The sequence below is a fragment of the Bos grunniens genome, chromosome 8 (genome assembly GCF_055505025.1).
Source record: "Bos grunniens cultivar Pamir isolate PY7600 chromosome 8, Bosgru_T2T1.0, whole genome shotgun sequence".
Lineage (NCBI taxonomy): Eukaryota > Metazoa > Chordata > Mammalia > Artiodactyla > Bovidae > Bos > Bos grunniens.
In genome coordinates, this window is record NC_141172.1 from 71,299,776 (window position 1) to 71,443,954 (window position 144,179).

The 144,179-nt window shown below is 38.5% G+C and overlaps 1 protein-coding gene across 1 annotated transcript; it reads left to right on the plus strand.

Moving 5' to 3' along the window:
- The first annotated feature begins 9,129 nt into the window (after positions 1–9,129).
- Positions 9,130–89,578, plus strand: ADAM7 (ADAM metallopeptidase domain 7). Its single transcript, XM_086414120.1, has 24 exons — positions 9,130–9,315; positions 10,763–10,866; positions 14,430–14,506; positions 17,921–17,999; positions 19,533–19,609; positions 23,046–23,238; positions 24,811–24,864; positions 26,042–26,113; positions 29,241–29,410; positions 33,638–33,722; positions 35,350–35,480; positions 37,025–37,199; positions 38,670–38,759; positions 39,836–40,031; positions 40,705–40,807; positions 45,431–45,617; positions 50,053–50,133; positions 51,476–51,554; positions 52,472–52,577; positions 52,956–53,055; positions 57,490–57,555; positions 88,145–88,267; positions 89,147–89,213; positions 89,451–89,578. The coding sequence occupies exons 1-24, from the start codon at positions 9,234–9,236 to the stop codon at positions 89,576–89,578; spliced, it is 2,625 nt and encodes an 874-aa protein (XP_086270246.1). The 5' UTR covers positions 9,130–9,233.
- The last annotated feature ends 54,601 nt before the right edge of the window (positions 89,579–144,179 follow it).

Here is a 144,179-nt window from a genome sequence, read left to right on the forward strand (position 1 = left end):
GCGGCATAAGTTACCGAGGTCCCGTAGAGTATTATAATCGAGAGCTCCGTTTTCTGGCCACTGGGACCTGTTATCAAGTCTATATTGCGGCCAGAGTGTGTTAGAACAGTAAATAAGTCTTTTTGGTTTTATCTCTCCTTGAAAAACCAAGGTTTCGGAGAAGGCATCCTAGAGGAGTAGATTTTGAGGGCTGGGATTGAGAATTTCCCATTGCAGCTGAATAGGGAGGTTAGACAAGGGTGAGAGAAAGCGAGGAGAAAGGTCTGAGAGAAAAGGTGTCCCTGTTCTCAGGACTTTCTCAGATAATAATAATAGTCTGCTTTGAAATGGGAGTCCCCTACTTCAAAGTCAGATGGAGGCACAAGGCCAAGGGCCCAGGGACCTTGGGGATCCTCCTGCCTATGGCTAGGACTTGGAAATGAGGCAAGAGAGAGAGAGAGAGGATCCAAGAGAATGGGATTTCACTTACCCTTCTAACGGATGGATGAAATGTGGGCCAGTGTGTGGATGTCAGTCCAGCAAGGCAAGTGGAGAGTCTTGTCCCGGAGCACAACTCAGTTTCTCCGCAAGGTCCAAGGGAGGGACCACCGGAGATGGGCTCGTGAGAGGAACCCACCCAGTTGCAGTGCTCTTCCTTCCGAGGTTTCGGCACCAGAATGTAAGCCGAGTGCAGAGAAAAAGAGAGCAAGCCCGACAGTCAGGCAAGAAAAGGGAAATTTATTAAAGGGAAAAGAGAGAGTGACTGGCTCTTAAGAAGAACCAGCGCCCTCCCTTTCTGTTGGGGTCTTTCTTATACCCCACCAATGAAAAATTCTCTGAAGGTATGGTCACGTAGCCAGAAGTCTGGAATCTGGTGGTCTCACAGCTTTGAGAAGATAGGCACCAGTGAGAAAACATCATGCCATTTGGGCAATTTGGTCAGTCTCACAGATCACTGTGAGTTTATTCTTTGTTTGTGAGGTCGACCTAATGAGCCATCTTATCAATGAGACCCCATATGGGCCCTATCAGCATGGTAATGTTCAAAATTCCCCAAGCTAGGCTTCAAAAGTACATGAATCAAGAACTTCCAGATGTTCAAGCTGAATTTAGAAAAGGCAGAGAAACCAGAGATAAAATTGCCAACATCCATTGGATCATAGGAAAAAACAAAAGAATTCCAGAAAAAACATCTACTTCTTCTTCACTATGCTAAAGCCTTTGACTGTGTAGATCACAACAAACTGTGGAAAATTCTTAAAGAAATGGGAATACCAGACCACCTTATCTGCCTTCTGAGAAACCTGTATGCAGGTCAAGAAGCAACAGTTAGAACTGGACATAGAACAACAGACTGGTTCCAAATTGGGAAAGGAGTACGTCAAGGCTGTATATTGTCACCCTGCTTATTTAACTTATATGGAGAGTACATCATGTGAAACCGGGCTGGGTGAAGCACAAGCTGGAATCAAGATTGCCAGGAGAAATATCAATAACTTCAGATATGCAGATGACACCACCCTTATGGCAGAAAGTGAAGAAGAACTAAAGAGCCTCTTGATGAAAGTGAAAGAGAAGAGTGAAAAAGTTGGCTTAAAGCGACTGAGGTGACTTAGCAGCACACATTAATTTTGAGTGCTTCCCTGGTGGCTCAGCAGTGAAGTACTTGCTTGCTAATGTAGGAGAGCTGGGTTTGACCCTGGGTTGGCAAGATCTCCTGGAGAAGGAAAATGACAACCCACTCCAGTATTCTTGTCTGGGAAATCCCATAGATGGAAGAGCCTGGAGGGTTACAGTCTGTTGGGTTGTTAAGAGTCAAACACGGCTTAGCAACTAAACCACTACACATTGCCTTAAGGACTTGGGTGTACACAAAGCTCCACCACTTGCTGACCACCCTCAAATGGATGAATTTCTTTCTTGAGACTCAGTTTTTTCATTTGTCAAATGGCTGAGTTATTATTTCATTTAACTGCCACATATGATTAACACTGAACAAGCAAATGCCTCACAGAGTGAGTGCTCAAGGTGTAAGTTTTATATCATTACAAAGTAGTGGGGTTAATTTCAAGGATGAATCAAGACTGTACAGTCTGAGTTAAGAGATATCCAGGTGCCAACATCCCCTCCCTCCTTTAATGTTCCCTCTGTGAGAAGACGACGTTGGCCCTGTGGGGGAGTTTATGGCACAGGCTTGAGGGCCATTCCCAGCCTCTGCCCCACGATTAATGAAGTGCTACTGGTACAGGCACACCGAGATCAAGTTGTGCTGGAAGGTATCCTTGTGGGTGAAAGTAAACTGCAGAATTTGAATGGGCAGACTCTAGAGATGGTATCACATCCTTTCCTGGTTTCAGAAGAAAGGCACAATGCATATCCAAGCTATTTGAAATATTAATATGACCCTGGCTCCTAGTACTTGATGGTCCATGAATAGCTCCTAGTCCGAGGTGACTCTGGGGCTTCTAAGCCTTGGGTTAGCTATAACAAAGGTCCAAAGAAGCTCAAAGATTCAGGAAAACAGGAATTTAAGTAGAATATTTGTTCAGTTCTGGTAAACTCATATTTATCAACTGTAAATTGAGTGTAGCAATAATGTCATGATAAATTACAATCAACTTCTTAAGTTGCTATTTATTGAGTACTAACAACAGGAAAGCTCTGGTACTCTTAGACTCCACAGGGGACATGTGAATATTCGCCATGGTCTCTGTTTTCAAAGGGCTTGCACATACTTCAGGAGATAAAGTGAAAATTATACTAGTGATCTCTATCATTGCAGATATTTGAGAGCAGTGATAGGCACAGGATAACTCAGACATTGTTGTTGTTCAGTTGCTAAGTCATGTCTGACTCTTTTCCACCCCATGGACTGCAACACACCAGGCTTCCCTGTCCCCATCTCTCAGAGTTTGCTCACACTCAAGTCCATTGAGTCAGTGATGCTATCTAACCATCTCATCCTCTGCCACCTTCTTCTCCTTTTGTCTTCAATCTTTCCAGCATCAGGATCTTTTCCAATGAGTCAGCTCTTCACATCAGATGGCCAAAGTATTGGAGCTTCAGCATCAGTCCTTCCAATGAATATTCAGGGTTGATTTCCTTTAGGACTGATAGGTTTGGTCTCCTCACAGTCCGAAGGACTCTCAAGAGTCTTCTCCAGCACCACAGTTCCAAAGCATCAATTCTTCAACACTCAGTTTTGTTTTTTTTTATGGTCCAACTCTCATTTTACTTTATTAAGATATAAACAAGAAAGCTCACTCAATACTGCAGGCTCCATTATATCAAGTCTATTATAAAAAGCAGAGAAGAAAGATTCACTCAAAGATGCTTACATACCAATATGCCAACTGTACACCAGAGCTAGGCATGGTTTTAGGAATCACGGGAAGGAAGGACCAGTGTGTGCTATGGTGGCTAACAGAAATATCATGGAAAATGTGTTCCTAGATGTGTTGGGTTTGGGGAAGGTGAGCAGCATGGCCCCTCACTGAGAGAGTAATTTATTATATTTGTCAAACTGGAGGCAAAGAATAGCATGAAATGAAGAATACGATGAAACCACAAAAGACTGACAAGTATACTCTGAGTTCTATTTAACCAACCTTGAAAAAGATGTTTCTGTAGGCAGATGAAAGGGTGGCACTGTACAGGAGAACTCACACGGGCGTACTGATGAAAGGAGCAGGGGCACCAAGAACTGAACAGGCCAACCAACCGAACAATCACTCAAAGTAAAGTTCCACCACTCTTTTAGTTGATGATCTTAAAATACTGTGCAGACGGTGGGTAGCTAGAATAACATATGTCTCCTTACATTTGACCATTCATGCTACTAAGAAGGGCTTCCCAGGTAGCACTAGTGGTAAAGTAACTCACTGTCAATCCAGGAGACATAAGAGAGTGACTTAAAGAGAGAATGAAGAACTAAGAACAGGAATTATTGAAAACTCCTTGAGAGGATTTTGTTATAAAAGGATCATAAAAATATCAAGGTTGCTGGAAGGGCATGAGTGATCAAGAAAGTTACTATAATTTTTTAAAATATGAATATTACAGTTTGTTGAGAAGTGAGGTGAATGTGTGACATAGTTCTGTAGGAACTGGACTTATGGATAGGATCATGAATGTTGCCACTTATTCAACTGGAGAAAACTTAATTACATTTCATTTCATACCTTGTCACCCATTGACTTTAAGTCTATGTTGTTTAAACATTTTGACCTCACTGAAGTTAATGTATTTCCTAAAGCTGTTATGAAGTAGAGTTAAATTGAAGGTGAGGAATAACGTCAACCCTTCAACAAGATTAAGAGTAGTGTGCTATGTATTAGTACTTGTCGTTAATGATCTTACTTAATCTACACAGTGATCTGGTGTAGGAAGCACTATTATCTTTAATTTGCCATAAAGAAACCAAAATTCTAGGAATATTAAGTAATTTGTTCAATGTCATTAGCTAAGTAATTTGATTATCAGAATTAAAGGGTGAAATGCCTATGCACTCTTTTTACTCAGAATCTGCTACTCCCCACAAATAACTTTTTTCTGCATAGCAAAGTAAGTCAATTTTTTTATTGCTCTTGTGGCATCTATATCATGACATTTACTGTGTATATCAATTTATAGACAGTAGGATTCACTAGAAAATACCCTGATCCTGAGAAAGAGGAGAAGGGGGTGACATAGGATGAGATGGTTGGATGGCATAGCTGACTCAGTGGACATGAGTTTGAGCAAACTCTGGGAGATGAAGAACAGGGAAGCCCGGCATGCTGCAGTTCATGGAGTCGCAGAGATATGACTTGGCGACTGAACAACAACAAAAAAGGATAGTGAGAAAAAAAAATCCAAACTTGTCGTTATTCTAACAAGTCAAAATTTCTGTTTACAATGAAGAGGTCTTAGAAAAGGATATTCAGTAAAAGCATGGAAACATAGCACTCTGATGTTTAAAAAAAAAAAAGATCTTAGAGATCAAACAATCTAATATCCGTAACTTATACATGAAGCACTGGGGCCAAGAAAATAAATGATTTGCCAAAGAAAGAATAATTACTCACAGGTGAACATAGAGTTCCTTATTTTGAATCTAGTGTTCTTTTCAATGCACTGAAAACACAATTAATGGGCTGAAATTAGCTTCTACAAAAAGAATTGCAAGTTCCCTTTAATGAATGTGACTTTGGAGTACTTTATAATGATATTTCTTTTAAAGTCAGATAGAAAATGCTAATCTTTCATCCAGTATTTCTGTGTTTAGTTTTTGCCATTTCTATTGTAATTTGGATAAGATTTTCTTTATTCACTTAATTTTTTGCCCCTTTTCCCATGTTTCTCTTTGCAAAGGACAGAAGAGAATAAGCTGTTTGAGTCTGCATAGTGGACCGCCTCTTGTTTCTGACTTGGAGTGTATTCTTTATCATCTGTCACACTTCCTGGGCCTCCACGATTGTGAATTCACTCTAAGTCTTTAAGAAGGGTTGAGGACTTGCTCTCTAAGTTCCTAGCTCAGAGAGAGGGAGCAGGACTGAGGAAAAGAAAGGGAGAAGGAATCTCAAGAGGAAACCTGAAGGGGTACGTGGATTGTGAGGGAGGTCAAAGGGAGAAAGCAGACATGCTCTTATCAAAGCTAGGAGGCCCCTGAGACACATACGCCTGCCTGACTTAAAGGGTTGATCCTAGCAACCATAAGGATTGGACATAAGAATCTAAAATCTCAGGATTTCCCTGGTGGTCCAGTGGTTAAGACTCCATGCTTCCAAGCAGGGGACATGGGTTCAATCCCTCATCAGGGAACTAAGATTCCACAAGCCATGTGATACAGCCAAAAAACTAAATAAAAATCATTGAAATATTAAAAAAAAAAAAGAATTTACAACCTCCAAATCCCTCACTGAAACCAAGATAGGAGTAGATTTGAAAACCTCCTATGAGAGGTTGCTCCACAAATTTGCAGCAGAGAAATAAGGAGGAAACAGAATATTCTCATATTTGTTTAATCCTTAAAATCTGCTTTTGTATGATAATTGGACTTCCCAGAGCCACTTTCACTGAAATCTGCTTCAGGGTTAATTGTTTGTTTGTTTTTAAAACTTTATATACTTTAGTGATGCTGTTATTTTGAAAACAGAAAGCTGTGACTTGAGAGTGAAAAAAATATATAAACTAGCTATAATATTTCACTGTGCTACTCTAGTCATTTGGTAGGGTTCAGAATTGAAGTATAATATTCTCCAGGTTTGAATGCTTGATTATAGAGTGATTATGGGAAAATAAAGCTTGTCTCTATGTCCAAAAAAACCACTAACATATAAAAAGAACATGGGGTCAGGCAGAAATTTTAATGCCTGCTTTCCCCTTATTGATTATGGGGCCTGATTAAGTTACAAAAATTTTTCTTCGTTGAAAGTTCTAGGTTGTTTCACCTGGATTAACTGTGGATAATGCCGTATCTCTAATATTTTAGACATGCTGGAAAGTTAGTTTAGCCATAGCTAAAGGCATTAGACAAATGCCTTTAAGCCTTATCATTTAACATGACACCATAAATAATTAGGATTCTACAACTGGTATTTAATTTTTTTTTCTATTTTTACTGTAATAAAGGCAACTTCAATATGATTCCTACCTATTATCCAATTTAAAATGCTGTCTGTAACCATCACTGTGAATGAAGCTGGTAAGTTCCATCTGATATGTGGATGAATATTTGTTTGATAACAGGTTGGATATATTAAGTATGCCCTTTGGTCTTCAACTATCTCTTGCATTGACCTGAAAGAAACTCTGCTGGTAGAAGTGATCACTTAAAGTTATTCCAATTACGTTCAAAATTTTGAGAAACACATGAAGATGGAAGCAGATCCTACTCATATTGCAAATTAGTTTTATTGCATTGAACAAATTTATATTGAATACACTGTCTATATGCAAGACACTTCTACATATATGGTTCCAGACTAAGAAAAAGCAAGCAGAGTTTGCTTTCTGGAAGTTATGTTTTGTTTCAGGAAACAGATAAAAGCAATTGGATGAATCAGTTTGTTATAAACTAACAACTTTTCAGAAAAGAAAAAGGTATCTTGTTTCAACAAGAAGCTTGTTCCAGACCCTGAAGTAAGAGAAGTCTTTCTTGAGAGAGTGACCCTTGAACTAAGAATTGAAGCATGATGAATTAATCTGGCCACAGAGAAGCAGAGAAACAAGTGTATCCAGAGGTTCTTGGATAAGAGAAAACGCATGTTGGGGTAAAGAAAGGAAGCCAGAGCTCCTGAGTCTCAGGGAAGGAGAGGAAGATGAGAAGTGGATAAAATCGGTACAGAAAAAATAATAAAAGCAAAATTCAACATTTATATAGTTCTTTAAAAAATCATCACTTATCTAGCCTTTAATATGTAGCAGATACCGCTTTTAAGTGATTCAGTTAAATTAACCCCATTTAATCCTAGTTATTAACTCTACCCTCCTCTAGGGGATCTTCCCAACACAGGGATTGACTCCCGCATTACAGGCAGACTCTTTACCATTTGAACCAGCAGAGAACCCCCAAGATACTGTTGTTATACTTATTTTGGGAGAAAAGAAAACTGAGGTATGGAGAGGTCAGACCTTGTCCAAGGTTTGTAGGTAGGAAAAACAAGTGCTGAGAACAGAACCCAGGTGGTTTGGATCTAAATGTCCACTTTTATTTACTGCATTATAAAACCTCCTCCTAGTTAAGTTAAATAATTATAGTCTACTTTTATTGGGTGCTTACTATTACCGAGTATTTTTCCAAACTCTTCAATATGTTAATATGTGTGCTCAGTTGCTCAGTCATGTCTCTTTTGCAACCCCAGGAATGTAGCCTCCTCTGTCCATGGGATTCTCCAGGCAAGAATACTGGAGTGGGTAAACATTCCCTTCTCCAGGGGATCTTCCTGACCCAGGGATTGAACCTGGGTCTCCTGCATTGCAGGCATTTTCTTTACCATCTGAACCACCAGGGAAGTCTGTTAATTGGCTATACCCCAATACAAAATAAAGAGTTAAAGAAAACTTCCAATTATGGTAGACTGGTTCCATTTATGGGAATATTATGGGGATAATCAATAATGGAGATAGTGGAGGGATAGAATCCCAAGCAGATATGGGGTTATATTGCAAAGGTATATCTCTTCTAATATAAGGAGAGAACACCTGCATATAGAAGGATTTGTACAGGTCCTTTGCACATTTGCCCATTAATGTTTTCTTTTTGTATTGATTTGAAAGAGTTCTATATTATCAGGATCTATGCCCTCACATTTTATTATATATGTTGTATGTATTTTTGGAGTTTTTATTTGCCTTTTTTTTGAAATTAATTTGTGATTTATAGCATAAATAAGCTTTCATAAATAAGTTTAGATGAAAGTGATCTATCCTAGCTATCAGACCAATAAGTACTAGGGATGTAATGTACAACATGATGACTGTAGTGAACAGGGTTAGGTGGTATATTTAAAGTTGTTAAGACAATAGATCTGTAGAGTTCTCATCAAAAAGAGAAAAAAAAGGTGGGGTGGTGGTTGGTGTCTATATGACATGAACCATTTCATAATATATACTGTCAAATCTGTATGACATATACCTTAATCTGTTGTCAATTATATCTTAATAAAACCAGGGAGAAAGGGAAAGTTATTTCCCTTCATCTCTCCCTCTTACCCTAGTGACTCTCTGGATTCTTTTATCAGGGTGGGGATAAAATATGGATTCATATCTTGTGTTTCATTTAGTACCATAATATCATTATCCTCATGTCCTACATGGTCCCGGCCTTTATTTGGCTAAGAAGAAAAGTTCTCAATATTTCTATCTACTTTATTTTATCAAATTTTCCTTGACAGTTCTTACATGTGGCTTTCAGCGTAGATGACTTTCTTCCACCACAGTTTATATGAACATGCTTCAGTAATTTTTTCCAAGACAAATGTGATGTTTTCATTTTAAAAATAATTTAGTACATCTGGAGTCATATTTGTAACAGGTATAATATAGGGATCTCTGTCCAGCCCACTTCCTCCACCACCACCATCTCAGTGGTTGCCTTTAATTAGTACATGACGTCCACCCTCCAGGTTTTAGCCTAAAGCACCTCACAAATTGTGTAACACGATAAGGAACACTTCCTTGTGCTGGATCGAAACTGCCTGTCTGTCTGCTAGGGTCTTCGTCCTCTCTGTGGCAGCAAGGACTAAGAACTGTGCGCGTCTTTTCTCAAACACATGTGCCCCAGTTTGCCAGAATCATTCAGAATGTTTCCCGGGAGTTTATGTTTCATGATTTTACTCATTTTTCAGATTAAAGGTATGTGTTAATCTTTTTATGATAGTTTTCTTAGTATGCTATGAGGCAACATCTCTTTCGTCACCAAGTTTAAATTGTAAATGATAAAATATTAATATTCACTGATTTTGCTGAAAACATAGCATAGAATTTGGACTAGATTATGTTTAATCTTGAGATTCAATAGTTCTATAAAACATTGTATTAATCTTAAGTACTCTGATAGATGGTGAGAAGGATTTTACTGAATATCTGCAAGGCAGCAGACACCATGTTTGAGCAAGCTCCGGAACTTGGTGACGGCAGGGAAGCCTGGCATGCTGCAGCCCATGGAGTCACAAAGAATCGGACAGGACTGAATGACTGAACTGGAACTGAGACAACATGTTAGCCATTAGCCACTTTGTGTATTAGCATGCTTAAAATTCTATATTATCTCCATTTAGCGGTAAGAAAATTGAGATTAATATCTGTGGATCAGAGAGATTAGATGTATTACTCATTGTCATGTATGTGTGTTCAGTTGCTCAGTCACGTCCAACTCTTTGCAACCCCATGGACTGTAGTCCACCAGGCTCCTCTGTCCATGGAATTTCCCAGGCAAGAAAAATGGAGTGGGTTTCCATTTCCTCCTCTAGGACATTTTCCTAATGCAGAGATCAAACCTACATCTCTTGTGTTTCCTGCATTGGTAGGCAGATTCTTTACCACTGCACCACTTGGGAAACCCCACTCATAGTCATACTGCTAATAAACCAGTAAAACTCTGGTTCCAATAAGAACAGATTCTAAAAGCCTATGCTCTTTCCTTTACATCACTCTGTAGTGGGGTTGGCAGGGCTCACCTGACAGATGATTACCAATCTGATAGGTAATATAGAGATTATTTTAGCACTGATTCAAAATGTCTAAAATCCCTTTCACATGGGAAAGTCTTACATTTAGCTATGAGAGTTGTCTTCCAATACAAATGCCCCATAGAGATAAAATCAGTAATTTACATTGAAACAAACTATTGCAGTGACTGGCTTCAACAGGAGGCAGGATCCAGAGACAGGCAGGAGAAGACAAAGGTCACACCTGCAGAATAAAGTGAAAAGATGTAAGAAACTGAAGGACCCCAATCTGTTTGCCTACTTTCCAATGGAATTCTCCAGGCAAGAATACTGGAGTGGGTAGCCATTCCCTTCTCCAGGGAGTCTTCTCAACCCAAGGATCGAACCTGGGTCTCTCACATTGCAAGCAGATTCTTTAGTGTCTGAGCCACCAGGGAAGTCCATATTTTCCTAACTTAGATATATCAGTCTCAATTTCCATACTTGTAAAGTGGGGATGCTCTTCTACCTGGCTGCTAATTGGGAACAAATGAACTCCATGAGAATAATTCTGTTATCCAATTACCATGGATCAATGTTAATGTCAAATATATCTCCTCCACCCCTGGCCCCCCGCTTGTATTCCCTTTTAGAAAAGGTCATCCTTGGAGTAGAGGGTCAAGAACTGGTTCATCCTAAAAGGCTTCCTCTGATTCAGAAGCGAGATGTTTGGCACATCCATGAGGATGACATACAGGTATGGGCTTTGATTTAATAAATGAAACGCATTGTTTCGCAGGTATGCAGAGAGCAAACAAGTGCCATATCGTGTCTTTTCTGAGGATTCTTACTCCTCTTAACACATATGCTTGGGTGGAGAATGGTGTGGGGCGGGGAGACCAATCCCTTAATGGATTAGAAAACAAACAAACAAAAAAAGTTCAGGTTTGTTGGTGGGTGGATCCTCCAGTTTACGTGAAGAGTTCCACTAACAGTTTTCCAGGCTGATCCAAGACAGCCTCATTTGTTCTGAGCTGATGGCCGTGGAGTGTCCCTCTTGAGCATTTTGCTCTCCCAGTGATCTGATCTGCAGGTTTATTGACCTCACAGATTCTACAGCATGGCTGAACAACTTTCACAGGAATACAAAGGCCTGCTGCTGAGAAGAGTGTTTAATTCAAGTGTTAAAATTTAAAAACATTTAAAATGTTAATCCCCAAAATAATAAATATTTATGTAGAAAATGCACAATACTCCTAATGGGGAGGAAGCTTCAAAATTAGGTTCTTTGTAATGCCCACTATTGTCAAAGAGGACTTCTCTGGTGGCTCAGACTATAAAGAAGGCTGAGTGCCAAAGAACTGATGCTTTCAAACTGTGGTGCTGGAGAAGACTCGTGAGAGTCCCTTGGACAGCAAGGACATCAAACCAGTCAATCTTAAAGGAAATCATCCCTGAATATTCAGTGGAAGGACTGATGCTGAAGTTGAAGCCCCAATACTTTTGCCTGATGTGAAGAGCTGACTCCTTGGAAAAGAAACTGATGCTGGGAAAGATTGAGAGGCAGGAGGAGAAGGGGGTGACAGAGGATGAGATGGTTGGATGTCATCACTGACTCAATGGACATGAGTTTGAGCAAACTCTGAGATGGTGAGAGACAGGGAAGCCTGGCTTGCTGCAGTGCATGAGGTTGTAAAGAGCTGGAGATACTTAGCAAACTGAGCAACACTGCATTGTCAAAGACATACAATGATTGTTTTTATTTTTATTTTTAAATTACTTTGTTTAGTTTTTAAAAATTTTTTATTTTGTATTAGGGTATAGCTGATTAACAAACAATGTTGTGATAATTTCAGGTGAACTGCAAAGTGACTCAGCCATACATATACATGTCAATGACTGTTTTTAGATACTTATTATCAGGCATTTCCATTTTGAGACAGGTTTTTCATTTGACCCATGGAGCATCCTGACTGTCACTTTGCCTCTGCACTTCTTGAGAAAGCCGGCCTTTCAAATGCAATGACTTGTTCTCCCTCCACCATAACAGGAGCTCACTTTTTAGGTTTCTCGGTCACAAGTAAGACACAGTTCAACTTTCCAAATGGTCCCATAAGTCCTCTTTCCCATGGCTTGAGATGATTAAAAAAGTAACTCTCCATCTACTGCCATAAAGTCTATTTTTTTTTTTATAATCTCCTTGCAAATAGTTTTTCTCTTGATCTTCAGTTCTTTCCTCATCTTCCCAGACCTTTTAATGGTTGGACATTGGTGCTCAGCCAAGAGGTCAAAACCTGCTTTCTACTATCCATTGTGCAAAAGCCGGTGGGCTCTTTTGGTATCTATTGTCTGAAGACTTAATCCAGACTAAGATGAAAAGTTCCAGGATGAACCTACAAAATAAGCCTGGACAGGGCAGGAAATATGAGTTTGGAGCATCTTGCAGCTATAGAAAGTAAGGAAGTTCTCAAACAAACCCAAGCTCACATTTATGGGAATGTGTCAAGAAAACAGAGGGATCAACAGAAGGATCTCCTAGTTTCCAAAAGAAAAATTTGAGCAACAAAGTCAATAATGTGGTTTTAGACCATAATGCAAAGTATCAGTCAATATCCATGAGCCCATATTTGCATAAAAAGTGATTGAACAAGGAAATTAATGAGGGAGAATAGACAAATCTCTCTTAAAGAAGAATCAGAAACTTGATGCAGAAATTCACCCCCCTCCCCAGGAGGTGGAGCATAGCACCCCACCTTTGAGCATGGGCTGTACTTCATGACTTCCTTCCCAAGAGTAGATAGAATAATATGGAAGAAAGAAAAAAGTATAACTTACAGTGAAGAAGGCTGAAAAATGTTGCCTCAGTGAGATGGTCCAGGTTAACATCAGTAATAAGTCATATTGACAGTATGTTCTTCTGATATGATGCTATGAAAAATGACATTTGATTTTGTTGTTTTCTATCAATTCTCCATAACTCCAGTCTAAACATGAGAAAAACATCAGATAAACCTAAACTGAGAGACATCCCACAAAAAACCTGACCAGTATCTTTGACCAGTACTGTTCAAAACCATCAAGGTCATTAGAAATAAGGGAAGTCTGAAAAATTAACACGATTTAGAGGAGCCTCAGAAGAAATGACAATCCCATGGACAGAGGAGCCTGACAGACTATATAGTCCATGGGGTCACAAAGAGTCAGACACAACTTAGTGACTGAAAAACAACAACAACAAAAGGATATAAATTGAAAAGTCATATACAAATAAAAGGAAAATATCATTTTCAAAAGTAATCAAAAAGAACAATTTATCATAATGTTATCATGTCATTATTCAAAAGACTTTTATTAGCAACAATATCTAAGGCAAGGAAACAAGAATGACTATAAATTTCTGTTGAAATTCTAATTTTGAACTTCCTTTATTCAAAGCTATCTGGTAATATTTACCAAAAGCTTTACATTCCTCCCCCCCCCCCCCACATTGTTAATAGTGAAATTCTAACTGCAGTGAATATCCCAAGTGAAATTTCTAATATAGATGTAGATTAAATAAGTTCATTTTGTGTCTTCAAGTAAAAAAAATACGCATACTGTAAAAGAAGATATATTAGAACAGGAAATGCTCATGGTCATGATTTATTTTTATGTGAAGATGTAGAGTATAGGATAGTGTATACCAACTGTTAAGAATACATAAACAGAAGATCCAGGGGAGTAAAACTATAAGGATATATAGTAACTTGTATACCTCTGAATAAGGGGAAAGTATGCATTTTTTTTCATTTAATTTCATTTTATAACTGGAGAAAAAGTCCACCAAAATTAAAAAAAAATAACTTGACAATTATCCTGCAATTAAAATAAATAAAATTTAAAAACTGTACTCCAATATAAAATAAAAATTTTAAAAATAACTTGGGGGGACTTCCCTGGCAGTCCAGCGGTTAAGACTTCACTTTCTGATGTGGGGAGGCTGGTTGGATCCCTGGTTGGTGATCCAAGCTCCCACAGGCTGAGATCTTTGGATCTTGGCCAAAAAAGTAAAATACAAAGCAGAAGCAATATTGTAATAAATTCAATAAAGATTTTTAAAATGGTCTATGTAAAAAAAAACTTAAAAAAATAACTTGAAAACAAAATTTTTCATAGAAATTCAGCTTTATCAGTATTTATTATTTTGCCTGAAAGGACTTTTGGGTTCCTGGGTAGAATGTGAAAGATCTGTAATTTTCCCCTCTACCTACCCCTCTACCCACCACCAACACAGACTCAATGGGCACACATTTAAGTCACATGATGGATACTGTTTTTCAGGAAGCTTATGAAGAAGAATTGTTGTATCAACTAAACCTAAATAGAAAAATCTTAATAATTCACCTTCTAAAATCAAGGTAAGTTCTATGATAATTCAATACCTTATAGACATATTAGTCTATAGTATCCTAGTTTTCATAAAAAACTTCTGGTAAAGTGAATTCCTTAAGCCCTTCTTATGTATATGTAATCTGAATTCTTACTCTTCTAAAATAAGCTTGTATCATTTCAACAATTTAATAACATTTAACAACAATTATAGACACTGCTCTCCTGTTCCTAAATTACTTCCTATCTGGGGCACCTGGAGTATGCTCATTTTAAGGGTTCATACATGAATGCTTTGGAAATCAGTGGGACAAAATAAACTTGAAAACTAAATTTTTTTTAAGTGACTTCTAAATTATTGAAAATAGACATCAAATAGAGTTCTGCTGGAGAGGACTCTAAGGGATGGGAAGAATTTAGTTTATCAAGTTATTTTGTGTACCTTAAATAATTCTAATGCATTAAACTTTCTTCAATAGCTCTCTTCACAACTGTTGCTGCTGTTTTTGTTGAATTTCCACTTCTTTCTTTTCTGTTGGTCCTACACACAATAGCTCTTCCTCCCAGCCTCAAACATTGAAATCATGAAGAATTGTCAAATGAGTAAAATATAAGGATAACTCATGAAGAATTGTCAAATGAGTAAAATATAAGGATAACTCCACTGAAGAATTGAGACTCTGGCCTATTAGCTAAAAAAATAAAGTAAATAAATAAACAACAACAAAATCTCCTTCCCCTTTGAGTCTCCCACTGGACAAATGTACAGAAATATGAACCTAATAACATACTTATATTGATAATTTGTTCAAATCTGCATATTCTAACATCCTCAGGATGGAAGGAAGCTAATATTTATTGAGAAATTTCTATGTGCCTTTCCTCAAAGTTCTGTTTTAGTCCCCAAAAGTTCTGAAAGTGTTAACCTCTGCATCCATTGAAATGTCCACATGGTAGTTTACACTGATTGATATTTGAATGTTAAACCACACTTGAATCCTTGTGATAAAACCCTCTTTGCTGTATTCAGTTCACTTAGATTTTGTGAAAGGTTTTTGAAACCATGTTAATGATGAATATTATTAAGCATTTCTACCTTTTTGTGATGTTTGTCACATTTTTATATTAACATTATGTTGGCCTCAAAAATGAGTTAGGAAGTATTCTCTCTTCCTATATGTTCCAAAAGATGTCAGTTTTAGAATGCTTGATGGAATTCATGAATGAAACTACCTGTGCCTTGAGGATTTGTGTGTGTGTGTGTGTGAGTGGTTTTATTATTACAAATTCAATTTTATTCAGAGAGGGTTATTCAAATTTTTTACTTCACTTTGTATCAGTTTTAAATTATAATTCACAAGGAAAATGTACATTCATGTAAGATGTCAAATTTTTGGTATAAAGTGTTTTTTATAATATTCTCTTAATATTCTTTTAATGTCTATAGTATCTGATAAAACTTTTATAATTTCTAATGCTAGTAATCTGAGTTCTCCATCCTTTTCCCTTGACAAATCTGAAGAGGTTTATCAATTAGTTCATCTTTTCAAATAGCCAAAATTTGGATTTGCTCATTATTGCTCTAATCTATTTATTTCACAGAATCCATCTATTATCTTTATTATTTAACTTTTCTACTTATCTAGGGTTTACTTTTCTCTTTTTATAGAAACATTTCATCTTTTCTGTCATAAGTATTTAAACTATTTAAAACCATAATATTTCCTTCAAGTATTAATTTAAATGCATCTAAAAAACCTTGACATGTTTTATTTTTATTATCATTCCTTTCAAAATATTTTGTAATTTCTTTTGAGACTTCTTCTTTGACTCATGGATTACTTAAGAGTGTGTTATTTATTTGATACCAATATCTGATAGTTTATGGTATAACCTTTGTCAAGATTTGTATGATATCATTTTTTTAATAAAAATTTATTGTAATTTGTTTTATAGCCAAACCTATGTTCTAACTTGTTAAACATATCATATGCCCTTGGGAAAGAAAATATTTTTCAGTTATTGGATGAAGAGTTCTAGGTTGATAGAATTATTTAGATCTTTTATTTTTACTTACATTACTCTTTTATTTGTTCTGTCAATTGCCAAGGGATGAGTATCAAAACATCCAATTATGAATTGGAATTTTTATCCTTTGAATTTTTAAAACAATTGCTTCATGTATTCTGAAGCTTAGCAGTTAGACTCATACATATTTATCGTTTTTTCTTTATGGTGTACTGACTCTTTTCTCATTATGTCATTATAAAATGTCACTTTTGCTGGGAAGTGTATTTTACCTGATATTAGTACAGTTTAGCTCTGTCTTCACATGTTTACTGTTTCCATAATGTACAGTTTTTCATCCATTTTCTTCAACCTACCTGTGCTTTAACATTTAAAATGTGTCTCCTGTAAGATGGCAAGTGGTTGGTCACTGCCTTTTAGTGACTTCTGACACTATTTCTAACTGGAAAGTCTGATTTCTAATTGGCAAGGTTAAGCTATTAATATTTAATGTAATGAATGATACATTATAATGTTATGAAAGAATGATATGGTTGTATTTAATTTCTGTTTGTCTCTATTTTTGTTTCTCTGGCCTTCTTTTCCTACTCTTCTTTGGATCTTTGAATTATTTGACTTCTTTTTTACTTTATCTACTGGCTTTTTGTTTATCTATTGTCTTTTTAGCAATATCTCTCTGCTTTAATTTAAAGTTTTTGTTTTGGAGATTAAAATATATATTTACAGTTAATATTGTATGAAAGTGAAATGAAAGTCTCTCAGTTGTGTCTGACTCTTTGCAACCCCATGGACTGTAGTACATGGAATTCTCCAGGCCAAAATACTGGAGCGGGTAGCCTTTCCCTTCTCCAGGGGATCTTCCTAACCCTGGGATCGAACCCACATTGCAGGCTGATTCTTTAACTTCTTTACCAGCTGAGCCACAAGGGAATATTGTATAATTTTTTATAAAATGTAAAACCTGCAATCATTTTAAGTCCATGTGTCATGTGTACATGATACATATATCTTAATGCACATTAACCCAACAGATATATATTTTGATAAAATATATACTATATATATATATCATATATACATATATGATATATAATATCACAAATATTTTGCATTAATTTTGGCACTTAAGGCAAGAGATTTTTCCTTAGATAATATTTTTCCTAGGTTCTTCTCAAAATGATGCAGTTTTAGAACTGCCAGGATCTTTTTCTGTTTATTTTGTTGCCTGTACCACACCCTGAAATCTAGATAGAGAGTCTTCTCATGTGACCGGGATTGATTTTGCTTATCTTTAGCATAAGAGGATCTTGCTGAGAATTGAAAGCAGCCTAGAGGCATCTCTCTAACATAATAAGCTTTATCTGTTCACTTATTAGAATAAATGAATCTCACCATCTCCCTGTCCTCTTTTCCAGGGAGCTTTTAGCCTTAAATTACAGTGAGACGTACTACTCCACAAAAGGAGAGGAAATCACCAAACATCCTCAGATCACGGTATCTTACAGGACCTTCCACTGTCTCTTCTTTGAAAATATTTATTTCCTTGCATAATTTTGAAACCATTCTAGCTTTTGAAACCATTCTAGTAGTTGCAGAAAGCGTTACATCAGAATCAGAAAGTTGCGGGAAGTGTTAGTTAAAAAATAATAATCATAAATAATCTAAAAAAATTTTAAAAACTGAAGAGTTAACTTGGTTCTAACAACTCATGAGAGCTTCTAAGCACTACTGTCCACTTGCTCCTCCCACTAACACTGGTCAAAGAGAGTGGAAAATACATAGAGTAAGTATAAAATTTAAAAAAAAAGAAATTAATCTTGCATTGACTACCATCACTGAATGATCCTAGAATAGAAGCTATGATCCTCTGAATGCTAAAGGAGGCTGATCACTGCCTAACAAGCAAATCAATGACTGCTAATGTATCTTATTGATTTCTTTGTACCCCAAATGGTGTTAAGTCTGGAGGAAGGGTAAAACAGGACTCCAAAGAAGTATGAGGTACCTGATGGAGTACTAGTTAAGCTAAAGGACAAAACTTAAAGATATGGAACAATTTTAAAACCTCCATCTATTTGACTCTTATGTGAATAAAATCCCCTTGCCCAGTCCTTCTGATGCACCAACACTGAGTCCTCTCTTTCATTCTCCAAATGAGTTTTGGTTCATTTACTATAGTATTATTTCAGTGGATACATGTTCTGTTTTTATATTTATTTTCCATTCCAGAAGATGCCCACTGAAGCCTTCTAGCCAAGGATGACTTTATTCTCTTCTACCAAATGTATACTTTTTAAACCATATCACCTCTATTTAAGGCAGTTATCAGCTATGAAATTTAAGTCATCATGCACTCTTTGTAAAATAGAACAGTAAGAAAGCTGGATTACATTCTTCTACAAAGGGAGTGGATATTAGTCTGTGAGGGCCTGAGGTTTAGGGCCATAGAAATTGTCACACATAGACAGGAACTGAACAGAAGGAATTGATGGAAAGAGAAATTATTGGTGGAATCACCATGAATGGAGCACCAAGGAGGAAGTAATAAAGATATCAACTGATTGAAGCAGAGAGGCAGGGAAGTCATGAAGGAACCTGGTTAAAGAGTGAGACCTGATTTTTGCGATCATCAAAAACTGATTTGATTTCATATGCAACAGGGGGAAATGTATAATGATAGCACAGGGAGGGTAATTTGATAGAGATATTAAGATGGATTAAGGAATAATATTTCTAAGTAAAAGGGTCACACTTCTAAGGTTAGCATCAACTCATAGACTGTTAAAATTGTGAGGGAAGAATTTATATACTGTTTTAAACAAAATAAGCAATTAAAATAAAAGAATTCTAAAGTAGCTTTAAAATCTTCCAACACAAGAATGCAGTGAATGAATGCATTAATGAATATAAGTGTAATTTGTGAAAATAAAATAATTATTATTATTATGAATATAAAATGTATATATATTAATATTTATATAATACCAAAACATGTACTTTTGTCAATAGCCTCTTCATCTCTTTTAGGATCACTGTTTTTACCAAGGATCTATCTTACATGAGTTTGATTCTGCTGTCAGCATCAGCACTTGTCATGGTCTGAGGTATGCACTGTATCTTTCTACTTAAATGAGTTATTCTATGAATTTTCAAAGACATTCTCTTTTATTTTTTAATTTTTTAAATTTTTTTATGTTTTTTTTTTTGCTTCATTCATCTGTTGAGTTTATTTTAAATTTTTTATCTTATTTTTTAACTTTACAATATTGTATTGGTTTTGCCATATAACAAAATGAATCCGCCACAGGTATACATGTGCTCCCCATCCTGAACCCTTCTCCCTCCTCCCTCCCCATATTATCCCTCTGGGTTGTCCCAGTGCACCAGCCCCAAGCATCTAGTATTGTGCATCGAACCTGGAACGGCAACTCGTTTCATATATGATATTATACATGTTTCAATGCCATTCTCCAAAATCATCCCCCCCTCTCCCTCTCCCACAGAGTCCAAAAGACTGTTTTATACATCAGTGTCTCTTTTGCTGTCTCATATACAGGGTTATTGTTACCATCTTTCTAAATTCCATATATATGCATTAGTATACTGTATTGGTGTTTTTCTTTCTGGCTTACTTCACTCTATAATAGGCTCCAGTTTCACCCACCTCATTAGAACTGATTCAAATGCATGGATTGGAAGAATCAATATAGTGAAAATGAGTATACTACCCAAAGCAATTTATAGATTCAATGCAATCTCTATCAAGCTACCAATGGTATTCTTCACAGAGCTAGAACAAATAATTTCACAATTTGTATGGAAGTACAAAAAACCTCGAATAGCCAAAGCAATCTTGAGAAAGAAAAATGGAACTGGAGGAATCAATCTGCCTGACTTCAGGCTCTACTACAAAGCCACAGTCATCAAGACAGTATGGTACTGGCACAAAGATGGAAATATAGATCAATGGAACAAAATAGAAAGCCCAGAGATAAATCCATGCACATATGGACACCTTATCTTTGACAAAGGAGGCAAGAATATACGATGGATTAAAGACAATCTCTTTAACAAGTGGTGCTGGGAAAACTGGTCAACCACTTGTAAAAGAATGAAACTAGAACACTTTCTAACACCATACACAAAAATAAACTCAAAATGGATTAAAGATCTCAATGTAAGACCAGAAACTATAAAACTCCTAGAGGAGAACATAGGCAAAACACTCTCCGATATACATCACAGCAGGATCCTCTATGACCCACCTCCCAGTATATTGGAAATAAAAGCAAAAATAAACAAATGGGACCTAATTAAACTTAAAAGCTTCTGCACAACAAAGGAAACTATAAGCAAGGTGAAAAGACAGCCTTCAAAATGGGAGAAAATAATAGCAAATGAAGCAACTGACACACAACTAATCTCAAAAATATACAAGCAACTCCTACAGCTCAATTCCAGAAAAATAAACAACCCAATCAAAAAATGGGCCAAAGAACTAAATAGACATTTCTCCAAAGAAGACATACAGATGGCTAACAAACACATGAAAAGATGCTCAACATCACTCATTATCTTTTATTTTTTTAAAGACACTTCATACAGAAAAATTAATGGCAAAAAACATACTGTATATTTTTGGCATGAATATCCAGCCTAGCCCATTTTTAATGTTCATTTTAGACAAAAAGGTACAACATGCTCTAAGCAAGATTGATTTTTCAATATATGATCAAGGGATTCAGAATTGGAAGATAACTGAGATTTATCCAGCTTGGCCTCTCATGTTATCAGTCAGGATACTGACATCAGAGATTTGTTCCTAAACATTAATTTTGCTGGTGGTTGAACTCTGTCCAAAAACAGGCCTTCTACTTCCTAATCCTATACATTCCTACCACATCACAGCACAATGCTTCACAGCTTTTTACTAAATTAGGCAGTGTTTCCAGTCTCTGGAAAGTAAAAAATCAGAAGTAAAGCCTATATAAGATGTCTCTAGCTCTTGGGCTCAAGGACAAAGGAAGAAGATGTTGGGAGGCAAAGTAGAAAAACAAGAAACTTGTATCTTCATTTATGAGGATTTTACGTGTTCAGTTTTCAGTATTTGCAAGAATAAAAAACCCTTTAACAACACAATTACCACATAGCAGTGTCTGTACCTTCATATATTTACTCTTTAATTAATACATACAAATTCACAAAATTTTTGCATGAACTCAGACTTTCCAGGGGTCCTCCCCATGAGCGGGAATTGCTACTCTACTCATGCTTCAGAGGAAAGATGGAGCTGTCAAACTTCTGAAATCCAGATGAGTTGTCTCTTAGCAAAGAGTCACATGCCATATCACCTCTCGTCGTTGTTGTTCAGTCTCTAAGTCACGTCTGACTCTTTGTGATCCCATGGACTACAGCATACCAGGCTTTCCTGTCCTTCACTATCCTCAAGGCTTTGCTCAAACTCATGTCCATTGAGTCAATGATGCCATCCAATCATCTCATCAGTATATCACCTCTTATTCACTCAGAATACCTGGCTACCTGCCGACATGAGGCCTTGACTCCACTTTCTTATTTTTTAAAATTTATTTATTTTAATTGGAGGATAATTGCTTTATAATATGTTTCCCTTTCTTAAAAAGGCAAACTCCATAAAGTGAAACAGAGAAATACTGTACTAGAAATATCAATAACCTCAGATATGCAGATGATACCACCCTTATGGCATAAAGTGAAGAGGAACTAAAAAGCCTCTTGATGAAAGTGAAAGAGGAGAGTGAAAAAGTTGGCTTAAAGCTCAACATTCAGAAAACTAAGATCATGGCATCCGGAACCATCTCTTCATGGCAAATAGATGGGAAAACAGTGGAAACAGTGTCAGACTTTATTTTTTTGGGCTTCAAAACCACTGCAGATGGTGATTGCAGCCATGAAATTAAAAGACGCTTACTCCTTGGAAGGAAAGTTATGACCAACCTAGATAGCATATTAAAGAGCAGAGACATTACTTTGCCAATATAGGTCCATCTAGTCAAGGCTATGGTTTTTCCAGTGGTCATGTATGGATGTGAGAGTTGGACTGTGAAGACAGCTGAGTACCAAAGAATTGATGCTTTTGAACTGTGGTGTTGGAGAAGACTCTTGAGAGTCCCTTGGACTACAAGGAGATCCGGCCAGTCCATTCTAAAGGAGATCAGTCCTGTGTGTTCATTGGAAGGAATGATGCTAAAGCTGAAACTCCAGTACTTGGCCACCTCATGAGAAGAGTTGACTCATTGGAAAAGACTCTGATGCTGGGAGGGATTGGGGGCAGGAGGAGGAGGGGACGACAGAGGATGAGATGGCTGGATGGCATCACCGACTTGATGGACGTGAGTTTGGGTAAACTCCAGGAGTTGATGATGGACAGGGAGGCCTGGCATGCTGCGATTCATGGGGTCGCAGAGTCGGACACAACTGAGTGACTGAACTGAACTGAACTGAATGTAGCAGTAAAATGAGAGAGATTTTAAATAGACATTGTATTCCCAATTTCCACAGGGGGTTCTTCAGGGTGAGAGATCAAAGATACCTTATTGAACCAGTGAAATATTCAGATGAGGGAGAACATTTGGTGTTCAAATATGACCCCCTGATGCAGCAGCCTGCCAATTATTCTTGTACAGAGCTCAACTTTACCAGGACAACTATTCCAAAGGGTAATACTAAATCCCTGGAAGATTCCAAAATGGAAGTGAGTGCTTTATTTTTAAATCATTTTTATCCCATGTCAAATGCCTCTTATTTTTCTTCTCATCTCAAGACAGAGATTATAAGCCCAATGAAAGCAGTGTATATGCTACCTGAATCTGACTCTTCACTGTTTGAAATCTGAAATGTCAATTTTTTGTTGTTCTTATCTTTATAGGAAGTGTGCATTTCCTATAGCAAATCTCAGTTTGTCTCACCAAGTTCAAAGAAGGTGGCTATCTACAACCCTAAATATATAGATTTATAGTATTAGAGCTAAATATGGTTGGAAGGAATGAAATTTACATCTTGAAATCTCTCCTAAATATTGTCTTTTCTTTCCTTGTCTTTCTTGCCACATTTTTTTGGGGAGGAGTTGCTGGTGATAAACCAGATTATCTCCCTCACATCAAGCCAAATAGTCTAATTGTTAAGGTGGAATTTCTAGTGGAATGACACTACAGTGATAGTCTTCTGTGTTTTAGGCTTTTCTATACTAGCTCATTGGAGAAGGCAATGGTACCCCACTCCAGTACTCTTGCCTGGAATATCCCATGGACGGAGAGGCTTGGTAGGCTGCAGTCCATGGGGTCGCAAAGAGTCAGACACGACTGAGCGACTTCACATTCACTTTTCACTTTCATGCATTGGAGAAGGAAATGGCAACCCACTCCAGTGTTCTTGCCTGGAGAATCCCAGGGACAGGGGAGCCTGGTGGCTGCCGTCTATGGGGTCGCTCAGAGTCAGACACAACTGAAGCGACTTAGCAGCAGCAGCAGCATGCTAGCTCATATCATCTTAAATCCCCACAAGGCGTTAGCCTTAAGATCTGTGAGTGTTTGTCTTCTTCACATATCCATGGTTTAGACTGTGTCTGAAACTTTCTAGATGCCTAAGAGGAGTTTTCTGATTAAATCAATCAATTAATAAATGATTAGTTAGCTCAGAAAAGAATAACTTAGCCAAATAGTTGAACGATATGCCTCTGGTTTATACTCAAGAGAATATGCATGTACCTAGCACCTGATACTGAAGGCTGAAAACTTAGAATTTCCTGAAACTGTGTTTTATAAAATAAAGACCTATAATTAGCAATGTTTTACAAGTTTCCTTGGAATTGAATTTCAACAAAGGGAGATTGGGAGACAGAAGAGTAGAAGGAATACGGTCAGTCCTATTGACTGATTTTATGTCCTACTCTCAACTATAGATGGCCTTTTTTTATATGAACTTACTTAGTAAGTGTTTACTTTATAAAAGAAAAAAAAAACTAAATGTTAAAAACTGTATTCATGATTCCTTACTTATAATAACTCTTATTTTACCTGAAAGACTAAACAAAGAAATGAAGGAATATAAAATATGGAATGTTGCTTCAGTTTCACTAAAACCTGATGAATAGAGCCACATGTTTTAATAACATAATGGGTTTTATTTACCTAAATTTCTAGAATTATTAGATATATTCTTGGACCTCACCTTACATACCAACATTTTTCACCTTGAAAATTTTAACTTAAAATGTTAAGATAAGAAATATTAACCATACTTCATTTAATTTTCCATACATTTCCAGAGCAAGGAAAAAGAAAAGCATATTGAACTATTCATTGTTGCTGATGATAACGTGGTAAGTTTTCACTTAAACATTTGCTGTCTATTGTAGTTGTGATCTTTTAGCAAAGAGAAAGTAGTATTTTCATCAGAATTTCATTCCAGGTTCAAAGTTCTGTTTTTAGCTTCCCCGGACATATGTAAGAGACTATAAGGTCCTTTGGGTATACAGCAGACTAAGCCAAAATAGAACCCTCTCTCTCCATTATGAACATATGGAAATGATAACAACTTACAAAAAAATTGAAAATGTGTTTACAGTCTATATGTGGGTTTGTGCTCAATTGCTCAGTCACGTTTGACTCTTTGCCACCCCACGGACTGTAGCCTGCCAGGCTCCTCTGTCTTTCCCAAGTAAGAATGTTGGAATGCACTGCCATTTTCTTCTCCAGGGAATCTTCTTGACCCAGAGTTGAAACCTGTATGTCCTGCATTACTGGCAGTCTCCTGCATCACAAGCAGATTCTTACTGCTAAGCCACCAGGGAAGCCCAAGTGGAGAGAAGTGGGGTGGACCACAGTTTCTTGTCCTTCTCCATCATATCTCTGGCTCCAGGATGATCCTTGATTATATGCTCCTGAGCCTGTGGCCACCATGGATACAGGAGGGCTGATGAAGTTGTTGTTTTTTGCAATATAGTGGTTGCTATGCAGCTTTAATAAGTTTTGTTATAAATATGGACTCTAAAGCAGCAGTCCCCAACCCATTTTGGCACCAGGAATTGGTATCTTGGAAGACAATTTTTCCATGGACCAGGAAGCAGGGAGATGGTTTCAGGATGATTCAAGTGCATTACACTTATTGGGCACTTTATTTCTATTATTATTACTTCAGCTCCACCTCAGATCATCAGGCATTTGATCTCAGGGGTTGGGGACCCCTGCTTTAAAGAACTGTTATCAGTTGGCTTAATAAATAGGTATAATGCTATATAATGTAATGTGAGGAGGGAACAGAGTTATAAAGAAACACCTTTAAATAGTGCCAAGTTAAAGCTGCCTTTAGAAACTGCTATATCTGGTTATTTTATATTAAAAGTATATTTCTGCATAAGTTGTCTAGATTTTTCAGCTCACTGGAAGGAAAGCCAATGAATTTTTTTCTTTGAAATATACCATGATGGAAATAATTTTGTTGAAATTGCATTCAGTTTCTATGATTAATGAATGTTAATTGAATGTCTATTTTTCCAGTATCGCAGAAATAGTCAACCTCATAGTAGACTGAGGAACCGAGTTTGGGGAATGGTCAATTTTGTCAACATGGTAAGATTTGACACAGTTTGAATCAAGCCAAAAATACAAATGAAAGAAACTTTTAGGCTAGATCTCTGCTGGATTTTTGTAGTAATCCTGATACTGATACAGCCCAAAATACAATTCACCAAGGCGGCTAATTAACAAAATTCCATTGGGGGGAAAAAAAAAAATCAAAGCAACAAATGAATCACAACTGTAAGTTTTAAGTTTTCTAAGTAAATGACATTTAATATTTACATAAGTTTTAAACATTCGTTACTAAGCACAAAATTTACAAGGCAGTGTACAAAGACTTGACTACCCACCATGAATAATTAAACCCATTCTTTGAAATTACTGTTCCATGACCTTGCATTGTATAGCAGAAAAGCTATCAAGCACTAATATATAATCCGTCTTCAGACAGAGAGATCAGGGGAAATATTTCTATGAAAAGCAGCAAAATGATTACTTTGTCTAATTTAGAATGAACTAGAACCCTTTTAAATAAATAATACTGTGAATTTTACACATCTTTTAAAAACTGACTCCTTCTGAGTTAGCCAGCTCCTTTACTAGGATAAAGAGGGCCCCCCAAAAAGACACTGTAGAAATCACCCCTTTAGGTCAGTGATTTTTTTCATTCACCAGCTGATCTGTTTCTAGTTTTTCACTAGAATCTTTGGGGACCTGAACCAGCCCTGACTGTGCACTGAATTCCCAGGTTAAGTAAGGCCACCAGTTTTGCTCTGCACATAGGGGAAGTCATGAGCTGACCTCTATTCAAATTCTACTGGGCCTAGGGCTGTTGAATAGGCTATGAAGATTCCATGGTGAGGGTCCCTGGTCAGACAGATTGAAGTCTATATTTAGCAATGAACAGGGCTGCAAATCAGATTCCCTGCTTGGGAACAGCAGGAGAAGCAGCTCTGAAACTGGTAAAGCTCTGTTAGCTGTCTTAAGTCAAGTTGACCCCCTTTCCTAGCTGAACAGGAACACTGACTTTGCTTGAAGACTATTAGCTCTGTCTGCCCATCTCTTAGGCCCATCTTTTAGGGGTTTTCACCAGTCCAGAAGCGGGTTTGCTCTGGGGGAATCTCAAGGGCTGCTTCTCCTGTTTCTTGCAGTTATCTTTATTACTCCCCTAATATGGATCCAAATATAACACAGATCTATCTCTCTCCTTGAGTTCCCATCCACAAACTGTTGCACATTGCTGAATTAGTACTAAATATTTTCAGTTCAGTTCAGTGATATTTTCTCACTAGAAGAGAATATATCCAGAGAATGGCAAATATCATTTCCAGTTGCACTTGATTACAATTTTATGAACCTGAAGTCCACCCAAGAAGGTAGAGAGTCCAAAGAACCCAAGTTAAGAAAAAATCTTACTGGACCTAACTCATCAAAAAAGACAAAGGAGTGGACATCTAGTTAGGTTTGAGACCATGGTTTAGCTAAAGATCTAACTTTATAAGAGTTTATGAAAACCATAGTTCTTCATGGTTATGAAATGACCGTGAGTCATGATTATTGTGTCGATACATGAAATTCTATATAGTCATATTAAAAAAGTGAAAAATTAGTACATGATTATTGTTATAGCAATGATGTGAATATTAAACTTCTTAATAATAAGTTACATCTTCTATGAATATTATCAAGTTGACCTCTCTATTTCAGTTCTTAACTCAGTGTTTATAGTTTATCATCCACTCCTCCTTTCAACTGACTTGTACTGGCTATTTTGAGATATAAAATTGACTTAACACATAGTTCTTTGTCTCAAAATCTTCATAATATTTGCTTAAATTCTTTTTGTCCTGGCATCAAAGTATCTACCAACTATGTGTTTACAAAAGCAGATGGGAATAAGGGTGACAAGGCTTGAGCTACAACTATTTTTGTCTGCTTTGAGGCTTTGAGCAATTTCCAATAAGTTTTCTTACACAACAAAGTAATTCCAAAAATCAAACATGGAGCACAAGCATGACACCTAGGTTACTGTTTTTTGTTTTTCTTTTTTAATGTCTACAACTTTTTATTCATAGAAAATTTTAATCACATACAAAGTAAGCAGAACAGTATAATGAACCTCTGTATTTTCATCATCCAATTTCAACAGTTATCATCATTCTACTCTTTATCAATTTCACTAGCCAATGCCCACCACTTGCATTATTATTATTGTATTTTTACAAGTTTGGGGAGGTAAATTCAATGCTTTGAAATACACAACTATGCATTCTTCTTCTTATTATTATTTTACAGGTTTGAGAGTGGTAAGTTCAATAGTTTGAAATGCACACATCTTAGCTATAAAAATTTGAATAATGAACCCATCTATGTGAGCCACACTCCTATGACCATAATAGAATCCATTTCCCACAAAATTCCTGTATCCCTAGGAGTAATCTGCTGGCTCTCCACTTTTCTGAAAAATTTCTCTGTAGATTAGTTCTACTCTAAGAGTTTCACGCAAATGGAATTACGCCATGTGTCCTCGTCTGTGTCTGACTTCTCTTGCTTAGCACAATGCCTGAGACGCATTCATGTTGCTGTGTGTATATTGGTGGTTTGTTCTGACATTTCTAGGTAGTTTTCTAGGGTATGGAAATCACAATTTGTTCACGCATTCTCCCATTGATATTCATTTGAGTAGTTTCCAATCTGGGCTACTGTGAATGAAGCTGTTATGAACATTTTTGCACAAATCCCTTTGCAGACAATGCAATATCAATGTTCTAGTCTACTACCAAACCAACTCATGACCTCAGTAGAGAGACAGATAAGGAATATTCATTCCATTGTGTGCCAGTGTTCATAAATTCATGTTTTCAGGCCAGGTATTATCTCGGAGCTTTACTTATGTATTTGTTTTAGACATATCCTGACCCCAGTGTCCATCAGAATTATAATTCTAAGAGAATCAGATGTTTTTAGTCAAGTTTCTTGGTTGGCCACGGTGGTTCACCCAATATTGATGATTCAACCTCACATTCTGTTTCAATACAACTATTTATAAAATGAGGCCTGAACTTTTGACTATGTACTACACACATCAAAATTACTTTTTTAATATAAAGAAATATAGTCACAATAAAGGATCCTTCTGCAATTTGACATTGTGAAAAATTGTTTCTCCTTTGAACAGATTTATAAAACCTTGAACATTCATGTGACATTAGTTGGCCTTGAAATATGGACAAATGGAGACAAAATAGAAGTAGATTCAAACATAGAAACTACCTTATTGCGTTTTTCAGCTTGGCAAGAAATAATCCTTAAAAAAAGGAAAAATTTTGATCACAGTATGTTACTCAGGTATGTAACTGCTCTATTTTTCTGCATATTAGATGGATTATTTTTAAAAAGAAAATAATACAAATAAACTAAAATATTTTTAAAGCAGTTGACTTTTGGATAAAAGTCACAGGAATAAAACATTATGTGTGGTTATATAGAATATTTCCAAGTGACCTTGTAAATGATCTTTTTCCTAAAAATGGTCTTTCAGCATCTCTTTTGATGTCCTTAAAGCTACTATATAAGGGTGATACCAGCTTTACCTATTTAGTCTATCTATAATCCCAGTATTTCTCCTAAGGCCTACAAAATAGCCCACCAATACACTTTCTAGAGATTTCTTCAAGAAAATTGGAAATATCAAGGGAACATTTCGTGAAAGGATAAGTATGATAAAGGACAGAAAACAATAAGAACCTAACAGAAGCAGCAGAGATTAAGAAGAGGTGGCAAGAATACACAGAAGAACTATGCAAAAAAAGGTCTTCATGACCCAGATAACCATGATGGTGTGATCACTCAACTAGAGTCAGGCATCCTGGAGTGTGACGTCAAACGAGCCTTAGGAAGCATTACTACAAACAAAGCTAGTGGAGGTGATGGAATTCCAGCTGAGCTATTTCAAATCCTAAAAGATGATGCTGTTGAAGTGTTGCATTCAATATGGCAGTAAATTTGGAAAACTCAGCAGTGGTCACAGGACTGGAAAACGTCAGTTTTCATTTCAATCCCAAAGAGGCAATTTCAAAGAATGTTCAAATTACCATACTGCTGCTACTGCTAAGTCACTTCAGTCGTGTCCAACTCTGTGTGACCCCATAGACGGCAACCCACCAGGCTCCCCTGTCCCTGGGATTCTCCAGGCAAGAGCACTGGAGTGGGTTGCCATTTCCTTCTCCAATGCATGAAAGTTAAAAGTGAAAGTGAAGTCACTCAGTCATGTCTGACTCTTAGCGAGCCCATGGACTGCAGCCTGCCAGGCTCTTCCGTCTATGGGATTTTCCAGGCAAGAGTACTGGAGTGGGGCGCCATTGCCTTTTCCAAAATTACTGAACAGTTGTGCTCATTTCACATGTTGTTAAGTTTATGCTCAAAATCCTTCAAGCTAGGTTTTAGCAGTATATGAACAGAGAGATTCCAGATATATAGGCTGGATTTAGAAAAGGCAGAGGAACCAGAGATCAAATTGTCAACACCCATTGGATCATAGAGAAAGCAAGGGAATTCCAGAAAAACATCTACTTCTTCTTCATTGAATACACTGTATGGATCACAACAGATTGTGAAAAATTCTAAAAGAGGTGGAAATACCAGCCCACCTTGCCTGTCTCCAGTGAAACCTGTATGCAAGTCAAGAAGCAACAGTCAGAACCTTACATGTAACAACTGACTAGTTCAAAATTGGGAAAGGAGTACAACAAAGCTATATATTGTCTCCCTGTCTGTCACATGCAGAGTATATCATGCCAAATACCAGGCTGGATGAATCACAAGCTGGAATCAAGATTTCCAGGAGAAATATCAACAACTTCAGATATGCAGATGTGTACGTGTGCTAAGTTGCTTCAGTTGTGTCCAGTTCTTTGCTACCTTGTGGACTGTAGCTTATCAGGCTCCTCCTCTATCCACAGGATTCTCCAGGCAAGAATAATGGAGTGTGTCGCCTTGCCCTCCTCGAGGTGATCTTCTTGACCCAGGGATAGAATCTACATCTCTTAGGTCTCCTGAATTGGCAAGTGGCTTCTTTACCACTCATATCACCTGGAAGCCCAGATATGAGAATGATACCACTCTAATGGCAGAAAGTGAAGAGAAACTAAAGAGCCTATTGATAAGGGTGAAAGAGGAGAGTTAAAAAGCTGGCTTAAAACTCAACATTCAAAGAGAAAGATTATGGCATCTGATCCTATCACTTCATGGCAAGTAGAGGGGACAAAGTGAAAGCAGCAGCATATTTTCTTTTCTTGGATTTCCAAATAACTGTGGACAGTGACTGCAGCCATGAAATTAAAAGACATTTCCTCCTTGGAAGGAAAGCTATGACAAACCTAGACAGTGTATTAAAAACTAGAGACATCACTTTGCCTAGTTTTAGTGTATAGTCAAAACTACGTATAGTCAAAGCTATGGTTTTTCCAGTAGTCATGTAAGGATGTGAGAGTTGGATCATAAAGAAGGCTGAGTGCCAAAGAATTGATGCTTTTGAATTGCAGTCTTGGAAAAGACTCTTGAGAGTCCCCTGGACTGAAAGAAGATCAAACCAGTCAATTCTAAAGGAAATTAACCATGAATGTTGGAAGGACTGATGCTGAAGCTGAAGCTCCAATACTTTGGCCACTTGATGCAAAGAGTTGACTCATTGGAAAAGACCCTGATTCTGGGAGGACAGGAGGAGATGGGGGCAATAAAGGATGAGATGACTGGATGGCATCATTGACTCAAAGGACATATGTTTGAGCAAACTCCAGGAAATAGTGAAGGACAGGGAAGTCTAGCGTGCTATAGTCCATGGGGTCACAAAGACTCAGACACGACTTGGTGACTGAACAACAATAACAACAGCATTATCTTAATGTTAACTTTCAGTCTGAGCTCAGAACTATGAGGCTTGCAAGGCCCATAATCGGAGCTCAGGTCTAGTCATTTGGCAGACTGATGAGCAAACCAGAACTCCAGATATCATTTCTGGTATCACAATGGCTGTAACACATAGCTCCAGGGGAATAATTGTATCTGGTTTAGTTTCACACATTCATGTACTGCTATGTCCCAAAATCATAGGGGGTAAACTAAAATATCATCCTGACCTTCATAGCAGGCAAGACTAGCCCCTTTGCCTAATCCATGTATGTATGTCTTAAAATACATAATAAGTTAGTCTAGGAATATTAATTTGTTTTACGTAGACAAACTTTTACTTCCACGAATGTCTCTTATTCTGAGCAGTAGCTTCACACACTAATAGTATGTATACAAATAGGAATATGGGGAGGGGAATGCTAAATATTTAACTGAGCATCATATTTGGAACTTCTTATGTGTTGGGTTTCTTATATGTCTTCTTTCTATATTCACATAGATCTAGAAGTGATTGGATACCATATATGACATTATCATGCTGTGACTTGGTTTTCAGTGTCAATGAGCTAAGTTAGAATCCAGATGGTGCTTTCTCTGGTGTTTCATCTCCATAGCTGATATTATCTCAAGATCCCCAGAGTCTAGAAAGATCAGAATCCTAAATTCTTCCAAGATGCAAAGTCAAATACTAAGACTTTTAAATATAAGGAGATAAATATTTCAGTAGTGAAGACAGAAAAATAACATCTCTTCTTGATGAAAAAATTTGAAGATTGAGAGTGGTCACCTGACCTGACAACCTTTCTTGTATTTGAACTCTCTGTATTATACTCTGAGTTTCCTTGGTGGCTCAGATGGTAAAGAATCCGCCTGCAATTCAGGAAACCTGGGTTCAATCCCTGGGTGGGGAGGGTCCCCAGGAGAAGTAACAGCTACCCACTCCAGTATTGTGGCCTGGAGAATTCCATGGACTGTATAGTCCATGGCATAGCAAACAGTTGGACATGACTGAGTGACTTTTACTTTCACTTTATTATACTCTAAGAATGGCCCTCCAACTTATGATAGTTCTTTTTAGAGTGGTAAAACTCTAAATGTTCTTCTTGAAAGCATATCAGATTTGGGTCCCTTTAGTATATGCATCTACATCTGTATTTTTAGACAATCCAGGAATAGGCCTTTTTTACATGACATGTGTTTTTAAATATCTGATAATAGTTATCAAATTCTCTATGAGTTTGTATGGTTAATTATTTTTGTTTTAATTTTCAAGCACAGCAAACTAATCATGGTGTTGAGTCTGTTCACTATGTTGCATTTTCCCCTCTGAACCCTTTTAAATATTCCGGTCTTTTAAGTGACCTTAACCAAAGTTGAGTGTAGGGCAAACTAAAGTTAAGTCAAATGGACTCTGACCTTATTATTATTTTTTTTGGAAAGGGCATTTTTATGATTTAATTTCAAGATTACATTGACTTTCTCAATGCCTCTAAAATGCCACAGGTTTAAAATGAGCTTGATATCAACTAAGGTCATCCTCCATTCCAGAACTCCAGGAAAAAGAAAAGGCACTTTTCATGTGCCAGGGTACTAGCACTGCGGGGTTCACTTCACTTCAGTCTTTGTGTTAATTGAACTATGGGTTTATTTGTGTCTTGTTCATAGTGGAAAGTGGCTCTACACACAGGCACATGGAACTTCCTATCCAGGGGGGATGTGCCTGCCCTATTATTCCTCCAGTGTTGTTAAGGTGAGCTGTGTTTTATTTATGTTACATTACTTAATTAGAAAGTTTACCTTAAATTACTGTAATTTTCTGTGTTCTATTGAAAAGAACCACGTATGCATCTTATCATACATTCCCATCAAAATATGTCATGATGAAGCTGTCTTGTTTCTTTTTTAAGTGGGAAATGTATTATAAAAACTATAGATACATAATGAAGATAAACCAGTGTTTTTCAGAATCTAAAAGAACATTGGATTTTGGATGATTCCTCCTGCCTTTGAAACCTTCTCTAGCATGATAAAAATAATCACACTGATAGAATTTTGGTATATATTTCTATTTTTTTACAAAGTCAAATATGAAATCTGAAGATTTCAGCAGCAACTTTCTGTCAAACTCCTATTAATGGTATAAACCTACTTAATGGTTCTTATGTATGAAAAGAGCATTCAGTACTTATGTTAATATATGAATTAACATGCAAAGACTAGGAAAGCTCTTTTGCCTATTACATATAGTTATTTATAAGTACATGTGATGTACATAAGACTTGATGGCTGGTTTAGCAAGTGAACATAACTGCTTTTATTCAGAAAATGTATAAACTACTTCAAATATCTTATCTATATGGCCTTACCATTCAATTTTAGCAAGCCTACCACCTACAAACTGCCAACACCCCTTGTTTACCTGATCCCTTCCCAAGTCACTAGGCTTCCAGTAAATTCTGTCCAAGTAACCCTAAGATAAGCTTTAAAATGTCAAAGTTGATTTCCTGTCTTTACCTAGCTGTTGCTATGCTCAAGACAGTCTTGTAAGACCTTGAACTTAAAAGCTAGTACTTATTAAGATGACTACCTGATTTTTCATTCCCATGGTTCTTTTTATGATTATGATTTTGCCTATAGTATTTCAGAAATAAAATTTTGTATAATAGAGTCAAATTAACCTAATATAGGCTGTGCACTCCAATTATGACATTATAGCCCATCCAGGATACATTTTAAATGTCATATGAGTAAGACGAAATTACCAAATTAGGGGGGTTTTTCCTTTATAGTAACCTGATATCCCACCCCTCTTCAGAAATTAAAATTTTCCACTAACACAGAAATTAAAATATAAAATAGAACTAAGAACAGTGATAGCAATCAATGCTGCCTTTGATTTTCCATTACTGATCTTCTGACTTTTTTCACAGTAGTAACTCCCTCCTCATGATTGTATCACATTATTGCCTAATGTGAGATTATAAATTGAAAACCCTAAACTCACATATTTTTATTTTTATGCCCTTTGAATATCTAGTAACAGGAGATAATCAATAATGTTTATTTTATTGTTAGGAGGTTAATTAATAAGTTTGAGCTATTTGTAAGAATGAGTCTATATAAAATCAATAATGAGTATTGCTTCACACACAAAAAAATTACAAATGTTAGAGACCATAAAAAGGTTTTGTCCAACTTCATTATATAAGTGAGGAAATTAAGGTGCAAGAATGGAAGATAATTAAGTTCATAATCTCTCAGATAAGATACTAATTAGCCAGAAGCTAGAAACGAGATCTTAGCGACTACTTCAAAGCTTATGTACTGTAGTGTGCTATTTTATAGAAGTTTCTAATGCAAGACTTTTTTGGCCTCAGGATCTTTTACCTGACCTCAATGCAATTGCGAGCAGAATGGCACACCAGTTGGGGCATAACCTTGGGATGAGTCATGATGATTACCCGTGTACCTGTGATTTGGAAAAATGTGTGATGAACAGTGGTGGAAGGTGAGATTCCAACAATATAGAGAAAATATTTCAATATTGGAGGAATGACTTTGATTAAAACTCAGTGTTACAGGGTTATATGGTTATTATATGGCTATGGTTTCCTTGGTGGCTTGGAGGGTAAAGAATCTGTCTACAATGCAGGTGGCCCAGGTTTGATCCCTGGGTCAGTAAGATCCCCTGGAAAAGGGAATGGCAACCCCCTCTAGTATTCTTGCCTGGAGAATCCCATGGACAGGAGGAGCATGGTGGGCTGTAGTCTATGGGGTCACAACTGAATAAGTAGCACTATGGTTATTATCTGGAATTTTCCTAATATATCCTAGATAAGAACTTAGTAACTGATATCTAATTTTACATCATTATCTACATAATTAGTAATATTTGGGAGGGAAACACACCATCCCTCTCAAATGTCTTTAAAAATCCATCTGTAGTTAATCATTGTATCAATAATAATAAGCAGGGACTCAAAACCAGAGGAAGATAGAAGGGAGGTGAGTTTCATTTTGAAAAGAAGTATATCACATTCCTAGGAAGTTTACGAAAATAAATTGCTTCAAGAAATGTTATAGAGAACAATTTTTGCCAGGTATCCTGTTAGCTAGTGCTTATTTTTTTAAAAACTTGAATATGATTCAGACCCTGTACTGAGAAGCTAGTAATCTTGCATACATGACAGACAAAAATATAGATTATTTCAAGTGGAACAATAAGAAGTGACATGGAAACAGCAGATACAGTTGGCCTAGATGTAGGCTTCAGGGTGCTTCCCAGGTAGGACTAGTGGTAAAGAGCCTGCCTACCAGTGCAGCAAACACAAGAGACGTGGGTTCAATACCTGGGTTGGGAAAATTCCCTAGAGGAAGGCATGGCAACCCACTCCAGTATTCTTGCCTGGAAAATTCCATGGACAGAGAAGCCTGGTGGGCTACAATCCATAGGGTCACAGAGGTGAACAGAGCTGAAGTGACTTAGCACGTATGCACACAGGCTTCAGGAAGCATATTCTGGAAGATATATAGTCTGAATATTTTCACTAAACTAGCCTGCGTTGGCTGTATTTCAAAAAGACATTTCATATAATAAAGAGCCCCGTTACTGCTCTGCTGTAACAGTAAGGCAAGAATAAGAAAGGTAAATGGACTTTGAGTCCATCATTTCTATTTGTTTTGTTTTGGCTGCTCTGGGTCTTGGTTGCTGCGTGTGGGCTTTTCTCTAGCTGAGAGAGCGGGGACTATTCTCTAGGTGTGGTGCATGGGCTTCTCACTGCAGTGGCTTCTCTTCTTGTGGTGTACAGGCTCTAGAGCATGGGTTCAGTAGTTGTGGCGCATGGACTTTGTTGCCCTGAGGTATGTGGAATATTCCTGGATCAGGGATCGAACCCACGTCCCCTGCACTGGCAGGCAGACTCCCAACTACTGGACCACCAGAGCAGTCCTCTCTTTGTTTTTTGTTCTCATTTCTTCATAGAATTTTCACAGCTGTTCTACCACTATGCATTGATATGATTAATCTTTATTTTTAACTTGTCCTATCTCTAGCATTCCTGCACTGAAATTCAGTAAATGCAGCAAAACCCAGTACCAGCAATTTCTCAAGGATTACAGTCTAACATGCATGTTCAATGTTCCATTTTCTGACAAGTTTTCTGATTACCCATACTGTGGAAACAACAGGTTGGATGATGGAGAGGAGTGTGATTGTGGCCTTCTTCAGGTATTTGCAAATGATGCTGTTTTTCAATTTACAAAGTGTCAACTCAGCTAGAACCTAGGCAGGGATGTAGCCATTAGTCAACCATGGTAATCCTTATAAAGCTTCAACAAGTATGTTTTAAAAAAAAAAAGAAGAATTGGAAACATGCTGTTGGGTAGCCTCTTTGCAAAGCTTCTTCCCAAGTCATGAATTGTGTATAGTGATGTTGCCTCAGGTCCAAAGCATCTCATTAGCCTGGTTTATATGCTAATTGGCTCTTCTAGTGCGAAGGGCCCATAGGTCTCCTTAAGTCCAATCTCTCTTGCACAGTAGGATTTGTTCTACAAAATCCCTCACAGTCAGTTGAGTTTGATTCAAGGCCTTATGACACTAGTCTATATCCCTGTTGACCAGTTCACATTATTAGAAAGTTTAATTGAGCAGAAACCTTCCAAATGTACACAGATTTATAGCAGTCTCTGGAACATTTAGAGTAAGCCTTGCAGACATATTTTAAATTAATTCTTAATCTGCTTTTCTCCTACATAGAAGCTCTTTCTTTCAAGAGCTCATCATGTAGATATGTGCCCTAGATAATGACTTCTCACATTATCAAGTGCTCATCAGTCACCCCGGCATGTTGTTAGAATGTGGACTCTGATTCAGTATGTCTGGAGTAGAAATGAGATCCTATTCCTACCAACCTGTAACATTGTGATGATGCTGGAAGTCCAAGGACCACATGTTTAGTAGCTATTCTGTAGACATTGCACAATTCAAAAGAAGTGTAGTAAGATGGCCACAAAGAGACTCCATGATCAGAGTGGAGACTGTGACAGGTCCAGAGGTGACAGCTTCTAGTTTTCAAATGTCTAGGATTAAATGTGAAGAAAATCTTAACTTCGGAAACTGATGCTTTTGCCCATGTGCATTGTTTGGAATATTGCTACAGCTTCATTCTACCACTTGAAATACCTTACTTCGGGGTTCCTAATTCAGGCCATGGACCAGTCTGTAGCCTGTTAGGAACTGGTCTGCACATCAGCAGGTGAGCAGTGCAAGAGTGAGCAAAGCTTCATTTGTATTTACAGCCGCTCCCATTGTTCACGTTACCACCTGAGCTCTGCCTCCCATCGTATCATCGGAGGTATAATAAATATAATGCACTTAAATCATCCTGAAACCATCCCTCAAACTCTCAGTCCATAGAAAACGTGTCTTCTATAAAACTGGCCCCTGGTGCCAAAATGGTCACAAACTTTGGGCTTGTGGAGTACTGAACAGCTCCAAGGGAAGGAAACAAAGTAAAAGTCCCAAACACTAGTTGTAAGCAGTAGCCTTTATACACATATCATAGTCAAGGACCATGCATTTAAATTGAACTCTGAAAAACAACTAAGGCTAAGTTCCACAGAAACACAGTCAATGAACTCTTTAAACAGGAGCCAAAGTACAAAGCACTTCTGATCTTTCATTTCTGATCATTGCCAGGACTGCACTAATCCTTGTTGTGATGCACGCAAATGTATGTTGAAGCCAGGGTTCACTTGTGCTGAAGGAGAATGCTGTGAATCTTGCCAGGTAAGAGACTTTGCTAGGACTGGGTTTCTCTATTTTCAGTTTATTAAGCATACATAGAACCAAAGAGTTGTCTGATCACTGGGTGACCTTACATTACCAATCCCAGATTGCAGCCAGATATGCTGGTACTCAATAGAGCGTCTTCTGAAATGCTCTGACTTTTAAACCCTGATAGGTGCTGTGGTTTGGGAAGTGGAGAAGTGGGTAAGCAGTGCTTAGAATTTTAGAAGTGGAGTCATACAACCAACATTATTTTTGGTCTTTTTTCAATGACTACTAGCCGATTTCACCTTAGCTGAGGGGGAAAATGGCACCCCAACTGCAGTGAACTAACAGCAAAAACAGTTATACTGGAATTGGAAAGCGATAGTAACTAGTACCTAGAGATAGATCCCTAGGAAAGATTACCAGAAACCCAAATGCTTCTGTCCAAGCATTCACTGACTCTTCCTTAATGCCACTGGATCATGAACTAAAAAAGGAAAGGAAGTGTGTTTAATTCATCTTCAAATCTCTGTAAAACCCCAGCACAATCAAATACGTATTGAATGACTAAATGGAGAATATTCCCATGTCATGCCCTCCCTAAATGAAAGCCAGCATATATATATATATATATGCTGGCTTTATATATATATATATATATATAAACTATTATATATTAGTTTCTTCTGAAAAGATCTGATTTCTTGGGAGTGGTGGAGATTTCTCATTAGAGTCAGGGGTTCCCAGTTTTCTGTGTATGGTGGGCTGGGGGAAAGGGACGAAGGAATGAAAACGGCAAGATGAGAAGAACACAAGCTCATTTCCCCATTTTATAACCATTCTAACTCTGCCCCAAGGCTGTTCTAATACCAAATTTCAATACCACCAGCTTGTCATTCCTAAAATTATATACAAGCCAATAAAGATAGTAATTCTCAGTGGAAAGGAGAAGGAAATCATGATCTCATGACCCATCCTTAAAACTTCTTTTAAATTAAATGGGTCAACCTACTTACTTCCTCCTACCAACTAACCCTTCCTTGCCTGCCTAAGGATGCCCAAAAATCAATCTCTTCATTTTTCTTCCACAGATGAAAAAAGCAGGGTCTATATGCAGGCCAGCAAGAACTGAATGTGATTTTCCTGAGAGGTGCACTGGCCACTCTTCGGGGTGTCCTAAGGACCAATTCCAAGTAAATGGATTTCCTTGCAAGAACGCAAAAGGCTACTGCTTCATGGGGAACTGTCCCACCCAGGATGATCAGTGCTCTGAATTGTTTGATCATGGTAAGAGACAGTGATAGTGAATGATGGATAAAGATAATAGCTGCTATTTCTCTGTTACTGTCCTTTAGGAATTTGGGGGCAAGATTGGAGATAATGTCATTTATGGAAGATATGACCTGGCACCTTTCTAAATAAAACCTTTAATATTCATTGATTTTACCTCTAATATTAATTGATTGGCTTCCCAGGTGGCTCGGTGGTAAAGAAGCCACCTGTCAATGCAGGAGATGTAAGAGACACAGGTTCAATCCCTGGGTTGGGAAGATTCCATGGAGGAGGAAATGGCAACCCACTCCAGTATTCTTGCCTGGAGAATCCCATGGACAGAGGAGCCTGGCGGGCTATGGTCCATGGAGTGGCAAAGTGTCAGACACAATTGAGCAACTGAGAAGGCACACGCACACACACACACACACACACACACACACACACACATTAATTATCTAAGTATGTGGGTTAAGGTATGTTTGTTTCTTTTTTATATCTGCATTCTTTCCTAAAATATCCTCCTGAGGCAATAAGATAGTTTTAAAATTATTTATTTATCCCATTCTGTTTCACTACTATGTAAGTGATAATGAAATTTCAATGATATTAGAAAAGTAAGGCATTTATGATTTGTCACATTCATGTTGTCATTGTTTTACTTTTATCATACTGCTTTGGATCCCAGAAGCGAAAGCCAGTTCTGATATTTGCTACAAGATGAATACAATTGGAAATAAATTTGGATACTGCAAAAACAAGGGACGCATTTTAATTCCTTGTGAAGAAAAGTAAGTACATTGTGAGGAAAAGCATGTGCCCTCTCAAAGCATTTTGCAAAATCAGAACAGCTTTTATTCCAATAGCCGACAGTCTCTCTTTTTCACTCAGGGGATTAGGAAGAGAGGGCTTCCCTGGTGGCTCAAGTGGTAAAGAATCTGCAAGCAATGCAGGTGATCTGGGTTTGATCCCTGGGTCAGAAAGATCCTGTGGAGTAGGGATTGTGACCTACTCCAGAATTATTTCTTGGAGAATTCCACAGACAGAGGAGACTGGTGGGCTACAGTCCATGGGGTGGCAAAGAGTTGGACATGACTGAGCAACTAAAATTTTTGCTTTTGTAAAAGAAAGGGGAGCAAGAAGGGAGAGAGCACACATTCCTGATGGAATTAACTGGTTTTTATGTTCTGTATTTTGTAACTGAAAATCATGGAATACAAGGAAGAAGGATGGGAAAGATTTAAGATTCTTAGAAAGAAAAGGAGGGGAAGAAACAGCAAAAAAGAGAGAAAGAGATAGAAAGAAAGAGAAGGAGGGGGAAATAGGTAGAAAAGGGGAAAAGAAAAAGAAAGAAGGAAAGTCATTAGAAGAAAGAATGATAGACACTGACACTGAAGACAGAATGGGAGAATTGAATATTAGATCTAACTTCTAAAACACATGTGTTAAACCCATCTTCTGGGTTTGTTTCTGATGTATGACATGGTTTCTGTATTCTCCCGAACAGGATCTGTACCGAATGCAATGATAAAAACTTAGAGTCAAGTTCAACTTTGCTTCTAAATACACTTCTAAAAATGGGCAGTCTCTTAATTTGCTTTATTTCCAACTGTTACATCATCTGTGAAAAGGGGGTTATGATAATAGCAATCTTATAGATTTTTTAAAATGAGAATCAACTGATGTGCTCTATGCAAGAAAGAAAAAAATTTACTGTCCTGACTCAAGTTCAGTCAGTTCACTTCAGTCGCTCAGTCGTCTCCCAATTTTTGTGACCCCATGGGCTGCAGCATGTCAGGCTTCCCTGTGCATCACCATCTCCCAGAGTTTACTCAAACTCATGTCCATTGAGTCGGTGATGCCAGCAAACCATCTCATCCTCTGTCGTTCCCTTCTCCTCCTACCATTAATCTTTCACAGCATCAGGGTCTTTTCAAATGAGTCAGTTCTTTGCATCAGGTGGCCAAAGTATTGGAGTTTCAGCTTCAGCATCAGTCCTTCCAATGAATATTCAGGATTGATTTCCTTTAGGATGGACTAGATGGATCTCCTACCTGTCCAAGGGACTCTCAAGAGTCTTCTTCAACACCACAGTTCAAAAGCATCAATTCTTCGGCACTCAGCTTTCTTTATAGTCCAAATCTCACATTCACACATGACTACTGGAAAAACCATAGCCTTGACTAGACAGACCTTTGTTGGCAAAGTAATGTCTCTGCTTTTGAATATGCTATCTAGGTTGGTCATAACTTTCCTTCCAAGGAATAAGCGTCTTTTAATTTCACGGCTGCAGTCACCATCTGCATTGATTTTGGAGCCCCTAAAAATAAAGTCTGCCACTGTTTCCACTGTTTCCCCATCTATTTGCCTTGAAATGATGGGACCAGATACCATAATCTTCGTTTTCTGAATGTTGAGCTTTAAGCCAACTTTTTCACTCTCCTCTTTCACTTTCATCAAGAGGCTCTTTAGTTTTTCTTGGCTTTCTGCCATAAGGGTGGTATCATCTGCATATCTGAGGTTATTGATATTTCTCCCAGCAATCCTGATTCCAGCTTGTGTTTCATCCAGCCCAGCATTTCTCATGATGTACTCTGCATATAAGTTAAATAAGCAGGGTGACAATATACAGCCTTGACATGCTCCTTTCCTGATTTGGAACCAGTCAGTTGTTCCATGTGGAGTTCTAACTATTGCTTCCTGACCTGCACACATATTTCTCAGGAGGCAGGTCAGGTAATCTGGTATTCCCATCTCTTTAAGAATTGTCCACAGTTTGTTGTGATCCACACAGCCAAAGGCTTTGGCATAGTCAATAAAGAAGTAGATTTTTTTTTTCTGGAACTCTCTTGCTTTTTTGATGATCCAGTGGATGTTGGCAATTTGATCTCTGGTTCCTCTGCCTTTTCTAAAACCGGCTTGAACATCTGGAAGTTCACAGTTCACATACTGTTGAAGCCTGGCTTAGAGAATTTTGAGCATTACTTTACTAGTGTGGGAGATGAGTGCAGTTTTGCAGTAGTTTGGACATTCTTTGGCATTGCCTTTCTTTGGGATTGGAATGAAAACTGACCTTTTCCAGTCCTGTGGCCACTGCTGAGTTTTCCAAATGTGCTGGCGTATTGAGTGCAGCACTTTCACAGCATCATCTTTTAGATTTGAGATAGCTCAACTGGAATTCCATCACCTTCACTAGCTTTGTTCCTAGTGATGCTTCCTAAGGCCCACTTACTTCTCATTCCAGAATGTCTGACTCTAGGTCAGTGATCATACCATTGTGATTATCTGGATCATGAAGATCTTTTCTGTATAGTTCTTCTGTGTATTCTTGCCACCTCTTCTTTATATTCTTGCCACCTCTTCTTCTTCTGTTAGATCCATGCCATTTCTGTCCTTTATTGTGCCCATCTTTGCATGAAATGTTCCCTTGGTATCTCTAATTTTCTTGAAGAGATCTCTAGCCTTTCCCATTCTATTGTTTTCCTCTATTTCTTTGCACTGATCACTGAGGAAGGTTTTCTTATCTGTCCTTGCTATTCTTTGCAACTCTGCATTCAAATTGGTATATCTTTCCTTTTATCCTTTGCTTTTCACTTCTCTTCTTTTCACAGCTATTTGTAAGGCCTCCTCAGACAGCCATTTTGCTTTTTTGCATTTCTTTTTCTTGGAGATGGTCTTGAACCCTGTCTCCTGTACAATGTCATGAACCTCTGTCTATCAGATCTAATTCCATGAATCTATTTGTCACTTCTACTGTATAATCATAAGGGATTTGATTTAGGTTATACTTGAATTGTCTAGTGGTTTTCCCTACTTTCTTCAATTCAAGTCTGAATTTGGCAATAAGGAGTTCATGATCTGAGCCACAGTCAGTTCCCGGTCTTGTTTTTGCTGACTGTATAGAGCTTCTCCATCTTTGGCTGCAAAGAATATAATCAATCTGATTTCGGTGTTGACCATCTGGTGATGTCCATGTGTAGAGTCTTCTCTTGTGTTGTTGGAAGAGGGTGTTTGCTATGACCAGTGCGTTCTCTTGGCAAAACTCTATTAGCCTTCGCCCTGCTTCATTCCGTATTCCAAGGCCAAATTTGCCTGTTACTCCAGGTGTTTCTTGACTTCCTACTTTTGCATTCCAGTCCCATATAATGAAAAGGACATCTTTTTTGGGTGTTAGTTCTAGAAGGTCTTGTAGGTCTTTATAGAGCCATTCAACTTCAGCATTCTTGGTCAGGGAATAGACTTGGATTACTGTGATATTGAATGGTTTGTCTTGGAAATGAACAGAGATCATTCTGTCATTTTTGAGATTGCATCCAAGTACTGCATTTCAGACTCTTTTGTTGACTATGATAGCTACTCCATTTCTTCTAAGGGATTCTTGCTCACAGTAATAGATATAATGGTCATCTGAGTTAAATTCACCCATTCCAGTCCATTTTAGCTCGCAGATTCCTAAAACGTCACCATTCATTCTTGCCATCTCCTGTTAGAGAAAGGAACAGTGACCCCACAAGACACTGACCCAGAGTTGCCCGAGAGTGTCCAGGAGTCTCCAGTGAAGGTGTGGGTTGGTGGTGGCCTGCTGCAGGGTTGTGGGCACTGAGTGTAGCTGTATATGCATGGGATCTTTTGAAGGAGGTCGCCATTATCTTCATTACCTCCACCATAGTTTGGCCCCAGGTAAATAACAGGGAGGCAACACAGCCCCACTGGTCAACATAAAATTGGATTAAAGATGTACTGATCATGGCTCCACCCATCAGAACAAGACCCAGTTTCCCCCTTTCCCATCAGGAAGCTTCCATAAGCCTCTTATCCTTCTCCATCAGAAGGCAGACAGACTGAAAACCACAATCACAGAACACTAACCGATCTGATCACATGGACCTTGTCTAACTGATCACAGCCTTGTCTAACTCAATGAAACTATGAGCCATGCCGTGTAGGGCCACCCAAGACAGATGAGTCATGGTGGACATTCTGACAGAATGTAGTCCAGTGGAAAAGGGACTGGCAAACCACTTCAGTACTCTTGCCTTGAGAAACCATGAACAGTATGAAAAGACAAAAAGATAGGGCACTGAAAGATGAACTCCCCAGGTCGATAGGTGCCTAATATGCTACTAGTTCAAGTTATGCTCATCCAAATTACTAATAATATTCTCCTGTAAGCTTAAGCTAATATTGCTTTATGAGAATTACCTAGGTATCATAAAGAAATATAGCCATTTAGTATCTTTGTCTGCTCATCTCAGTTTTCAGGGTCAAGACTTTGTCCAGAGGCTTACCTGGCTTCTCCTAGGCTCTGACAAGCCTAGGTTTAGAAAAAAATAAGCAGGCCACTCCACTGCCAGCCTAGTTTCTAAAGTTCTATTTCTTGTCCCAAGTGTGAGAATATTCTTGCTTCCCTTCAGAGATATCAAATGTGGAAAGATATTTTGCACAGGTGGGCATCACTCTTCTGTCCTTGGAGAAGAGAAGATCTACCACCTTAAGAAGCATCTGAAACAGAATACCAGTGAATGCAAAACCTTCTATTTATACCATGATTCTAAGGATTTTGGCCTGGTTGCACCTGGCACAAAATGTGGCGATGGAATGGTAAGATGAATGCCCTTTGTTTTATTAAAACTTCTTGTTCAGTCACTTAAAACTTCATTGGATCCTGTAATTGGCCCCAGAGGGCCTATCTATGGGAACACCGAAAAAAATCTGCAACAGTTTTTAAATGAGCAAAATAGCAATAACACTATTAGTAAATATTCATTTTAATATTTTATACCAATTATGTAAATGTTACAAATGTGCTTAGTGTCTTAATGAAATTATACTGCTTTGAATTTAATTGACTATGAAGTAGCCATACAGTCTTCATCTATTTTATTCACTCAGATGTATTTACTGGGCATGCACGACGATGTCAGTATCTGTGCAGGACACAGATGGTGTAAAGATGTGTGTACTTGAGAATTTCTTAGATTAAATCAAGTGTATCATTACAATTCAACTCAGTTGCTTTCACTGTGATGTGATCAATATGTATGAGTCCAAAGGAAGTGACTGACGTTTCTTAGAGAATGTGGAATGGCATCTCCGGATGCCATTAAATGAGAGACATTTCAGTTTCGACTTCATGAGCATTTTTCAACATACAGAAGAAGAGAAAGACATGTTTCTATGTTTTAACTAACTTTTATTGGCGTATAGTTGCTTTATAATGTTGTATTAGCTTCTACTGTACAGTAAAATGAATCAGCTATACGTTTACATGTATCCCCTCTATTTTGGATTTCCTTCCATTTATATCACCACAGAGCACTGAGTAGAGTTCCCTGTGCTATACAGTGGGCTCTCATCAGTTATCTATTTTATATATTGTATCAATATTGTGTACATGTCAATCCCAATCTCCCAATTCCTTCCACTCCTTCCTTTCCCCCTTGGTGGCCATGTGTTTGATCTCTACATCTGTGTCTGCTTCTGCTTTGCAAATAAGATCATTTTTCTCAATTCTACATATACGCATTAATATATATTTGTTTTCCTTTTTCTGACTTACTTCACCCTGTATGGCAGACCCCAGGTCTATCCACATCTCTACAAATGACCCAATTTTGTTCCTTTTAAATGTTATTCTGAATAATATTCCATTGTATATATGTATCACATCTTCTTTATCCATTCTTTTGTCGATGAACATTCAGGTTGCTTCCATGTCCTGGCTATTGTAAACAGTGCTGCAATAAATGTTGGAGTGCATGTGTCTTTTTGAATTATGGTTTTCTCTGTGTATATACCCAGTAGTAGGATTGCTGGACCATATGGTAGCTCTATTTTTAGTTTTTTATGGAATCTACATGCAGTTCTCTATAGTGATGTATCAATTTACATTCCCACCAATAGTGCAAGAAGGTTCCCTTTTCTCCACACCCTCTCCAGCATTTATTGTTTGTATGTATTTTGATAATGGTCATTCTGACTGGTGTGAGGTGATATATGATTGTAATTTTGATTTGCATTTCTCTAATAATTAGTGGGAGAAGGCCATGGCACCCCACTCCAGTACTCTTGCTTGGAGAATCCCATGGATGGAGGAGCCTGGTGGGCCAGGTTGTGAAGAGTTGGACAGGACTGAGCAACTTCACTTTCACTTTTCACTTTCATGCATTGGAGAAGGAAATGGCAACCCACTCCAGTGTTCTTGCCTGGAGAATCCCAGGGATGGGGGAGCCTGGTGGGTGCCGTCTATGGGGTCTCACAGAGTCGGACATGACTGAGCAAATTTTCATGTGTATGTTGGTCATCTGTATGTCCTCTTTGGAAAATGTCTGTTTAGGTCCTCTGCTCTTTTTTTTTAATTGGGTGCTTGTTTTTTGATATTTGAGTAGCATGAGCTGTTGCTATATTTTGAAGATTAATCGCTTATCCACTGCTTCATTTGCAAATATTTTCTCCTATTCTGAAGGTTGTCTTTTCGTCTTATTCATGGTTTGAGAAAATGCTTTTTTTTTTAAAGGCATACCTACATAATATACAAGGTACAAAGTATAATATATGGCATATCCGGGTATCTGACAGTTTTAGTGTGATTGGAGTTCTAGGTAAAATGGTAGAAAACTAAGTTGAACAGGTAGAATGAAGCTAGATTTGGAAAGGTTTTATCACTCTGAGATGAAAACTTGAGAATGTATACTAAAAACATAACCAGCACATCAAGGTTTATAAGCACAGAGTTTTTGAAAAATATAATACTGTATTAAAATCAGCAACTTTGAAACTGAAAAGTATCTATGACATGGCTCTCCTCTCTAAACCACCACCCACAAACACAGTAGCATTCATATAATGAGATAAAAAAATTAATTGGAAAGTAAAAATTCAGCATATAAAAAAGAAATCAGAAGTTAATTTCATAGAGACCTATATTTCAAGTGCATAATTTTAAGTATAGAGGGACAGAGGAGCCTGGCAGGCTACAGTCCATGGGTCACAGAGTCGGACACAACTGAGCTACACACCTCATGAAAATGACTAAATAAATATAAAAATGGTGAGGAGTCAATAGTCATGAAAATTTGTTTGTGTAGCAACCACAGTCTAGAAAGGTCAAGAGCTTTCAATAACAGAGTGTATGAGGCATCAGTTTAAAGAAAATACCAAATAGTTTTCTGTTCACTTCAGGTAAGGAAAATCAGCCAGAGGTATCAAGCAAAAGTATGAGGTCCCCTTCATAGAGTGACTGGGATTCAACAAACAAGTTGAAAGGGGAGCAGTTGTTAAAGAGCATTTAGTGATGGTGCAAACTCACCTTGACTAGGTACCACCACCGCACAGAGTACCTGATTCCTTCAAGAGAAAGCTTGTGCAGAAGTGCACCACCACTCATAATGCTGTTGGTTCCTCATAAGGGAAGCTGTGCATAGCAAACGCTAGTCTATAGAGGTATCACAAAGACACTACTTATAGAATTTGTCATTTTCATATTTACACTATGTTTTAGACATGAGTTACTAGTTTTTTAGACATGAGGAACTTCAAATGCCTTAAAAGCATTCTAGTTTCTCTTAGCAGTTATTCTTTCTTGGTCAATTTAATTTGGCATAGCAAAAGAGGGCAAGCATATGCCATTACACCTAGGTGCCCTTTTCCTTAGTTATACTACAGAATGTACAACATAGATAAGAAAAAAAAGACAAAAAGAGAAGAGAAGGTAAGATAGAAAGATGTAGACTGCAGAGAGATTAAGAGTAGAGAAAAGAGGAAATTCGCTGGTTCGTTCTCTCATACAGAATTGCTCAAAATTGGTCTCTGTAGCTATCTCTTTAGTAAACATTTAAAATTGCAAAATAAAAATAAGAAACATCTCAGTATTTTCCTTTGGTTGAGCCTGAAATCCTTGAAAAGAGGTCAGCATGGGTTTTAAAACAAAGTTTCTCAGTGTTTAATCATGTATATAGAAAACCCATTCAGTAAACATAAGGAAAGAAGACTGAAAAACAGACATGAAAGAAACCAGGTGGTGAACAAAGGAGACAGTCTGAGAAATCAAAGATGATAGTTCCTGTGAAACTGATACATTTTTAGAAAGAGGAAAATCCTTTAGAAATAAATTAAATTTATATTTTAATGGATATATAACATTATATAGCAACATATATATTATATATATAATAAACATAATATTATAAAGCAACTATGCTCCACTAAAAATTAATTAAAAAAATAAAAGATGCTATTATTTAAAAATTTTTAAAAAGGGTACTAAATTTATAAAAATGATACAATTTGAAATCCAGAAGCACTGCCTTCAGAGTACAAAATGAATCATGATTGCTTTTATGCAATTTATGCAGTAAGCCATGGAATCAAAACTATAAAAAATCAGTAAATTGAAAGCTACTCTTCTTAAAAAATAAAACTAAGATGAAATTTCTAAAAAGAAAAGAAAGTGAATTAAAGTAAGATATGTAGTTCTAAGAAATCTGATACAGATTTAATAGGAATTCTAGATAAAGAAACTGTTTGTTTAGTCCCTTAGTCGTGTCTGACTCTTTGCAAATAAATGAGCTAAGATAAGCCAGGTAATAACCAAGAGCAACAGAACAGTAATTTGGTCATAAAACTTACCCCCCCAAAAGCATAATTTAAAACAAAATTAATAAGTATAAATCATAATAATAAGATTAATGGATATTGACAAAATGCCCAGCTAGCAACTGTGATATAACAAACATGGATCCTTAACAAATTAGAAGAAAGTGTGGTAGAAATAATAGAAGAAATTGCTGCAATTACAATGGTAGAATCATTGATAGGTTAACATTTGAAGAAGTCATGAGGACATAGACATTATAATGATTAATGTATTTGTATATAACAATATTTGATTGTACAGTGCATTTTTTTCAAATACCCACTTAACATTTATAGAAGATTTCCTTTTCCACAGAAGACTCTACATGTGGTTTTTCATTAGGACAAATAATGCAAATTCTGAGTGAGTAATTCTAATTGATCTTGGTGACTTCATTTCTAGGTGTGCAGCAATGGTGAATGTGTGACTATTGAAAAGGCCTACAATTCAACTGATTGCTCTGCTCAGTGCAATGAAAATTCTGTAAGGTTTGACCCCTTTTTAAATTAATGTCTTACCAGTCACTTGTTTACACAAGACTTCATTTCCGAGCCTGTGTATAAGTACAGGTGCACCCATGAGTGTGTGTGTGTGTATGTATATATGTATGCATGGTGATTTTTAAATCAAATATGCATTTGGGATCCATATTTTTTCGTGCAGTAATAATACTGAACCAAAGAGCCAAACCAAGTGTTATACATAGATAATACCAATATTGCAAATATATGTCTTATCATTGGACTGGTAATCTAGAAACCCAGTAATCTATGTATGTATGAAGTTTAAACCAAAAGTTTAAAGTTGGGTCTATTGGGACTTCCTTGGCAGACCATGGTTAAGACTTTAAGACTTCACCTTCCAATACAAGAGATTCAGGTTCAATCCCTTATCGGGGAACTGAGCTCCCACATGCCTCTTGGCCCAAAACCCGGAGCATAAAACAGAAGCAATATTGTAACAAATTCAATAAAGACTTTAAAAATGATCTACTTCCAAAAAAACTTTTTAAAAAGTTGCATCTATCATAATTTCTCTTACAGTTAAATTATACCAGTACTAACATTAGCCCAAAGCTTTTGAGAAAAACAAACAAACAACAAACAAAAAAAGCAACAACAATTTTTTCACTCATTTTGACGCTGTTCAATACTAGCAGTATCTAGCAGTTTGCTTTTGTGGATAATATCTTTCCTAAATCAAATTAATCAGTAACAATATATAGAGTTGTACTCTTTCAAGAGTTTTATGTATATATTAAATTTTAAAAGTTTCATAATTGAAAGATAAGTACTATTCCTATGCCTTCTTTTAGAGATTGTGAAGCAATCACACTGATATTCTATGAAAGGAAAAGCTGAGCTTTCAGTATAGAAACAGTGTATGTCCTTAACCATTACACAATGCTTTTGGATGAAGTAAGCATTTATGTCACTGCTTTTTTCCCCTCACATTAATGTCATCTCACAAAATCTAGTTGAAGTCTTCTCTTTGGCTATGATATGCCCAAATTTGGCAAGAGCTATTCATTCAATAAGATTGATGGCTTCTGGAAAGATAAGCCAAACCATCTGGTTCATTGAGTTTCAAATTTGTCAGAATCCTTCTCTTGCTCCAAGGCCATCTTCAAAGATAGCTGCTCCTTGTATTTTATTGCCTTATTTTTCCCAACCTTGATTTTGGATTAGTTAATTAGTCAATAAAATGTTCATGAGTGTGTGGGTGTGTGTATTTTGGGTGTGTGTGAACACTAAGCTGAATGAGGTGGAAAACACAAGTTTTATGTCAGTCATGTGATGAATTATTTGATTTATGGCTCTTGCAGGTGGATGACGGTGAACTTGAGTGTCAGTGCGAGGGAATTCAGGCCTCTACGGAATGGGAGGAAACCTTAAATGTTACCAGTGAGCATCCCAGAATAATATACTATCTTAGAACATCCTGGTGGTCCTGTGGCTAAGACTCTGTGCTTCCACTAAAAGGGGCATAGGTTCAATCTTTGGTCAGGGGAGTTCTGCATTCTGTGAACTGCGACCAAAAAATAAATAAATAATAATCATTAAAAAATATATAGGGGCTTGCCTGGTAGCTCAGTGGTAAAGATTTTGCCTGCCAATGTAGGAGACATGGTTTTGATCCCTGGGTTGGGAAGATCCCCTGGGGTAGGAAATGGCAACTCACTTCAGTATTTTTGCCTGGGAAATCCCATGCACAGAGGAGCCTGGCAGGCTACAGTTCATGGGGTCACAAAGGGTCGGACACGACTTAGCAACTAAACAATAAAACAACAAAGTATATATACATAATATCTTGCATATATATCAGAAACCTCACCAGTGAGAATACTTTCTGCTTATATGCCAGGTCTGCTACACATGTGTTGTATTTCTGTATGGATTTGTATGATATTTTTCTTATTGTTAATGTTTAAATACCCAAGTTTGAATTTACTACAATTAATCTGGAATGAATGTATCTTCTTCCAGTTAAATGTAGATTAGTTCCTTCAAGAACCCTTAACCCAGTAAGACCTTTTCTAGTCAGTTAAACACTGATAATCCAAATTTTCCCACCGACTGGGATTCTCTTAAACATAATGTAATCTTGGGTGGAAAGTCCATTCCTAATACAGATAATAATTTGTACAATGTCCTGGTCTTTGACTTTATTTAAAAAAAAAAAAAAAAAAAACCAGAGGAGGGTAGAATTAAAGTCCTTCAAGGAAGACAGAAACATAACTTTAACATCTCAGTTAAATGTTAAGATTCCATTGTTCCAAGGTTGATGTCTTGGCTGAAGCTCATGTGTTTTCATGTTACAGATCTCTCCATCCTGGTGGTCGTGCTTTTCCTGGTTATTTTTGGTGTTGTGGTTGTCATATTACTAATTCGTTACAAAAAGTGTATTAGGTTGAAGCAAGTTCAAAGGTAGGTCTGTATTCTTTATGTGTTGAAGGGGACCATTACCAAGACAGTATAAACTTTGTGGCCACAAAGAATATTTGATGGGAAGAAGGTATAAACCTCTTACTGAAGACCAAGTAAAAGTGTAACAAGTTGAGCTTTTACACACTTCATTCTCATTCAGATGTTAGCCCCATGGTTCCCAACTTCTCTGCACATCAGAATTACAAGTTTGTTTGTTTGTTTTTTTACGCTAAATTTGATTCCTCCTTCAGATGTAATTGTTATAGAGTGGCACATGAGTATCAATCAGTCTTTTAAAAATCTCCTAGATGATTTACTATTAACCACAGGCTTATCCCATACTATAGCTGGTATCAATATTTAATTCCTTCTTGACAGCCCACCTCGAGAAACCCTAGGAGTGGAGAATAAAGGATACTTTGGTGATGAGCAGCAGACAAGGAATGAGCCCATCTTACCTGATATTCATCCTCTACATGTAAGAAAATATTGATTGCACTAGTTTTAATCAATTGCAAAAGTAGCTGTATGTATGTTTGAAGTGAACTATCCCTAAGCTAAGTGAAGTGGGAAATGTAGAAGAATAGTCTAACATGATTCCATATCAATGATCTTCTATTGACAGATAAGGAAGGAAAGAATGTCAGGACTGAAATAAATCAAGACATTATTTCTGAAGAATATATTGGTTAAATAAAATACTAATTTGTGCACAGCTAGAAAATTTTACAAATATAAACCACCACTGGGATATAAGACAAGTCTTAATAAATCTAAAAGAGTTGGTGTCATACAAAATATGTCCTCAAAATAAAATTCTATTAGAAATCAGTGGCAGAAAAATATTGGGAAAAGTCTTTTTCTCATAAAAACTAAAAATGTACAGTGTATAGTGTTAAGAGATTAATATTCAGGGGTGAAAGTATAATTGTGTGCAAGGAGGAGGTCATTACTTTAAGACTGGAAAGTGGTTAATTTAGAGGGGTAGGAAGTGGGTGGCAGTAATGATGGGAAACTTGAAATTTCTTAATCAGTTTAGTAATTACAAGGGTATTTACCTTAAATGTTTCATTAAGCCACGAATCTGTTTTGTGTATTTTTTTTAGTCTGTATTGTATTTTCTCATGAAATGACTAGAAATGAATAAGGATGATAATGCCAATTATTAGTGGGGATATACAGAGTGAAAACTCTCATAAAAGCTAATGAAAATTTAAATGGTACAATCAGTAGGTAAAACTGATACTATGGCCTAAAACTGATCATACACATTCCCTGTAATCTAGCAGTTTCGGTCATATGAATACACCCAACAGAAAGAGGTACATGTGCATATCAGAAAACATCAACAATAATGTTCCAACAGCATTATTTGCAAAAAGCAAAAATAATACAAATATTTAGTAACAAAAAAGGGGAATGATTCACTATATATTCATACAGTGGAATACTACAGAGAAGGAAAAATGGACAAACTATAGATGTTTACAACATATTATAGGTGATGTAATACTACCACAAACATACTGCTAGACAACATGTCAGACTCAAAGGCAAACTGTACAATTCAACTTACATAAGTTCGAACTAACAAAACCAATCTATGATATTAGATGTCCGGGTAGTTGTTATCACAGGGAAGAGTGGATTTTTGGGGGGTAGGGGGTGGCAGTACAGTTCTTTTTTTGATCTTGGTGGAGCTTGGTTACCCAGATGTGCTCATTTGTGGAAAATTCACCCATCTCAACACTTTTTATTCATATATTTCTTTGTGTATCTTTTTACTTTAAAGGGAAAGCTTATTAAAATAATACCTATAGAAATAATAATAATAAAAAAAGATGACAATCCTGGAGAAATCCCAGCAAGTTATGGCTTGTTTAGTACCTTTAACAATAGTTATGATTTCCAATGTATTTGGCTCAGTGGGGGGAAAACAAGTGTGAGTGCTGATTAAGAAGCTACGAAAGCATTCTTTAAAAAAATTAACCAATGAAGAAAACTTGGTGATAAGATTATACCAATGCAACTGCCCACAAGGACCTATTTCTTGAAGGAAGTATGAACTGATTATTGATAGATGCAAATGCCAATGAAAATATAGTGGTGTTAGTGTTTAAAATTAAGAATTTTTTTGGTTAGTGATCTTGCCCCAACTCTCCATTTCTGGTAAGTCCTGTGCTTTTTACTGTACAGTATTATAGAACATGCTCCCACCATACCCCCAGGGACATATCTATGACATGATAGTAGAAAGGTTTTTACTGAACTTCTCTTACTCAGGATTGTATACTCCTTCTGTGGTAATATGATGGTTTCTCATTTTTATCCATGCTTACTTTTTATTATGACAATAGTGACCCCAAGAAACAAGTCTTCATTGTCCACTCAGATGAACAGGAAATATTGTGTGGTACTTTTTTAAGCTTACACTGAGATTTTCTGATATGGAAACACAGGATGTCAATATCAGGGTTAAATAAGAAACTGTATATAACTGCACTTAGCCCCGTGTTTATATATATTTAGCACTTAATGTCTGTTAATTATCTACTATGCCTCATGCACTGTTGGAGTAGATTTCCCAATTGTATTTTCTTTAAAGTAATATGCAAAACAGTTTCACTCTCAGAGAAGGTAGTCGGGAGAAGGTAGTCTGACTATATGCTGTTGTTCAGTCACTATGTCATGTCTGATTCTTTGCAATCCCATGGACTGCAGCACGTCAGTTTCCTCTGTCTTTCACTAACTCCTGTTGTTAGTGTTAGGAGAAGGCGATGGCACCCCACTCCAGTACTCTTGCCTGGAGAATCCCAGGGACGGAGGAGCCTGGTGGGCTGCCGTCTATGGGGTCTCACAGAGTTGGACACGACTGAAGTGACTTAGCAGCAGTTAGTGTTAGACACTCAGTTGTGTCTGACTCTTTGCGATCCCATGGACTATAGCCCATCAGGGTCCTCTGTCCATGGAATTCTCCAGGCAAGAATACTGGAGTGAGTAGGCATTCCCTTCTCTAGGGGATCTTCCCGGCCCAGAAATTGAACCAGAGTCTCTGCATTACAGGCAGATTCTTTGCTATCTGAGCCACCAGGGAAGCCCCTATCTCCCAGAGTTTGCTCAGATTCATGTCCATTGAGTCAGTGATGCTATCTAACCATCTCATCCTCTGACCACATGATCAATGATAAATAGTTACCAGAAGTTCAAATAGAGCCTGGGGCATATTTGTTGCACTTTTAGAATACAAAATCCCTAAGAGCTATCCAAAATTTTAGTTAAATGGGGGAACTTAGAAAGTGAAAGTGAAGTCGCTCAGTCGTGTCCAACTCTTTGCGACCCCATAGACTGCAGCCTGCCAGGCTCCTCTGTCCATGGGATTTTCCAGGCAACAGTACTGGAGTGGCCTGCCATTTCCTTCTCCAGGGGATCTTCCCAACCCAGGGATTGAACCCGGGTCTCCTGGATTGTAGGCAGATGCTTTTACCGTCTGAGCCACCAGGGAAGTCCGAAATTTTAGTTAAATGGGGGAACTTAGAAGAAGAGTTTAATAAATATTTGGGTGAATTTAGCTATATAGAATAATATGGGGCTTTCCAGGTAGCATGGTGATAATCTTCCTGCCAGTGAAAGAAACATAAGAGACACAGGTTCGACCCATGATTCAGGAAGATCCCCAGGAGGAAGAAATGACCACCCCTCCAATATTCTTGCCTGGGGAATCCCATGGACAGAGAAGTCTGGCAGGCTACAGTCCATGGAGTCACAAAGAGTCAGATATGACTAAGCGACTGAGCACACACATGCACATAGCATGATATATTGTAAGTGTAGATTGTACAGGACTGGAGAAGGCATTGGCAGCCCACTCCGGTCCTCTTGCCTGGAAAATCCCATGGACGGAGGAGCCTGGTAGGCTGCAGTCCATGGGGTTGCTAAGAATTGGACACAGCTGAGCGACTTCACTTTCACTTTTCACTTTAATGGATTGGGGAAGGAAATGGCAACCCACTCCAGTGTTCTTGCCTGGAGAATCCCAGGGATGGGGGAACCTGGTGGGCTGCCGTCTATGGGGTCGCACAGAGTCGGACACAACTGAAGCCACTTAGCAGCAGCAGCAGATTGTAGAGGACAATTTGAGTCCTTGCATCTCTTGTTTAGGCTTTTTGTATTATTTGTCATAAAATTATATAAATAATGATTCAACTGATGCCTGTTTGATACATTAGTTACCCATCAAAAGGCTAGTTCTTAGGAAAACTGTGGTTTGGGGAAGGATGGTGTTTGGGATCCTTTTTTAAGTTACATTAATGATGCTTGGTTAGATTTTTGGTACCCAGGGCCTCTCCCGGTTCTGTTTCCACTGAACCATTCTTTCTGATTGTATTATAAAAACCACTGAGGGTTAAGAGACAGCACCTAACAAAGGGTAACCTAGGCCAGAATGTAAAGAAACTCCTGGGCTTCCCAGGTGGCACTAGTGGTAAAGAACCTGTCTGCAATGCAGGAGACATAAGAGACATGGGTTCAATCCCTGGGTCAGGAAGATCCCCTGGAGGACGGCATGGAAACACACTCTAGTTATTCTTGTCTGGAGAATCTCATGGACAGAGGAGCCTGGCGGGCTGCAGTCCATGGCGTCTCAAAGAGTTTAAAAGAACTTAGCACTAACACATGCAAAGAAACTCCCACTCTCTCAAAAGTATGATTGCTTTATAGGTAGGTTCTTAGACTCATCCTTCACAAGAGAACAAGAATGTTCTTCCTAGGCAAGAATGTTATCTCTGTGTGTTGCAACATTTGTACATTTACTAAGACTATATTCTAGGGAGGACTCGAAAAATGATTTTGTAGGCATGGGAAACAGTCCTATTTGAGCATTAACTGAAGGCTTAAGAGTATCTCTTTTCACCAGCGAAGAACCACAGAGTCCTTGGAGAGACTTCCAACCAGCTTCTCCAGTCCACACTACATCACTTTGGTATGTCCCTCCTCTGTATTAGTTGTGCTAATCTTGTCCGTATCACTAATAATCTTGGTGCCACTTAACCACTCATCAGTTCCTTGAAAAGGTCCAGTGATGTAACACAGCTCTCTGACTCTGGGCAGAAATAGGAACTTCTCGGCAGGGCTGGGATTACGGTGATAGGAGTACAATGACTCCTGTAAGAACACAGATTCTGTCTTTATTTAAAACACTGACTGTCTCATCATGAAGTCTTGGGAATTAGTTCTGATTTTTTAAAAAAACACAGTAACATGTTATTTACTATGATCACAGAGCTTGTCTGTAGCCCTTAAATGTTATTCCTGGGACAATGCCTTGCTTACCCTGCTCTAGACCCAGCCCTGGTTCTCAGGGGTCAAGCTGAATGATGGCTTCCAGAGAGGCCTTGAGCAGCAGAGGGCTTTCCACTAACTGAGGAGGTGTGTTTCCCAAATCAATATTGATGACAGAGAAACCAAGTAGTTAAATCAGCACACACATGCATGAGAGACATGGAGCCAAAACAGAGACATTACATAAGTAGGAAAGCAGAGAAGTAAAATATATCTTTCTTTACGATAAATGAGCCCAGATATTTTTCCTTAGCTCAGATTTATAGGTTTCTTTTATAATTTTTACCACCATATTGTTACTCAGTCGCTCAGCCATGTCTGACTCTTTGCTTCTCCATGGATTGCAGCATGCCAGTCTTCCCTGTTCTTCACTATCTCCCAGAGCTTGCTCAAACTCATGTCCATTGAGTCAGTGATGCTATCTAACCATCTCATCCTCTTCTGCCCCCTTCTCATCCTGTCCTCAGGCTTTCCCAGAATCAGGGTCTTTTCCAATGAGTCAGCTCTGTGCATCAGGTGTCCAAAGTATTGGAGCTTCAGCATCAGTCTTTCCAATGTTCAGGGTTGATTTCCTTTAGGATTGACTGGTTGGATCTCCTTGCAGTTCGAGGGACTGTCAAGAATCTTCTCCAGCACCACAGTTCAAAAGCATCAATTCTTCAGTGCTCAGCCTTCTTTAGGAGATGATTATTTGTGACGGGAAATTTGAGTGAATCATACAATCTCTGAATATGCACCAATATCTCATAATCTCCAGTGTCTTTGATGGGCTTACTGCCCGAAGTTGTCATTTACTTGGATGCAAAAAGAAGAGAGAGATTACAGAGTCTCTAAGATCACCTGAACCACTGGAGTCTTTATCTGCACCAGTATCCTCAAGTACACATAGAACATGTATTATTTAGAGCTGGGTGCTAATCACCAAGATGCTCAACTATGTCTCTATAAAATCAGCAATTCTCATTATGCATTCTTTAATGAATAGAAGGGGTGACCAAGACAGTGTTCAGTCTGTGGCTTCACAGAATCCTCCTATCACACAAAAGGGTCTCAGAGCATGCTGGACAGGCAGGGTGGTTACAGCAAGGCTAACAAGAAAACATGGTTTCTGATAAAACATCACTTAACCGGTACCACCCCCACCCTCACCCACCTTTGCCCACTTCATTCCTACACAGTCTTAGTTTTTCATGGATCAAAAAGAGGTGGTCTGAGTGTGTATGTGTGTCTGTGCACGATATCTTCTGGTTCAGTTCCTGACATAACAAAACGTTTATTATAGAAATCTGCAAATAAAGAACACAGAGGAATGGCAGATCCCAATTCAAGTGCCAAAATGGTAAGTTCCCACATCAAATGGTTCCCTCCTTTTCAAATGCTAGCTTATTTTTGTGTTTTTTGCCTACTCGTTGATTGGAGAGATTCTCTGTTCTTATCAAAAGATTGAGATGATTAAAATTGTTTTCCGTGATGTGCTTAAATGTCTCACAGATAATTCAGCAGTGCTCATTTTAGTCCAAGAGTTTTCAACCTTACCAAAGGAGTAAGCTAGAATTTAACAGTGTCAGAGTCTGAATGCATTTAGGAAACAATAACAAAAACAAAATAAAGATATAGAAAATGGGCTCCCCTGGTGGTTCAGTGGTAAAGAATCTGCCGCCAACACAGGAGATGAGAGTTTGATCCCTGGTTTAAGAAGATCCCCTGGAGGAGGAAATGGCAACCCACTCTAGTATTCTTGCCTGGGAAATCCCATGGACAGAGGATCCTGGAGGACTACAGTCCACAGGGTCGCAAAGAGTCCAAAATGACTGAGCAACTAAACAATTATAGAAAAGTTATCCTTTCTAATGGAACAGTTTGCTGCATGATTGCTTTGCGAAAGCTTTCACTTACAAATCAATAATTCACTAAACCTGATGTATAATTTTATTTTGAATGAGTATGTCTAATGATAGAAAATTTATCAAAAATTTGTAATTTTTGCAAAGGGAGACAAAAGAGCATTGTGTGACTGACTTCATTTTAGAGTTTTTGTTTTCATTCCCTCATTCATCCGTTCATTGACTTTTCTTGAGTCTTTACAAAGTACTGGGTTAATAGGAGGGTTTTCCCTAGAAAGCATTCTCCTGGAAATCCTGCCCAGTACACTTTCCCTTTTGGGATGGAGAAGGAAATGTTTTTTAGAAATGTGTTCTTTTTTTAAATATAATTTTATTTATTCTATTTTTGGCTGTGCTAGGTCTTTGTTGCTGTGCAGGCTTTTCTCTAGTTGCGGCTGGGGTGGGGGGCGGCTACTCTCTAGTTGTAGTGTGAGGGTTTCTCATTGCAGTGGCTTCTCTTGTGGAGCATGGGCTCTAGAGCACAGGCTCAGTAGCTGCGGTGCACAGTCTTGGTTGCCCTGCTGCATCTGGGATCTTCCCTGGGCCAGGAATCAAAACCATGTCTCCTGCATTGGCAGGCAGATTCTTTAACACTGAGCCACCAGAAATGTTTTCAAGCTGTCCTTCCACTCCACAAAGATGAAGCTGTCTCACATTGGAGAGCAGAGAGAGATGGTCCTTAGGGCAAGCAAACTGTTTGCCTTTCTGTATTAAAAAACAAAACGGCTTTCTTTCTTCTGTGACAGACTGGTCGATTTTACAATAACTGCTTAATCAGCCATGGCTAAGGAGATCTGGGAAAGCATGCATAAATATAGTACAACAGAATGTAAAAAGGTTACCGTAATTAGCAGATATAGATGAGTCACTGAAATATAACATGCTTATAGATTTTGCAGAAAATAATTCACTTTTAACCATCTCTTTTTATTTAGAGCTTGAAATTGGATATCCAAAATGGCTGTGCGAGGCTAGGCTGAGGATCCTGGAAGCAAGATCTTCTTAACCTTCCCTAGATATTTGCTACACAAATTCTGGTAGTTTCTCAGCTGTTCTTTATCCAGACAGAACATGCTGAAGAGAAGCAGTATCTTTCTATAACATTTACTTGTAGAATTCACAACCTGTGGCTTAGACATATGCTAATATATCAAAAAAAAAAAACTATCCTTTTTTACATGCTCCTTTAGCTTCATACAACAATAAGTAGTCTTCTTACACTAGTATGTTCTTGCAAAATATTAATCTAATTACTTAAAACTTGGAAGTAAATTACAATGTTGACTCTAAGAAGGAAAACATCTTTTATTACAGGTTATTGCTTTGGGAACATAAAAGTACTTCTCTTAATTTGAACCTGACATAATTACCACTAATTATAGTTTAAATAAAGTTCTCTCCTGCGGAGATGCCGAGGAAATCCATGCAGGAAGAATCAGATTCCACTTCCTAATTAAAAGGTCAATGGCTGTTCTGATCATTCCCTATCGCTGAAGGAGGAAAAAGAATAATCATTTTGGCTACCAAATCTTTCTTAAACTTGTGAGGGTGGCCAAAGAGGACATGAAGCTCTCCTGGTCATTCAAAAAGCCTAGAAGTCAATTCTAACTTCCTTAATTTTTTAGACTTCTTGAAAACTAGCCAGAAAACTCATAGACGTACAAAATTTTCAAAAAACTGACTCCAGCAGAGAGGAAATACAATTTCCATGAAAGGCTTTTGAGATCCTTGCAATATATGGGTTTGAGCACTCCAGTGTGCAATTTCTGTGCTGTTTCCAGTTGATTACTTTGGTATGTGGGGTTGTCCTGGGAATGATTTCAGCTCTTTCTTATAAGAGAGCATCTCATCATGTTCTCCTATGTTCTCTATTTTCTTTTTTCTTAACTGCTCAAGCTATCCGCAATCATTTTTTAATGTACTGAAATAAAGGTTTTAAGTGCTAAATGCAAATTTTCTGATTCAATTAAATAAAAGCTGCAAATGAAAGAAGAAAGCTGGTTGTTCCTGGTGCATTTCTGTTGCAATGCCGACTGGTTGATGGGAGGAGCTAGTTAAATCAGCAAAGGATAGCAGTGACTCAGCACTTTATACCTAGTGTGCTTTCAGTAAGCATCTGTTCTTATTAAAGCCATTCCTTGAGAAAGAATATTGATAAATGCATGCTTAAAGAAAACATGCTAATTGAAACATTTTATGTAAATTTCTGAAAAAAGAAAAATTCTGTATCATATACACTAGCCTCATTAAAGCAAGCAATAATCTTCATGTCCAAGACAAATGTCATGTGATACTGCTTATATGGGAAGTCTAAAAAAGTGGTATAAATCAGCTTATTTGCAGAAATAGACTCACAGATGTAGAAAACAAACATGATTACTGGGCTGGGGACAAGGATAAATAGGGAGATTGGAATTGACATATATCCACATATCTATATAAAAATAGATAACTGTTCAATACTCTGTAATGACCTATATGGGAAAAAATATAAAAAAGTGAATATATGTATATGTACAAGTGATTCACTTTGCTGTACATCTGAAACTAACGCAACATTGTATATCAACTATGAATAGTGTTTGTTTTTTTTTAATTTGACAAAATGGAGAGATGTTCACATATTCCAGTCCCCTGGACAATACATGTGTTGATGAACAATATACATTTTGGTGATATCTTATTCTCCCTTTAAAAGAATGATTTTTTGTTTTTGATTTGTTACTTTCCTTATTGTTCCCACATCTCCTTCAGGGAACTCTCCATCATCACTCATTTCCTCTGTCCTGGGCTCCACATTCAACTACCTACCAATTTCTAGTGATTTTTTTTTTTTTTTTTCCAAATTTCTCTCTCTCTCCAATTATAAATGTCTGGAATTCCCTAAGTCCTCCCACTTCATTGCTTCCTGCCTAGATAATCATTCTAGACTTCTCATCTGCTACCCTGTTTTTCAAACAACCCCAGGAGTCTTCTGAAAGTTAAACCTCTTTTTAATTTTAAGTAATATTCATCATGCTCGTCCATATCACTCACCCTAGGCCTTCAAGACTTTACATTCGTTTCAAATGCCTCTCTCTGCTCTATTTCCTAGGGATCTTCTTCTAATACTGTCTACAGACTCAGAAGCATTTTCATAGCCACCTCTAACCAGTGGTCCCCTTGTAGACACAGTTCTGTCTCTGGTTGTGGAGCAGTTACGATTTCATAGCCCTAATATTTCTGGCTCTTGTCATTTCCCTGGGGTTTGACTCCTACCCCTTGAATCCACAAGCACTGTCAAGGCTCCTTCTGGGAATGGACACACCTGCTAGACCTACTATCTAAGCAACTCTGCCCTGCACCTCCGCCCCCTGAACGTCTTGCTGTCCAGTCATGAATAAACAACCCTTATTAATGCCTCAGCTTAATCTGAACTTGCTACCAGCCTGGAATGTAGTGTCTTGAGATGCTGGACTGGCTCTCTGCACTTAGTCAAGTGCCCTCTGCCCTGGACAGAAGTGGATTTATCTGGAAGCTAACCAATCTGGGGCTCTTCAGGGCCCATCACATATGCTGCTGCTTCCAAGACCTTTTATCTAATTTTGCATTTATATTTTTTTTCAGTGACATTCAGTGGGCCATTGTGGATTGGGAAGAAGAAATTCAAACCATATATCAGCCATGAGAACCTATTGTATAGCACAGGGAACACACTACTCAGTGTGTGTATACAGCACAGTACTCTACTCAGTGCTCTGTGGTGACCTAAATGGGAAGGAAATCCCAAAAGAAGGGATATGTGTATGCATGTGGCTGATTCACTTTGTTGTACAGCAGAAACTGACACAGCAGTGTAAAGCAACTATATTCCACTTATAAGAATTAATTATTAAGTATTTAAGACTTAATTAATTCAGACAATTAATTATTAATTAATTAATTTTTTAAAGTGCCAATCGGAAACAAATAGGACAAAGATGCACCTTAGACTGAAGTTGTAATCACGGGGAGAGTGAGAGTGGACCAGCCTGAAATGGTACAAGAAGGATGTAGGCATAGGAGAAGCGTGGTAGGTTTGATGAGCCTCCCACATCCTCCCAGTTAACTGGGGAACGACCTGCCTGGGTGTTGAGTACTCAGGAGAACGCCACAAAGAGGAAAATCCAAGACTGGAGTGGAACCCAGCTGAACCCTGACTATGCTCCCCAGCCCACATGCAGATCAATGGCTGAGGGCCAAAGGTTTATAGGCTCCCAGAGTTTGGACAAAACCGGTACCCAAATCTCCAACCACTGAGTGATGCAGGATCAGGGAACCCCATAGAAAAAACAGTATAAAATATAAAAGGAAGTCAAATTGATCAGAGCTACTAGTGGCTGTACATCTCAAAGGGTGAAGGATGGGCAGGGGATGAATTCTGCAATGTAAGTTTCTGCAAGTCACTTTTAAAAATCCTCTGAAAAAATAAATTAAAATCTGTATTTGTTACACTATATTATCTAAATGTTATGGTACCAAGGAATATCAAGTATATTTTTACATCAGTCCTGCCAGGACTGCAGTGAGCCATTCCCTTCTCTAGGGGACCTTCCCAACTCAGGTATAGAGCCCAGGTCTCCTGAATTGCACACAGATTTTTTACCATCTGAGCCACTAGGGAAGCCTAGGACTGCAGTGATGACAACACAAACTAAAACAAACCCAACATTCCCAGTAGCATCCATTACAGTCCTCCTTGGGTATCAACGGAGGATTAGTTCCAGGCCCCCAGGGAAGACTAACCTCCTCCCAAGTTCAAGTAGCTTACATAAAATGGTGAACTTGTTCTTTTTTTTTTTTTGTATTATTTGCATGTAATCTATGGGCTTCCCTGGTGGTTCAGATGGTAAAGAATCCACCTGCTATGCAGGACACTTGGGTTCAAGCTCTGGATCTGGAAGATCCCATAGAAAAGGGAATAGCTACCCACTCCAGTATTCCTGCCTGGGAAATTCCATGGACAGAGGCTCCTGGCAGGCTACATACAGTCCATGGGGTCGCCAAGAATCGGACAAGACTGAGCGACTGACAAGACTGAGCGTCTAACACTTATGCAATGCAAATGTATACTTTAACTCATTTCTATATTACTTATAATACCTAATGCAAAGAAAATAGTTCTTTTATTAATAGTTATAAATACAATGTAAATGCTACATAAATAATGGCTGAGATGTGGCAAATTCAATTTTTGCCTTTTGGAACGTTCAATTTTTTTTTTTTAATGTTTTTTCATCTAGGTTGAATTCCTAGATGCGAAACAGAAAACTGTCTTCTCAAATATCAACCAGATATAGAGCCACTCTGCCTTTTTATCAAGGCATCTGGGCTGATAGGTTATTGTGGAATTAAAAAAATGGACTTTGGATGTGTTACAATTGTGAAATCATTCTGAAGAAAGCTAAACATTTCCTTATAAACATTTCCCTTCTGCGGCAGGTCTCTCGGTATCTGATAATCCATCAATGAAGTTCCTAGAAGGGTCACTAGGAGGCGACATAGAAAACTAAATCTGCGAGCAGGTAGCCTGATTCCATTCCTTTGTTAGACACCAGTCGTAGGAACGGAGAAGGCGATGGCACCCCACTCCAGTACTCTTGCCTGGAAAATCCCATGGACGCAGGAGCCTGGTAGGCTGCAGTCCATGGGGTCGCTAAGAGTCAGACACGACTGAGCGACTTGACTTTCACTTTTCGCTTTCATGCATTGGAGAAGGAAATGGCAACGCACTCCAGTGTTCTTGCCTGGAGAGCCCCAGGGACTGGGGAGCCTGGTGGGCTGCCGCCTATGGGGTCGCACAGAGTCGGACACGACTGAAGCTACTTAGCAGCAGCAGCAGCAGTCGTAGGAAACAGTGACTGTAAACAAACTCACTAAGAATTTTGTTAAAGTCCTCTTCCTGATTATTAAGGAAGTAGCTCTGGGTGAATTTTGACAGACATAACTTCCCTGTCTGCCAGGATCGTGGGTTCAGGGAGAAAACAAAGAGCATATCGCTGAAAAGAAAGGAGAGCCGGGTTGGCAGCCTGAAAGCTTTGACTGGAGATTCTAACTAGAAAGACAAGTCCTGTTTATTCTGTTTTGAAATCCAGTCTTGTTGAAGCTGGCTTGTCAGTAGCCCCAAATAACCCAGTCTCCTGAAGACTCTTGTGAGTTTTGCTTTTATTTTTAAATTTTGTAGTATCTTGTTTACTTAGTTTTTGGAGTCCATCAGATTGGCCACTGCTGCCATGGATGCTTGAAGGTACCGCCCCCCTCCCCCGCCAACCAGGTACACCTAATGGATTTTAAATGTCAGGAGAAGCCACAGCCTGTGTGACTGCTGGGACTCAATGGTGGACCCTTGATGACAATGGATAATCACCAAAGACTGAGAAATAATTGGAAGACTGAGCTTATTGGCAGCTTCCTGATCGCTTTCTGACTGAAGGTCAGGCTTTTAGGAAACTCAGAAGTCATTATGTAAGGAAGTGGCTGCCTGGAGGCTTTGACAGAATGCATTAACATCTTTCTCCAGGAAAAGCTATCCTAAGCTATACATAATGGATATCGATTGCTCAGAAAAGAAGATATAACTTTAAACCTTCTGGGGTCAGAGACGAAAGACATAAAGGTGGGCTAGTTTGGAAGAAACCATGCCAGAGCTATCTTAGAGAATCCTAGATAAGTGACTGCAAAAGCCGTGGACACCAGCGATTTGCTACCAGGAGAGCAAAGTCGGCATTTATTGGGTGCATACTATTTGTTAAGCATTAATCTAAGCACTTAATAGCATAATTTCATTTTTAAATTGAAACAACTCTGTGAGCATTGTTCAGCCGAGTCCAGTTCTTTGTGATCTCCTGAACTGTATGCCAGACTCCTCTGTCTTCCACTATCTCTTGCGGGTTGCTCAAATTCATGTCCATTGAGGTGGTGATGCTATCTAACCACCCCATCCTGTCATCCCCTTCTCCTCCCACCCTCAGTCTTTCCCAGGACCAGGGTCTTTTCCAATGAGTCAGCTCTTCACATCAGGTGGCCAAAATACTGGAGCTTCGGCTTCAGCATTGGTCCTTACAATGACTATTCAGGGTTGCTTTCGTTTAGGATTGACTGGTTTGATCTCACTGCTGTCCAAGGGATTTTCAAGAGTCTTCTTCAGCACCACAATTCGAAAACATCAGTTGTTCAGCGCTCATCTTTATTTATGGTCTAACTCTTACATTCGTACATGTGAGCTAATATTATTATCCTCATTTTACAGTTTGAGAAAAAGTAAGCTCAAAAGTCAAATAATCCACTGAGAGAGAGCTAGCTTATTAAATATCATAGTCAGGACATCAACCCAGGAAGTCTTAACTCCAAAGAGTATGCTTTCAATCACTCCCATGTTTCTTGGGTAAATATAATTTTGATAGGGAAAATGCAGACTCACTCAATTTCAGACTCCTAGAAAGGAAATGAATATATCTCACTCCCACTTTCATTTTCCATCCAGCAAACTTCCTAACCTTTGGAGCCACAGGGACAATTATTCATAGGTTTACACAGCCAGGAAAGACAAGAGAATCACCCAGTAGTGACCCCCCAATTTAGGAACTCGCTAGTTGAGATGCTGTTGTTCACAGAGGGCTGTGTTTGGGGATACAGCTGAGGCTTCAGTTCCTTTTACCATTCTGTTGGCCACTCCCTAGGAGGTGCTTGTGATCCTGGAATCTTTTCTGTGTTTTACAACTACTTTAGGTTCTGGCTTCCCTTGGGGCTCAGATGGTAAAGAATCTGCCTGCAATGCGGGAAACCTGGGTTCAATCACTGTATCAGGAAGATCCCCTGGAAAAGGGAATGAAAATCCACTCTAGTATTCTTGCCTAGAGAAACCCATGGGCGGTAGCGCCTAGCGGGCTACATTTCATGGGATCACAAAGAGTCCACCACACTGAGCGACTAACACTTTCACTTTCTAGGCTCTGGAGGATGCTTTCTCAACAGGACAGGGCTCTCTCTGGGTGATGTTCTACTTCAGTTTAGCATGCCTAGGAAAGCTGTCTGATGCTGCCCCACCATCTGTGCAGAGAAGGAAGACCAGCAGAATTATTGACACTCGAAAGGAGCCAATGCGTTGGGGGATGGTAGGCATCAATACAGAGGCAGAGTCTCTAATGAAACCTTCTTGCTTGCTTGAATATAGAATGCACCAGATGAATGGTCATCTTTAATAGGTAAGGAAAGAGAGGAAATTTGTACTGCACCCTTTTAGACTCCAGGTCTAAACTTCCAGACTTTTATACACTCACCGTGGGATGTCCTCTGCAAAGCTTTGTGACCAGTATTATTTTACAGATGAGAAAACTAAGCATAACCAGTCCCCAGATATGCAGCTGTAAATGGCAAAACAAAAAAATCTGATCTATGCTTCAGACCAAAGCCACAATCTGAACTCTTCCCCACTCCAGTTTTGAGGCTGATTGGTCATGCCAGGTGGCTCAGTGTTAAAGAATCTGCCTGCCAATGCAGGACATGCGGGTTCCATCCCTGGGTCAGGAAGAGCCCCTGCAGGAGGAAATAGCAACCCACTCTAGTATTCTTGACTGGGAAATCCCATGGACTGGGGAGCCTGTTGGGCTACAGTCCATGGAGTTTCAAAGAATTAGACACAACTTAGCTACTGAGCACTGAGTCATGCCCCAAGATGACAACAACATCACAGGTGGTCACAGAATGACTTCAGAGTTCACTCTTGGAGAAGGCAACATTGATCTAGAAAGTGGTTTGCCACCCAGGTGCAGTGGGTGGGCCTGTGTTTTTGCCATAAAGCAGCAGATATCAATTTCATTTTCACATCTTCTGCAGGTTCTTCAAAGTAATGATTAGAGGGAAGGAAATATTCAAAGGTCTGTCATCATTCCAGCTGGACTCAAAAAAGGCTCATTGGATAGAAAAACAAATGATTTTAGGCAAATCATCCAGCATTTAAAAATCATTCTTGGGACTTCCCTGGAAGTCTGGTTGTTAAGACTCTGAGCTTCCCCTGCAGGGGGCAAGAGTTTGATTCCTGATCAGGGAACTGAGATTCTGCATGCTGCGTGGCACAGCCAAAATATATTTTTTTAATATTTTTAAAAAAGGATAACAGTGTCCCATTGACTTCAAAAAATAAAGAAATAATAAAAATCATTCTCATCTCATATTTAAACTCTTTCATTCTCTTACCTTATCAGCATCAGGCTCTTGATATAATAGCTTATACTGATGACCCAGGAATGGTGAAATTTAAAAAAACAAAAACAAAAACAAAAAAAAACCTCAGGTCCTGACTCAGGGACATGCTTATTAAGGTCCAGGGAAAGTAAATGGAGATGAATTTGATCTCAGAAATGTGTGTGGTGCTCTCTTTGAAGAGAGACTTGGATTTAGATACTGTTACCTATTGGAGTGTTTATGCTGCTGAAGGAATGAAAAAATACCTTCCAAGTAGCACACAGAGCATATTAGGTGCCACAGTATTGAGGCCGTGCTGGTCAATCCCGAGTAGAAATCAATTCATTCCATCTTATTAATGCTGCCTTGGTGGTTTAACAGATTCTATGCTGAAAACAACACCAGCTGGACACTTGACATGTAATATCCCACCTTCAGAAATGAATTATCAGTCATAAGTCCAGTGTAATGCCAACTGCACCCTGGGGTCACTTGGATATTCAACTCTCAGAAAGAAGAGTGAGAAATCTAAAAGGGAAGGAATATATGCATACATACAGGGCTGCCCCTGTGGCTCAGCAGGTAAAAAAATCCACCTGCAAAGCAGGAGACACAGGAGATGAGAGTTCAATCCGTGGGTCAGGAAGATCCCCTGGAGGAGGAAATAGCAACCCACTCCAGTATTCTTGCCTGGGAAATCCCATGGACAGAAGAGCCTGTCAGACTACAGTCCAAAGCACCCCAAAGAGTCAGACATGACTGAGCGACTGGCTGAGAATGCATGTATACAATACATATAGCTGATCCACTCTGCTGTACAGTAGAAACCAATTCAACATTGTAAAGCAACTATACTCCAATAAAAGTTAATTTAAAAAAGAGGGTGTTACAATGAAAATCATTTCCAGGATCACAAAACAGCCAAAATATGATCTTTTTCATTAGGAACTCCCTCACTTAAAGTAACTCTTTAAGCAAACAAGAAAAACCTAGAAATAGAGACCAATAATCCTTATACATTTCAGAGGGGAAAAATGGCTTAAAATAACTAAATATATAGCAAATATGGATTGATACCATTTAGGTTCTGCTTCTTTAATTATCCATTTTCTCCATTATTCAGCATGGATTCATTGCATACTTGCTGTATTGAAGGTTATTATTCTAGGTACATTAGATGTCATCCCCACAATGGCAGAAAGCAAAGAACTAAAGAACCCCTTGATTAAGGTGAAAGAGGAGAGTGAAAAAGCTGGCTTAAAACTCAATGTTCAAAAAACAAAGATCATGGCATATCCAGTCCCATCACATCTGGCAAACAGATGGGGAAACAGTGGAAACAGTGACAGACTTTATTTTCTTGGGCTCCAAAATCACTGCAGATGATGATGACAGCCATGAAATTAAAAGAGGTTTGCTCCTTGAAACAAAACCTATGACCAACCAAGACAGAATATTAAAAAACAGAGACAATACTTTGCCAACAAAGGTCCATATAGTCAAAGCTATGGTTTTTCCATTAGTCATGTATGGATGTGAGAGTTGGACCATAAAGAAGGCTGAGCACCAAAGAATTGATGCTTTTGAACTGTGGTGTTGGAAAAGACTCTTGAGAGTCCCTTGAACTGCAAGGAGATCCAACCTGTCAATCCCAAAGGAAATCAGTCCTGAATATTCATTGGAATAACTGATGCTAAAGCTGAAACTCCAATACTTTGGCCACCTGATCCGAAGAGCCGACTCATTAGAAAAGACCCTGATGCTGGGAAAGATTGAAGGCAGAAGGAGAAGAAAATGACAGAGGATGAGATGGTTGGATGGCATCACCCACTCGATGGACATGAGTTTGAACAAGCTGTGGGAGATGGTGGAGGACAGGGAAGCCTGGCGTGATGCAGTCCACGGGGTCACAAAGAGTTAGACCCAACTGAGTGACTGAACGACAATGAAAAATTCAAAGTAAAAGTCAGTTGCTCAGTCATGCCCAACTCTTTGTGAAACCATGTGCTGTAGCCCACCAGGGTGCTCTGTCCATTGGTTTTCCCAGGCAAACATACTGGAGTGGATTGCCATTCCCTTCTCCAGGGGAGCTTCCTGACCCAGGGACTGAACCTGAGCCTCCTGCATTGCAGATTCTCTACCATCTGAGCCACTAGGAAAGCCCAAGGAACCCAAGCCCCATAGAAAGGCAAAACAGGTGATGAAAGGCACAAAGGAGGAAGGTAATAGATGGGGTTGCCCAGGTTAAAGAAGAGGAGGTGTACACTCTTTGTTAGAGTGGAGGAGCCTTCAAGAAGGCACATTTTCATTAAGATCTTAACAAATATACAAAGATTTACCAAGCAGAAAATGAGGACTACAAGGAGAACTGGAAAGTATGTGGTTTAATGGGTTCATTCATAGTGAGTAGTTACTGTAGATGAATTACAAGGTGTATAGGAAAACATGTATAATCAGCACACGTTGAAGGTGACTGTAGAGGGTATTCTATGTGAGTTTACCTTAAAGGCTGTGGGACTTATTAAAGGGATTTCAGGGACAGCAGCATGATCAAACTTGTCTTTAAAGGAAAAAAAGACACTAATAAATATGGATGAGAGAGAAACTCATGAATTGTCCAGATTAGAAGATGCCATGCTTTATAGAGACCACGTATGGTAAAGACAGACAGAAGACAGTGGCTTTACAAAGCTTTTTTTCTGAGTGAGGGGAGAGGAATGGGGCAGAGGGGAAGTTGATATTGGTTTCTAGGGTTCTGTTCTATATAGACAAGGCTTCATCAGGTCCTTCACCAAGAGAGAGGATGAGCCAGCTTAGACTAGAGGCAATATGGTAAGTTGGAGACATTTTTAACTGACTCTTATGTAGATAGTGTAGTGAATTAATATGATAGCAAAGTAAAACTAGAGAAAATTACTCAGAAAAGTTTTATTACTTTTTTTAAAAAGGTGACTTAAAAATATTTATTCTGTTCCCTCTTTTAGCTCAGATTGTAAAGAATCCACCTGCAATACAGGAAATCTGGGTTAGATTCCTAGGTCGGGAAGATACCCTGGAGAAAGAAATGATAACCCTCTCCAGTATTCTTGCCTGGAGAATTCCATGGACAGAGGAGCCTGGGGGTTACAGTTCATAAGATCACAAAGAGTCAGACATGACTGAGCGACTAACACTTTTCACTTTTTCTTCACTGTCTCAATTATTGTGCTAAAAGCTGACTACTTCCAGCAGATCCTTGGATCAGTAGCACAGGGTTGAATACAAGATAGGTTCATTACCTACTGTTTAGATTTAAAATAAATGTGTTGCTTTTTAAAGTGATGAAAATAAAGCCCAATGATGTCAAATACTTAGTGGAAAATAACTGAGATATTGATAATTCTTGGCACAGGACTCAATTCCCCTAGATGTTGATACAGGACACAGTTCCTCCCCATCCTCAGGTTGATGGCTGGATCGGGTGAGACAGACTGGGACCTGGGACCTGAGACCTTTGCTGCAGTTTTTGCACCTGGACAAATACTTCCTCAAGCAACAAAACACCAAGTAACTGTTAATACAAGGGACTAAAAATAAATGTGTGCATGTGAAGTTGTGGCAAATTATGGACAGCAAGATACATAAACACCAAAACCAGCTGCCATTTCCAAGGAGGCAGAAACAAAAGCAGGTTCACAGCTAGACAGAAATTTCATCTTAGGTTGAGTCATACCTTGAGTCTCACCCATACCTGATTTAGATCATATTTAGATGAAAGTTTGGACTTTCAGAGCACATGCTAGAATGAGTTAAGACATTTAGGGCTGTTGTGATGGGGTGAATGTGTTCTGCATGCATGAAGGACATGAATATGGAGAAGCCAGAGGGAGGTGTGTTATGGGCTGAATTGATTCCCCATCTGCGAATTCATATGCTGAAATCCTAATAGCTAGTACCTCAGAATTTTACTGTATTTGGAGATAATGCTTCTAAAGATACAATTAAGTTAAACGAGGTCATTAGGGTGGGCTCTTCTACAGTAAGTCCCCTAAATACAAGTTTCATTCCAAGAGCCATTTCATAAATCCAGTTTGTTTGTAAGTCCAACAAAGTTAGCCTTGGTACCCAACTAACACAATTGGCTATATAGTAGTGTACTGTCATAGGTTTATAAAACTTTTCACACAAATAATGCATAAAAAATAAAAGCAAAAAAAAAATAAATAAAACCTTTTTAATCTTGCTGTGCAGTACCTTGAAAAGTAAAGTAGTACAGTATAACAGCGGGCATACAGGGGCTGGCGTCTAGTGAACAGGCAAGAAGAGTTACTGGCTGGAGGAGAGAGAGGAGGAGCTGAAGGAAAGGGGAAGTTTTAGTTGCTTAGTCATGTCTGACTCTTTGCGATCCTGTGCACTGTAGCCGCTGTCCCTGGAATTCTCCAGGCCAGAATACTGAAGTGGGTAAGCCATTCCTTTCTTCAAGGGAACTTCCCAACCCAGGGATCAAACCTGACTCTTCTTCATTGCAAGCAGATTCTTTACCGTCTGAGCCACCAGAGAAGCAAAGGAAATTCTATGAATTCAGAAACCGTGGGAAACATGAATTCAGAAATGCAAGCTAAATGAATGCCACTTTAATCACAATTTCAATTTTTGTCTCATAGTAAGGATTCAATGAACAGCATACCACATTTTGGAAAATTTCAAAGCAGAATTGAAATTAAATCATTAGAAGTGAGAATTAGTAGAAAAAAAACAACAGACTAAAATTCACAAATATAATTAATGTTGGAATTAGCAGTTTCAAAAATAAGAAATAAGTACATAATTACTTTTAAAGAGTTAAAAATTGACTAGAAGAAGAAATAAGGAACAAAAATAACCTGTAGATTTAAAAATAGATAAAATATAATTAAAAATTAAAATGCAATGGATGTGCTGAGCAGCATGTTAGACATAGCCAAAGAGAGAACTAATAAGTTTTATGACAGGTCTAAAGAAGGTATCCAGTTAAGTAGCATTGTGAGATATAGCTGAGGGGAAGTGTAAGTGACTTATTTAGAAATATTGAGATAGTGGAAATAACTTATAGTATTGATTGTTTGGTGTATAGTGGATGGAAACCAGGAATGGGGAAGTATGCAGCAGAAGCCCTTATCTTTCATTATAAATCTTGAATATTATTGGATATTTTAAACTATATGTATTTCATGAAAAATTACTGTATTTATTTTTTAAATTTTATTATATATTGGTTTATAGTTGATTAATAATGTGTTAGTTTCAGGTGTACAGCAAAGTGCTTCAGTGTTACATATGCATGCACCTATTCTTTTGGGGAAAAAAAAAAACTTTTGAAAAAGATAAGACAGCTGTCCTTTATGAGACTCAGTAACCTAATTTAGAAATCAAAGTTTTGGTTCATATAAATAAGAAAATAATGTAGGCAACTGTGATGAAAATTTAATATATTTATTTTCTGGATGAAAATCAAAAGATGCCATTTTCTGATCTTCACAATAATTTTTCCCCTATATTACAAGTTCGTTTCCCCTATTACTCTTGCCTGGAAAATCCCATGGATGGAGGAGCCTGGTAGGCTGCAGTCCATGGGGTTGCTAAAAGTCAGACATGACTGAGCGACTTCACTTTCACTTTTCACTTTCATGCATTGGAGAAGGAAATGACAACCCACTCCAGTGTTCTTGCCTGGAGAATCCCAAGGATGGGGGAGCCTGGTGAGCTGCCGTGTCTAGGGTCGCATAGAGTCGGACATGACTGAAGTGACTTAGCAGCAGCAGCAGCAGTGGAGAGTTTAGGCAGGGCAGACTAAATCCCGGCATTGATTCAACAAGCACCACGACTGTGCCATCATCATTCTGCCAGAGGGACAATGTAAAATTGACTAAGAGACAAAACTGAGGCTGATCCAAAGAGACATGTACAAAGTGGGTCCTTAAAATGCAGTAGAAGAAGTGTCAAGAAATTACATATTGAAAATTAACTGGAGTTGGAGAGCTAGGCAATTTAGGGACAATTTGTTGGAATGAGTAGAATAGGAGGTGGTCTGGAATAATTAGAGAGATGGGAATCTGTGCCTGCCACTAGCCTTGTGTGAATTCCTCATATACATTGGCATCTGTGAGTTCAACCAATAAAGAAGATGGAGGGGACAAGAAACCAGACTGTCCTATGAAGTGAATGAGTGAGTGAGAGTTGCTCAGTCATGTCCAATTCTTTGCAATTCCATGGTCTGTAGCCTGTTAGGCTCCTCTGTCCATGGAATTCTCCAGGACAGAATTCCTGGAGAGGGTTGCTGTTTCCTTCTCCAGGGAATCTTCCCAACCCAGGGATCAAACCCAGGTCTCCTGCATTGCAGATAGATTCTTTACCATCTGAGCCACAGGGAAGCTCAGTCCTATGAAAAGACTCAGAAATTGAACAAACAAACACACATATGAATACAAAGGGTAAATTTCTCTCTTGTGAAATTCAATGCATGGCTTCTGTAAATCATGAGATTACCAGTCTTTGAGTGATCAAGACAGAACCCAGCTTTGCTGTAATGCTGAAACAGCATCATAAGATGTCAGTGCCACTAGAAATCTGACTGACTTGACAAAGCATCCTGCTTTTGACTAAGAAGTCTGGCACTGAGGGCTGATATCTTCTGGGTAACGGGTTTACTTAACCTCTTTAAGAGGCACTGCTAATATAGGACTGTTATAATCAAATCTTCATAATACAGAAGGATTTTTAAAAGTGATTTACTATTTTAATTAGATGTAGTGGTGATCAGACTATCTTACATTACACTACAGTACTTAGCAGATGGTAGTGCAATTTTCTTCTTATCACTGAGAAAAAATTTTATTAGCAGAGTCAGAGAATGCCCACTTGTATGAGATAACTAAAAATGGTTTTTAGAAGAGGAATAGCTATGTCACAAGAAAAATGGTAAAATCTTCTAAGCCAATGATGCTAATACTTGCAGTCCTATGGTTAAAATCCTTCCCTTTTTCATACCAAAATTTTGATCTATGTATATGTTGTATGTGCTTAGCCATGATTGACTCTTTGTGACCCCATGGACTGTAGCCCACCAGGCTCCTCTGTTCATAGGATTTTCCAGGCAAGAATTCTGGAGTAGATAGCCATTCCCTTGGAATCAGAGGATCTTCTCAACCCAGGGATTGAATCTGGGTTTCCTGAATTGCAAGCAAATTCTTTACTGTGTGAGCCATCAGGGAAGCCCATGCATATTATATATATATTTTCCCTTAATTACAAAACGTACTAAGTTCCTCCTTAAGGCACTTGCATTTTGACAACATATTAGAAATAGGACTACAAGATTTGCTTTAGTTAGCTAGCTTTTTTAATAAAGCCAGTGATAACCAAGGAAACTTTGGTGTTTCTAACGGCAACCAGAGTATGCTAGGAAGCCCAAGACATGGTCTGCAGCACCTTGGTGCTGTGTGGGTTTGATTGGTTTGGGAGGTAAGGATTTATCTGATAGGACACAAAAGATACTTCATGTTTTCAAAGATTTTTTGATGTAGACCATTTTTAAAGACCTTCTGTATTGAATTTGTTACAATATTGCTTCTGTTTTTGTGTTTTGACTTTCTGGTCCAAGGCATATAGGATCTTAGCTCCCTGACCAGGGATCGAACTTGCACCCCTGCACCAGGAAGCAGTCTTGACCACTGGACTGCCAGGGAAGTCTCCAAAAGATACTTTAAATCATCCTGTTCTCAAGGCACTTACTTATATCAGCTTGGGGGAAAAAGGTTAATTTTTTTAAGAAAAAAGTCTCATGTTAAGTGGCATAAGTGAGTGTGGATTGATTTGAACCCCAGAGACTTTCTGATAGGCCATCTTTCAGGCTCAAAACTTTGGTTATTGTAGAGAAAAGGAAATAAAGGAGGCAAGAAGATTATTAAACTTTTCTTTGTGTGTTTGCATAATTTACTAGTTAAAAGCCAATGGAGATTACTTTTTGTAATTTAAAAAGAAATGCTGTGTTTTTAACTTAGAAAAATGAGTCATGCCTGATTTCCCATCTCCATTCTCAGCATAGAAAATGGTTTGTCGATGTCCTCAAACAGTGAGAACGAGAACAAATAATCTTCTGTAACAAGGGCATCCCATGCTCAGCCTCTGCTACCACTGAAGGCAGATCGTTAACATGCATTTTCAGCCTCACTGCCCACCTCTCTCCTAAGTAAGAAGCTATTTAGAGTTCCCCACCTACCCAATGTGCTACTGGGGGATAAGCACTTAGGATGAAGACATTTGGCCACTGTTTACTTAAACACGGCTTTTGTGCTGAATATTTAGTATGAGAGAGAAATCCTATTTTTTAAAAAAAAAAAAAAACTTGGGAAGACACTGAGTAGACGTGAGATGCTTTACCATCTTTTTTGACTCTCCTAAAACCCTAATCACACCTTTTTCCAAAACAGAAAATTCTCTTCTTGCTATTCTTTTCATGCATACTCATCAATTACCCTCAGCTGAGTGTGACATCTGTGAGCTGCCTAGACCCCATTGACTACACGTCAAAATTCTGCTTAGTTTCATGCAGAGGTGGGGAGAACATTCATCCTTTTTCCGCATTTGGTGCCGCATGCAAATACATGGGACTCTAAAACAAATCAGCTTTTATCTAGTTAAGTCATTAAAATATTATGAAACTCAGTTCACTATAATCTCAGGAAACATGCAAAAAAAAAAAAACAAAACCTTAAACTACCCTCTCCATCCTTTGCATTAGGCCCTGTTCCTATTCACATCACCTCTTTTAAGCATAAAATATGGACACAAAGAGACATGGCTGGTAGGATTATGAGGAGGAAGGCTTGGCCTAGAGCAGGAGTCCCCAGCCTCCAGGATTTAATGCCTGATGACCTGAGGTTCAGCTGATGTAATAATGATAGAAATAAAGTGTACAATAAGTGTAACATGCCTGAATCATCCCCAAACCATCCCTCCTCCCCCTCCCTGTCCGTGGAAAAATTGTCTTCCACAAAACCAGTCCCTGGTGCCAAAAATGTTTGGGGGCCACTGGTGGAGGCCATTGACTTATCTAAGCAAAACATTCACAGTTCCAAGACAGAATTGTCCACATTGGTGGGGGGATGGTGAGGATGTTAGTGGAAGAGTGAGAAATTCATAATTACAAAAATTGGACTAATCAGAAAAGTTTAATGGACAAGATGAGACCAACTTGATCTTGGAGAAAAAGGATTTGGGACTAGGGAGCTTGGAGTGCATTTCAGGAAGCAGGTGACGTTTATGTTAAGTAGGTGCAAGATACAGAGCGTTTCAGAATGGAGTGAGTTTATTAAGAACAAAGAGCAAAGATAAAGTGGGCACTGCGAGTGCAGTGTGCAGACCTCTGAACCGGCCAGGGAGAGTCATCAGAAGGGAGAATTTTATTTTATTATTATTATATTTATTATATTATTACTTATTTTATTGTTTATTAGACTGGGGGATGTTGTTATAACAGTGGGCTGGCTCAAGGTGAACTGATTCTTTTCATGGGTTGGTAGCAATTTTTGTAGTCTCAAGACCAAGAAAATTCCTGCTGGAAAGCTGGCATTAGGTGATTGCTTAGGGCGCTATAGGGTGAACACTGGGGTGGGTATTTTTTGCCTAATTTGGGGTCAGAAAGCTGGCTAGTGATGATCAGGAGAGCTTTTGACAACAGTTACAAAGGGACTCAGTCAGCTTCCGAGGTGATCTTGGTTCTGGGCTCTGCTTCTGTGGTTTAGGTGCAAGGCCTTTCAGCTGTGACCTCGGGCAAGACTCCATAATAACCCAGTAGAACATTAACAGCTTGTGGGCAGCAGGTGCTGGGGAGCAACGGGAAGATGGTATTTAATGAGTCGATGAAGCCATTCAGTAGAAGAGCTTGAGAGCTAGGTAGAAATATTTAAATTAGATGTTAGATTTAAATTAGCAATAGAAAAACATTGAAGTTATAAGCTAAACATGATGAGACCACTGGGAGAAACTGTTTCAGTGATTTTGGTTAATTTAATAGGGTTTTGGATTTGTGATGGTGCTCTGTTGGAAAGATCTCCTGAAGAAAGGAATGGCTACCCACTCCAGCAGTCTTGCCTGGATAATTCCAAGGACAGAGGAACCTGGCAGGCTACAGTTCATGGGGGCTCAAAGACTGGGACACAACTGAGCAACTAACATTTTCCCTTTTTTCATTTTTCTCCTCAGAAGCATCACATTAGACTTTCAGGAAGATGCAGGACCCAATAGGAGCCAAGCCAATTCTTCTATCATGGCCCATTTGGAAATCCTGAAATCTTTAGTTAAAAGAGTCATGGCGCTTTGCTAAATCTCTGCTTGGTAGAGGAGAGATGACAGATAAATAGACCTAGGACACAATTCTGAGCTCAGAAACTGCAAAGCTGTCAAAATGTCCAGAAACTCATCCAAAAATGATGGCTCCACAGGGAAGTTTCCCTAATTTCCATTTCTGAAAAAAATGAGTCAATAATTCTTTAGCCCCATGCTACATGTATCATGACACATGTTTGATTTGCAGTCTAAAAGAAGCACTAATATAGAAAAGGGCAAAGAGATGAAAGTGACCCAGAAACGGTTACAAGCAAAACCCATTCACAATGGACCCCAGAAAATTACAGGTCATAAATTGGTGTATGCTTTTTGATCATCTAAATGACTGCCCATGACTTTTTCTTTATTATCTCATAGACAAGGATAAGAAATACAGAATCAGCAGAGAGGAAAAATACTAACATGTTTCTGAACATTTAAGAAGGGCTGGGACATCCCTGGTGGTCCACTGGTTAAACTTTGCCTTCCGATGCAGGGAGGATGGGTATGATCCTTGGTCAGGAAGGTACCACATACCTTCTGGCCAAAAATCTGCAACATATATCAGTAGGAATATTGTAACAAACTAAATAAAGACTTAAAAAAAAGAAGGATGGAGCTCTGGGCTGTTCTGTGCATTTCCTCATGTAATATCAGTTTTATTAAGCTCAGGGTTGTTAAGGAATTTGTCCATGATCACATGGCTCCTGATGCTAAGTCGCTTCAGTTGTGTCCAACTCTGTGGGACCCCATAGATGGCAGCCCGCCAGGCTTTCCCATTCCTGGGATTCTCCAGGCAAGAACACTGGAGTGGATTGCCATTTCCTTCTCCAATGCATGAAAGTGAAAAGTGAAAGTGAAGTCGCTCAGTTGTGTCTGACTCTTAGCAACCCCATGGATTGCAGCCCACCAGGCTCCTCCCTCCATGGGATTTTCCAGGCAAGAGTACTGGAGAGGGTTGCCATTGCCTTCTCCAGATCACACAGCATCAGGTTATAAATTAGGACGCACCATCTTGAACAGTCAATTATTTTCATGTGCTTCTCATCTGGTATAACTGACTGAACAGAAATAGTTTGTTCAAATCTATATATGTTCAACCCAATAGATCTGATTGTTTCTTCCAAGTATTTTCAACAGGTTCACTGCCAAGCTAAGACTTCTGCTTGCAATCAGTCCTTTATCTCTCTGATCTAAATTAAGAAAGAAAAGGAAGTGAAGTCGCTCAGTCCTGACTGACTGTTTGAGACACCATGGACTGTAGCTTACCAGCCTCCTCTGTCCATAGGATTTTCCAGGCAAGAATAGTGGAGTGGGCTGCCATTTCCTTCTCCAGGGGATCTTCACGACCCAGGGATCAAACCCACGTCTCCCGCATTGCAGGCAGACGCTTTACCGTCTGAGCCACCAGGCTTAACTATTAAGCCTCTAATTAAAGAAGATCCACTCTCTATTCCTTCCCTGACACTTTCATTGTTTTTGTTGTTTAGTTGCTCAGTCGTGTCCGACTCTGCAACTCTACGAACTGTAGCCGGCCAGGCTCCTCTGCCCATGGGATTCTCCAGGCAAGAATACTGGAGTGGGTTGCCACCTCCTCCTCCAGGGGATCTTCCCAACGCAGGGATCAGACTCGCACCTCCTGCATTTACATGTGGATTCTTTACCACTGGGCCGTCAGGGAAGACACTTTCATTGGGTTTCCTTAATTATTTTGCTCCTTAATTTTGTGTTTGAGAAAAAAGACTTGATGTTGTTTATTCTTTTATTTTTTCATATATTTTATCACCACCTATATGTAAGGCATTTACAAGGACTACTGGAAAAATTAAACTGCAATCCCTTACATAGGGAGTTTTTACAAAGAAAGGCAATTTTAAATGTATGTTGAGTAATGTCTGTTGAATGAAACCCTGGCAAACATATTATGTTGAAGTGATAGATTGTATGTGGTGAAGGATCTGAATGCCTGCTTTGGGGATCTTGAAATTTATTTAGGCACTGAAGAGTCATTTTATATTTCTGAGCAGAAAAGTCATTTTAGCATTCCTTTAATCTGTGTCAGTTCCAAATACAACTGTGAGATTATTAAGAACTCCATTATGTATGTAGAATAAAAATAGAAAATATAGAAATGGAAGATGCTTTTAAAATCACTTTGTCTCACTCTCAATGTTCAAGTCAAGAGAGGTTTTTCTTACCTTTCTTTTATTTATTTATTATTTTTTTTTACTTTCTCACTTTCTTGTAAAATCCTCAAGGTCTGGGACAACTCTATTAATGATACTGGTTAGAAAAATGTTGCTGCATCTACAGTGACATTCCCAACTTGGAATAAAGTCATGTGCTTTACTCCTCAGTGATGGAACTCATCGCTTTGCCAACAGCCAGTGCTCTAGAGATGGCTGAAGCTAAATTCGCATCCTGGAAATAATAGAGATTGGTTTCTTTCCTGCTCTAAAAACCTTATAGCTCTTCTTAGCAGCCGGCCTATTTGCTGAGCTGTAGAAAAATCTCTTTTTCATGAAGGAATTTCATTTCACAGATTCAAAATGCAGTTCAAGGCTATCACAGGTTATTGGGCCATTTTCCACATTTTTTTTTCAGGTGAGGAACCTGCCACCCACAAAGACTGGAGGGCTGGCTAGCTGGCAACTGGGTAGAACCAGATCCCTCCACACCTGGCACATGTCCAGGATTGCTTCCTCTGCATCATGTTTCTTTGGTACACTCCCCAACATCAACATCATTCTCCATCATTGATGAACTTGCAATGACCTGTTATTGGGTAGTTTCAGGAAGAGTTCTATCTATTCATTCAATGTCATTCCAGGTCTGCATGGATTTTTATTCCAAGCAGAGCCACTAGGATGAGAAAGAATGAGACACCATTAGGGTTTCCTCTTCCTTTGTGATAACTTTACTGGATGCACCATGTGCCTCTTTGTCTTCTATTGAGCACCATTTGCTCTAGTGATTTAGCGTTAAAAACATTAGGAAAACTGTCAGATAGACATTCTGCTGGGCACTTTACCTGTTATCTCACATAGCTCTCACAAGTCTCTGAGGGGGGTGTGTGTGTGTGTGTGTGTGGGTGTGTGTGCATGTGTGTGTTCATGGGTGCCCATGATTATTATAGTATTATATATTTTTATATAGAAAACTGAAGCTCTGAGAGATTAATCTGTCCAGATCCCCTACCTAGTAAGTGCCAAAGCTGAAAGTAAAACTCTTGTCTCTTAGAACCCAAATCTACGCTTTTCACGCTGCACCAGTTTCCTCACTGCACACATCAATTCTCCTCCTAAATTAAGCAAGTCATATTTGTTTTCATGCAAGGTTTACAATAAACAGAACTGCTCTTAAATTTATGTAGCATTTTGCATTTCCCAAATGCTTTGTATCCTTTTTTATTGCTTGCTTGATGGGGAAAATCTTTATGAGTGATTTTTGCAAGTCATTGTGGCTAAGAAAAAAGAAAAAGCAAGGACTAGGGGCCTAAGCAGTGATGGCTCTGGCATTCTAGGGCCTTAGAAGTAGGGAAGGATGACAACTTGTGAAGTTCCCTGAGTTCTGTTAATGGCTTAGGTTGATAAGCCCATAAGTTTTTAAGTCTAGATTTAGCATAGGACTGATTGCCTGGACCATGAAAAACTGAAGTATCAGATCTCTCTCTTAAAAAGCAAAATGAAAATATTACAGAGATAGACCTGGGAGTCACAGAAGCTCATGGTTGTGATTTGTGGAAGTCTTGTTACTGCCACTGATATATCAATGGCATGTAATCCAATGAGCCATCAGCCTTAAACCACCTCACATGATCAATCCACTGGGGTTGGGGAGCAGGAAACTATGTTACTGTGAAATACAGTTTCTTTCCTGTCCATTTCCTTTGGCTCTATCGATTAGGCTGCATGAATTTACATAAATACAACAAAGATGCTACTTTGGTTTATACTGCAGTGACCTCTACTAAGAAACACCAATCCTCCAAAAACTCTAGCCTCATGTTTCCCAGAACTGAATCCTTGAGAACAGTACATTTAAGTACAATCGAGGTACTGTGAGGTTGAGCTAAGATGTGGGAGTTAGTCTTCCCTCCTACCTCCAGATACAGAAATAGACCGTGCAAAATGATTTAGATCCTAAGCAGAAAGAAAACCAAGAAATGCCGTAGTGATAAAGGACTTTTACCAGCAGGTTTGGAAACATTGCAGGAACAAGTTCCTCTGTGAAATATTGTGGCTGAAATCTATGGGGATGCAACTCCAGTCTAAGACAGGTGCTATAAAAATCTGAACTTGCTTCTCGTTCTGCACCGATTTTTTTTTTTTTTAGTAATATTAGACAGAATCTGAATATGGGTACCTTTTCCCACATCTGTAGTTTGTGTCATGTATCTTTTTGACCTACTGACAAAATGTGTTACTTATCTACAGCATGTGTTGAAAAGTGAAAGTGTTAGTCACTCAGTCATATCTGACTCTGTGAACTATACCCCACCGGGCTTCTCTGTCCATGGAATTCTCTGGGTAAGAATACCTGAATGGGTAGCCATTCTCTTATCCAGTGGATTTACCCAACCCAGGGAATGAACCCAGGCTTCCCTTGTGGCTCAGCTGGTAAAGAATCCACCTGCAATGCAGAAGACCTGGGTTCAATCCCTGGGTTGGGAAGATCCCCTGGATAAGGGAAAGTTTACCCACTCAAGTATTCTGGCCTGGAGAATTTCATGGACTGTATAGACCATGGGGTTACAAAGAGTCGGACACAACTGAGCGGCTTTCACTTTCACTTCACTTCACTCCTGCATTGCAGGCAGATTTTTTTACCATCTGATCCTAGTATCTAATTCATAGATGATACTAAAGTTAGGCTTATTAAATAGATCTTCTGATTGCTGATAGTATTCAACATCTTTAAGAGGCAGAAGAGTTTGATGGTTAAGTATATAGAAGGGACTCATATTAATAAATCCTATGTTTGATTCTTAACTACACCACTTACACATGTAAACCTGGTCAAATTTGGTAAGCTTTCCATGTCTGATTTTCCTCAAGTGTAAAATATAACAGTATCCATCTCATAAGGTTGTTATAAGGATCAAAGGAGCTAATATATGTAAAGAAATTAGGACAGAAACTGCACACAGGAAATGTTCGTGTCAGCAATATCACTATGTTAAAAATAGCTTCATTAACTCTGAGTCCTTTATTCTATTTATAATTTCTATGACAGGTATTTATGAACACTGAAATATCCAGTGAAGAGCAAGGGAAAGTGAAGGCAATGATTAATAATCAAAGAGCAAGAATAAACATCTTACACATCCCAGATCCCCCAGTTGGTTTTATATCCTGGAGTAAAAACAAATCAAAACATTTTAATAATGCACTTTCATAAAACACAGTGCATGACTAACTCAGGAATGTGAAAATGAAAGGAATCTTCTTCCAACTGGTAAAGAGGACCAGAGGGCAGGTTTGCTATCTAATTCCCCTGTCTTGAATTCAGTATTATTGCTTGCATTCTTTTTGACTAGAATATCACAGGCATACGATGTTTATTGTAAACTTTTGTCTTTGAGGTTGTTAATTTGCTGGCCCTACCTCTTCATGTATTCTCATTAAGTACCAATGGGGAAGCACAATTTCAGATTCTATATCTCACGCATGACTTAAAGGTTTACACATTTACATTCCACTGAGAAAAAGGGATTGTTACCCGAGGAATAAGGCAATACAATTTCTAATTTTGTCTTTAAAACAGATAAACTATTTACAGTGAGACCTCATTGAATGCATAGAGTTGAAACCTTTTACAGGATCACCACCCTGAGCCCCTTCCAGCCCTAGTCACACAGGCCTGACTGTAGTTTGTGAGCCCATCATGTGAAGACTCACCTCTGAGTCAAGTTAGATAAAACCAAAGAGATCCAGAAGGAAACTGGCTGCCATTTTGAGGCTCAAGTGTTGGTTTTACTTCTCCAAGCCCAGGGTCTATTCTGCTGTAGTTATTCACAGGCAGCTCTTTGTAAATTGTGTTGCAGTCTTGCATTAATTTGTACTATCAGTTTCCAGACTACAGACCTGGGCTTATGTCTCCATTTCCTGATTTGCTCTCTAGGTCCTGATGGCATTGGAAATTTGAAGCCAGAGTCCAACTAAAGTGTACAGGACTCTGACACACAACTGAAGCCTCACTGGCATTTATTAATACTTTGGGGATTTGCAAACCTATATGTAGAGATATGGGCTTCCCTGGTGGTTCAGCTGGTAAATAATCTGCCTGCAATGCTGGAGACCTGGGTTCAATCCCTAGGTTGGGAAGATCCCCTGGAGAAGGGAACAGCAACCCACTCTAGTATTACAGCCTGGTGAATTCCATTGGATTGTATAGTCCATAGGGTCGTAGATAGTCAGACATGACTGACTGACTTTCTCTCACTCACATATAGATATATGAGCTTCCCAGGTGGCGATAGTGGTTATGAACCCACCTGCCAATGCAGGAGAAATAAGAGACAGGGATTCAATCACTGGATCAAGAAGATCCCCTGGAGGAGGACATGACAAGCCTCTCCAGTATTCTTGCCTGGAGAATTCCATGGGTAGAGGAGCTGGCGGGCTGCAGTCCATGGGGCCACAAAGAGTTGGACATGACTGAAGCAATTTAGCACACATGCATGCATATAGATATATACATATAAAAAAGGTATATTAAGTACTACTGATAATGTTTTTGTCCTATTGCTGGATTAAGTTATTTTCCAAGTTATTCTTGCCAACTACTGTCAGGAGACTATTGTAATGACTTAGGACAGTAGTCATACCATCAGTGTACTTTGTCAGCTATGTGTTTTCATTATGTCTGCTTATCCAGTTTTTAGTTTTAAAAAAGTATGGATTTCTTTTAATAAAAAAAATTTGTTTTTTCTACTTCCTTTATTGATTTCCATTTTGTTTGAGGCCAAATGAACCTCCTGCAATCACATGTTGATTTCACTTGACTAGATATATCTCCATTATCTAGACCTTCTCTTTAGTTTGCACCATCCATCAGATCACACCCTTTTGTGTTTAAATGATAACCCAAATCAAGAAATAATTAACATTGTTTGTGGATAAACTCATTCAGGTTTATGTACGCCCTTAGAGATGAGTACTACATTTGGGTCTGTTAGTTTTGACCCAGCCTGTGTCTGTTTATTCTGCTTCTTGCTGAGCATCTGGAGATGATTTATGAAGCCTCATGGCAAAGCCTCTTACAGTCATGCTCAACTAAACACTAGAATAAGATATACATACATGTGTATGTATGTGAGTGTGGAAGTGTTAGTTGCTCTGTCACGTCCTACTCTGTGCAACCCTATGGACTGTGATCCCCCCAGTGTCCTCTGTCCAAATCCACTTTTAAGTCATTTACTCATTCAATAAATATTATTTGAGCAACTGCATTTTGCCAGGTACTGGAAAACAGAGGAAGGAACAAAGATTAAAGAGAAATGGTCCAACACAAGAAGAAATAGAATATCTAGATAATTTTTAGATGTATTTTTGTCTCTGCACGGCTGCAAGTTCCTAGAAGATGCAGTTTGTGATTTACTTATTTTTATTCCCTTAGCCCAAGTATAGTGCCTTGTATTCTATACTTTCTTAGGAAACATTTGTTAAGTAAATCATGCAAAAGAATTGTATATTGACAAGACAGTATCTTACTTAGAGGGTTAGACAAGCAAGGAATTTGACTGGGAATGGTCAAAAATGCATTAATCAACAAAAACACTAGAATCTGGTCTTCCCAGATGGCTTAGTGGGTAAAGAATCCTCTGCAATGCAGGAAATGCAGGAGATGCAGGTTCAATCCCTGGGAAGATGCCCTGGAGGAGAGCATGGCAACCCACTCCAATATTCTTGCCTGGAGACTCCCATGGACAGAGGAGCTTGGCAGACTACAGGTTGTAAAGAGTCAGACATGACAGAAGTGGTTTAGCAAGCAAGTGAAATTAGAATCTAAACCCAAGGGTCATATCTCAGAGTCTGAGATGATACTAAATTGATATTTCATCCAATCATAGATAAAATAATGAAAGGAACCCTAGTGATAATCTAACTCAAGCACGTCAGTTTATACATGAGTTCCCTCAAGTGCAGAAATGCTTCCCCTACTTAAAGAAGCAAGAAAGCTACAGCTAGAAGCAAGGTTTCCTCTCCTCTCTAGAGATTTCTTCAGCACGTCACATTGCTTACCTCTGAAAGCTCTGTTGCTAGGCAACCGTGGGCTCTTTCAACCACTTAAGTTTTAAGTGCATTTTATAAAATTTCTCTGCTTGACAGATTTGAATGATGCTTGGGGTTTAGTAGTGAGAAAGAACAAACCTGGAAATGGCCAGTTCGTGAGCTTAGTGCAGTTAAACCCAATCCATTTCCCCAGTGAGAAAACGGGACTGTTCTGACTGTTGGGAATGATAAATGGGATAATGGCATTACAGCATCAAGCACTGGGTGTTCACACGTGCCCTGGGAAAGCCGACGGAAGCACTCACATCTCTTTCAAAGGTAGTGAATATTAATCTCAGTATGTCCTTCTGGAATACAGCTTTTACATCAAATTACATTTTTTAATTATTTTCTTTCACAGGATTCTCACCTGGGATGTTCTGCATTTAATCTGATTTTTATAGCAACTCAGTGCAGCATAGAGTCTTTTTCCTTTTCCCTGTTTTTTTTTTAAACTTTCCCTGGAAAATTGCCTCAGGATCCCTTCTGGCCCACTGCTGAACTCTGGTTCTTTCCATTTCCTTAGCTGATTGACCAAGGCAGCAAGTGGAAACTGAAGCTGATTCCAGAACTGGACTCCGCAGTGCAGCTGCTGTTTATCTGCAATGCACCACAAAATCTCTTCCAAGCAGAGCTAGCCTTAATGCTGGTAATGTTTTCATTCCTGTATTTTTTAATGTATAATATACTTCCAGTTTGGAACATGGACCACATATATAAGAAAATACAGTCTGTTGTTCTTCAAAGCCTTGGCAGTGAGGCACAGATTGTACCCAACTGCTGGTCTGCTGACAACTCTTTTGCCCATGAGGCAAACTCTGGACATAGGGCTCTTTCCCCACAAACTGATAATTGTGAGTTTTCTTAACACCTTAATACAATCCTGCCAATGTTAAGTCATCAGTTAAGTTACAAGTGATAAAAGAGCTTAGGCTAGTTTTTTAAAACTTTTTATTTTGTATTGAGGTTTGGCTGATTAACAATTTTATGATAGTTTCAGGTGAACAGTGAAGGGACTCAGCCATACATATACAAGTGTCCATTCTCCCCTAAACTCCCTTCCCATCCAGGCTGCCAGAGCTAAGGCTATTTTTATACTTAAAAATATTTGAAAGTGTCCAAGTGCCATACGCATTTTATTGAATAAATTCTTGAGTTATTTGTAATAAAACATGTTAGAAGACAACATATAATCATTTAGTTTTATGTAGTACCTTTCAGATGGTTAAATATTTTATTTTTAAAGTTCATAACGACCCTGTGAGGCAGTCTGCTCTATAAAGAGAAGCTTTAGCTGTTTATACAGATGGGAGAACTGAGCCTTAGCGAGGTAACACAACTTGCCCAAAAGCATTCCATGGAAAAGCTGGAACCTGAAACCAAGGCTTGGAACTTCAAATCCACTATACTACTAATGCTTCTCTTTGTCAAGAGTCAGTAAACTATACTTACTGAGCTATTTATCCCATCCTCTGCTTGGTAGAAAGAAATGATAATTCTAATTATCTGATACTAATACGAAAAATAGCAAATGCGTTCGGAAGCCTATCACACGGGCCCTGTGATTGAAACAGAGCAGGACTCTATCGTCCTTGGTACCACCATTCCTCCCCGCCTCTGCCCACCATGTCCTCTGCCTTCCTTTTGTCTGTGGAAAACTTTAGTCAAAAAGTAAGTTTAATCAGAGAAGTGAGGAATGCTGAAACAAAGGAAAACAGTCAAAGGAGACTAAATAATAATAATGCAATCATTAAAGATAATCAAGGACCTTTAGTTCTTTCTCAAGGACTATAGATAATATTCTGAGTCCTATCCTGTGAGCTGTCTTATAGATACTGAAACACCAGGTAGAGAAGTTAACTACATGATGACCAGACTGTACCCAGGACATGAGATGCCGCAGTTCCAAGAACTGGCCACAAAGAAATGGGAACAAATGGACCCTGGAACTGAAGATTAACTTTCTGTTAATCTTCAAGCACATCAGTGCTTAAAACAACCAAGATGATGCTGGTCAGACCACCATGGACCAATCTGAAGATGACTCTTAGAGCTGACTGTGCTGTTTCTGTGTGTAGTTCCCTCCCCACTCTGTCTATAAAAGCTCTTGCCCCGCTGGTTTCCAGTGGGGGTGGGGGGAGTTGGCCTTTGGACAGATGCCCGACACCCTCCTCCTCTCAGCTGCCAGCATCTGAAGTAAAGCAAACTTCCCTTTCCACCAGCCTGGCCTGTTTATTGGCTTTTGAGTGGTGAGCAGCCAGAGCCCACACGTACCTTTTGGTAACACTTTGACTGAATATGTTGATGGATTTGCTTATTAATTGATCTTACTGAAATATTTAAGCACTGATAAGATACAATAGTATAATGGAATAAATATTAATCCTGGAAATTCATTCATTTAATAGAAGAGAAAACTGACACCCAAAGAAGAACAAATTTTACTCTCTTGGGCATAAGCAAGCCAATTTTGATGGTGGTAATGCTTTTTTCATCTTACTAGTGTATCCTTTAGCAAGCAACTATAAAACTATTTCACATGGGTGTGATGCATTGAAGTGTTTTCCTGTGTATTATCTCTTTTTGATCCTCAACTCAACACTAATTATTTCTGTTTGGCACATGAGAAATTAGTGCATACCTCATTAAGGAAGTTTAAAGTATAACATTGCCTTGGAATGAATCAGGTTCTCCGTTAGAGATTACAAGCTCCTTAAAGAAACAATGCATTGTATCTTAAGGCACTGACATGGTTTAACTACAGAAACAGTCAGTTTCAAATCCAAATTTCAATAAATATTTATTTGCAGAGATCTTTGTAGCCAAATGGGCTTCCTTCGTGGCTCAGATTGTAAAGAATCTACCTACAATGCAGGAGACCCAGGTTCAGTCCCTGAGTTGGGAAGATCCCTTGGGGAGGGGAATGGCAAACTACTCTAGGATTCTTGCCTGGAGAATCCCATGGACAGAGGAGCCTGGCGGGTGACAGCTCATGGCGGTGGAGAGGACACAACTGAGCAAGTAACACACTTTTTTTGCACCTGCAGCCTACTGGGCTGATATGCATTGAATTCTGGGACTTCTGCTTGTAGAGCTGGGAGGAAGAGTAAGGCACAGTGGCTAGCTTGAGGCTAAATGCCAAAGCCCTACTAGAAGGAGCTGACCTTGCAAATGAGGTCAGCTGAAGAGATAACCAGGTAGCTCTGAGCATAGTGAAATAGTGGAACAAGACTCAGTTATGAGTCTCTAAGTAATCAGTGTTGAGGAGTAGAATCAAGTAGGCAGGACACGGTATGCAGAAATTGAAAGGGAGAGCAGCAGGACTCTTGGCAATCAGGTAAACTGTTGTTATAATTCTAGGAAATTTCCTCATTGAGCAGATTCAAAATTGAGCCCCTTGAGGAGATAGGTATTATACTTCTCCTATTAACACTCATTGTATTTTAAAGTAATGTCTTGTTACATACCTATCACCTCAATAGACTCTAAATTCTGTGGAGATAGGGGAAATCTCACCTTGTTACTGCAGTAATACAGTACCTGGCTGACACATTGTAATTGTTCAATAAATATTTGTTTCAAAAATAAATGTATTGAAAACCTACAGAGAACAAGAGACTCTTAATCATTGAGACTACATTGTTGTTGTTATTTAGTCGCTAAGTTATGTCCAACTCTTTGAGACCCCATGGACTGTCACTTGCCAGGCTCCTTTGTCCATGGAATTCTCCAGGCAATAATACTGGAGCAGGTTGCCATTTCCTCCTCCAGGGGATCTTCCCGACCCAGGGATGGATCCCACATCTCCTGGATCTCCTACATGGCAGGTGGATTCTTTATCTTGGAGCCACCAGGGAGATTTGATAGGAGCAAAAAAAAAAAACCTTCAGATGGGAACTAACAATTCAGGGAGAGGAACCCTAACATGGAAATCAACTTGGAATTCTAGGGCCAGCTAGAAATTCTGGTTGTGCTATGCCCTTATTTCCACATACAAAATCCAAGGTCAACGTGACATGAAAAGAGATTCCATGTGACCACTGAAATTCAGACTGAAGTATATGACTTAATCCCAAGATCAACCAGAGAAAAGCAACTGCCAGGTACAACCACTGTTCCTGTAAGGAGTGGCTCAGAGAACGCAAGTCCGGCTGCCAGTGGATCAAGCATTGGAGGGCCACAGAAGCATTAGGGCATTTGTCCTTGCATTAGGTCATTTTAAATAGACATTTCTGACAGACTCTGTAAAGTCTACATATTGGCTTCATTCTTTATTACAATTTGATGGAAAGCTAGGTATTGATTTTTTAAATAAAAGCAAGAAATACTTGGAAATATTTCGATCATTTCCATTAACTTTATTAGAACTGTAACAAATCAGCCACTAGGAAGATTAGAGAATTTGTGTAGAGAAGACAGAGTTTTGTATGAAATTTGTTTTGTCCCATGCTCTGCCTCTCCCTAGGAAAGTGCAGTATGTTATCTAAAAACACTTTTAAAGATGTTGCTGTTTCTAACTTATCTTGTTTTTAATGTAAATAATTCTACTTGGAAAAGACTATTTGCTTATTTATCTTCAGGTGAATTAAAGACTTCAGGAAATATCCGAACTATTCAATATGCATTTGGATCTGTTAATGGCATTTTCATTTCCCATTTGAATATCTTTTCCTATAAATAGTAAAAGGTAGCATTTAAGGATATGTTGGGCTCAGCTATAAGTCATGTTGGGATAAGTGCTGTATGAGGTGAAGCTGAGACATCATCAGATTGAGACCAATGGAACTAACTCGAGTATATTTTACTTTGCATCCTAAAACATAGGGAAGGGTCTGAAGCAGAGTTTACATGCTCAGAAAGTGAATGAAGGAATGAATGAAAAAAATGAAACAGGGAATGAATGAACTAATCTTGAAGGATGTTTGCCAATTGTATGCCCAGCAATGTAAAGCCCAGGACTTCTCTGGTAATCCAACTGTTAAGAATCCACCTGCCAAGGCAGGGGACATGGGTTCGATCCCTGGTCCAGGAAGATCCCCACATGCTATGGAGCAACTAAGTCCACGCACCACAACTACTGAGGCAGAGCACTAGAGCCCATAATCTGCAACGAGAGAAGCCCCAGGGAGAAGCCCTTGCATCACAACTAGACAATAGACCCTGCTGGCTGCAACTAGAGAAAGCCTGCACACAGCAATGAAGAGCCAGTACAGTCAAAAATCAATTAATTTACAAAACTAAAGCCCCAAAAGATCAAGACAAATAGGTTACTACTAGTAGTTATAACATAGAATCAGGTCAAGCCTGTGGCTCATGAACAGAGTCCCCATACTTTGAGAGGCCAGCATGGCTCATTCTTGAGGAAAGGTAAGTGCTGCCAACAGTGGCTAGGTCAAAGGTTAAGACTTATTTTATCATGGAACTAAATAGTTGAACAGGAAAATAAGACACAGCCGTTCAGAACAAAGAAGTACACTTCAGAGGTAAAGCTTAAGGCTGTATCCTTGTGACATTCAGATGTTCAAGGTAAAGCAATATCCATTAATTTGGGAGCTGGATGCTGTTTATGTACTTCTTTCTGTTTTGATGGAGATTAGCTAGAGACTCAGAAAGTAGTTAAGCCATGAGTAAAATGTTTCAGCATCTCATGATGGGACAGGAATGAGTAAAGTGGGAGGTGACACCAGAAAATTCCTGCTAAGAACAAAATAGGCTTCCTGGGTGGCACTAGTGGTAAAGAATCTGCCTGCCAATGCAGGAGACACAAGTGATGCAGGTTCGATCCCTGGGCTGGGAAGATCCCCTGGAGGAGGAAATGGCAACCTGTACTCACTCCACTATTCCTGCCTGGAGAATTCCACGGACAGAGGACTCTGGCAGGCTACAGTCCATGGGGTCATAAAGAGTCAGACACAACTGAGCAACTAATACAAATAAAATATCATCCAGGATGAAAAAATTTCACCTAGAATAAAGGGAAGACAGTAAAGAAGATGGCAAGAGGGAAGAATCTATGCAACTGTTTGTAATCCCTACAACTATTTGTTGTAGGGTTCCATTTCTCCTAGTTTTGTAGACAAGGAAAGTAAAGCTCATGTAATTCAAATAGCTTGTCAGAAATTACAGTTCAGAAAGTGATAGAGCGAGGTGTCAAATCTAGATCTTTTCCAAGATCATGACACTTTAAACCACCTTAAAACTCAGAGGAACTAGGTCTGTGAACTGTAAAAGAGACAGAAGACTCAGATCTTGTCTTCTGGAATAAACTTTCATCATCCTATTAAGTGAAAATGAAGTCGCTCAGTCGTGTCTGACTCTTTGCGACTATGGACTTGTAGGCTATGGACTATAGCCTACAAGGCTCCTCCGTCCGTGGGATTTTCCAGGCAAGAGTACTGGAGTGGGTTGCTTTTTCCTTCCTATTAGTTATTAAGAATTACGGTCATTTTGGGGGCTTCCCTGGAGACCTGGGTTCAATTCCTGGGTTGGGAAGATCCCCTGGAGAAGGAAATGGCAATCTACTCCAGTATTCTTATCTGGAAAATCCCATGGACAGAGGATCCTGGTGGGCTACTGTCCATGGGGTCACAAAGAGTCGGACACGATTTAGTGACTAAACAACAACAACAAATTCCTTAACTGGAGCCATCATTTTTTCACACATAAATAAATTTCTACTTCTTTCTCCAGAACATAAACCAATAGCAACCCCCAACTTGCCAAAGACAAATGTATGAGAAAGTATAATCCATGGAAAATACTGGATATTTCAGAAGCTGTGGAATTTGGTACACATAGCAGACCATCCGTTTGTGATTCTTTTTGCTCTTTTAGTTCAAGTATGATACATTTCTAGCATGCAAATACAGATATTATGATTCAGCAAAAAAGAAAATTAAGGTTTCTTTTTAAAAATCAAATTGATCATTGGCATTAAAATATGTTTTTAATGGCGATAAGTGGCATTTGTTTCTTTAATCTAACCATACATTATGTGTATATCACATAGAATGTCTTTAGTATTAAGAGTTTGCTCTAACACTGCATCATGTAGGATTTACAAACACAAGGGTTAAAGTATTAGAAACTATTTTTAAGCAACTTGGAAAGTGAACAGCCAATGAAACATTCTTTGGGTGAGGTAATGCTATTTGCCTGTGCTTCATTGGTTGAATTTAAAATTCTTGTCTCCAGGAGTTGAAGGATAAGTTTCTCTGCAACCGGAAAGAACTGGATAGTCTCCAATTGCTTATATAAGATATTTTATGATCATTCAATAAAAGCAAGTCCCTCCTCAACTTGACAATAACTTCCTCTGAATTATATCTCAGCAGCACTCGTACATAAACTCGACTGCAGGGATCCTTGCTGGGTCCAAAAGAAAACCTGCATAAGAAATTAAGAAACACAGAGTTAAATGTTCGGTGATTATATTTGTGTACTGTGTTGTAAAGAATACTGCACCAGAAGTTAAGACACCTTTCCCTCATCTCAGCTCTGATAAAATCATCTTTGTAACTTTGTGCCGCTACTACTTCTAGAATATAATCTATCATTTTAAAATTTAATTTTATTAACATTTTAAAAATTTTATTATTAGAGTATGATTGCTTTACAATGTTGTGTTAGCTATTCTTGGGTTTTCCTCCCACCCTCCATCCCACCCCTCTAGGTCAACACAGAGCACTGAGCTGAGCTCCCTGTGCTGTAGAGGAAGTTCCCACTAGCTGTCTATTTTACACCTATGTGTAAAATAGTGTATACAGGTCAGTACTACTCTCCGAATTCATCCCACCTTCCACCCCCCGCCATGTTTCTTCTATTCTCTTTTTCTTTTATTTTTTGGGGGACTTTGGATTTCTTAGCTCACATTGATACTAACTGTGCTGCTGCTGCTGCTGCTAAGTCACTTCAGTCGTGTCTGACTCTGTGCGACCCCATAGATGGCAGCCCACCAGGCTCCCCCATCCCTGGGATTCTCCAGGCAAGAACACTGGAGTGGGTTGCCATTTCCTTCTCCAATGCATGAAAGTGAAAAGTGAAAGTGAAGTCGCTCAGTCGTGTCCGACTCTTAGTGACCCCATGGACTGCAGCCTACCAGGCTCCTCCGTCCATGGGATTTTCCAGGCAAGAGTACTGGAGTGGGGTGCCATTACCTTCTCCGAATAACTGTGCTAGTCCAACCTATTTCATAGAGTTTTGCACGCAAGGACATCTAACTACATACTGTATATGTAAGAGTTATAAAATACATAAGTGTCTACCTCAAATTCCAGACCTGCCTATAATTTTAAGAAAAACGACACTGATGATTTCTTATTTTTGAGGCAACATAGCACCCTTTATAAGCAAGCACAGAAAGCCTCTTGGCTAGAAGTGATACTTTCATATGCTGTAGAGTCCCTGAAGCTGAGAAAGCTGTCTGTGCTTTAATGCTAGAAAGAAAGATGCAGGCTTTCTCTGGACAGAGTTCTATCCAAGCTGCTTTGAAGCTTAATTATCTAATTAGAAGACCACATCTATCTTTGTGAAATATGGAAATACTGTTAGTGACTTTGGGACACTTAACTTCCATCTTCATATCTGTAGGTTTTGAGGCAAGTAATCCACCTTTATGTTACAATGTCTGACCATCTATGTGTACGATCCACAGCATAGGCAGAACTACAGCTTTAAGTCTCTTGCTATCTTGGCAAGAACAAATGCAACATATTTCTTTTCTAAGAGACAGCACTGGTTATAGATTTTTAACAAATTCAAAAGCAAACTCCTAATCTCCTTACCACTCAACGCCCTCCTTCCAAAATCACCACTCCTCTGATCTTAGTAGGTAGCAATCTTAGTCTTCATGTTGTTAAGAGAAAACACCATGGACGCATCCTTCTTCCATTTCTTCCTCCTTCATCCAACTGTGACTCTATCCGCAAATCCTGCAGGCCTGTCTCCAAAAATATATCCACAAACCAGCCCAGTGTTTGTCTACACTGCTGGTCAAAACTGCTGTCATTTTCCTCTGCATTAGTACATTCACCTCTTAACTACTCTCTTTGCTTTGTCCTCACAAAGTCTATGGTTCACACAGTGATTTGAGTGATAATTTTAAAAACAAAGACAGCTATATCACTCCTCTCTTCCCAACCCTCCAATGATCCCATCTTACTCAAAATTAAAATCCAGAGGCCATACAATGATCTGGCCCTACTGTCTCCAGTGCACCGCCTCTCTCTTATCACCAGCCCCTTCTGCTCCTTGAATAATTCAACACTTCAACCTCCTTTGCACTGAGTGTTCATATGGGATTTGTACAGGATGGTTTTCTCTCTCTCTCTCTGAATTTTTCCTCTATTATTACCTTCTCAGAGATCTTTCTCAGATCACTCCATATAAAACAACATCCTCTATATAAACCCCATCTCTTTTACATTGCTATGTTTTTTATATTGCTATTTTTTTTTTTTGCACTGCTATATTTTCCCCCATGTTTCTTACTGTCATTTTCTTGCACTACAAAATAAACTCTATGAGGACGAGAACTTGCTCTGGATTTTTCTCCATATTCTCAGCTTCTAGCAGTAGGTGCTGACAAAATATTTAACAAAGTACTCAGGAAAGGTACTGTTTAATATATCTTTTGAGGTAGGCATGAGGCATTTTAATATTTAGGAAACACTGAAGTGCAATTATGAAGTATTGAGTTTCCTAAAATACTGCAATTCATATGCTCCTGGGAGAGTTTTCTAGCATTTAATCAGGGTCAATATCATTAGAGTAAGTGTACAGTTGCTTAAGGATATTATATTGATTAAGCAAATATGGAAAAGTAGCATATAACAAATGCTTAGACTTCATTAGACACTGGGTGATTTTCTTTTGTTAGCATTTTTATCTCATTTAGAGAATCTCAGTGGTCAATAATTATTTAGATGTACATATACTTTTGCATTATTTTATAAAACCAGTTTTTTATGTGTAAGTATAAACATATATGTATTAATGAGATATTAAAATGAGATGGTTGGATGGCATCACTGACTCAATGGACGTGGGTTTGGATGAACTCTGGGAGTTGGTAATGGACAGGGAGGCCTGGTGTGCTGCGGTTTATAGGGTCACAAAGAGTCGGACATGACTGAGCAACTGAACTGAACTGAACTGAACTGAACTAAAAATGGTATTAGCCTGAATATAGATAGTCAAATTCTGACATGCAAGTAAGTTAGTCTTTAGACACAAATTAACCATCACGTAGGTTGGAAAGAACATCAATTCTGTAGAATTTTTAAAAGTGGTCTAGAAGAATCAGTGTACCTCTCAGAGATTCTCATTTATGTTCCTCAAAGGGAACAACACAGCATATGTTAAAGAAAAATTATTTACTCTGACTTTAGCTAAATGTTAAGGAATATTTGACTCAGGACCATTGCAAAAGGTTTCAAGACTATCACAACAGAAGAGATGTGCGTACTAAGTTGCTTCATGTCCAACTCTTTGTGACCTCATGGACTATAGCCCACCAGGCTCCTCTGTCCTTGGAATTCTCCAGGCAAGAATACTGGAGTGGGTCACCATGCCTGCCCATAGAGAAGATAGATAGGGCTTAATACTGAATACTGAAAGACAGCTGGGGATTCATAGCCAAAGAGCATACCTAAAGGTCAGTGAGTGGAAAATTACTAAGAGAAAACATAAAAGGCAGGGAGAGTTTTGCTAAACTTATTTAACAGAATTTTTGCTAAAACTGAACTCAACAGACCGAAGGACCCAAGGACAATGTAAAGTCACAAAGAGAGCTCAGAAGAGTATGACTAAAGTTTGGGGAGAGGGTCTTTGTCACATAAAAGGTCTTCTCAAGAGCTCATCTGAAGTCCCTTGGCTTCCAGCTATCAATAATTAAATAAGAACCACGTATTGGTTAATTCAACAGTATTCATTCACCCAGCTTGCTCTAGGCACTGCACTAAATAAGGAGGGAATACATTTGCATATGATGCATTCCTGACGTGGGAGCTCCTATCTAGTGAGGAAATCAAGGGGTAAGTTAATAATTACAGTGTAATAAAGCATACGATTTATTAAAGGTATAAAGCATTCCTACTATAGAAACACAGGGATGGAGAGGGAGTTAGTGCTAAGTAGGAGAGAAAAGAACAGGGGTGGAGAAGATTCTTTGGGATTGGATCCAGAAAGAAGAGGAGGCATTAAACAGAAAAATGAGATTGCCTTTTTCAAGGCAAAAGTATCAACAGTTACACAGGTACACAAAGAAACGAAGAACATCAAATGTGACAACTTACTGAGAAATGTAGAAAGAAGCTAGACAAGCATTGGGAATCTGGAGGAAAACAGAAATAGTTAAGTCTGATAGCCACCTGGAGCCAGACAGTGAAAGACATTGTACTTGAATACTTCATGGACTTGGGCTTGACCTTTGATGGGAGGAGAAAGTAAGATTTGTCATTTAGAAAGATTTCTCTGGCACGAATGGAAGAAGATAGATTGTAATGTGCTTGTGTGCTCAGTCGTGTCCAACTCTTTTGCAATACCATGGACTGTAGCCCACCAGGCTCCTCTGGTCCATGGGATTTCCCAGGCAAGAATACTGAAGTGGATTGCCATTTCCTCCTCCAGGAGATCTTCCTGACCCAGAGGGTGAACTTCTATCTCCTGCAATGGCAGGTGGATTCTTTACCACTGAGCCACTGGGGAAGCCCTAGATTCTAACAGGAACAGGCCAAATGGACTTAGACTAACTTAGTATTTCCAGAGCCTAGGAGAAAAAAAAAGTACTGAAGGTCTCAAGGATAGCTCACACCCCAGGCAAGAAAATTATAGATTTTAGAGGAGAGAGATTTCTATTAGTAATCCAAAATGAAGTATAAGGAAAAGTTAGAACTTAATAATGGCTCCCAGATTTCTGGGTTGGGTGTTTGTGAAGACAGTGCTGGTACCAACAAACACAGGAGTACAGAAAAGAATAGGTTGTCTGTAGGAATATAAAGAGATCTGCTTTGAATATGCTCAGTTTAAGGTGCTTGAGGGACTTCCAAATCTTGGTGTCCAGTATGCAGATCTGTGTTTGCTGCACAGGAGGAGGTGGATGTTGAGAAGGGAATTTGCAAATCACTTCAATAGAAACTGAAGTTTGAAGCACTGGAGAAGCAAAGGGGATCCAGGAAGAATATCAGATAAGGAGGTAAGTCGAAAATGGAAACTTGAGGCACCAATGCTTAAGAAAAAGCCTTGTGTGTCTAATAAGAAAAGCATGTTTTATATTATATAATCCTAACTGTAATTTTTTAAATTAATTTATTTTAATTGGAGAATAATTACTTTACAATATTGTGATGGGTTTTGCCATACAGTAACATGAATCAGTCACAAGTACACATGTGTTCCCCCTATCCTGAACAACCATCCCTCTGGGTTGTTCCCAAGCACTGGCTTTGGGTGCCCTGCTTCATGCATTGAGCTTGCACTGGTCATCTATTTTACGTATGGTAATGTACATGTTTCAGTGCTATTCTCTCAAATCATCCCATCCTCGCTTTAAAGAGAAAAGCCTTGTTTTGAGAGCAGATTGATAGGTTGCTGCTGCTGCTGCTAAGTCACTGCAGTTGTGTTCAATTCTGTGTGACTCCATGGACAGCAGCCCACCAGGCTCCCCCGTCCCTGGGATTCTCCAGGCAAGAACACTGGAGTGGGTTGCCATTTCCTTCTCCAATGCATGAAAGTGAAAAATGAAAGCGAAGTTGCTCAGTCATGTCTGACTCTTAGCGACCCCATGGACTGCAGCCTACCAGGCTTCTCCATCCATGGTATTTTCCAGGCAAGAGTACTGGAGTGGGGTGCCATTGCCGTCTCTGGATTGATAGGTTAGGGTAAGCAAATTTGAGCTAGGCAAGTTTGCTGAGTTACTATGCACATTAAAAGGAACTGAAATTCCTTACTTAAAGAAAAAACAGGGGAAGAAAGAACACAAAAGAAAGGCAGGATTCTTAGCAAGATCAGAGGGATACACCTTGGCAGGAACTTTAGGAAAGAAATAGGCTGTAAAGAGATTGACGTTCTGTGTTCAGTTTTAAGTTCTCACTCCCAAATGAAAACTTCACTAAGTCTTCAGTCCACTAATGTCTTTATGCCTGTGGATTCACTGGCACTGGGTGTGGGAGTTGGTAGTCAGTTCTCAAAAATCCATTGCTCTCCACTTTTGCTATTTAGTACAGCAGAAAATAACATAACATTGTAAAGCAGCTGTACTCCAAAAAACATTTTAAAAAATGAAAGAGATTAGAAGACAATATTCAAAATTAGTTCAGTTCAGTCACTCAATCGTGTCCAACTCTGTGACCACATGGACTGCAGCACCCCAGACCTCCCTGTCCATCACCAACTCCCAGAGCTTACCCAAACTCATGTCCATCCAGTCAGTGATACCATCCAACCATCTCATCCTCTGTCATTCCTTTCTCCTTCCACCTTCAATCTTTCCCAGCATCAGGGGCTTTTCCAGTGAGTCAGTTCTTCGCATCAGGTGGCCAAGGTATTGGAGTTTCAGCTCTAACATCAGTCCTTCCAACGAATATTCAGGACTGATTTCCTTTAGGATTGACTGGTTGGATCTCCTTGCTGTCCAAGGGACTCTCAAGAGTCTTCTACAACACCACAGTTCAAAAGCATCAGTTCTTCATCACTCAGCTTTCTTTATAGTCCAACTCTCACATCCATACATGACTACTGGAAAAGCCATAGCTTTGACTAGAAGGATTTTTAATATGCTTTTTAAATATGCTGTCTGCTTTTTAATATGCTGTCTAGGTTGGTCATAGCTTTTCTTCCAAGAAGTAAGCGTCTTTTAATTTCATGGCTGCAGTCACCATCTACAGTGATTTTGGAGCCCATCCCCCCTTCAAAAAAAAAATAAATAAAGTCTCACTGTTTCCATTATTTCCCCATCTATTCCCCATGAAGTGATAGGACCGGATGCTATGATCTTAGTTTTCTGAATGTTGAGCTTTAAGCCAACTTTTTCACTCTCCTCTTTCACTTTCATCAACAGGCTCTTTAATTCTTCTTCACTTTCTGCCATAAGCGTGGTGTCATCTGCATATCTGAGGTTACTGATATTTCTCCTGGCAATCTTGATTCCAGCTTGTGCTTCATCCAGCGCAGCGTTTCTCATGATGTACTCTGCATAGAAGTTAAATAAACAGGGTGACAATATATAGCCTTGATGTACTCCTTTCCCATTTTTGAACCACTCCATTTGTCCATGTCTGGTTCTAACTGTTGCTTCCTGACCTGCATACAGGTTTCTCAAGAGGCAGGTCAGGTGGTCTGATATTCCCATCTCTTTAAGAATTTTCCAGTTTGTTGTGATCCATACAGTCAAAGACTTTGGCGTAGTCAGTAAAGCAGAAGTAGATGTTTTTCTGGAACTCTCTTGCTTTTTCTATGATCCAACAGATGTTGGCAATTTGATCTCTGGTTCCTCTGCCTTTATTATATTCAAAATAGAGGGGGCTATGAGAGATTAAGCCACAGGAGCTGATCAAAAAGTATTGTGTCAAGGGTTCCTTACTCCCCATAGGGAGGGGAAGGTCCCAGTTGATGTTTGTTACCTAGTATTTGTTGTTGTTGTTGTTGTTTAGTCCCTAAATCATGTCTAACTCTTTTGCAACCTCATGGACTATAGCTAACCAGGCTCCTCTGTCCATAGGATTTTCCAGGCAAGAATACTGGAGTGGACTGCCACTTCCTTCTACAGGGGATCTTCCTGCCTCAGTGATCGAACCCACGTCTCCTGCATTGGCAGACAGGTTCTTTAACACTGAGCCACCAGAGCAGCATGTTACGCAGTAGAGACATACATAAATAATGCCTATGAATAAGTCATATACACTGGCTTTAGCTAACTAGCTATGTGATTTTAGGCAAGTTGCCAGTCTTTTCCCATATATCAGCTCTTTCATATATGCCTCCATATTCATATATCAAACTCAAATTCAAAATGATAGTCTCATTGAGATGCATAGCATGAACCATCATATTTAGTTATATATTTAACCATATTGTCTCTATATTTAACCACCTTTCTACATTCATTACCATGTTTATATACAAACTGTCACTTCATTGTACACCCCAAAATAATACAGAAAGAATATATATATACTCTTTTTAAAGCTACATTATCAATCTCTGATTTTAGAAAATGACTTTTAATTTAATGAGGGTTTTGTGATTAGGCAGATCATGCACAACAGATAAAAGAAACTGAAAAACATTTCCAAGAGACCAAAAAGCTCATCAGAAAGGCTTTTCTATACAGGTCAATGCAGCAAAGCAAACCTCATCTCATTGTGCAGGCAGACTGCAGTCAGGTTTTCATGCTGCCCCGTGAGTCCCCAAGGACGCCCTTGATCTTGCTGCAGATACTGCAGAGATGTGGGTGTGGTTTCTAATACAGAAGCTGACTGTCTATGAATATTCATAGACACACTCTAGCTAAAACCTTCTGATGGTTTTCTGGGAACAGTTAAAATAGAAACAGTAAATTTTCTATAGCTCACCAGATACAGTTAGTTAAGGAGGAAGGATGCTAAACTCTTGGGAAATGAACATATACAGCACCCCACTCCCAAGAGCGAATCTCCTCTGAATCAGTGTCCCCTGAGTTACGGGAACATGTGACTCTAAACAAACTGCTAAGAAATGAGGAGCACAATTCAGCCAGCTACAAAGCAGCAGAATCATCCTCTTTCTTAAGATAGTGTCTATAACTGGATATTTTTTGGATCCCCATGATGGGTCCCAAAACTCAGATAGACTCAAACCTATTTATTTTGGGGAAACTGTCCACCTAAAGGGGTCATTTTCCCCTGAATCATCAGCTGATCTTTGTAAGAGTTGGGGAAAATACAAAGCTGTAAAAACAAGCCAAATGCTTTTAATCCCCTACACAAAATTAAAATTATAAAAGTGAACACAAGAGACTAGTATTTATTCATCATATATAAATTCCCTTATGCAAATTTGAAACCTGTCTACTTATCTATCTAACCTATTAATATATAATAATTATTTTTCTCTTTCTGACTTACTTCATTCTATATGACACGCTCTAGGATGGACTCAATATTTTTAAGACTTTTTAAAGAGGAGTTTTAGGTTCACAGCAAAATTGAGGGGAAGGTACAGAGGTTTCCCATATACTTGCTGCATAGCCTCCTCCATTATCAACATCCCCACCGGAGTGGTACATTTGTTTAAACTGACGAGCCTGGGTTGATATATCATAAGCATCCAAAGTCCATAGCTTACGTTGGAGTTCACTCTTAGTGTTGTATATTTTGTGCATTTGGTCAACTGTATAATAACATGTGTCCATCATTACAGGATCATACAGAATATTTTCACTGGCCTAAAGATCCCTTGTGCTTCATCTCTTCCTCTCTCCACACTCACAACCCCTGGCAACCACAAATCCTTTTATCTTCCACATAGTTTTTCCTTGTCCAGAACATCATATAGTTGGAATCATACAGTATGAAGCCTTTTCAGATTGACTTCTTCACTCAGTAAGTGTGCATTTAAATTTCTTCCCTGTCATTTTATTCTTGATAGCTCATTTCCTTTTAGTACTGAATAATATTCCATTGTCTGGATGTACCCCTATGCATTTAACCATTTATCTACTGAAGAACACCTTGGATGCTTCCCAATTTTAGTAATGATGAATAAAGCTTCTACAAACATTGGTGTGCAGGTTTTTGCATAAACATGTTTCAACTTCTTTGGGCAAGGGTAGCAAAGAGTGCAGTTGCTGAATCCTTGCAGGGGATGTTTAGTTTTGTTTTTTCTTAAAAAAAAAAAAAAAAAGCCATCAAACTATTTTCCAAAGTAGCTACACTATTTTACGTTCCCACCAGAGATGAATGAGAGCTCCTATCACTTCACATTCCTCACCAGCATTTGGGATTGTCAGTGTTCTAGATTTTGGCCATCCTAAGAGATATGCAATGGTATTTTGTTATTTTTTTTAATTTGAATTTCTCTCGTCAGATATGATGTGGAGTATCTTTTCATATGTTTGCTTTCCATCTGTACCTCTTCTTTTGAGAGGTGTCTGTTTAGTTCTTTGACCCATTTTTTAATTGGGTTATTTTCTTATTGTTAAGTTTTCATAATTTTTTGTATATTTGGGATAACAGTCTTTTATCAGATATGTTTTCTGTAAATATTTTGTCCTAATATGTGTCCTGTCTTATTATTCTCTTGACTTTGTCTTTCTCATAGCAGAAGTTTTTAATTTTAATCAAGTCCAGCTTATCAATTATTTATTTCATGGGATATACCTTTAGTGTTATATCTAAAAAGTTACCATCATACTCAAGGTCATCCATATCTTGTCTTATGTTATCTTCTAGAAGTTTTGTAGTTTTATATTTTACAGTTAGATCTGTTATCCATTTTAAATTAATTTTTGCAGTCTTATAACCTTTATTACATATGCTGCTTTTTAAGTACTCCTCTAGATGTATTATAGAATGACTATCACATCCATTCCCTGAAATAACATTATTCAGAGTTAATATTTTAAATTTTTACTTTAATTGGAGTACCATTGATTAACAATGTTGTGTTAGTTTCAAGTGTACAACAAAATGATTCAGTTATATATATACATGTATCTTTTTCAAGTTCTTTTTTTTTTTTTCTTTTTTTCTCTTCTTTTTCAAGTTCTTTTCTGAATTAAATTCAGCTCAATTTAGTTCAGTCATTCAGTCGTGTCTAAATCTTTGCAACCCAATGGACTACAGCATGGCAGGCTTCCCTCTATATCAACAATTCCTGGAGCTTGCTCAAACTCATGTCCACTGAGTTGGTGATGCCAGCCAATCATTTCATGCTCTGTGATCCCCTTCTCCTCTTGCCAATTAGGTTGGTTACAGAATATTGAGCAGAGTTCCCTGTGCTATACAGTAGGTCCTTGTTGGTTATTCATCTTAAATATATTAATAGAAGTGTGTACATGTCAATCCCAAACTTATTAACTGTCCCTCCAGAATACTTCCCCCCTGGTAACTATAAAATTTAAGTTAATTTTTATGAAGAGTGTAAGTTCCATGTCTAGATTTCATTCTTTTGCAGGTATATGTCCAGTTGTTTCAGCACCATTTGTTAAACAGATTATCTTTGTTCTGTTGTATTGCCTTTTCTCCTTTGTCAAATATCAGTTGACTACATATGTGGGTCTATTTTTTGGCTCTCTACTCTCTTCCATTGATTTATTTGTCCATTCTACTGCCAATAACACACTGTCTTGATAACTGCAGTTTTAGAGTAAGTCCTCAAGTGGGGTAGTGTCAGTCCACCAAACTAGTTCTTCTCTTTCAATATTGTGTTGGCTATTCTGGCACAATATAATTAAATGTATATTTTACATATCTAAAAATATTAGTATCTTACTATATACACCTGGTTTTAGAAAAGGCAGAGGAACCAGAGATCAAATTGCCAACATCCGCTGGATCATGGAAAAAGCAAGAGAGTTCCAGAAAAACATCTATTTCTGCTTTTTGACCATGCCAAAGCCTTTGACTGTGTGGATCACAATAAACTGTGGAAACTTCTGAAAGAGATGGGAATACCAGACCACCTGACCTGCCTCTTGAGAAACCTATATGCAGGTCAGGAAGCAACAGTTAGAACTGGACATGGAAAAACAGACTGGTTCCAAATAGGAAAAGGAGTACATCAAGGCTGTGTATTGTCATCCTGCTTATTTAACTTATACGCAGAATACATCATGAGAAACGCTGGGCTGGAAGAAGCACAGGGTGAAATCAAGATTGCCAGGAGAAATATCAATAACCTCAGATATGTAGATGACACCACCCTTATAGCAGAAAGTGAAGAAGAACTAAAGAGCCTCTTGATGAAAGTGAAAGAGGGGAGTAAAAAAGTTGGCTTAAAGCTCAACATTCAGAAAATGAAGATCATGGCATCCAGTCCTATACTTTATGAGAAATAAATATGGAAACAGGGGAAACAGTGGGTGATTTTATTTTTCTGGGCTCCAAAATCACTGCGGATAGTGATTGCAGCCATGAAATTAAACAATGCTTACTCCTTGGAAGGAGAGTTATGACATACCTAGACAACGCATTAAAAAGCAGAGACCTTACTTTGCCAACAAAGGTCCATCTAGTCAAGGCTATGGTTTTTCCAGTAGTCATGTATGGATGTGAGAATTGGACTATAAAAAAAGCTGAGTGCCAAAGAATTGATGCTTTTGAACTGTGGTGTTGGAGAAGACTCTTGAGAGTCCCTTGGACTGCAAGGAGATCCAACCAGTCCATCCTAAAGGAGATCAGTCCTGGGTGTTCATTGGAGGGACTGATGCTGAAGCTGAAACTCCAATACTTTGGCCACCTGATGCGAAGAGCTGACTCATTTGAAAAGACCTTGATGCTGGGAAAGATTGAGGGCAGGAGGAGAAGGGAATGACAGAGGATGAGATGGTTGGATGGCATCACCAACACAATGGCCATGGGTTTGGGTGGGCTCCGGAAGTTTGTGATGGACAGGGAGGCCTGGCGTGCTGCAGTTCATGGGGTCACAAAGAGTTGGACATGCCTGAGCGACTGAACTGAATACTATATACTGTTGAAAACTTTTTTCATGTTATCAAGATCCATGCTCCCAGCAGAATTCCCTGGCAGTCCAGTGGTTAAGACTTGACCTTCCAATGATTTCGATCCCTGGTTGGGGAGCCAAGATCCCACAAACCTTGAGGCCAAAAAGCAAAACATAGAACAGGAACAGTATTGTAACAAATTCAATAAATTGAATTTATTGTAATAAATTCAATTTAAACACCTGGTCCACATTAAAAAAAAAATCTTAAAAAAAGAGATTATTCTCCCAAATCTTTAGCAATGATCTCAAAATTCCACATTATGGATATACTGCTGCTAAGTCGCTTCAGTCGTGTCTGACTCTGTGCGACCCCATAGACGGCAGCCCACCAGGCTCCTCCATCCCTGGGATTCTCCAGGCAAGAATATTGGAGTGGGTTGCCATTTCCTTCTCCAATGGATATACTATCACATATTTAAACAATGTGTTTTAGATATTAAGTACTTTCCAATTTTTGCTATCATAAATAAGAATATAGCAAACATTCTTGTATATAAATCCTTGTAGACCTCTTTAGATAATGTCCTATGAATAAAGTTCTTTATTAGAATTTTGGCCAGGATAATCTTCACAAAATTTTGTAAAATTTATCAAAATTTCACTCAGAAATGAACACTTCTTCTTTTCCTACATTTTCACCATCATTAATAATCAAAACTATGGTCATGGTCATGAAAGCAAAAAGCTTTAATCTGCATTCTTCGATTGCTAGGGAAATAAAAATCCTTTGTGATTATTTCCTCTTTCCTCCCTCTTTCCTTCCTCCTCTCTTGCCTCCTCTCTTTTTTCCTTCTTTTCTTTTTCTGTATTTTGATAATGGTTGTATTATATCCTCTATCATTATCAGATACATTTTTTAGGCATGTGCATTTTTTGTTAAATGAATTGGAAAGCTTATCATCCTTGTTTTTCCTTCTAATCTGACATAATTCATCATGGACATTAAATCTTGAAAGTTCAAAGTAAAAATGGGTCTGGAATTAGTTGGAACTACAGTATTTTTCAGATGAAATTTTTCTAACAACAACAACAAAAATTCCCTTTTGCCATATCCATGATCACCTCATTTCTTCTATTTTAAGCCCATTGAAGTAAAAAAAAGAAAAAAATTGTGAGATAATAGTACATTTCTTTTTTTCAAGACAAATAAAATGTGTCGAGTTCTACATATTAGATTATTTACTAAAAACACTCCTTTTGTTTCATCAGTCATGTACTCCATAAATACCTTTCATTTTACAATAATAAACCATCTAACCTTATTTTAGAATCAAGAGGTTGAAAGTAAACTCTTATAATATTTTATTTTCTTAAAACAAAGTACACATTGAGTACATGTTGAAAATATTAATGCTCGTGTCCACTCCTGAACAGTATAAGTCAGTACTCTGTGTTTGCATCTAAAGTCCAGTGTGATTTCTATCTTCATATAAATTCGGAAAATTCTACTTTGTGACTAAGAGAAAGTCATGCAAACAGTAGGTCTAAAATCCAAGAAAATAGCACCAGAAGCGTAGAAAATAGAAAATAATGTATTCCCCTTTTATATGAAAGACAGTTAATATTTTCCTATTCCTAATTATTATAGAGTTGGACATAAGAGACCAACTGAACACCAATAAAGATAATTTTTAAAGTTTGAGCAAACCACACATGACATGCAAAAATAGATATGTTTCCCAAATTATTAGAGAAAGCCAAACCAAATAAGAAAACTTAACTTAAAAAGAAAAACAAAGAAAAGATAAAATGGGGGAAAAGAAGACCAAACATGAGTTATGGTAAAATATTTAATCAAGATACTGATTATTCCTACAGAGTGGTTAACAAAAGCAAAGAACAGCACTGTTATTAATTCTTAATCACTGGAAATCTGAGAGACAAAACCAAAGTTCATTCTAACATTTTTATTGACTAAATGACTATGTTTTCATATAGTTATTTTCTATATGAATTAAATTACATACTCAAAATGTATGTAATTTACATCCATTTAAAATGCACTATTTGCTCATTAAAAAAATGAAATGTAAAAAAGAATACATTTGAATCAGTTCTAATGAGGTGGATGAAACTGGAGCCTATTATACAGAGTGAAGTAAGCCAGAAGGAAAAACATAAATACAGTATACTAACGCACATATATGGAATTTAGAAAGATGGTAACAATAACCTGGTGTACGAGACAGCAAAAGAGACACTGATGTATAGAACAGTCTTATGGACTCTGTGGGAGAGGGAGAGGGTGGGAAGATTTGGGAGAATGGCAATGAAACATGTAAAATATCATGTAGGAAACGAGTTGCCAGTCCAGGTTCGATGCATGATGCTGGATGCTTGGGGCTGGTGCACTGGGACGGCCCAGAGGGATGGTATGGGGAGGGAGGAGGGAGGAGGGTTCGGGATGGGGAACACATGTATACCTGTGGCGGATTCATTTTGATATTTGGCAAAACTAATACAATTATGTAAAGTTTAAAAATAAAATAAAATTGGAAGAATAAAAAAAAAATAAAATAAAATTGGAAGAATAAAAAAATAAAAAAAAAAAAAATTAAAAAAAAAAAAAAAAAGATGTCAAATGAGTCACCAAAAACATTATTGTTTATTGCCTTTCATTGAATCCTAAGTCATAAGTAGTTTTTTTGATGGAATGAGAGATTGAATTAATGCCATAGCAGTTTTAATTTTTTATAAATAAAGCTAACTATTTTCAAAAAAAAAAAAAAAATGAAATGTATCACCTACAAGACACTGTTCTTGGAACTTACAACACAGTAATACGTTTACTCTACCATTGAAATACTCATTTTACTTATCTGTAATAGATTTCATTTGGTAGGAATATCGAATCCTTATCTTTAACATGAAGATGATTTCTCCAGTTTTTGTTTTTTTTAGTTTTATTTTTAACTTTATCATGATTGTTATTTGTAACATGATGATTCCTCCCCACCCCCTACCCCGTCTCCAACCTCCACCCTCTCACCATAGTCAAAATTGCCATCACTTTTCTATAGAGTTTTTCCCATAGTGCCACACTGAAACATTATAATATTCCCTTAATATTTATCAAAGCACTCTTTTATTCTAGTTACATTTCATTTTTCATCAACTTCAATTTATTTTTTATAAGAAGGAGGGAACCAACTTTATTTTGTTGAAATTCCTAGTCATTTACCCAAATGACATTAATTGATTAATCAATCTTTTGCTAAATGACTTGGAAACGCCATCCCAAAATGTACTAGTATAAGAGAGATATGCAATCAAAATATTTTGCAAAATAAATTTTATAATGTACTTATATACTTTTTAGAGATTAAAAAACATAGAGTACAGATAAGTAGTTACATCTTCCCACACAATTCAGCTTATTTAATGGCATCTATCTAGTAATCTCAGGTCTCTAGACTGCAACCAAGAACCTGCTGGAGGAAAAGAAGCCTGTAGTCATCTATATTCCACATGATAAAGAGTATGCATTAAATCTCAGCCTCTTACTTAGAATCCACATTTTTTCAGTCAAGTGACCATGATTATAGAACTCCTGATTCACTAAGATCAGAAAGTATGAAAGGCATTAAATCTCAAAAAAGGCTTATAGACAGCAGTAAGAAATTATGCTAAACCCTGACAGTACTGTGAAAGAAAAGGCAGGGCAAAACAAAATAAAAAAATTCTGAGGAATAAAGAACACAATGGTTGAAGGTCATTTAATATAGTGATAAATAATTCTACTTACTTCAAGATGTTATAAAAATTGATTCTCATGCCATTAATAATGAGTCATAAGTAAACAACAGATTTTTACATGATATTCAGCTAGAAGTGGCAAAAATCATCTTTCCAAAAGATAATTCATCTTTTGGAACTGTCTCAGTTCAGTACAGTTAAGTTCAGTTGCTCAGTCGTGTCCGACTTTTTGTGACCCCATGAATCGCAGCACACCAGGCCTCCCTGTCCATCACCAACTCCTGGAGTTCACTCAGACTCACATCCATTGAGTCAGTGATGCCATCCAGCCATCTCATCCTCTGTTGTCCCCTTCTCCTCCTGCCCCCAATCCCTCCCAGCATCAGAGTCTTTTCCAATGAGTCAACTCTTCACATGAGGTGGCCAAAGTACTGGAGTTTCAGCTTTAGAATAATTCCTTCTAAAAAAATCCCAGGGATGATTTCCCCTACTGTACCAAAAAGATCTTCATGACCCAGATAATCACGATGGTGTGATCACTGACCTAGAGCCAGACATCCTGGAATGTGAAGTCAAGTGGGCCTTACAAAGCATCACTATGAACAAAGCTAGTAGAGATGATGGAATTCCAGTTGAGCTATTCCAAATCCTGAAAGATGATGCTGTGAAAGTGCTGCACTAAATATGCCAGCAAATTTGGAAAACTCAGCAGTGGCCACAGGACTGGAAAAGGTCAGTTTTCATTCTAATCCCAAAGAAAGGCAATACCAAAGAATGCTCAAACTACCGCACAATTGCACTCATCTCTCACGCTACTAAAGTAATGCTCAAAATTCTCCAAGCCAGGCTTCAGCAATACATGAACCATGAACTTCCAGATGTTCAAGCTGGTTTTAGAAAAGGCAGAGGAACCAGAGATCAAATTGCCAACATCTGCTGGATCATCAAAAAAGCAAGAGAGTTCCAGAAAAACATCTATTTCTGCTTTATTGACTATGCCAAAGCCTTTGACTGTGTGGATCACAATAAACTGTGGAAACTTCTGAAAGAGATGGGAATACCAGACCACCTGACCTGCCTCTTGAGAAACCTATATGCAGGTCAGGAAGCAACAGTTAGAACTGGACATGGAACAACAGATTGGTTCCAAATAGGAAAAGGAGTATGTCAAGGCTGTATATTGTTTTCACCCTGCTTATTTAACTTATATGCAGAGTACATCATGAGAAATGCTGGGCTGGAAGAAGCACAGGCTAGAATCAAGATTGCTGGGAGAAATATCAATAACCTCAGATATGTAGATGACACCACCCTTATGGCAGAAAGTGAAGAGGAACTAAGAAGCCTCTTGATGAAAGTGAAAGAGGAGAGTGAAAAAGTTGGCTTAAAGCTCAACATTCAGAAAACTAAGATCATGGCATCTGGTCCCATCACTTCATGGGAAATAGATGGGGAAATAGGGGAAACAGTATCAGACTTTTTTGGGGGGGGGCTCCAAAATCACTGCAGATGGTGACTGCAGCCATGAAATTAAAATTCTTACTCCTTTGAAGAAAAATTATGACCAACCTAGATAGCATATTCAGATGCAGAGACATTACTTTGCCAACAAAGGTCTGTCTAGTCAAGGCTATGGTTTTTGCAGTGGTCATATATGGATGTCAGAGTTGGACTGTGAAGAAAACTGAATGCTGAAGAATTGATGCTTTTGAACTGTGGTGTTGCAGAAGACTCTTGAGAGCCCCTTGGACTGCAGGAGATCCAACAAGTCCATTGTAAAGGAGATCAGTCCTGGGTGTTCTTTGGAAGGAATGATGCTGAAGCTGAAACTCCAATACTTTGGCCACCTCATACGAAGAGTTGACTCATTGGAAAAGACCGTGATGCTGGGAGGGATTGGCGGCAGGACGAGAAGGGGACGACAGAAGATGAGATGGCTGGATGGCATCACCGACTCGATGGACGTAAGTTTGAGTGAACTCCACGAGTTGGTGATGGACAGGGAGGCCTGGTGTGCTGCGATTCATGGGGTTGCAAAGAGTCAAACATGACTGAGCGACTGAACTGAACTGAACTGAACTAAGACCATAAGAATTTCCTATTGTTTGATGAGGATACAATTCTATTGCTATGCAGTCAAGGGTTAATTTGGGGGCTTCCCAGTGGCTTACTGGTAAGGAATCCACCTGCCAATGCAGGAGACATGGGTTCAATTCCTGGTTTGTGAAAATCCTCTGGAAGGAATGCAACTCATCCCAGTATTCTTGCCTGGAGAATCCCATGGACAGAAGAGCCTGGTGGGCTACAGTCCACGGGGTTACAAAGAGTTGGACACTACTAGCAACTAACAAAGGGTTAATTTAGTAGGCTTGGGTTCCTAAACCCTACACATTCCAAAGAAATGTGCAAGTTTGTGTGAGAGAACCTCTAAGTCTCTGTAATTTTCTGTTTGATAAGAGTATCTTTAAATTCCTGGGGACCTGAGACAAATTAGATTTATAACAATAATGCAATTTATGATGAGCACATATTTTTATTTGCTTGGGCTCTCGGTGTTGGTGTATCAGTGTGACCTCTGGGCAGTTGTAGGAGGGAGAGAGGCTGAGTAGCTAAGGTTGGTCTTGCAGGCACTCTGTGCCTATAGAACTGATGTATGAGAAAACTAAAACCCTAGACTCCAAAGCACAGATGAACTTTTCCATTAGCAATACTTCGGATGTATCATCCCATATCATTGCTGGGAGAGGTAGGTGCTGTCTATATGATTCTACTGGGAGAGCACAATAGGAAAGTTAAGACTGGTTTCCTCTGGACTACTGCACTATGCACCATTTTCCTTCACTTATTTTAATCTGTATGATTTCATTTTGTAATAACTGTTCACCGTGAGGATGACAGTTTTACTGAGTTCTGTGAGTCCTTCTAGAAAATCACTAAATCTGAAGGTGGTCTTGAAATCCTTGACACAGTTGCTGAGACAACTAAAAATCTTCAATAAGTACATAAGTGTCACAAGAGGTACTGAAATGTAAGTTTGGAAATGGCTACCATAAAAATCTGATCCAGCTGGAGCTGGATCTTGACTTCTGGATTTCATGTGTATCAGTAACTGAGAGAGGAAGCAGCATGCCAGAAGCATTATACCCAGGGAACAGACCTAGTCCAGGTGTGGAATAAACCAGGAAGATTCAGAGAGGTCCAGAGGGGTCCAGCCTAGTGCTCAAGGGTAGAGGTGAGGACACATGCATGGAATGCTAAGTCGCTTCACTCCTGTCTGTCCATGGGATTTTCCAGGCAAGAATACTGGAGTAGGTTGCCATTTCCTCCTCCAAGGGATCTTCCCAACCCAGGGATCAAATCTGTATCTCTTATGTCTCCTGCATTGGTAAGTGGGTTCTTTATCATTAGAGCCACCTGGGAGGATACAGTTTGAGCCAGATATTTGGGTTTATAACTACATCCCCCTTTTTCTGATGAAAGCGGTTAAGTTACCCTTCCTGTGCCTCCATCTCTCACCTATTAGATGGGAATAACTGTAGGTTGTTTGAACATTGGTTTAACACATGCAAATGTTAGAACCGTGTGTACCTAAAAGCTCAACAATTGTTAGCTAGTAATATTATTATGATTATATTGTTTTGTGGCTAGAAATCCAAGGACCCTATCGCAGAAATGAAGATGAAGTTAGTTAATTTAGGAAAAAAAATTTCCTTGGTCACTTAACAAGGATAGACTAGTCTTGAGGTATACTTAAAATATATTAAAACAATATTTCTAAATAAATATATTAAAACATAGAAAATTTTAAGAAGCAACCATCAACAATATAAATCTAGAGATGTAAGTCTTTATTCATAAGCTGTACCTATTTGTCTTTCTTCTGAATATTCACATTCAGGATTTATCATTTAAAAAAAATTTAAATGAATAAAAGTTTTTATTGGAGTATAGCTTTTTTACAACGTTGTATCAGTTTCTACTCTACAGCAAAGTGAATCATCTATACATATACATACATCCCCTCTTTTTTGGATTTCCTTCCCACTTAGGTCACCAAAGAGCATTGAGTAGAGTTCCCTGTGCTATATAATAGGTTCTCATTAGTTATCTATTTTATATATAGTATCAATAGTATATATATGTCAATCCCAAATCCCCATATTCTGGCTTGTTTCTTATACAGAATTATTTTCATGAGCTATATTGCCAGGGTGAGATTACTGCTATAAAAATATTAATGTTTTTATGATTGTGCTGTTATTTGGTGGCTCAGACAGTAAAGCATCTGCCTGCAATGCAGGAGACCCAGGTTCAATCCCTGGGTCAGGGATATTCTCTGGAGAAGGAAATGACTATCCACTCCAATATTCTTGCCTGGAGAATTCCATGGATAAAACAGCCTGTCAGGCTACAGTCCACGGGGTTGCAAAGAGTCACACATGACTGAGTGACTAAAATTTAATTTATAATAATATTGTTTTATAACAAACTACACTCCACAATTCAGTGCCAGCTAAGCAGAATGTGCTAGGTGAAATTCTAGGATCCTTGAATCATTTGATTTGATGGAAGTAACCACCTCTGCCACCTACAAGCTCTGTGACATGGCACTCATCACTGAAGTTCCTTGGCATTACATACCTCTATAGAATTGCAGTGATGACAACATCAAGATCATATGCATTTTGAAAAATTAAATGAGAAAATGCACAAAAGGTGGTCAGATTTAGCTCTAAGAGTAGATACTCCAAAAATATGTTGTATATGCTAATATTTGTTCTGAGTAGGTACTATATGCTTTATGTAGAGATTCAGGCAGAAGTGTAGAGATTCAAGGATTTAACAAATACTGAGATATGGGTAAGTGTAGGTACATAAGCATGAAATTACATGTGTTTCAAGATCCTTATGGGTCAGTAAGGAGATAGACATATATAAAGATGCAACACAGCAGAGACAAATGCATTTTTGTTCAGTCACTCAGTCATGTCTGACTCTGTAACCCCATGGACTGCAGCACACCAGGCTTCCCTGTCCTTCACCATCTCCCAGAATTTGCTCAAACTCATGTCCATTGAGTGAATGATGCCTACAACCATCTCCTCCTCTGCAACTGTGTTGTGGAAGGGCATTTCAGGTAGAGGATACAGTCAGTCCTAGTTTGTGCAAAGGTGTGATGAGCATATTTAAGGTACAGTGAAAATTAAAGTTTCCAGAAGCTGTAAACGAGGCTGTGTGGGTGGAGATGAAGTGGGTCAGAGAAGACACCCAGATACTGGAACTGAATCTATTCCCCTCTATTTCATCAACATTTCCTTAGTTGCTTTCCTAAAGGCAGAGAGTGTACAGGCATTTGGAGTCTCTGCCTTTAAGCTTTCCCCTTAGACTGTGCAGTCTGTTCCTTCAGAAGCTAAAACAAATTACCCTTATTGGCAGATGGCTGAGACGACTGCAGCTAAGGCTGTCTGGTATGCCTGCATTTCCAATGAGATCCTTCTGATTTATTTCGTCTGCAGTAATTAAACTTGCCTTTCCTTGCAGCAGTGACTTCAAAATGCCAGGAGCTCTGGGCCTCATTGAAGAAGTTTGTTGTTGTCAGGTTACCCAGGGACAATTCCTGCTGTGGCCATTTCAGATTGTCACCTACAAACACTAGGAAAGAGGCCCTCAGTTGTCATACTGAGGTGCATCTCATAGTCATTCCATCCATCAGAATCAAAGACTTAAAATGCTCTCATCTCTCTCTTTGTATTACAACAAAAATTGACTTCATCCTAAGATGTGCTTGTCAGGGTTCCCTAGGATAATAACAAGCGGACAGAGCTCTGTCAAACTATAGAGAAAAGAATCATTTGGTAACATTATATTCACCTAAAGGATGCAAGGGGCTTCCTGGGTGAGTCAGTGATAAAGAATCTGCCTGTTAATGCAAGAGACACAGATTCAGTCCCTGGATTGAGAAGATCCCCTGGAGAAGGAAATGGCAACCCACTCTGGTATTCTTGCTTGGGAAATCCCATGGACAGAGGAGCCTAGCTATGGTCCATGGGGTCACAAAGATTCAGACACGACTAAACAACTGAGCAAAGGATGAAAAATATAGAGACTTAAAATCATAAATACAAAACAAAACAAAAACATAAATAAATAAATAAACTTCTTAAGCATAAAAGAAGAAGGCAATTAGTGCTAGATTTCCACTTAAGAAATCCACAGATGGGATTTCTGTGGTGGTCCAGTGGTTAAAACTTCACCTTTCAAAGCAGGGGGTGCAGGTTTGACCCTTGGTCAGGAAGCTAAGATCCTACATGCCTGTGGCCAGGAAAACAAACAAACAAATGTAAAACATAAGTAATATTGTAACAAATTCAATTAAAGTGAAAGTCTCTTAGTGGTGTCTGACTCTTTGTGACCCCATGGACCATACAGAACACTGGTGTAGATAGTCATTCCCTTCTCCAGACCTTCCCAACCCAGGGATTGAACCCAGGTCTCCCACATCACAGACAGATTCTTTACCAGCTGAGCCACCAGGGAAGCCCAAGAATACTGGAGCAGGTAGCCTATCCCTACTCCAGTGAATCTTGCCAACCCAGAAATCAAACCAGGGTCTCTTGCATTGCAGGCAGATTCTTTACCACCTGAGCTACCAGTGAAGCCCAAAACAAATTCAGTGAAGACTTTTAAAATGGTCCACATCAAAAAAAAAAAAAAAAGAAGAAGAAGAAATCCACAGACATTTAAATTAAGTTTCTATCTCCCCACCTTCAATAACACGGTTTGATTGTCTCATTGAAGACTGCAGGCATAGCAAGAATGGTGCAGAAAAGACAAAGGAAGCCAAGTGAAAGGCACATGCAGTAGAAACACTCTGTACAATGTTATTGGAACAGATCATTCTGAGTAGGTCATTCTTCAGATAAAACTCAAAGGAGATAGCCAGGTATAATACTGTGATTTATAATAAATACCTATTTTGTCTTAGATCACTGTTGTTCCTGGCACAGAGCTTGTAAAACCTTTGGTATTTCCTGTAATGGACACAATAAAGATGTTTTTCTTTATGATTATGAGGTGACTTTTGGAAGACCCCTAAGGATGGAGACTGATTGCCAGTAGAACTAACCTTGGGATTAGAGGATTGGAACTTTCAGTACCATGCTCCTGACCTCACAAGGAGTGAGGGGGGCTGCAATCACTCATGGCCAATGACTTAATCAATTCGTGCCTAGGTTATGAAGCCTCCATAAAACCCCAAGGGCAGGGTTCAGAGAGCTTCCAGGTTGGTGAATACCTGGAAGTGATGCACCCCAACTCCATGGGGACAGAAGCTCCCATGCTCAGTACCCTCTCAGATCTCACCCTACGGATGTCTTCATCTGGCTGTTACCTTCAACATTCTTTTCAAGAATTCTGTAATCTGGTGAGTAAACTGATTTCCTGACTTCTGTGAGCCTTTCTTGCAGATTAATCAACCAAGGAGGGGAGTCATGAGAACCTTTCATTTATACGCAGCCAGAGGCACAGATATGAACCTGCACTTAAGATGGACATCTGAAGTGGAAGCGGACTTGTGGGACTGAACCCAGCTTAACCTGTGGAATCTGACGTTAAGTCCAGGCAGATAGTATCAGAATCGAGTTAAATTTATGGGACATTTGGTAAAAGTCCCAAGGAAATCAATGTGTAAAAAAATCAAACACATAGGTTGGAATTGGTGTCCGAATTGTACCAAGTTAATGGCTGGGTGCAGGAGAACGAAAGAAGCACTTGATGTGGCAACCAGTAAGGTTTGTTAAGACTGGAAGGAGAGTGTGTGGTGGAAGTGGTTGGAGATAACAATTACAATTGTTGCTCTTCTTGTTTAGTTGCTAAGTCGTGTCCAACTCCATGGACTGTAGCTTGCCAGGCTCCTTCTGTCTGTGGGATTTTTCAGGCAAGAATACAGGAGTGGGTTACCATTTCCTTCTCCAGGGCAACTTTCTGACTCAGGGATCAAAACTGCATCTCCTTTATTGGAAGGCAGGGTCTTTATACTGAGCCACCCAGGAAACCCAGCCATTAAAATTACTGTTATACAATTATAGTTATATGGCCAACATCTTGCTCACTTACTCCATTCAGGGCACTGAGCAAAGTCTGTTATATGTCTTATTTCATTTAATCCTCACCAGGGCCCTGTGAGGTAGAACCTTCATTATCCATTATCCCAGTTTTGAAGAGGAGTGAACTGAGATGCAGAGGCTATGATGCACTGGTCAAGGTCATTCAGCTCAATAGCTAGGCAAAGCCCAAGTGATGAAATGTCTTATATTCCAAGTTAGACTTCAAGTTTTCCTCTGGAAGCAATGGGGATACATGGAAGGATTTTAACTAAGAGTGGCATGCTCAGACCTGCATTTTATAAAGATAGACTTGGAGATGAAGGTGGAGGCAGAAAAGGGGAGTCAGAGGCAGAGAAAAGCAAATTAGGATCAATTAGAAAGCCTTAGCCCATATTGAGATAAAGGATGAGCAGAAACTGGGAAAGGAATCACTTTGAATGATGTAATGAACAAACTTTTTTTGTTTGTTTGGACCATCATCGGCAATTCAAAGGTTACAGCAATGTTCTAAAGCAGATATTAATAACATTTTATTACTTTATATTTCCCAAAGGATGATGGAAATCTGCACAATTAGACAGGATTCTCATACTGGTAAATATTTATTTGGCAATTTGGAAAATCTGCTTAGTGATTAGTAGACCAAGTTATTTTAAACTCATGGGCCAGGGTCATTAAGAACAAGAAAATTGCCTCTCTTGTTGCATTATATGTATGTTAATTCCAAGCAGGAAGATTTATTTAGCAGCCTTTGTCATAGAGCTTATAAACAACAGTTTTTAAAAGTGAGACAACATGAACAGCTTCATTCTGACGCTACATGAGTCAGCCTCTGCAAAAGAGGACAGATTTCTATAGCCCCAGACCAATAGCCTGTTTATGACGGGTCAAAACTCTTTCTCTATCACCACCTCTTAGCTCATGCCCTTGAAATACAAAGTTACAGATCTCTGCATTTGTGCATGATAAGTCACTTCAGTCGTGTCCAACTCTTTGCAACGCTATGGATGTAGCCCATCAGGTTTCTCTGTCCATGGGATTCTCCAGGAAAAAATACTGGAGTGGGTTGCCATTTCCTCCTCCAGAGGATCTTCCTGACCCAGGCATGCAGGTCTCTTGTGTGTCCTGCATTAGCAGGCAGGTTTTTTTTTTTTTTTTTTTTTTTTTACCACTAGTATCACCTGGAAAGCCCTTCAGATCTCTAGGTGTATTGCAATTAAAACCATTTGGTTAGCATCCCCAGAAACAGATTCCCTTCATTTCTCTCTCATATATTCATGAATACAGGTCAAGGACAAATTTGCACTAATCTTGGCTTTCCCCACTAAAAAAAAAAAAAAAACAGTAAAAGCAGTAGCTACTTATGATTTTCCAGGGAACCCAGGATGAGAAAAGTACCAGAACTTGAGCCTCCTTTACCTGTCTTCCAAGTACCTTTCCCCACAATACTAATAGCACCCTGGGGACTCAAGGCATGAAATAGAATGATTCAGAATTTTGTAGGAAGGCCGACAAGAAATTAAGTTCTTGCTAAATTTTTTTCTATATTTTTAATTACCTTTATTTCACCAACATAGTATACATGTGCTTTATATACACATATCTTAAACTTCATTTTCAATTTTCAACAATCCAAATACACAATATATTATCATCTTAAGAATACAAAGCACACAATGTACAGGAAAATTGAGAAAATAGGTTTCCAGCAGTTAGTCACTAGTGATTGCATAGACTTGCCTTCTAATGTTTTCTATTGAAATTTTTAAATGTCCTGCCATGGCTCTGTAAGAAAAGAGCTGCAGGGAATGGGAAGCAATAAAAACAAAATGGATCCAAAGTTAAAAAGAGTCAAGAAGCAAATCCAATCCAATTCTGTATTTTAAATCTTAAAAATTGTAATTTGTAAATAGATTTGTTATTTGTGTTGAATTTTCATAAATCATGTTCAAAAAAGGCTTCATATTTAGAAAACTGGACAATTTTTTTAGAAGTGCTAAGTAAAACCTAGGATGGGAAAAGTAATTGAAATCCATATAGATTATCTTGACCAGCTCCCTAAATCTCAAAAGGGGCAAGAGCCATAAAGTTATAAGAAGGACATCATGTAAAGTTTCTGAGAACCTTTTAAAAAACATAAAATGTACACCAAAATGTGCACAGACTTCAAATGTATAAATTGTTGTATATTTACAGTGATCCCATCCATGAAAGCAGTGACCAATTAATAATCGGAACTTGGCCATCATTTCAGTCACTACTTTCTCTTGAATGATGATGCTATAGATAATGTTTGTACCTTCTCAAAATTCATTTGTTGAAGCTCTTACCTTTAATGTGATGGCATTTGGAGATGGGATTTAGGGAGATAATTAGGGTTAGATGGGACCATGAGGTGGGGCCCCCATGATGGGATTAGTGCCTTTAAAGAAGAGATACATGAGACCCTGATTCCTCCCTATATATGCACAAAAAGGAAATCCTGTGCACAGACAGCAAGATGTCAGTCACCTACAAGCCAAGAGGAGAGGCCTCAAAATGAAAACTGACACGTGGATCTTGGACTCCCCAGCCTCCAGAAAAGAACAAATTTATGTTGAATAAGCCACCCAATTCACAATATTTTGTTATGTCAGCCCAAGCAGACTGAGAAAAATAGTAACAACTGTTCTGACCTCTAACAGCATAAATTAGTCTTCCTTGGTTTTTAATTTTGTATAACTAGAATTACACAATATACACTCTGCATATTTGGTTTTTTGCCTTGACACAATGAGAAATTCATCCATGTTTACCAGAATAAGGAAATGTTTTTTGTGTTTTTAGTCTACAGAAAAGTTTCTTTCTTTCTTTTTTTTTTTTTTTAAACTCTGAATAGTGTTGAGATTTGTCCAATGTTTTCAGCACCTAGAGAAAAGATAATTTGATTTCTCTCACACACTCATTTTTCTGCTAATATGGAGAACTGCTGCACTGGTTGATTTTCAGATATTAGCTTACTCATATTCATGGAGAATACACAGAAGAACTGTACAAAAAAGATATTCACGACCAAGATAATCACAATGGTGTGATCACTCACCTAGAGCCAGACATCCTGGAATGTGAAGTTAAGTGGGCCTTAGAAAGCATCGCTATGAACAAAGCAAGTGGAGGTGATGGAATTCCAGTTGCACTATTTCAAATCCTGAAATATGATGCTGTGAAAGTGCTGCACTCAATATGCCAGCAAATTTGGAAAACTCAGCAGTGGCCACAGGACTGGAAAAGGTCAGTTTGCATTCCAATCCTAAAGAAAGGCAATGCCAAAGAATGCTCAAACTACTGCACAATTGTACTCATCTCACATGCTAGTAAAGTAATGCTCAAAATTCTCCAAGCCAGACTTCAGCAATATGTGAACTGTGAACTTCCTGATGTTCAAGTTGGTTTTAGAAAAGGCAGAGGAACCAGAGATCAAATTGCCAACATCCGCTGGATCATGGAAAAAGCAAGAGAGTTCCAGAAAGGCATCTATTTCTGCTTTATTGACTGTGCCAAAGCCTTTGACTGTGTGGATCACAATAAACTGTGGAAACTTCTGAAAGAGATAGGAATACCAGACCACCTGACTGGCCTCTTGAGAAACCCATATGCAGGTCAGGAAGCAACAGTTAGAACTGGACATGGAACAACAGACTGGTTTCAAATAGGAAAAGAAGTATGTCAAGGCTGTATATTGTCACCCCGCTTATTTAACTTATATGCAGAGCACATCATGAGAAACGCGGGGCTGGAAGAAGTACAAGCTGGAATTAAGATTGCCAGGAGAAATATCAATAACCTCAGATATGCAGATGACACCACCCTTATAGGAGAAAGTGAAGAGGAACTAAAAAGCCTTTTGATGAAAGTGAAAGAGGAGAGTGAAAAAGTTGGCTTAAAACTCAACATTCAGAAAACTAAGATCATGGCATCTGGTCCCATCACTTCATGGGAAATAGACGGGGAAACGGTGAAAACAGTATCCAACTTTATTTTTTGGGGCTCCAAAACCACTGCAGATGGTGATTGCAGCCATGAAATTAAACGACACTTACTCCTTGGAAGGAAAGTTATGACCAACCTAGATAGCATATTCAAAAGCAGAGACATTGCTTTGCCAACAAAGGTCCATCTAGTCAAGGCTATAGTTTTTCCAGTAGTCATGTATGGATGTGAGAGTTGGACTGTGAAGAAGGCTGAGCCCCGAAGAATTGATGCTTTTGAACTGTGGTGTTGGAGAAGACTCTTGAGAATCCCTTGGACTGCAAGGAGATCCAACCAGTCCATTCTGAAGGAGATCAGCCCTGGGATTTCTTTGGAGGGAATGATGCTGAAGCTGAAACTCCAGTACTTTGGCCACATCATGGGAAGAGTTGACTCATTGGAAAAGACTCTGATGCTGGGAGGGATTGGGGGCAGGAGGAGAAGGGGACGACAGAGGATGAGATGGCTGGATGGCATCACCAACTCAATGGACATGAGTCTGAGTGAACTCCGGGAGTTGGTGATGGACAAGGAGGCCTGGCGTACTGTGATTCATGGGGTCGCAAAGAGTTGGACACGACTGAGCGACTGAACTGAACTGAACTGATTCATGGAGAGAGATTAGTCAAGATGTATTATCATATATAATTATAATATATATATATATATGTGTGTGTGTGTGTGTGTGCATGTGTAGCTGAATTCACTATGCTAAAATTTTGTTAAGAATTTTTGCATCTATGTCCATGAAAAAGATTGCTGTGCAATGTCATTATCAGGTTCTGAATTTTAAGTTATATTAGCCTCAAAAAGAATAGGGAATTATTTCTTTTGTTTCCATTCCTTGATAATATTTTTAAATTGGTGGGATTTGTTTCCTTAAATATTTGGAAACATTCATTGGTATAATTACATGAGGATGTTTTGGGGTTTTGTTGTTATTTATATATATATATATATATTTTTTTTTTTTTTAATAATGAGTTCAATTTCTTTGCTAACTATTTAAGCAAGAGTTTTTTGTTCCCATTACCTTCACTTCGAATAGTTTTTTGTTAAGGAATTTATTTCATCCAAATAGTCAAACTTACTGGCAGAAAATTGTTTCTAACATCTTCATCACTTTTATGTGTGTAGCATATGTGGTGATGTTCATTCTTTCTATTGGTAATTTGTGTTTCCTCTCCCTTGCTGCCTTTCTTCTTTTTTTCCTTCCATCCCTCTTTTTCATTTCTTTTTTTTTTTTTTGATCACTCTTTCTAGGTTTTTATCAATGTTAATTTTAAAAGAATCAACTTTTGTCTTTGTATTCTTTTTTTTTTGCTTTGTTAAATATCTCATTTTTTTCTTTTTTTTTTAAATTTTATTTTATTTTTAAACTTTACAATATTGTATTAGTTTTGCCAACTATCAAAATGAATCCGCCACAGGTATACCTGTTTTCCCCATCCTGAACCCTCCTCCCTCCTCCCTCCCCATACCTTCCCTCTGCCAAATCTGTATTCTTTTATACTTTATTAATATCTACAGTTAACTTTATTATTTTCCTTCTCTCATATTTAATTTCATTTTCCTGCTTTTTAAAGAATGTACCAGTTTCTTTGTTTTCTAATACATACATATAAAATTAAAAATTTGCCTGAGTCTTACTTTAGCTTAATCTCGTGAGTTGCTGTCTAAGTTGTATCTTTGCTGTAATTCTATTCAAAATATTCTCTAATTTCAGTTGTAGTTTCTTCTTTGACCTACTAATTACTTAGGAGTGTGTTGTTTAATTTCTAAAAGATTGGTAATATTCAAGTTATCTTTTTATTATTTATTTCTGGCTTAATTCCACTGGGGAGGAGATATCGTAACTAAATTTTATTAATTATTTGAGTTTGTAAAGCATACGATAATTTTACTAAATTTTTTAACTCTCTTTTTATCTCTCTGCTTCTCTTTGGATATTTGTCACTGTTTTTCCTAGTCTCTGTTCTGTCTTCTATTATGTTCAGACTTCCCTGATGACTCCGTTGGTAAGGAATCTGTCTACAATGCAAGAGACCCAGGTTCAAACTCTGGGTCAGGAAGATGCCCTGGAGAAGGAAATGGCAACCTACTGCAGTATTCTTGCCTGGAGAATCCCATGGACAGAGGAGCCTGGCTGTCTACAGTCCATGGGGTCGTAAAGAATCAGATACGACTTACTGTTTTGTTCAATTTGCTATTAAAATCACCAATTCAGAGACTGTTATTTTTCAGGTCCATAATGTCCATTTGACTTTTTATATGTATTCCAACTCCATGTTAAAGTTGTACAATATTCCTGTTTTCCCTCTTTTCCTCTGTTTTCTAGAACATTCTAATCAAATTTATTTTTAAAGAACTTGTCTGCTAACTCCAGTATCTGGACTACTGACTGGTTTACTTCTAGTGTCTGTTTTGTGTCTTAGCATTTGGTCCTATATTCTGTCTCTTCACATGCTTAGTAATTTTTTGTATTGAATGCCATATATTTGGGCAAAAAAATGTGCAGATGCTTCCAATTATTTTATCTACCATAAAAAAGTTTCCCATTTCCTTTGCTAAATATGTTAGCAGGAGACCAGCTCATTAATCTTATCAAGGTTTCTCTGGGCCAATGCTGAGGTGCAGTGTGGTAAGACTCAGTCAACTTCCTTTTTGAACCTGTTCCTAGGGCATGGCCTCTCATGGTTTTCCACTGAGATCTTTGTAAATCTCTGTCTCCTCAGCAATGAAAAACTCCAGGAATTTCTGCTCTAATTCCAGGGGGGGTTCAGCTTAGCTCTTTAGCCTCCCATCCCACACAACATCACAGCTTGACAACTGTCTTGAGAAGGAGGACAGCTGTGATTAAAGTCCCATCAAGTTTCCAATTTTATCACTCCAATTCTGAGTAATCACAAAAGCTCTGCTGGTTTCTCTGTCTATAGCGATGGTCCTCTTTCAGAGGTCAAACCTGTATTCTCAGATTATAGCTGTATTAGATCTGCAAGTGCCTCCAGGGAAAAAGTTGAAACTTCGCATCTGTGTCAGCTCACCAGTCCTAAAAGAGTTTTCAGTTCTCACCTCTTACTTTCAAGTTTCCTGCCTCTTATAAGTATTTGTTTTCTAAATAGCAGGAAACTGTGGGAAATTCCACTCAGCTTTTCTGAGATTTGGGCTTAGTTCTTTAGTCTCCCATTCTATGTAGATTTGTAGTTCAGCTCATGTATTAAAGGGAAATTGGCCATCTGTTTAAAAATGTCCACATCTCTAAATCTGTTACTCCTCAGGTGGCTCTAGTGGTAAAGAACCCACCTGCCAATGCAGGAGATTTAAGAGAACTGGGTTCCACCCCTGGGTGGGGTAGATCCCCTGGAGTAGGAAATGGCAACCTGCTCCAGTATTCTTGCCTGGAAAATTCCATGAACACAGAAGCCTGACAGGCTACAGAACATGGGGAGTTGGACACAACTGAGCACACACCAACCCTCCATGACTGCTCCAATCTCTGGTGCTTGTTTTATACTCTAGAAGTAGCTTGCAACCTAGGCTGAGCCCAGACTCAGCCCATGCCCTGAATCAGATAATGTCTGCAGTGAGAGATGAATGTCTGGATTTCACCATCTAAAAGCTTTCCTCTCCTAGAATTTTACTCTCTGCTGCTGCTGCTGCTGCTGTTGCTAAGTTGCTTCAGTCGTGTCCGACTCTGTGCGACCCCATAGACGGCAGCCCACCAGGCTCCCCCATCCCTGGGATTCTCCAGGCAAGATCACTGGAGTGGGTTGCCATTTCCTTCTCCAGTGCATGAAAGTGAAAAGTGAAAGTGAAGTTGCTCAGTTGTGTCTGACTCTTAGTGACCCCATGGACTGCAGCCTTCCAGGCTCCTCCATCCATGGGATTTTCCAGGCAAGAGTACTGGAGTGGGGTGCCATTGCCTTCTCCTAGAATTTTACTCTCTAGTCCCCACAATTCTGTTGTTCTCAGGCACATTAAATCTTTAAAAAAAATTTTTATCTGACTTTTCTAGTTGGTTTGGGTAAGAGCATTGGTCTCCTTGCTCCTATCCCAGTGCAGAAATCCTGACTTGGCCTTTTACATAAACTAAATAAATGTCATTCGTCTTTTTTTTTTTTTTTTTTCACTTCTACATGGGAGTTACTTTCAGATTTTCTGGACGTACATCAAATAACTTTTACTCAGGGCTTCTCAGCATACAAATGGAGACTGACAAAATTTTATTTCAAAGGAAGGAAAATCTATACATCATAATTTAGTTCATCTTTTCCCAAAGTCGCTGGATATTTTTTAATCTACAACCACTGATAAGAGAAACCATCAAAACCAGGTTTCCTGTAATTGTTAGCTTTTAGATAATATCTATATTTGTGATTTCTGAATAGGAATATCTTTACTCATAAATTTTATAGAAGAGTGTTTTCTAATTATTCATTTAAAATTGATAAAATCAAGCTCTAATGGGCTTCCCTGGTGGCTCAGCATTAAAGAATCTGCCTGCGAATGCAGGAGACACAGGAGATGTGGGTTTGATCCCTAGGTAGGGAAGATACCCTGGAGAATGAAATGAAACTAGCTTCAGTATTCTTGCCTAGGAAATCCCATGGACTGGAGGGCTATAGTACATAGGGTTGCAAAGAGTAGGACATGACTCTTAGTGACTAACAGCAACAAAATTCAAATTCTACTTCATTACTTTTTTGTCCCCTATCTCCCCTTCTGTGACTTATTGGCAGATTAACCCCACTCCTGCCCCACACTTGACTTCAAGCATTCAAACATGATCATCTCCCTCAGTGTTGTTTATCAGGAGTTTTGATACTTCTGAGTTTCATAATAGAATTTTAGTTGGGAAACATGTTTGTAGAGGGATTTGATACTTTTTAAATGGAAAGGCATTTGATATCAGCTTTTGTCTGGTATAATGAGATGGCAGAGTTATGACACCTCTTTCCTTTTGTAGAATAATAATGGTAATATTAGGGTAGAGTGTTTTTGCTTACAAAGTAGCTTTACAAAATCTCACATTTACCTCTCAAAAAGCATATAACGAAGTTATTATTATCCCCATTGGAGAGTTTTATTGATTTCCCCAAAGTGAAATGGCTGGAAGTAAACTGAACTGGGACTCAAATTCAGGTCTTCCAATTATAAATTCCATGCTGTTTTCTTTTACTTCATTGCTTTATTGAGGATAACTGGTCTAGTAGGTATTGTGTGAGAAGCTAGGAAAACATGATTTTATAAGGTCCTGCCCTAATGTTTATGCAGTCCATGTGAAACACAGACTAATGACCCTCAATCTTCAGATAGTGTAAAAAGCATCATACTATGCAGATGGGAACATGGAGACTTAATATTTAAATAAAAAATAACATTAGTAAAGGTTTATCTGTGGAATGACACATGCTGAGTTTTCAAGCTGCAAAGGTTGGGCTAAGAATAAAGGAAAAACATTTCCCAGAGGCAACTGTAAATGAAAAGATGCATATTCTAATATTCTAAGAACAATATTTCGTGTAGGGAATGGTTCAGAAATCAATGACTAATTTATGGTCTATTCTTAGAGCTAGAATTGTTCTCCAGAGTCTACCTAGCCAGTCTACTTGTTAGTAGCCTCATAGCATCTTTTTTAATACTTTTATTTTTAATTTTTAAATTAACTTTTATTGTAGTATAGTTGCTTTACAATGCTGTTACTTTCTGCTGTACAGCAAAGTGAATCAGCTCTACATATACATATATCCCTTCTTTCTGTATTTTCTTCCTATTTAGATCACCACAGAGCACTGAGTAGACTTCCCTGTGCTATACATATACAGTAGGTTCTTATTAGTTATCTATTTTATAGATACAATAGTGTATATATGTTATACTAACATATAGTAGTGTGTATACTAACATATTAATATGTTATAACTAATATATATATATATATATATATATATATATATATATATAACATATAGTAGTGTCTATATGTTAATCCCAGTTTCCCAATTCATTCCATCCATCTGTTCTCTCCTTGGAATCTGTAACTTTGTTCTCTACATCTGTATTTTTATTTCTGTTTTGCCAGGAAGTTCATCTGTACCATTTTTCTAGATTCCACACATAAACAATTTATACAATATTTGCTTTTCTCTAACTTATTTCACTCTGTATGACAGTTTCTAGGTTCATCCATGTCTCTGCAAATGGCCCAATTTTGTTTCTTTTTATGACTAATTAATATTCCATTTTATATATCTACAACATCTTCTTTATCCATTCCTCTGCTGATGGGCATTTACGTTGTTTCCATGTCCTGGCTATTGTAAATAGTGCCACGTAGCATCTTACTGATGCCAGCCAAGTGGGTGTTAGTACATAAAAGAAACCTTTATACACTTTCTAATAATATTTTCCATTTGCTAATAAGATTTCTTTTATTTCTGAATTCTTTCAATAAATAATCTTAGAGTCACATACTATCTGTTTCTGCTGTGGGTAAGAATAATGACCATAGATAAATGAGAACACAAAGAATGTAAAATTAATGTTTCAATGTGTTAAACTCACCATATATTTTACCAACCACACTAGAAATAGTCATCACAGCCTTTGAAGACATCAATTTCCTTGCATGTGGAGCAGGTCATCATAAATTCTCAGCTAAATCTCCTTTTGTTTAATGGACCAAAGTTTATACAGTTTTTAATGTATTTTTATGTTTTTTATGTATTTTGAAGTCCTTCACTTTCATTTAGTGACAATTTTCTAATGTGAAAAAGATGATAAAGGAAATATAATTTTTATTATAATAAAATGCAATTAAATGTATCATTGATCCTACTGTAAATTGAAATAGTTTGTGAGTCATAAGAATTATTAAATTTATAAAAAGTATACTTCTCCAAGATGTCACATACTTTATTTCATGCTTGCATTTAATGACAGGCTCATGAGTCGGACATGACTGAAGCGACTTAGCATGCATGCGTGAGCCACAACAGACATAACGTCTGCCTGGCCCTTGGTCACAAGTACTGAACCAAAATGAAACTCCATTTCAAATCCAGTGATTTTCCTCTTAATATGCTGCCTGACCACTGGTATCCCTCTCTTCCTCTCTCTTCTTTTCTCTTATAGCCTCTACTTCTAAAATTTTTTATACCTTATAAATTCTATAGTGAACAGCCTGGAGTTACCATCCCGTGAGTTTATGCTGTTGATTAGAGTTCCTGAATTCCATAACCAACTGACAAATGACTTTGACTTTGGGGAGCTCTCTCTTTGTGTCAATTACTGAATATTCCCTTTCTGAATCTTAGACTCATTTTTATTCCTGACACAGATGTAGGACTTGACCTACTTTCTAAATTTATGTTACATTGAACTTTACCCTCACTTCTAACAACCCAATTTATCTCACTGCTGTAAAGAAAAAAAAAATGATGTGAACATACTTCTTGGTAAATGTGATATTGTGGTCTATAAGAAATATATATTTGTCCATTCAGATAAAATACATTTCTCATATATATTTAATCTTTGTCCATATTTCCTGGCTCACAGGTCTCAGAATTTCTCTAAGTGTTGAAAGTGATAACGGTGTCTTATATCATGTTAATAGACTTACCTGGTGGCTCAGATGATAAGGAACCCACCTGACAATACAAGAGACTCAAGAGATTCCTGTTAGATCCCTGGCTCAGGAAGATACCCTGGAGTCGGAAATAACAGCCTGCTCCAGTATTTTTGCCTGGGAAATCCCATGGACAGAGGAACCTAGCAGGCTACAGTCCATACAGTTGCAAAACAGTCGGACATGACTTAACCACTGAACAGCAATTATGTTAATAAGATGACTTTTGTAAAGCACTTAAAGATGGGAGCTGGTTGCCAAAGGAGCCAACTAGGTGGTTTATTGTTGCTGTTTAAGTCGCTAAGCTGTGTCCAACTCCTTTGCAATCCTGTGAACTTTAGCCTGTGAGGCTCCTCTGTCCATGGGATTTGCCCTGCAAGAATACTGGAATGGATTGCCATTCCCTTCTCCAGCAGATCTTCCTGACCCAGGGATCGAACCCAATTCTCTTGCATTGACAGGTGGATTCTTTACCACTAGCACCACCTGGAAACCCTAGGTAATTAGGGGGCTGGAGATTTCAGTCCCACCCCCTCACCTCTGCAGCAGGGGAAGAGGTTAGCAGCTGAATTAATGGCTAATGGCTAATGATTCAGTTAATCATGCCTATGAAATGAAGCCTCCATAAAAACCCAGTAACTCTGTGAGCCACTCTAGCAAATTAATTGAACTGGAGGAGGGGTTTATGGGAACCTCTGATTTAAAGCCTGTAACTAATACAATTATGTAAAGTTTAAAAATAAAATAAAATTAGAAAAAAAATAAATAAATAAAGCCTGTTGGTCAGAACTAATGTAAAAACCCTGGGCCTGTGATTGGCATCTGAAGTTGGGCAGTGTGCAGTCTTGTAAGACTGAGCCCTCAACCTGTGTAATCTGATGCTATCTCTGGGTAGACTGTCAGAGTTGAATTAAATTTAAGATAGCAGGAGAACCACTTGGTGAGAGTGGGGAAACCTTTGTATATTTGGGGACCAGATTTGAAGTGTTCTTGAGAAGGTAATGGAGACACACAATGAAGAGAAACATATAATAGAGAAGAACTGGGTTTTTCCTTACACAGGAGAAGGACTGTGAGTTTTCTATCAGTGACTTTTTAACTTAAACTGTTAGCAAACCCATCAGTGCAAGATGAGATGTGTGAAACTACTGAAGAGATAAGAGGGGAAAAAATGAAAACTAATCCTAGTTCATCACTTAACAGAAAGGTTAAGCACATCAAAATAGATTTTGAGGTCAAGCTCATTAAAACCATAATCTTTGTAAGCAAGTTTGGGAAACAACATTTTGGTAAATCATTTCTATCTCCCAGTGAAAAACTGCAAAATGGAAATTAAGATTAAAATGTAAGAAAGCCAGAGGATCTATCTAGAAAAATTTAAGAACAAAGAAAAAAGGGAGAATCTTATAAAAACAGTAACAGAATAAATTTTTCAGAGCTGAAAAAATGAATTCCAGATTTAAAAGTTATAATACATGAAGAAAAATTCAAGAGCTTCCACTAGAAAGAAAATCACATGAAGAATATTTGGGATTTGAATGTTTTCAAATTTCTAGTGAACTACTGTTTCACACTTCCCTGGTGGCTCAGTTGGTAAAGAATCCGCCTGCAATGTGGGAGACCTGAGTTCGATCCCTGGGTTGGGAAGATCCCCTGGAGAAGGGAAAGGCTACCTGCTCCAGAATTCTAGGAATTCTGAAGAATTCCATGGACTGTATAGTCCATGGGGTCACAAAAAGTCAGACATGACTGAGCAACTTTCATTTTCACGTCACTGTTTCTCACAGAGAAGTGACATAATCATATTTATAATTTATATATAATGAGTCCAGATGCTGGTAAATGAATGAATTTGAGAGCAGGGAGGACAGTTATGTGGCTACCACCACTATCCGTTGACCTAAAACACAGAACCTGTCAGTTAATTCTCCAGAAAAAACAAATGTATGCAGTATCAGCAGAGAATTGCAACTGGAGTTCTGCAGCCATGGCAAGATACATGCAAATCCCTGCAAAGCAAAGGATGGAAAACTCTTCTATTAAGAAGGGAAAGGGTAACTGGGAGGGCTATCATAAACAGAGTTGATGGCTTTTCACCGACTGGGTTGTTGCCAGAACAGAAATAGATTTTCTTCCTTCATTTGAGTGCTGCCATCATCATAGAACCTGAGAACTCCCCCTCTGATCTCTCAACTCTATTTAATTCAGGTTTGTGTTTACTAATGTTTTTACACATCCAACCAATATGATGCTGATAATGAGGATGGAGAGTTGTCAGAGATGTGAGATAAAATCAATAGGAGTGTGAAAATAAAGAATCCTAGGGGAGGGAGACTTAACTAATTTCCAAAGTCCCATAGATACTGCCTATATAGTTTCAGTGTGACTGAAAATGATACAAAGATTGTATCTGCAGATAAGCATAGTCTGAAGATTTGGAATTCTTTTCATGACATCAAATAACCTTTACTTTTCTATCCCTACATCATATACATACATCTTTTTGGCTGAACATGTTTTTTTTTCCCCCCCACTCCTTGTTTTTTTATTTTTTTAATTTTATTTTATTTTTAAACTTTACATAATTGTATTAGTTTTGCCAAATATCAAAATGAATCCGCCACAGGTATACATGTGTTCCCCATCCTGAACCCTCCTCCCTCCTCCCTCCCCTACCATCCCTCTGGGCCGTCCCAGTGCACTAGCCCCAAGCATCCAGTATCATGCATCGAACCTGGACTGGCAACTCTTTTCTTACATGATATTTTACATGTTTCAATGTCATTCTCCCAAATCTTCCCACCCTCTCCCTCTCCCACAGACTGTTCTGTACATCAGTGTCTCTTTTGCTGTCTCGTACACCGGGTTATTTTACCATCTTTCTAAATTCCATATATATGCGTTAGTATACTGTATTTATGTTTTTCCTTCTGGCTTACTTCACTCTGTATAATAGGCTCCAGTTTCATCCACCTCATTAGAACTGATTCAAATGTATTCTTTTTAATGGCTGAGTAATACTCCATTGTGTATATGTACCACAGCTTTCTTAGCCATTCATCTGCTGATGGACATCTAGGTTGCTTCCATGTCCTGGCTATTATAAACAGTGCTGTGATGAACATTGGGGTACACGTGTCTCTTTCCCTTCTGGTTTCCTCAGTGTGTATGCCCAGCAGTGGGGTTGCTGGATCATAAGGCAGTTCTATTTCCAGTTTTTAAAGGAATCTCCACCCTGTTCTCCATAGTGGCTGTACTAGTTTGCATTCCCACCAACAGTGCAAGAGGGTTCCCTTTTCTCCACACCCTCTCCAGCATTTATTATTTGTAGACTTTTGGATCGCAGCCATTCTGACTGGTGTGAAATGGTACCTCATAGTGGTTTTGATTTGCATTTCTCTGATAATGAGTGATGTTGAGCATCTTTTCAAGTGTTTGTTAGCCATCTGTATGTCTTCTTTGGAGAAATGTCTATTTAGTTCTTTGGCCCATTTTTTGATTGGGTCATTTATTTTTCTGGAGTTGAGCTGTAGGAGTTGCTTGTATATTTTTGAGATTAGTTGTTGTCAGTTGCTTCATTTGCTATTATTTGAACATGTTTTTAAAAGAGGGTGATTTTCCACTCAATTTCTTTTTCTTTCTCTACAATACTCAAAAGAACAAGAAAAAAATTATAAAAGTTGATGACCTGAAGTGTCTGCTTTCAACATAAATTCTAAATAACATAGCAAGCTAAGTAATTTTATGAGCAAATACATTAAGATGTAAAAAGTAGCATGACAACAATGTTCTTTAGGTGTTTAGAGGGAGGGTGTTGTCTTTATACTGGTCATAGAAGTGGTGACTTGGCAGAGCAGATATATTAAGTACGGATGTTTGACAAGTGGAGAATAGATAAGAGACATTGCAAAAAGGATAACATAAATAATAGGGAAGACATAATATTCATGCTTCATATGTAGGGCATAGAAGAGCCTGGTTCGAGGCATGTTTAGTACTATCCATAACAAACATTTTTTGTGCTTCAGGAGGTCCTAGAGGAGCTATCCCACATTGAAGGTCAGGAAGGGTGGCAGTGAGGAGATACACCTTGTCCAAGGTAAGGAGCAATGGCTTCACTTTGCTGGAGCAGCCGTGAAGAGATACCCCATGCCCAAGGTAAGAGAAACCCAAGTAAGATGGTAGGTGTTGCAAGAGGACATCAGAAGGCAAACACACTGAAACCATACTCACAGAAAACTAGTCAATCTAATCACACTAGGACCACAGCCTTGTCTAACTCAATGAAAATAAGCCATGCCCGTGGGGCAACCCGAGATGGGTGGGTCATGGTGGAGAGATCTGACAGAATGTGGTCCACTGGAGAAGGAAATGGCAAACCACTTCAGTATTCTTGCCTTGAGAACCCCATGAACAGTATAAAAAGGCAAAATGATAGGATACTGAAAGAGGAACTCCCCAGGTCAGTAGGTGCCCAATATGCTACTGGAGATCAGTGGAGAAATAACTCCATAAAGAATGAAGGGATAGAGCCAAAGCAAAAAGAATACCCAGCTGTGGATGAGACTGGTAATAAAAGCAAGGTCCAATGCTATAAAGAGCAATATTGCATAGGAACCTGGAATGTCAGGTCCATGAATCAAGGCAAATTGGAAGTGGTCAAACAGGAGATGGCAAGAGTGAATGTTGACATTCTAGGAATCAGCGAACTGAAATGGACTGGAGTGGGTGAATTTAACTCAGATGACCATTATATCTACTACTGCAGGCAGGAATCCCTCAGAAGAAATGGAGTAGCCATCATAGTCAACAAAAGAGTCTGAAATGCAGTACTTGGATGCAATCTCAAAAACGACAGAATGATCTCTGTTCGTTTCCATGGCAAACCATTCAATATCACAGTAATCCAAGTCTCTGCCCCAACCAGTAACGCTGAAGAAGCTGAAGTTGAACGGTTCTATGAAGACCTACAAGACCTTTTAGAACTAACACCCAAAAAACATGTCCTTTTCATTATAGGGGACTGGAATGCAAAAGTAGGAAGTCAAGAAACACCTGGAGTAACAGGCAAATTTGGCCTTGCAATACTGAATGAATCAGGGCAAAGACTAATAGAGTTTTGCCAAGAAAATGCACTGGTCATAACAAACACCCTCTTCCAACAACACAAGAGAAGACTCTATACATGGACATCACCAGATGGTCAACACCGAAATCAGATTGACTATATTCTTTGCAGCCAAAGATGGAGAAGCTCTATATAGTCAGCAAAAACAAGACCAGGAGCTGACTGTGGCTCAGACCATGAACTCCTTATTGCCAAATTCAGACTTAAATTGAAGAAAGTAGGGAAAACCACTAGACCATTCAGGTATGACCTAAATCAAATCCCTTATGATTATACAGTGGAAATGAGAAATAGATTTAAGGGCCTAGATCTGATAGAGTGCCTGATGAACTATGGACAGAGGTGTATGACATTGTACAGGAGACAGGAATCAAGACCATTCCCATAGAAAAGAAATGCAAAAAAGCAAAATGGCTGTCTGGGGAGGCCTTACAAATAGGTATGAAAAGAAGAGAAGCAAAAAGCAAAGGAGAAAAGGAAAGATATAAACATCTGAATGCAGAGTTCCAAAGACTAGCAAGAAGCGATAAGAAAGCCTTCTTCAGCAATCAATGTAAAGAAATAGAGGAAAAAACAGAATGAGAAAGACTAGAGATCGCTTCAAGAAAATCAGAGATACCAGAGGAACATTTCATGCAAAGATGGGCTCGATAAAGGACAGAAATGGTGTGGACCTAACAGAAGCAAAAGATATTAAGAAGAGATGGCAAGAATACACAGAAGAACTGTACAAAAAAAGATCTTCATGACCCAGATAATCACAATGGTGTGATCACTGACCTAGAGCCAGACATCCTGGAATGTGAAGTCAAGTGGGCCTTAGAAAGCATCACTACGAACAAAGCTAGTGGAGGTGATAGAATTCCAGTTGAGCTATTCCAGATCCTGAAAGATGATGCTGTGAAAGTGCTGCACTAAATATGCCAGCAAATTTGGAAAATTCAGCAGTGGCCACAGGACTGGCAAAGGTCAGTTTTCATCCCAATCCCAAAGAAAGGCAATGCCAAAGAGTGCTCAAACTACTGTACAATTGCACTCATCTCACACACTAGTAAAGTAATGCTCAAAATTCTCCAAGCCAGGCTTCAGCAATATGTGAACCATGAACTTCCTGATGTTCAAGCTGGTTTTAGAAAAGGCAGAGGAACCAGAGATCAAATTGCTAACATCCGCTGGATCATCGAAAAAGCAAGAGAGTTCCAGAAAATCATCTATTTCTGCTTTATTGACTATGCCAAAGCCTTTGACTCTGTGGATCACAAGAAACTGTGGAAAATTCTGAAATAGATGGGAATACCAGACTACCTGATCTGCCTCTTGAGAAATTTGTATGCAGGTCAGGAAGCAACAGTTAGAACTGGACATGGAACAACAGACTGGTTCCAAATAGGAAAAGGAGTACATCAAGGCTGTATATTGTCACCCTGCTTATTTAACTTATATGTAGAGTACATCATGAGAAGTGCTGGACTGGAAGAAACACAAGCTGGAATCAAGATTGCTGGGAGAAACATCAATAACCTCAGATATGCAGATGACACCACCCTTATGGCAGAAAGTGAAGAGGAACTCAAAAGCCTCGTGATGAAAGTGAAAGAGGAGAGTGAAAAAGTTGGCTTAAAGCTCAACATTCAAAAAACGAAGATCATGGCATCTGGTCCCATCACTTCATGGGAAATAGATGGGGAGACAGTGGAAACAGTGTCAGACTTTATTTTTCTGGGCTCAAAAATCACTGCAGATGGTGACTGCAGCCATGAAATTAAAAGATGCTTACTCCTTGGAAGGAAAGTTATGACCAACCTAGATAGCCTATTCAAAAGCAGAGACATTACTTTGCCAACAAAGGTTCTTCTAGTCAAGGCTATGGTTTTTCCTGTGGTGATGTATGGATGTGAGAGTTGGACTGTGAAGAAGGCTGAGCGCCGAAGAATTGATACTTTTGAACTGTGGTGTTGGAGAAGACTCTTGAGAGTCCCTTGGACTGCAAGAAGAGCCAAGCAGTCCATTCAGAAGGAGATCAGCCCTGGGATTTCTTTTGAAGGAATGTTGCTAAAGATGAAACTCCAGTACTTTGGCCACATCATGCGAATAGTTGACTCATTGGAAAAGACTCTGATGTTGGGAGGGATTGTGGGGCAGGAGGAGAAGGAGACGACAGAGGATGAGATGGCTGCATGGCATCACTGACTCGATGGACGTGAGTCTCAGTGAACTCCGGGAGTTGGTGATTGACAGGGAGGCCTGGTGTGCTGCGATTCATGGGGTCGCAAAGAGTCGGACATGACTGAGCGACTAACCTGATCTGATCTGAGTGTCTTCCATTGACGATTTTGGCATCCACCCACAGGATTCTATTCCTATTGTTATACTCACTCTTGCCCGTATGCATCCCATACATGCAGGGGTTTCCCAGGTTGCACTAGTCGTAAAGAATACTCCTGCCAATGCAGGAGATGCAGGTTCAATCCCTGGGTCATGAAGATCTCCTGGAGGAGAAAATGGCCACTCACTCTCGTATTCATGCTTGGAGAATATCACAGATAGAGTTGCCTAGCAGGCTATAGTCCATGGGGTTGCCAAGAGCTGGACATGAATGAGTACACCAACATGTTCATAGCTAGTCTTGGGTCTGATTATATTAATATGACCAACACAAAAATAATTTGGCCCTGATAATTTTGAGCGCTTATTTTATTTTACAGCCCCTATTTATGGTAGGATAGGGTTAATTCACTCAGAATTCCCTTCAGTAGAAGCTGATATAGGGAGTATTGTTGTTGTTCAGTCATTAAGTCCTGTCTGACTCTCTGCAACCCCATGGACTGTAATACATCAGGCTCCCCTGTTCTTCACTATCTCCCAGAGTTTTCTCAAACCTCCTGGTGCCTCACTGTGAGACACACCTTCATATTCACACAAAAACACACTTTACCTAGGCAGCTCCCAGCCAGTAACTGAGCATAGCAGAGATATTTGAACTGGGTCCCTTCTATATACTGGCATGGCCCAAACTCCCCAGAACTGCACTGAGATCTGAGGCTCTCTCTACCCAAAGCCTTCCATCCACCCGCCCCCCCACTTTTTTTTTTGCACCGGTATCTAAACTGCATTACAGATTAAAGCTTTCCCTAACTACACAGGTATTTCCTATGAATCCCTTGTACACTGAATTCCACCCTGGTATCTGCTTATTGGAGAAACAAACTGACACACCTAGACATTCGTGTTAAGAATTAAAATCAACATTTATTCCTGTCAGAGGCACTGCAGGGTATACATCTTTTAGGAAGCCACAGTTCTGAGACAAAAGAATCATGAATTTCTTTCAAGTGTGGTTAAGTTTCTGTCCCAGGGTTGGAACAAACTATAGTGGTCGTTTAATTCAACCCCTCATTCTGATATGTGATTACTTAAGTAGATGGATTACAAAACTTGTCTCATTCTCCACCTCTGCCTGTATCCACACTCTCTGCGGTATAACTGAAGCTTCTGCCATCAAGAAGTGATGACCATTCATTCTTCCACCTCTTACATCTAGGCTGGCCTCATGACTGACTTGCTTTGGCCAACAGAATGTGATGGAAGAGACTCTGAGCCATTTCCAAGCTTAGACCCCAAGAGACCTTGTACACATCCACTTTTCTCCTGGTCCTCTGCCGTCACCAACAGAACAAGACTAAGCCCACCTGCTGGAGGGCAAGAGGCCTCAAGAAAACAGAGCTGATAATCTAAAAAGCAAAGACTTTTCTCACACGCTTCAGAGAACTGAAGACATAGAACAAAACACCAGACCCCAAATCGGGAAAGACAGTAGTATCCAGTAAGATACACAGGGGGAATCTACTTACTGGAAGAGGCAAAATGGAAGCCATTAATTGACAGGAAAATTCACAATTTAGATTTATTGTTGAAAACTGAGTGTCAGCTAGCATGAAAGTGAGAAACTCCTGGAACTCAGTCTAAGGGGAGCCCACACATTTTGGGAATTTTCTGCCAGGAAACTCACAGGGTTTTTTCACGATTAGGGTCCAAGAAAGAACTACAAAGTAGCAAAAAAAAAAAAAAAAAAGACATAATGTCAACAGTAAATTTTTACCTATTAATAATTAATTGTAAATGGATTAAACTCTCCAAAAATGGATTAAAAATAGTACAAACTACATGTTACCTATAAGAGACTCACTACAGATTTAAGAATGTACACAGGTGGAAAGTGAAGGGATAGAAAAAGATATCCCATGTAAATGGAAATCAGAAAAGAATGAGAATAACTACGTTAATGTAAGACAAAATAGACTTTAAGACAGATATTGTAACAAGAGACAAAGAAGGTCATTTTATAATGGCAAAGGAGTCCATTCATAAAAGGATAAAATTATAAATGTTGTTGTTTTTGTTCAATTGCTCAGTTGTGTCCAACTCTTTCTGACCCCACAGACTACAGCACACCAGGCTTCCCTGTTCTTCAGAATCTCCCAGAGCTTGCTTAAACTCATGTTCATTGAGTCAGTGATGCTGTCCGTGTCATCCTCTGTCGTACCCTTCTCCTCCTGCCTTCAATTTTTCCCAGTATCAGGGTCTTTTCTAATGAGTCAGCTCTTCGCTTCAGGTGGCCAAAGTATTGGAGCTTCCATTTCAGCATTAGTCCTTCCAATGAATATTCAGGGTTGATTTCCTTTAGGATTGACTGGTTTGATCTCCCTGCATGACCTTAATATGAGCTTTTCAGTTGGCTCAGTGGTAAGGAATCTGCCTGCCAATGCAAGAGCCATACGAAACATGGGTTTGATCCCTGGATCAGGAAGATCCCCTGGAGGAGGGCATGGCAACCCACTCCAGTATTCTTGCCTGGGAAATCCCATGGACAGAGGAGCCTAGCAGGCTACAGTCCATGGGGTCTTGAAAGAGTCAGACTTAGGGACTAATCAACAACGACTATTCAGCCTTAAGGAAAAAAGAAAATTCCTCCATTTGCAACAAGATGTATGATATTGGCAGAACATGTTATGTCAAATAAGCTAAACACAGAAAGATAAATACTGCATGATCTCAGTTGTGTGCGAAATTTTTAAAAAGTCAAACTTGTAGAAACAGAAAAGTAGAATGATGATTACCCAGTCTGGTGGGGGGAAATGTGGAGTTCTTAATCATGAGTAAAACCTTTCAGTCAACATATATTTAAAGTGGTGAGAGAAAGGAAAACACCAAATTAGAATTCAGCTTCAGTGGCATTATTCTTAAAAAGCAAAGGACAAATATACTTTCTCAGACAAATAAAAATGGATAGAATTTACAGCCAGACAAACTGTCCTACAAAGGCTTCAGTGAGAAGTGAAAGGATATATGTCAGAAACTTTTATGTATTTACATAAAGAAATGAGGTAAATCAGAAAAAGAATAGGTGAGGGTTAAATAAAACTTTTAATGTTTTTATTCTTAACAAATCTAAAATATAACTCTATTTAAATCAATAATAGTAAAGTATTGGGCAATGATAACATTTAAATAAATTAAATGAATGACAGCGATGCTAAGAAATATGAGAGGAATTAGGAATCCAATTGGCAGTCCATATGTGTGTGTTCCATATATGTGGAGTCAATGAATCACATATCAAAAGTGTATGAAAAAAAGTCCCAGAAAGTTTAAAAATCAAAACTTGAATTTGCCAGATGCTTGTAATTATTTACATATAATTTACATTGAATTTACAACTATTAACATAGCATTTACATTGTATTAGGTATTATAAGTAACCTGGAGATGATTTAAAGTATATGGGAGGATATGAATAGGATATGTTCAAATATTATGTCATTTTATACAAGAAACTTTAGAATCCATGGATTTTGGTTTCTGTGGGGGACCATGGAACCAAGCCCCCCATGGATACTAAGAGATGGTTGTACTCTGTTATAAAATGAATGCATTGTAGATAATGTGCTATAGTTATTTGAAGGTGGATTTAAATTAGCTTAAAAATATTGCAAACTCTAGGATAACAACCATTTATTTAAAAGAGAATAGATAAAATAAAATTATATTAAATGTTCAATTAAAACTAGAGAAGCCCCCAAAAAGGGGGGGGGGAAACAAAACAAAGAACAAACATAATGAATAAAAAGCATTGCAAATGTGATGGAGTTACGTTTCAATACTATTTCAATAATCACTTTAAATATGGTCAAAGTAAAATATACCAATTAAAACAGAGATCATCACAATGGGTTAAAAAAAAAGGTCTGACTACTTTGTCTACAAAAAAATCACCTTCAATATAAAAATTCTAATAGGCTAGAAATAAAGAAGTGGAAAAGATTTATCTTACTGATATTGATCAAAAGAAAGTTGAAGTAGTTACATTAATTTTAGATCAAGAAAAGCAGAATTTAGATCAAAGAAAAGTATCTAGTTATAAAAAAGGACATTACATAATGGTAAAGGGGTCAATTTTTAAATAAAAAAATCCTGAAGTTGTCAAACAATAGATCACCAGAATACATGATCTAAAAACAGAAAGAAGAAATATTAATAAATACGTTGTTATAGATGGGGACTTTAACACCCTGTGCTGCTGCTGCCCCCATTAATAATGAATAGATCAAGTAAGCAGAAAATCAGTAAAACTATAATGGACTTGAACAACACTATCAATCAACTTGATCTGGTATTTTTGAACACTCCTCTCAATAACAACAGAATAGACATTCTTTTCAAGCTCACATAGTACATTTACCAAGATAGACCACATGTTGGCTCACAAAATACACGTTAATGAATGTAAAACAATATAAATTATACAAATCATATTTGCAGATAGTAATGGATTTAAAATGAAAATCAATAACAAAAGTAGCTGGAAAATTCTCAGATGTTTGAAAAGTAAAAAATATACTTCTACATAACACATAGGCCCAAAGGGAAGTTTCAAGATAAATTTTAAAATGTTGTCAACAAAATGAAATGAAAATATATGTTATCAAAATTTGTGGGATGAAATAAAAGTTATAATTAGGGAAATTATAGAACACTAAATGCATATATCCAAAAAGAAGAAATATTTAAAATCAATAACCTAGCTTCCATCTCAGGAAACTAGATGTTTAAAAAAAAAAAAACAGTTTAAACATAAGCAAGGAAAGGAAAAAAAATTTAAACAGAAAATTATAACAGAAATTAAGGAGATAGAAAACAGGAAAACAGCAGAGAAAAATCAATGAAACCAAAATTTAGTTTTTGAAAAGTTCAATAAAACTGATAAATCTCTAGCCAGCCTAACCAAGGAAAAGGAGAAAAGTTACCAATAATATGCATCATGGTCTGTGACACTAGTCTTCAGTACTTTTTTGTATCTCTCTCACCAGGCAAGGTAAACAAAAGCAAAAATAAACATATGTGACAACAAACTAAAAAGCTTTAGCACAGCAAAAAAAACTTTCAACAAAATGGAAATGCCATGTATTGAATAACAGAGGTTACATGCAAATGATATATCCGACAAAGGGTTAATATCCAAAATATACAGAAAACTCATATAACTCAACATCAAAAAATAAATAAAGAGTAGATGAACTAAACTGATACTTTTTCTCAAGAAGACATAACGGTAGTCACGAGGCATGTGAAAAGATGCTCAACACTAATCATCAGTTCAGTACAGTTCAGTCGCTCAGTCGTGTCCGACTTTTTGCAACCCCATGAATTACAGCATGCCAGGCCTCCCTGTCCATCACCAACTCCCAGAGTTTACTCAAACTCATGTCCACCGAGTCAGTGATGCCATGCAGCCATCTCATCCTCTGTGTCCCCTTCTCCTCCTGCCCCCAATCCCTCCCAGCAACAGAGACTTTTCCAATGAGTCAGATTTGCATGAGGTGGCCAAAGTACTGGAGTTTCAACTTTAGCATCATTCCTTCCAAAGAAATCCCAGGGCTGATCTCCTTCAGAATGGACTGGTTGGCTCTCCTTGCAGTCCAAGGGACCCTCAAGAGTCTTCTCCAACACCACAGTTCAAAAGCATCAATTCTTGAGCATTCAGCCTTCTTCACAGTCCAACTCTCACATCCATACATGCCCACAGGAAAAACCATAGCCTTGACTGAAAGAATCTTTGTTGGCAAAGTAATGTCTCTGCTTTTCAATATGCTATCTAGGTTGGTCATAACTTTCCTTCCAAAGAGTAAGCGTCTTTTAGTTTCATGGCTGCAGTCACCATCTGCAGTGATTTTGGAGCCCCCAAAAATAAAGTCTGACACTGTTTCCACTGTTTCCCCATCTATTTTCCATGAAG

Bases quoted from the DNA above. Each gene is read 5' to 3' on its own strand.
- ADAM7 (XM_086414120.1), top strand. From the start codon at position 9,234: ATGTGCCCCAGTTTGCCAGAATCATTCAGAATGTTTCCCGGGAGTTTA. The intron at 14,507-17,920 runs GTAAGTTCTATG...CCTCTTTTCCAG, and splicing joins ATTCACCTTCTAAAATCAAG to GGAGCTTTTAGCCTTAAATT. The intron at 29,411-33,637 runs GTATGTAACTGC...TCTTGTTCATAG, and splicing joins GATCACAGTATGTTACTCAG to TGGAAAGTGGCTCTACACAC.